At 43.0% G+C, this 127,240-nt stretch overlaps 1 protein-coding gene across 1 annotated transcript; it reads right to left on the reverse strand.

The window, feature by feature from the left end:
* Nucleotides 1-5,637: 5,637 nt before the first annotated feature.
* Nucleotides 5,638-106,531, reverse strand: adad2 (adenosine deaminase domain containing 2). The gene is given in 10 exon segments (XM_059951332.1): nt 5,638-5,833; nt 12,670-12,802; nt 18,306-18,540; nt 23,940-24,154; nt 33,173-33,340; nt 40,974-41,124; nt 44,435-44,560; nt 50,180-50,254; nt 89,931-90,050; nt 106,267-106,531. Coding segments are annotated over 10 exon segments (1,599 nt in total). The 3' UTR covers nt 5,638-5,722.
* Between the last annotated feature and the right edge of the window lie 20,709 nt (nt 106,532-127,240).

Raw genomic sequence — 127,240 nt, forward strand, 5'->3', positions numbered from 1 at the left:
TTCATTCTGCAGATTAGCACTTAGTTACGAGGGGCAGTCCCTTGTTTAATTTACTGTTGATAAACAGTTTATATAACTCTGCCGTCATAGAACAACTTTGTCCATTTCCTCTTTATCAAGCACTCTCCAGCACCTGTCCCAATGAATTATGAATAGTTGTTAAATTATTGAATAAATAATGAGATATTCCATTAGATCTGAGGTTTCCGTTTAACTACCTCTCAATGCAATACGATTCAATCTACAAGACCATGGGCATGGCAGTACATCTTCAACCAAATTATCATACATTTCAAAAGCTCCTGAATCTATATAAATGCAAACTGCTGGAAGAATTCTATAGGTCCGGGAGTGTGTGAGTGTGAGTGTGAGTGTGAGTGTGAGTGTGAGTGTGAGTGTGTGTGTGTGTGTGTGTGTGTGTGTGTAGTGTGTGTAACTAATGTTGGATTCCCAGCATCTGCAGAACCTCTCGTGTTTATGAACCTATAATGATTTCAGGCATTATTGAGTTCAGACAAGGTGAGGGCACGTAATGGTTGTCTCAAGCTTCAAAATACCCCAACTAGGTGCGTGGAACATATCCAGTACAAATGCCCAGGAACTGGATAGGCACTAACCACGAGAAATACATGAAATGTCACCAGTATCTTCAAGAACTGAACTGTGCTAAGAACTATGAAGGCGAATTGTCAGGATGGAGCTCCCAGGACTGGACACCATCTATTCCAGCAGACTCAGGAGGAAAGTAATCAGCATAACCAGAGACACCGCACACCCCGGCCACTCCCTGTTTGACCCGCTTCCATCCAGCAAAAGGTTCAGGACACTAAAAGCCAGAACAAATAGACTGAGGAACAGCTTCTACCCCAGAGCTGTGGCCTCTATCGCACCACTCCCACAGAACAATGACTGAAACTGTGAGCACACACAAGGACTCAAATACTGGCACTGACGGCACTTTGTGCATTACTGTGATATTCTGGTGCTGCTGAAACTTATTTTCTGCTACTTATCTATCTAATACTGTTTTTCCATTACTGTCTTGTTTTTATCTACTGTTTTATTTAATTGCCTGAGAGGAAGCCAAACAGAGTTTCATTGTACCTATGTATAATGACAATAAAGATAATTTAATTCAATCTTAATACAAACAGAGGCTGCAGGCCTGATTCCACTCACTCCGCCTCCCAGTCAGGCAATCACATGAACAGAGATTGCTGCTCCATCGATGCGCTGGGAAAGGAAAGTTGGCAACATGCTGTTTGAACATTAAGTACAGCAATCGTGTGTTCTCTCTGTGTGTGGGGACAATGAAGAGCAGCTGTACCATCAGCAACAACAGTGGGGTTCAAGTGCTCTTGGAAACAAACACCAGACATTCATTAACCTCAGAAGTAATTTGTTTTTTTTTAATGACTATCCCCTAATTCTGTAACAACATCCTCTTGTTCATGCCTCTCCCAGTAGTGCAAACATCTCAACATCTACCCTGTCAACATACACACAAAATACCAAGTTAAGGCCACCTTTAGGGTGGAGCCTCCAACCTGGCATGAATATTGATAACTCCACCTGGTAAAAATATTTTCCCCTCTTCTATTCCCCATTCTGGCCTCTTACCTCTTCTCACTTGCCTATCACCTCCCTCTGGTACCCCGCCTCCTTCACTATTCTCCCATGGTCCACTCTCCTCTCCTATCAGATTCCTTCCTCTCCAGCCTTTTCCCACCCAGCTGGCTTAACCTATCACCTTCCAGGTATCCTCTTTCCCCTCCTACCTTTTCATTCTGGTGCCCCTTTCCAGACCAGAAGAAGGGTCTCAGCCTGATACGATGACCCTTCATTCATTTCCATAGATGTTGCCTGACCCATTGATTTCATCTAGCATTTTGTGTGTATTGCTTTGGATTTCCAGCATCTGCAGGCTGTCTCGTGATTTAGGTTAACTTCTCACTGTGTAGGCATTCTACTGGAAGATCTTGAGAAGCCCTTGTTATTTCCTTCCTCACTTTTGTCACTATCCTTCATAACCTTGCCCTAGGAAAATAACCCCAGTAATTAGTGTTCCTTCCTTGTGGGTAAATAATCAAATAGAACTTGGGAGCCCAACTGAATGACTAAATCATAAACACTAGAGATTCTGCAGATGCTGGTCATCCTACCTTCCCCTCAGCTACTATCTACCAGCTAGTACTCCATCCCTAACTTCTACCTTATTTATTCTGGCTCCTTTCCCCCTTCCTTTCTAGTCCTGAGGAAAGACACTGGCCTGAAATGTTGACTGTTTATTCCTTTCCAAAGATGCTGCCTGACATGCTGAGTCCCTGCAGCACAACAAAGCTCAAAGTAAATTTTCAGACTACATACATGTCACCACATACAACCCTGTGATTCTTTTTTTCCTGCGGGCATACTCAGCAAATCCCTAGAATAGTAAGTATAACAGGATCAATGGAAGCTCAAGTAGAGCATAGAATACAACAAATGCAAATAGAAGTAAATAACAAGAGCATAAAATAGCAATAAAGAGTCCTTAAAATAAGATCATTGGTTGTAGGAACATCTCAATAAATGAGTGCAATTGTCCCCTTTTGTTCAAGGGTCTGGTGGTTGAGGGGTAGTAACTGTTCTTGAACTTGGTCTTGAGGCTCTTGTACCTTCTACCTGATGACAGCAGTGAGGAAAGAGCATGGCCTGGGTGGTGAGGATCTTTGATGATGCATGCTGCTTTTCTATGATAGTGTTTCATGTAGATGTGTTCAATGGTTGGTCTACTGTGATCTACTGGGCCGGATTCACTACCTTTTGTAGGATTTTACGCTCAAAGGTATTGATGTTCCCATACCAGGCAGTGATGCTATCAGTTAAAACATTCTCCACCACACAGCTATAGAAGTTTGTCAGTTTTTTATGTGATGCCGAATCTCTGCAGACTGATTAAGTAGAGGTGTTGTTGTACTTTCAAATTACATATACATGATGGGTCCAGGACAGGTCCTCTGAGATAGTAACACCTAGAAATTTAAAAGTTACTGACCCTCCCCACCTCTGATCCTCCAATGAGGACTGGCTCATGGACCTCTGGTTTCCCTCTCCTGAAGTCTACAATCAATTCCTTGGGCTTGCTGACATTGAGTGAGAGGTTGTTGTTATGACACCATTCAGTCAAATTTTCAGTCTCCTTCCTGTCACCACCACCTTTGATATGGCCCACATCAGTAGTCTCATCAGCAAACGTGAATATGGTGTTGGAGCTGCACTTAGCCACACAGTCATAGGTGTGAAGCGAGTAGAGCAGGGGGCTAAGAACACAGCTCTGTGGTGTATCTGTGCTGATGGAGATCGTGGGGATGTTTTTGCCAACCCAAACTGACTGGGGTCTGCAAGTGAAGGAATCCAGGATCCAACTGCACACGGATGTATGGAGGCCCAGGTCTTGGAATTTACCGATTAGTTTTTGAGGAGATGATGGTATTAAATTCTGAGCTGTAATCAATAAAGAGCATCCTGATGTTTGCATCTTTGCTGTCCACATGTTCCATGTTGCATTAAGAGCCAATGAGATAGCATCTGCCATGAACCTGTTGCTCCACGAAGCAAAATGGAGCAGATCTAAGTTGCCACTCAGACAGGAGCTGATATGCTTCATCATAAGCATCTCAAAGCACTTCATCACTGTGGATGTAAATGCAACTGGGCGATAGTCATTGAGGCAGATCACCATGCACTTGAAGTAGGTGGGTTCCACACAGCTGAAGCGAGAGGTGAAGATATCCATAAGCACGTCAGCCAGCTGGTCAACACAAGCCTTTTATACTCGGCCAGCTACCCCATCCGGGCTGGGTGCTTTCCTTTGATTCTCTCTCCTGAAGGCAGCCCACACATCATCTTCAGCTACTACTTGGCATGGACTAGAAGGGCTGAGATGGCCTGTTTCCGCGCTGTACAGTCAGCCCTCCTTATCCGCGAATTCAACCAACCGCGAATCGTGAAAACCCAGAAGTGCTCTTCCAGCATTTGTTGTTCGAGCACGTACAGACTTTTTTCCTTGTCATTATTCCCTAAACAATGCAGTATAACAACTATTTTACATAGCATTTACATTGTATTAGCTGTGATAAGTAATCAAGAGATGATTTAAAGTATACGGGAGGATGTGCATGGGTCATCGTGGATTGGGATTTAAAAAAATCTGAAGTTCTCTTATAAGCAAGTTGGAACAGGTACATCCAGTATTACTTAGCGTCAGTTAATCAAACTTTTGCATTCGTATATAGTATATATTTTACCTTTCTATGCATATAAAACACTTAAGAACGTATGTTTCAGCGCCGGGCTCAGAAGTTCCCGAGGTCAATTGAGTGACAGATCGCTATCGATCATGCCGGGTTGATGTGGAGGATCAAAAACCCAGTAATTAAACCACTGCGTTGCTTAGTAATAATCGTAGCTTTCATTGGGGCAGGGCCTTTCACATGCTCCATTAAAATTGTTCCAATCGTTGACCGACTGTAGCCTAACACTTTTCCAGTGACCGATGGCGCTTCACCTCTTTCCGATTGCTTTATTACTTCCACCTTATTTTCAATCGCGATCGTGATTATTTTCGTGAACAGAAACGCCACGGATTCAGAGCTACACCGGGGGTCCTAATGCCCACCGCTCTGAACATGTTAAATAAAGTCTGGGGTTGCGCTGGGTCCTAAAGGTCACTGCACTGATTCAGGTTAAATAAGGGACTTGAGCATCCGTGGGGGGGTCTCAGAACCAATCCCCTGTGGATAAGGAGGGCCGACTGTAATTGTTATATAGTTACTGAGTCCAAAGGTTTAATAGGAGATGTACAGATTTGCTAAGGTTCCTCCGTGTTCTGACAGTCAAAGTGAGTATTGAAGGCACTGAGCTCATCTGGAACTGAAGCCCTACTGTTCCCCATGTCACTTGATTTAACTTGGTAGGAAATTATCGCATTGAAACCCGTGAGGTGGCTTTCTGGGGATCATACTTGTAACTCTTCTTGCATTCCTGATCTCCCAATTTGAATGCCTCTGATCTGGCCCTCAGCAAATCCTGGCTTTAATGATTCATTGGGGCAAACCAACCCTGAACGATTTCATGGGGACACACTCATCTACAGCAGTTTCAACCCTGGTGTATTCATTCAGAACCCTAGATGAGTGCTTGAACACAGTCCATTCCACTTACTCAAAGCAACCCTGTAATCATTCCTCAGCTTCCCGCGACTACCTCGTGTTTGTCCTAATCCGAAGAGCCTTGCTTTCTAGGCTCTAGGATGTAGTAGGAGGACATGTTGTGTGCACTGAACAACTAAATGGCTTAGTCTTGTTTCTCTGTTTCTGACTTGTGCTGACGCTGGTGCATTTCCTGTCACCATTCAGATATTTGCCAGCAATGACAAGAGGCATGTGTAAAACTTGAACCAGCAATGGAGCAGGTGACAGAACAAACTATTTACAAAGTACAACACTTAATAGTTTCTTGAAATGGTATTTTAATATTACAACTGAAACAAAAGCCACATGGCCAGTTATTTAAAAGATAATTCTCACTCATTTCACAAAAGGAGTAGAGCATGATCCAAACAAAAAAAAAACTGAGAATCAGGCTGCCTGAAGATTATTTCCAGAATTTTCTGTTTCTAACTTCAGAATGATCTTTAAACAAAAAAAAACAAAAAAGTTATTTTATATCCAAATGAACTCTATTTGCTGAAGTTGTCAACAAAGTGTTTCTGTGGCCATGGACCTGCTCCAGTGAATCGAAAGTGATATTTCATGACGTCCTTGGCTCGTTGATATCCTTTAGCTCTCATCTGAAATGATTATGCAAAACCAGACTATCACTACACATATAGAGATGTGGATAATATTCACATTTTTATATCTGAAATCAGTTAAATGATTGCAGGTGTAATTCAACCACAAATTGCAGGATCAGGTCAGCTTAGATATTACAAAGAATCAGTTTAAGAATTTGCAAATTTCAAGTCACTTGCAAGTTTCTTATTATTCTTTCTTTCTTTTTGTATTTACGCAGTTAACTGCTGCACTCTGGTTGAATGCCCAAGTCTTTCATTGATTTGGTTATGGATATTATTCTATGGATGGACTGAGTCTGTCCACCAGACAATGAATCTCAGGATTGTATCTGGTGACATGAGGACTAGAATACAAAAGCAAGGATGTAATGTTGAGGCTTTATAAAGCACGGGTGAAACCTCATGGACAACTGTGAGCAGCTCTGGGCCCCTTATCTAAGGGAGTGCTGACATTGGAGAGGGTTCAAAGGAGGTTCACAAAAATGATTCCGGGATTGAAAGGCTTGTCATATGAGGAGTGTTTGATGGCTCTGGACCTGTACTCACTGGAATTCAGAATAATGTGGGATGACATCACTGAAACCAATCGAAAGGCCTTGACAGAGTGGATGTGGAGAGGATGTTTCCTATGGTGGGGGTGTCTAAGACCAGAGAATACAGCCTCAGAATAAAGGGACATCCTTTTACAATGGAGATAAGGAGGAATTTCTGTAGCTGGAGAGTGGTGAACCTGTGGAATTTATAGCCAATGGCAGCTGTGGAGGCCAGGTCAGAATCAGGTTTAATATCACCAACATATGCCATGAAATTTGTTAATTTAGTGGCAGAAGTATTCATGACAAATATAAATAAATCAATTACAGTAAGAAGGCAGACACGAGGAAATCTGCAGATGCTGGAAATTCAAGCAACGCACACAAAATGCTGGGGGAACGCAGCAGGCTAGGCAGCATCTATAGGAAGAAGCGCTGTCGACGTTTCGGGTTGAGACCCTTCGTCAGGACTAACTGAAAGGAAAGATAGTAAGAGATTTTAAAGTAGGAGGGAGAGGGGAAATGCAAAATCATAGGAGAAGACCGGAGGGGGTGGGGTGAAGCTGAGAGCCGGAAAGGTGATTGGCAAAAGGGATACAGAGCTACAGAAGGGAAAGGATCATGGAACAGGAGGCCTAGGGAGAAAGAAAGGGGGAGGGGAGCACCAGAGGGAGATGGAGAACAAGCAGAGTGATGGGCAGAGAGAGAAAGAAAAAAAAGGGAGGGGAAAAACCCCCCAAAATATATCAGGGATGGGATTAGAAGGGTAGGAGGGGCATTAATGGAAGTTAGAGAAGTCAATGTTCATGCCATCAGGTTGGAGGCTACCCAGCCAGTATATAAGGTGTTGTTCCTCCAACCTAAGTGTGGCTTCTTCTTGACAGTAGAGGCGGCCATGGATAGACATATCAGAATGGGAATGGGACGTGGAATTAAAATGTGTGGCCACTGGGAGATCCTGCTTTCTCTGGTGGACCGAGCGTAGGTGTTCAGCGAAACGGTCTCCCAGTCTGCGTCGGGTGTCACCAATATATAAAAGGCCACACCGGGAACACCGGACGCAGTATACCACACCAGCTGACTCACAGGTGAAGTGTCGCCTCACCTGGGAGGACTGTCTGGGGCCCTGAATGGTGGTGAGGGAGGAAGTGTAAGGGCAGGTGTAGCACTTGTTCCGCTTGGAAGGATAAGTGCCAGGAGGGAGATCGGTGGGAAGGGATGGGGGGGATGAATGGGCAAGGGAGTCGCGTAGGGAGCGATCTCTGCAGAAAGCAGAAAGTTCACACCAGGAGCACCGGATGTAAGAATTACAGTAAGAATATAGAATATATAATTATGTATATATCATTATATTATACATAATGTATATATTAAATATATATACATTATATATAATATATACAGTAAGAATATATATATTAAATAGTTCAATGAAAAATTGTGCAAAAATAGAAAAAAAGTGAGGTAGTCCATTTAGAAATCAGATAGCAGAGGGGAAGAAGCTGGTCCTGAATCGTTAAGCACGTGTCTTCAGGGTTCTGTATCTCCTTTTTGACAGTAACGAAGAGAAAAGAGCATGTCCTGGGTGGATGAGGGTATATTCAGTGGGTATATTTAAGGAAGAGGTTGATAGATTCTTGATAAGTCAGGGCATGAAGGGACAAGGGGAGAAGGCAGGAGATTGGGGTTGAGAGGAGAATGGATCAGCCAAGACAAAATGGTAGAACAGACTTGATAGGCCAAATGGCCTAACCCTGATCCTATATCTTATGGTTTTATATCTGTACTTTGATAATAAATTTACCTAGAACTACAGAACTCCTAGAAAGTTAATTGATTCTGTCAGTAAATTTGCAGATCAGTGATTCAAAGACAACGTTGGCTGTTGCAGCTGCCAAGAACTCAGTCCATTTACCAATGCAGACAATGGCATGGAAAGTGGCCACCCATTTGTATTCGTCAATAATCTCTGACTGCAAGTTTCAAAACTATACTCAGGAAATGTTCTCTGCACATCTGAGGCAAGGGGAGTAGTCACATGTGGGAGATTTGAGAAAAATGAAGCTTTGACAGAAAGGAAATTGATTTTTCGCACAAATGGGAGGCTGGTGCAAATTATGAGTTGAACTTAGAGCAGTTTTGGTTACTGAATTACCCTGCCAAGCTGAACTAGAAATAAATCTTCCTCAGGATCTTTGATCATCATAAATTAATTGATGCAAAAAGATGATTGCTTCAAAGACTTCTGTTCTTCCTGTCACTGTAGATAGAAGATAGAAGATTAAAATATTGTGGTCTTGTTGCATTCAAAAAGAATTTTCCTACAGATAGCTTGATCTTAAGGAGATCCATGGCTGATTTTAGAAAAGGTTATATCACTTTGGGGAAAAATCTCAAACTATTTAAAATGTTATTCTTGTAGCCACATAAGAAATATTTATAAAACTCTAGTTAGACCACACGTTGGAGTATTGCATACAGTTCTGGTCACTCCACTGTAGGCAGGATGTCAAGACTTTGGAGAGGGTGCAGGTTTACCAGAATGCTATCTGGATTAGAGGACATGTGCTGTCATGAGAGGCTGGATTAACTCAGGTTGTCTTCTCTGGAGCGGCAGAGGCTGAGGAGAGATCTGATAGTGGAAAGCACAGATATACAGTACAGGTTTCCCCCGCTAGTCGAAGTTAGTGCGTTCCTATGAAACGGTTCGTAAGCCGGAATGTCGTAAAGTGAAGAAGCAATTACCATTTATTTATATGGGAAAAATTTGTGAGCGTTCACAGACCTACCAGATCATGCCAAACAACACATAAAACCTAAAATAACAGTAACTTGTAGTAAAAGCAGGAATGATCTGATAAATACACAGCCTATATAATGTAGGAATACTTTTCTACAATTATTGGCAATACTGTTCACCGCAGCGAAAATTTCACGCAAGCGCTCTCAGCAGCACTCGCGGCAAAAGCACAAGACGCAAGCGCTCCCGGCAGAAACACTCTTTCCAGTAACCTTTAAGCTATGGAGCTACCAAATAACACATAAAAATACACAGCCTATATAAAGTAGAAATAATGTACGCCCAGTGTAGTTCACTTACCAGAATCGGGAAGACAGTGAGCACACTGATGGTGTGTTAGGCTGAGTTGTCGGAGGTTGGGGTGGTGGGAGGTAGAGGAGACTGGGGTGTCATCTCATCGTCGTCTGTTTCCATCAGGGCAGGCAGGTCACCTTCTTCTATGTCTGCCTGCCTCGATGTCAAACGTCGAGATTCATCGTCTGGTGTGGCTGGTGTAGAAGGCTTGAAAAACGACGGTATGCTTGACTGCTTAGCCTCGTGCATTTTTCTATCATACAGTTCTTTGTAAGCACTCAAACCATCCTGCAAATATGCCCTAAACCTACGTACCCTTTCAAAATTAAAGTCATACTTTTCTGCAATCATTGCAGCGTGGTCAATCTCAGCGAAATTCTCACACAATTGCTTCATGTTCAGTTCCTGGACGACTTCACTTTCGGGCCATTCGCTACTGTGTTCTGTTTCAATTGTTATCCTTTCCTCTTCATCTGTCAGTTCGTGGTCATGGGATGCCAAAACCTCTTCAACATCATCTTCGTCAACTTCCACAAACCCTTAGCCAAACTCACTATGTCCTTACTTCGTTCATCGCGATCGAAACACTTTACTATGTCTAGCTTTACACTAAGTGTAACACCCTTACGCACTCTTTCAGGCTTTTCCGATACCTTAGAACTCATCTTGCTAACGGATGCATAAAATAAATCGACATAAAGCACAGGTGCTCACAGGCAGGTGTTTAAGCAGTGGCGGCTAGAATGCAGTTCCGGGGGAGGAGCTCGGCTGCTCGGCACGCGCTGCCTTTTTTTGTAACAGTGAAAACACCTTCTGTTAGCGAAAACAGGTAACAAATGTAGGTCTTTCGTAACAGCGAGTTGACGTAAAGCGAACATTCAAAAAACGGGGGACACCTGTACCATCAGTTTGCGGGATATGCCACTCAGGGACTTGGGCTATGTATATAGGGGTGAGTGAGTGTGTGTGTTGTGTGACTGGTTTTTTTGCTTGCTATTTTGAATGTGCTGTGTATGTTTTGCACCTTGGTCCCAGAGGAATGCTGTTTCATTCAGCATTCAATCCTTTCCCAGGATTGAATTGTCTAGTACCGGAGGGCATGCATATAAGACAAAGGAGATGTGAGGGGCAAGTTCACTCAGAGAGTGGTGGGTGCTTGGAATGCGCTGCCTGGGGTGGTAGTACAGACAGATTACATTAGAGACTTTTAAGGGACGTTTAGGTAGGTCATAACTGTGAGGAAAATGGAAGGATATGTACATTGTGTAGGCAGAAGGGATTAGTTGGTTGGCCATTTGATTAATTGGCTCTGCACAACGTTGTGGGCTGAGGGGCCTGTTCCTTGCTGCACTGTTCTATGTCCATTTAATGATGAGATGTATCTACAGTAATGGGCTGCCAGGGATAGTGGGAGGAAGCTGTTACAATAGTGGTGTTTGAAAGGCTTTTAGACAAGACACGTGAATATTCATGGACAGAAGGACGTAACCATCTGCGGACAGAAGCAAATTAATTTAATCTGGCATCATGTTCGGCACAGACATTGTGCCCAACAAACCTATTCCTGTACCTTACTGTTCTACATACCTGCACTGATCCAAGCTGTAGAAATGGCAAAAGAGAACATTTCCATGGAGTCCCTGCAACTTTTATAGTGTGGCCGTTGCTAGGGTAGATACGGAGGTGATGCAGCAGATTCGAGGTGAGGTGAGTGAAGGCAATGCAGGGGCACAGGCCCGTGAGCAAGGAAAGACCCGACGTTTGATTGATTTAAGTGCTGGGAATTGGAAAGTTTGGGTATGGGTCAAATTGAGGCAGAGCCAGAGAGCATACCGAAGCGGCAAGCCCGGGTTCATGAGCCGATGTTTAGCTGATGTAAGTGCCAGGCCTGATTGAATAGGTCAGGGTGGTTCAGAGCCCCGCTCCTCAAGATTTACTCGTCTCTGCACTGAACTGATGCTGTGGCCCAAGACTACTGGGCTCCTGAATTGGCTACAGCGGTGACTGGCTGCGTGGCTGTGGGCTCACTTCTCTGAACTTCAGTTCTGAATCTTATTTGCTTACTTTTATTGTTTGCACAATTTCTTTTGTGCACATTGGGTATTTGATGGTCATTTTTTTTTAAATAGGCTCTGTTGGGATTCTTTGTTTTTGTGGCTGCCTGTAAGGAGACGAATCTCAAGGTTGTATACGTTGATAATGAAAGTACTCCGAACTTTGAGCATGGTGTCGGAAATGCACAGGCAAGTCAGGTGTGCCAATTCCAAAAAAAATTCCCCAATACAGATGTCAACACTGAAGGCTGGAAGATATCCTATCCCCAAATCAATAAAGAAAAATTTCATGACATTTTAAAGATAAAATTTGTCACTGAATAAATTAGCAGACAAATCATTAGAAGCTTTAACAATATTGGGCTAGGCTGTCAGAAACAAGTAATTTTGGTGTATGGTGTATACTTCGGTGTATTACTCTATTCAATGAAAATGCTGAAATTAGGTATAATTCGAATCCTAACGTTACTAGATAAGTGGAACAAAATGTTTTTTATGGCTTAAGTGACAAAGAAGGAAAAACACATTCCTTTGAATTTTCGAGGTTCTGTAACTTATATAAAACACAAACCTTTACTGACATCACTGCCTGTGCAACATGCTTGAAATGGCTGAAGCAACAATCTCAAACTCAGGTTTTAAAGCACAGACAATAGGTTGCAGGATCTTTGTCAAGGAGGCAAACAGGACCTTGCAGATGGATTAAACAGTGTATTGATATTCTTGGAGCAAACTTCTCTTTCAGCTCTAGGCTTACAAAGAGAGGAAACAGTAAATCAGAAAGAGTAGTTGAAGGAATCTCACGCTTTGTATTTGGGAGCCAAGAGCCTAAAATGTCTTCACTATAGATTCACTCTGCACGGTGTGGGTGCCCTGAAAGGGGCTGTTCCACGCTGTATCTCTAAATAACTATAAAAATAGAATACACAATATTAATCAAAGATTTTCCGGACTAGTAGGGTGTGTGTTGAACCTGTAAAGTTGCAGGAAATACTACTCTGCATTGAGATCCTTTGGGCTCAGTGACTTTGATTTTTTTTTCATTCTTAGTTCCTTCATTTTTGATAAGATTAACTAGTTACCTTTGGTTGAAACAAATAAATGTACAATATCTTAACCAATTTACGTCAACACAACAGACTGATTTACCTTGGCTTCGTGATATGTTGACCATTTCAGTAGCTCCAATCTCTCCATTTCTCTTGCTAAATGTTGAAAGGAACAGAACATGGCAGCCTTGCATAAACGACTGGCAGTGTTGACTCCATTCTTAAAGGGGGAACTGAAATAGTAATGTTAAAGAGAAATAATTAAAGTCAAACTGACCCAGTAATTAGCAAAACATACCCTGTATTTCTACATAATCAAAGTATTCTTCCGAACCTTGCATCATATTTTTGCCTTTCTTGAAAAGTTATTAAAAGTGTTACATATTTAATATTTCAGTAATACTTGAGTTACGTTGTAAATATATTGTTCGAATAAGCATTCTTTGTTGGTTACATAATGCGATGCCGGTTATAAGTAAAAGTAAGCGAATGGCATGCGTCATCACGCCATCACATCATATGTAACTGCCTTGCTAAAATAAAAAAATGATTCTAAGAATGAATACAAGTTATTCCTGACTCTGTGTTTCCTTTAAATTAGTTTTATGTTATGGAGTTACAAACATCACAAAACATAACACACAAAATACCAACTGTCCTGATGAAGTGTTTTGGCCAGAAAGTTGACTCTTTATTCCTCTTCATAAATGCTGCCTGACCTGCTGAGTCTTCCTATATTTCATATGTGTTAAATTTCCAGCATCTGCAGAAACTTTTGTGTATAAATTCATTAAAGTATACTTTACATACTGTAATTAGTACACTAATTACAGATGAGTAGTTCTTTAAATTTCAGTTCTCCACTAAATGAACTTTTCAAAACGATTGGGCAGATGGCCTTACAAGAAGTCATCTCGTAATACTGTCTCACGTTTAACTACTGTGAAATCCAGTGAACGTCACACCTCCATACAGATGTTTTATACCATTCTTCCATGTACATAAGCATCATACAAAGTGAAAAAGGCCATTCAGCCCATTGACTGTGCTAACCACGAAGCTTCCATGGACACCAATTGTACATTCCATTTCAATTCAACCCACATTTTATCAATAGTCTCCAGATTCACTCAGTCACCTGTATACTAGGGACAATTTTGCCAGCTAACCCACTTATCTATGGGATACAGGAGGAAATTGGAGCAGATGAGAGGAAACTTCACAGTGATAGGGAGTGTCTGCCAACTCCACACAGACAGCACTGGAGGTCAGTGTTGAATATGGATCTCTGGTGCTGCAAGTCAGTGGCTCCGCAGGAAGCATCACATTATTCATCCCTTTTCTCCTGAGTTAAGGAACTGGGAGCTCCTTAAGGACGTCATAGCCCTGGGTGGTAATGGGGACAAGCTCCCACCACCTATTAAGTGCTCCCAATGGCGTGAGTTCAAATAACCTCTGCCAACCTTGTCCAGATCCTGGCCTTCATGTGTGGCTTACCTATTAAGCATGGTGGAACCATTTCTACTGACAGGAGAAGGGGCAAAGGTGGGTTACTGGCACCTTAAAACCAGTTGCTTCAGGCAGATGGGGCTTGTCAACGACTGGTGGCAGCTCATCTAGGAAAAGGAAACCTCTAAATGCTGGCTTGTGGCTACACCCACTCATGGGGAAGGCTTCGGGAGTAAACCCTGAGGAAAAGTCCGGATCTGGAGTGCCAGACGCAGTTCTACATTGTGTTCAATGCTGACTGGCAACTCCTGTGATGCTGCTGGCACCAAGTACCGATCTCTGACATTCCTTTGGATTCATTGTAGAGGGGGAGCTTGCTGCATGGGCAACAGCTGACTCTCCACACTGTACTGTCCCAGCTTGTGTATCACAGACAGCTGGAATGCAACATCCAAGCTTGACCCCAACCCACAAAGGGCTTCAAAGTGTATTGAGGATTGTCATTATCACAAGATATGCCTTAAACTAAGATTTATTGGTATATGGTTTATTTTATTCAACCAAGTGTATTTTTATTTAGAATAGACCCTTCTGCCTCAGTGAGCCGCACTGCCCAGGAACCCAGCTACTTAACACTATCGTAATCACAGGATAATTTACAATGACCTACCAACCGATATGTCTTCGGACTGTGGGAGGAAACAGCAGCACCTGGAGGAAATCCACCTGGTCAAGGGGAGAAGGTACAGAGGGCACCAGAACTGAACTCCAGCACCCCAAGCTGTAGCAGTGTGGCATTAACCACTACACTACTGTAATGCCCTTCCATATCATCATTAAGAGGGGTGAACTGGGTCAATTCTTCATCCATTTGTTCCCAGTTTACCTGCCTTAGTAGTAATAATATGGAAGGAACACCAAATCAACTGGAGCAACCCTATACTCAAGTCAAGTCACTTTTTATTGTCATTTTGACCATAACAGCTGGTACAGTACACAGTAAAAACGAAACAGCATTTTTCAGGACAATGGTGCTACATGAACAACACAAAAACTACACTGAACTATGTAAACCAACACAAAAACTACACTAGACTACAGAGCTACCCAGGCATTTGATAAGGTCCCACATAGAAGATTGGTGGGTAAAATCAAAGCTCAGGGTATCGGGGGGAAGGCATTGACATGGATAGAAAACTGGTTGGCAGATAGAAAGCAAAGGGTAGCGGTGAATGGGTGTTTCTCGGAATGGCAGGTGGTGACTAGTGGGGTGCCACAGGGCTCGGTATTGGGACCACAGCTGTTTACCATTTACGTAAACAATTTGGATGAAGGCATAAAAAATAACATCAGCAAATTTGCGGATGATACTAAGCTGGGTGGCAGTGTGACATGTGATGAGGATGTTAGGAGAATTCAGGGCGACTTAGATAGGCTGGGTGAGTGGGCAAATACTTGGCATATGGCGTTTAATGTGAATAAGTGTGAGGTTATCCACTTTGGGAGTAAGAACAGGAAGGCAGATTATTATCTGAACGGTGTAGAGTTGGGTAAGGGAGAAATACAAAGGGATCTTGGAGTCCTTGTTCATCAGTCACTGAAGGTGAATGAGCAAGTGCAGCAGGCAGTGAAGAAGGCTAATGGAATGTTGGCCTTTATTACAAAGGGAATTGAGTACAAGAGAAAGGAAATCCTCTTGCATTTGTACAGAGCCCTGGTGAGACCACACCTGGAGTATTGTGTACAGTTTTGGTCTCCAGGGTTAAGGAAGGTCATCCTGGCTGTAGAGGAAGTGCATTGTAGATTCACGAGGTTAATTCCTTGGTTGTCAGGACTGTCTTATGCAGAAAGGTTAGAGAGACTGGGCTTGTACACGCTGGAATTAAGGAGATTGAGAGGGGATCTGATTGAAACATATAAGATCATTAAGGGATTGGACAAGATAGAGGCAGGAAGTATGTTCCGAATGCTGGGAGAGTCCGGTACCAAAGGGCATGGTTTGAGAGTAAGGGGTGGGTCATTTAGGACAGAGTTAAGGAGAAACTTCTCCCAGAGAGTTGTGAGGGTCTGGAATGCACTGCCTCGGAAGGTAGTGGAGGCCAATTCTCTGGATGCTTTCAAGAAGGAGCTAGATAGGTATCTTATGGATAGGGGAATCATGGGGACAAGGCAGGAACAGGGTATTGATAGTGATTGATCAGCCATGATCTCAAAATGGTGGTGCGGGCTCGAAAGGCCGAATGGTTTACTTCTGCACCTATTGTCTATTGTCTATTGACTGCATGAAGTACACAGAACAATGCAGGCATTACAATAAATAATAAGACAATAAGGATTAGGTTGGTAGTCCGATGGCTTGGGGGAAAATCTGTTACATAAATAAACAGGTCACAGGACGTTCATTTTCTAGACTAGATTACCTTTATGTGTCTCACGTACAGTGTAATGTGTCATTTGTATCAGTCCACAGGTAGCACAGTAGTGTAATGGTTGGCATAACACTGTCACAATGCCAGCGACCCAAGTTCAATTCTCACTGCTGTCTGTAAGGAGAGTGTATGTTCTTCCCATGACTGGGTGCTCTGGTTTCCCCCACCATTCCAAAGACGTACCGGTCATATGGGTGTAATTGTGAGGTGTGGGCTTGTTATGCCGGAAGGACCTGTAAATAAAGTCTGAGAACACACTGAGATCAGCCTGCCCATTTCGTTATGCCAACATAACATGCCCACAATCTAACCCATAATGTCTTTGGAATGTAGAAGGAAACCAGAGTTCCAGGAGGAAACCCGCGCAGTCATGGGAAAGACTACAAACAGCGGTGGGAAAGAACTCAGGTAAAGCTTTACGCTAGCCGCTACATTTCCGTGCTATCCCAATATCACAAAGTGTGCAATTTCTAGTAGTAGTTTTATTAAAAGTGTCTTTACCTTCGAACTTCTAATTGACATCTAAAGGTAACTAACAATCCACATTAATGCCATGTGAAGACCATGTATAGATTGGTATTTAGAAATGTATGCACATCCCAATATAACCTAACAATTAGAACAATACCCAGCAACACACACAAAATGCTGGAGGAACTCAGCAGGTCAGGCAGCATCCATGAAAATGAATAAACTATTGACATTTTGGATCAAGAGCCTTCTTGGAAAGGAAGGGAGAAGATGCCAGAATAAAAGAATAGGGGGTGTGGAAGGAGGACTAGCTAGAAGGTGACAGGTGATGCCAGGTGGGTGGGAAAGAGCAGGGATGTGATGGTGGGGCTTTATAAGGCACTGGTGAGGCCACACCTTGAGTATTGTGAACAGTTTTGGGCTCCTCATCTAAGAAAAGATGTGCTGCATTGGAGAGGGTTCCGAGGAGGTTCACATGCATGATTCTGGGAATGAAAGGGTTATCATATGAGGAACATTTGATGGCTCTGGATCTGTACTTGCTGGAATTTAGAAGGATAAGGGAAGATCTCATTGAACCTTTTAAATATTGGAAGGCCAAGACTGAACAGATGTGGAAGGGATTTTCCCATGGTGGGGGAGTCAAGAAGAGAGCACAGCCTCAGGATTGATTCATTCAAACAGAGATGCAAAGAAATTTCTTGAGCCAGAGGGTAGTGAATTTGTGGAATCTGTTATCACAGGCAGCTGAAGAGGCTAGGTCGCTGGATGTACTTAAGGTGGAGATTGATTAGGTTCTTGATTGCCCGTGGCATCAAAGGATATGGGGTGGAGACTGGGGAGTGGGGCTGAAGAGGGGAAAAAAGAATCAGCTATGATTGAATGGTGGAGCAGACTCGATTGGCCAAATGGCCTAATTCTGCTCTTCTGTCTTAAGGAAAGGTAAAGGGCCGGAGAGGGAGGTATCTGATAGGAGAGGAGTGGATCATAGGAGAAAGGGAAGAAGGAGGGGCACAAGGGGGAGATGATGGGCAGGTAAGAAGAAGAGGTAAGAGGCCATAGTGGGGAACAGAAGTGAAGGGGGAGGTGAAAGGGGAAAAATAGAGAAAAAAAATAAATGACTGGAAGGATAAATCGGTGCACATGTTATCAAGTTGGAGGTTCCCAGATGGAATATGAGGAGTTGCTCCTCCAATCTGAGAGTGGCCTCATTGTGGCAGAAGAGGAGGCCATGGACCCTCATGTCAGAATAGGAATGGGGATAGGAATTAAAATATTTGGCCACCAGGAAGATCCATTTTTGGCGGATGGAGTTGAGGTACTCGATACAGTTTGCTTTTATACATTTACTTCAGGTTGAAGACAACTCTTATGGCTGAGGACTTACTATTCTGTGATTTTTCCTGTTGCTCCATCCACTACTTCCACAGTCTTATCCCCCTGACACCAGTTAATGCTCAGCTCTTTGTGAAGTGGGTTATCTTCCTCTGCTCCTTCCTCAAAACAGTGGAAGAAATGTACCTGCTGAGCTACAAATGGGGCAGGGAGTTTCTCATTCAAAGTCTCGTCCACACGTTGATTGACTGCTTTTCTGATGGCATGCAATGCATGTAACTGGTCAGCTGCATTGAAAATACAGAGAAGTATTCATGTTCAATTGACAAAGTTATTTATTTTTCCAGCAATACAGTGTCGAGTAGCCCATTCTACCTTTTGGCGTCACACCACCTAGCAACACCCAACAAACCTGATTAATCACAGGACAATTTAGTTAACCGACCTGGCACATCCTTGGACTGTGGGAGGAAATTGGAGCACCCAGAGCAAAACTCACGCATTCCATGCCGAGGACGTACAGCGACTCCTTATCGAAGGGTGCCAGAATTGAGTTCTGAAGTCTAGAAAGCCCCAAGCTGAAATAGCATTGTGCTAGCTGCTACGCTTGTTGATCTGCCCCTCTACCAGAGGACTTTAGGTTCAGACCCAGGGAATAATTTTCAAAAACAGTTTACTTAAAATTACACACTGTTTATTAGCAAGCTTGCATCGCTCAGCTGACAAAACAGAGTCCCCGCTCAGAGCCTGGGAAAGTCCACTATTAAGTGCGCCCCTAGTACTGTCTGGGGCTGCTTGTTAAAACATTCGTTATCACATACATACTCTGATAAAGGTACACAGAGCAGCTTTCTCATGCAACAAACACTCCCTTGTCCTTACATTGTTCTTACAATTAACAGATTAGTTATGGTGCAACATTATTAGCCAAACTGCAAAGAAGTCAGTCAGGATTTAGCCCTTTTAATTCTGCACATAATTCCTCATGCTAACCACAGCAACCACGGTTTCTTTTCTTAATCTGGTATTCATTCATTTCCATGCTGCTGTTTGATTTAGAAAATGTATTTGCAATAGGATTTGCCCTTGAAGTATTCTGGCTGCACAGGGATTTAGGATGGTGCCAGACTAGCAGATTTTGAAAATTTACTGGATTAGTACATCAACACATTTTTGTTTTGAGATGTTACATAACAATAAATACGAGAAAGTCTGCTGTTGCTGGAAATCCAAAGCAACACACACAGAATGCTGGAAGAACTCAGCAGGTTCAGGCAGCATCTATGGAAAAGAAAAACAGTTTTGGGGCCGAAACCCCTCTTCAAGACTGAAGAATTCTAACAATACGTATTCTAGCGAGTCAGGTGAGTGAGTAGGGAGCATGGGAAGTGGGAAGGGATTTACAAAGAATGAAATAATAGATTATCCAAGTTTTACTGTTTTTGGTCTTTCAGATAGTCTTCGATAAATTATCACCATTAAACAGAATTAGAGATAAATAGGCTGAAGGTGAATTAGCAGACAGAAATGTACAGATCAGTTGTGGGTTACAGGGCATGACGAATGGATTTGTGCTGGGTCCCAGTTCTTCACTCTAATTCAGTGATTTAGATGCGGGGAAATTGTTTTCAAATGAGCTGCTGATTCAAGGTCGGGTGACAGCATCACTTGTAAGGAGAATGCACGCTGAGGTGGGGGGTGGAAAGCTGCCGTTCAGAGAGATACTAAAGTCTGAGAGAATGGGTGAGGGCATAGCCAATGAAATATTATCCAGATACAAGTAAAATCATCCACTTTGACTGGAAAAAATAGAATCTATTTTGTTTTTAAATGGTGAGGACTGAAAGATATTTGTGATGAGAGTTACTTGGATTTTCTTGCACAAAAATCACAGAAAGCAGTCGTACAGGTATGACAGGTAGTTAAGCAAACAGTATGCTGGCTTTTATTTGAAGAGGTTTTGAATACTGAACTAAAAAGATCTTATTACAATAGTGTTAGATCTTGGGTGAGTTTGCACTTGGAATAATCAGTTCAGATCTCGTCTCCCTATCAAAGTGAAGATGTACAGACGGATTTCAAAGGGTCACTCTCTAAATACCCAGGATTTGGGATGGGGGGTGGAAATTGTTTTAATGAAGAGGCGTGGAGCAGATTAGGAAAGGAGTTTAGAAGAGCAGATCTCTTTTGAATGCAAGTGTCTACAACTAGGCATCATGGTCTCAACATATGATGTCAACCAATCAGAACTGAAATGGAAGAAACTTTTTCACCCAGCTGTTGAACATTTGAAATTCTCTACCCAAGATGGCTGTGAAGGCATAACTGTGCTGTCGATTCAAGACAGATTGACGAGACATGAGAGGCTGCAGATACTGGAAGCTGGAATTCAGTGGTGAGTCAAGGGATGGGAAGGGATTGTCCACATTTTAGGATGACACTCTGCAGCAAGACCCAGACTGAAAGAGTTTCTTGGATGTTGAGAGAATTAAGACATGCAGAGTTGGTGCAGGAAAGTGGTACTAGTCTTAAAGATGACCTAAAATTTTATTGAATAGTGGAGTAGGCACCTTAAGGTGCTTTCAAGGTGGTGCGTGAGAAAAACAGAGACACACTGCAGGCAGCTTACAATATCTCTGAATACACTTCTTCAAAACTACTCTCACTACAATCTGCATCTTATACTTTCCCTTTAAGTAACATACTTTTGAACTGGAAATTTCACAATCTTTAGAATGACTTAACCGACTTAACTCTCAAGAATGCATGTACAGCATCTTTAAGCAGACAAAGTTACATTGCAATGACAGGAAGAGAGGAGGAGTGGAGGACTCCAAGCCAGACTAAAATGCCCAGGTATCAAACTTTCTCTATCCAGTATCTTGTTAACAAATGTACTGTCGCTGGAGAACAAGAATCAGATGTATCGGAGGAAAATGAGGGATTGTTGCATTCCATGATTCAGAGACATGACTAACTCAAGATATGTTGATGATTAGCCTCGAGGGCTTCTCGATACACTGGATGGACCGGACTGCTGATTTGGAGAAGGCAAAGGGTAGGGGGGAGGGGAACTGTCTTTTAGGGTAAACTCTTTGTGGTGTTCAGATGCAGCAGTTTTGTTGCATTCTTGTTCCCCCAACCTGGAACATCGACTGCTTTACTTATCAAGAAGCTCTTCTCCACGATCCTGACCGCAATCTACATACTGACGAAGGCCAATGTTGAGCAGGCACCGAGATATGGAATGCTGTGATCAGCAAAGAGTAAACAGTCTACTCCAATGCCTTTCCAATCATTGTTGGGACTTCAGTGAGGCTTGTATGAAGAATCAAGCTTGTGTGTGTTGCTTTGTTTGAAGAATCATCATGAACATATCACCTGCAGCACCAGGGGTCCCAACATACTCGACCACTGCTACGCTATTACCTTTCATTCCCTAGACAACATTTAGGGAAATTTGATCACCTGTTGTGCTCCTTCTACCTGCATACAGGCAGAAGCTAAAGAGCAAGGCTGCAGAAGTAAGGACAACAAAGAGGTGGTCATTGGAGGTGGAGGAGCATCGACAGGACTGCTTCGAGTCAGTGACCTGGCCAGTGTTCCAAGACTCATCATAGACCTGAACACATCGGGTGACCAAGTACAAGAGGCCCAGGTACGATCTCCAGAAAGCCACCTCATGAACAAAGCGGCGATTCGCTGAAGGACGCTCAGCAGCTGTGACAGGACTTGAATGCAACAGAGGTGATAACAAGGATTTGTTCCCAGATCATCTCCAGCTCTTTTATGCTCACTTTGACCATCAAAATATGGAGGCACTTTCACAAAAGCCAACGGCCCCCAATGATTCAATGATTTTAGTTTGTGAGAGCATCCTTCAGGAGGATGAAGCCACAAACAGCATCCAGCCCAGACAGGGTACATGGCTACAGGGTACAAAGCCCTGTGCTGATCAACTAGCTGCAGAATACTGCAGAGAGCTTCAACCTCTCACTTTGGCAGTCCGAGTTACTCATTTGCTTCAAGTAGAAGAACGTGCCAACCTGCTTCACAAACTATTTTCCAGTTTCTCTCACATCCAGTGATGAATCACTTTGAGAGATATCTATGTTTGCTGAACACCGCTGTTGTTGGTCGAATCAAAGGTAACGATGAATCCTATAGGAGGGCGATTGAAAATCAAGCTCTCATTCATTATCAGCAAGACCAAGGAGCTTATTATTGTTGAGGAGTAGGAAACCTGAGATCCAGGAGACAGTCCTCAACAGGGGAATCAGAGGTATAGAGGATCAACAATTTTTAATTTCTCAGTGTCACTGTTTCAGAAGTTATGTTCTGGGCCCAGCGTGTAAGGGTCATTACAAAGAAAGCATGGCATCTCCTTAGAGATTTGGCATGACATCTAAAACCTTGTCAAACTTCTATGGAGGTGTGGTGGAGAGTATACTGGCTGGCTGCATCACAGCCTGGTATAGAAACATCAATGCCCTTGAATGGAAAATCCTACAAGGTCCTACAAAAAGTCATGGATAGAGCCCACAGCCCTCCATACCACTGAGCTCATGTACCTGGAAAGCTTCTGTAGGAAAGCAGTATCTATCATCAAGGACCCCCATCACCCATGACATGCTCTCTTCGCGCTGTTGCCATCAGGAAGATGATACAGGAGCCTCAGGAAACATAGAAAGTTACAGCACATTACAGGCCCTTTGGCCCACTATGTTGTGCTGACCATGTAACCTACTCTAGAAATTGCCTAGAATTGCCCTACTGCATAGCCCTCTATTTTTCTAGGTTCCATGTATGTATCTAAGAGCTTCTTAAAACCTATTGTATCCACCTTTACTACCTTCACTGGCAGTGCATTCCACACACCCACCACTCTGTGTGAAAAACTTACCCCTGACATCCTATTTGTACCTATACCCAGGCATCTTAAAACTATGCCCCCATTTCAGTCCTGGGAAACAAAAACCTCTGGCTCTTCACACAATCAATGCCTCTCATCATCTTATACAGCTCTATCAAATCACCTCTCATCCTCCGTTGCTCCAAGGAGAAAAGACCAAGTTCACTCAACCTATTCTCATAAGGCATGTTCCCAATACAGGCAACATCCTTGTAAATCTCTGTACTCTGTCTGTAGCATCCACATCCATCCTGTATTGAGGTGAGAACACAGTACTCCAAGTGGGGTCTAACTAAGGTCTTGTATAGCTGTAGCATTACCTCACAGCTCTTGAACTCAATCCCAAAAAAATGGTGAATGGCAACACACCATACATCTTCTTAACAACACTGTCAACCTGTGCAGCAGCTTTTAGGTTCCTATGGACCTGGCCCCCAAGACCTTGCTGATCCTCAATATTGCCGAGAGTCTTACCTCTATTATTATATTCTGTCTTGACCTACCAAAATAAAATGCACCACTTCACCTTTATCTGGGTTGAGCTCCATCTACCACTTCTCAGTCTAGTTTTACATCCTATCGATGTCCCGCTGGACTCGGACCAGGTACAGGTACAGTTAATACCCCTCAACCATCAGGATCTTGAACCAGAGGGGATAACTTCACTCAACTCCACTCACTCCACCAGTGAACAGGTGTACAGATGTACCTAATGAGTGTACTTTAAACATTTTTCCCTCCCCTACTTCTTCAGCTGAGACCTGCTGTACTTACAAAGAACAATGCTGGTGATATACAGAGGGTTGATGAAGTGGCTGAGGAGGGCTCCTTGGATTCCAAGCACCATCCATCTGCTCAGTTTGTCGCTGGCAGACATGCAGCAGACGTGGGTAGCAGTCACACTCGGGGGGCAGCTTGCTGCTGGAATGAGACCACCTTTCGAATGTATGTTAAGTCTCATCTCGGGATTTCGGTATGGCACAGAGTCCCTGCAGAACAAGGAGAAAGATATTGAGAGCGCACCTCTGATAATACACACAGTTGTTGCTATGATCATTATTATGGATTCTCAACATTCAGGGCATGCCATTTTCTCACTGTCACCATCAGGGAGGAGGTACTGAAGCCTGAAGGCACACACTCAGCTTCTTCCCCTCTGCCATCCGATTCCTAAATGGACATTGATCCCGTGAACACTAACTCACTTTTTAAAAACACGTTATTTCTATTTCTGCACGACTTTTAACTTATTCATTATACGTACATTGTCATTTATTTAAATATTTAATTGTATTGTTTTTCTATATTTTGTATTGCACTGAACTGCTGCTGAGTTAACAAATTTCACGACACATGCTGGTGATAATAAACCGGATTCTGACCTTTGCCCCAGGCCCAACCTGTGTACAGTGGATTTCAGTTCACTGGGACACATCGGCACCGGTACATTTTGACCCAATTAAGCAGCTGCCCCCATTGGCTGAAGTTTCTTGGAAATAGTTTAAAAAGGTCTAACAAAGCCAAACTGGGTAACAGATCATGCACTTAAATGAAATACAGAACAAATTAGAAGACTACCAATGCTACTCGTGGTGGTTATCCATCGTGCCCGACAATGACAAAAAACCTGTGAGGGTTTAAAGTGGAAAAGCCTTTGCACGGGGGCAGTTCCACACTCTCGACCTCGGAAGTTTAAGCATCACAAACTGGGGTCGTCCTTAGTTGAGTGGATGACCATGGCATCTTTTGTGTCTTGTCACGTCCTTTGCTCTCCGTGGAGTGTTACAGAACCGCCTTCCGGGCCGTGGATCTCATCCACCCAGTCCGCCAGAGCTGACTTTGCGTGATAGGACAGCCATGATCCTGTTCCACTGGGGTATGAGGCCACCAGCAACCCTCACTTAGCTTAGACCGCGTGTTGAAGCAGTGTGTTTCATGCAATCAGCTACTTGGAACCACAGGTGGGAGCCGAGTGTCTGGTTGGGACCAAAGGGGAGTCCCCACCTGAATGGACATGACAAGCCGCTTCACCAGAGATGCTGCCCCACCGAATAGTTCCGAATACTTATCAATGCAGGAATTCATCCGGTATACACCTCTGTGAATAGGGGTCCATGGAGGGGTAGCACCTCTGGCTTGTCATGTCCATTCTGGGGTAGCTCACTCACCTTTTGTGCCTACTGGACACTCAGCTCTCACCTGTAGCTGTTGGCATGTGACAGTGGCCATAACTGCAGTCACGTGCTAACAACTTTGACAGGTGAGCTAAACCAGGTGAGGGTAGCCAACAGCCTCATATCCCGGTGAGATAGGGACATGCCTGTCCTAGCATATAAAGTCAGCTTCGGCAGATGAGATCTACAGTGAGATCTAACAGCCAAGATGGCAGTTCTGCCAGGCTTTGTGGAGAGCGTAGAGCATGACAAGGCACAGAAGTAGTCATGGTCACCCACAGCAAACAAGGAAGACCCCAAGTTGTAATGAATGTTCATACCACTGGACCCGGATTTCCAAGTTTGAAAAGAATAGAAATGCCTCAGTGCAACAGCTTTTCCATTTTAAAAACTCTCCTACAAAAGTTTCACCGTCATCGTCAAATACAAATGAATAACCAACACAATGCCGAGTTCTTCCCATTGACCATGAATGAACAAAATTAGCGCAGACACCTAGTGCAGATAATGGACTGCTTTCAGGTAGCGCTTTTGACAATTGCATCGTCCAGATCTTCATTTTCAATGTAACATTCAAGATGACTGTTGGTACTTTCAAATTCTTTGTAGATCCTAACTTGTTAAAGTAGTGAAATTGTTGCATTTTCACCTCTGGCTGAATACTTGAAACTGCTGAGAGCAAAACAATTCCAAATATTCTCACTGCTTAAATCTCGCCAACTATCAGTGACAGAAATCATTGCTTTTAGAACACACACATACGCAAAATGACGCTATTTAAAAAATGTTTGCTCTGTCACAACATAGCATTCAATGGCCACGAATGTGTACGCAACTGATGCTAGTTAGAATTTGTTCAGCAACAGTCTCCTGGCCAATTAAGCAGGAATAATGTCCTACATAAACAAAGGAAATCCCAACAATTTTCTCGATTAACTTTTGTTCAATAGCTGTCACAAATAAGTAACTGCCCCGATTACCCACGGCCCAATTAACCAGAATCCACCGTAAACAAGAGGAAATCTGCAGATGCTGGAAATTCAAACAACACACACAAAATGCTGGTGGAACACAGTAGGCCAGGCAGCATCTATAGGGAGAAGCGCTGTTGACGTTTCGGGCCGAGACCCTTCGTCAGGACTAACTGAAAGGAAAGATAGTAAGAGATTTGAAAGTAGTTGGGGGGGGGGAGGGGAAAATGAAAAATGATAGAAGACCGGAGGGGGTGGGATAAAGCTAAGTGTTGGAAAGGTGATTGGCAAAAGTGATACAGAGCTGGAGAAGGGAAAGGATCATGGGACGGGAGGCCTAGGGAGAAAGAAAGGGGGAGGGAGCACTAGAGGGAGATGGAGAACAGGCAAACAACTAAATATGTCAGGGATGGGGTAAGGAGGGGAGGAGGGGCATTAACGGAAGTTAGAGAAGTCAATGTTCATGCCATCAGGTTGGAGGCTACCCAGCCAGTATATAAGGTGTTGTTCCTCCAACCTGAGTGTGGATTCATTTTGACAATAGAGGAGGCCATGGACAGACATATCAGAATGGGAATGGGACGTGGAATTAAAATGTATGGCCACTGGGAGATCCTGCTTTTTCTGGCGGACCGAGCGTAGGTGCTCAGCGAAACGGTCTCCCAGTCTGCGTCGGGTCTCACCAATATATAAAAGGCCACACCGGGAGCACCGGGTGCAGTATACCACACCAGCCGACTCACAGGTGAAGGGTCGCCTCACCTGGAAGGACTGTCTGGGGCCCTGAATGGTGGTGAGGGAGGAAGTGTAAGGGCAGGTGTAGCACTTGTTCCGTTTACAAGGATAAGTGCCAGGAGGAAGATAGGTGGGAAGGGATGGGGGGGACGAGTGGACAAGGGAGTCACATAGGGAGCGATCCCTGCGAAAAGCAGAAGGGGGGGGAGGGAAAAACGTGTTTGGTAGTGGGATCCTGTTGCAGGTGGCGGAAGTTATGGAGAATTATACGTTGGATCTGGAGGCTGGTGGGGTGGTAGGTAAGGACAAGGGGAACCCTATCCCAAGTGGGGTGGCAGGTGGATGGGGTGAGGGCAGATGTGCGGGAAATAGGAGAGATGCGTTTGAGAGCAGAGTTGATGGTGGACGAAGGGAAGCCCCTTTGTTTAAAAAAGGAAGACATCTCCTTCATCCTGGAATGAAAAGCCTCATCCTGAGAGCAGATGTGGCAGAGACGGAGGAATTGTGAGAAGGGGATAGCCTTTTTGCAAGAGACAGGGTGGGAAGAGGAATAGTCCAGGTAGCTGTGTGATGCACCATCAATAACTCACACTGAGACGTAAGGCGAGTTATCGGCTTTTATTGACTGGAAGAAGGAACCAGGAGTGAGTGTCCATCATACTATGTCCTGGAGACTGAGGCCGAGCGTCAGGCCTCAGATCGCCTTTATACAGGGGCCTGTGGGAGGAGCCACAGGAGCAGTCAGCAGGGGGTGTGTCCAGACAGGCACATAGTTCACCACATTCACCCCCCCCCTTTGTTTGAAAGAGTCCCCATGTGGCGAAGTTTCTTACAAGTCAAGTCTATCAGGTGGTCGAATCCGTCGCTGCGATCTACGTAGCACCGGCTGTGATCGCATGGATGCTGGCGACATTGGTGATTGCACAGGGGACGGAGGTTGCGCTTGTTCCTGCCCACTAGGCGCCGGTGATCCCTCACGCATGTGCGAGGCACCTGGTATAAATGCGTACGAAACGCCCGGTATATAAGTGTCGTGAGGAGTCTGTGTAGGGCCTGGTGAGCACAGTGTCACCTCTGGTGCAGGGTTCATAGTTACCGGAGAGCCTTCAGGGTAGTGGTCTGCTGCACCTGCGGGTGCCAGGTCGCGGATGGAGACCGTGTCCTCCCGCCCATCAGGTAAGACCACGTAAGCATACTGGGGGTTCGCATGTAGAAGGTGAACCCTCTCTACCAGCGGGGAGTATTTATTGCTCCTCACATGTTTCTGGAGCTGCACTGGCCCCGGAGACGTCAGCCAAACTGGTAGGGTGGTCCCAGTGACAGACTTCCTGGGAAAAGAGAATAGGCGTTCGTGAGGGGTGGCATTGGTGGACGTACATAACAGAGAGCAGATAGAGTGCAGTGCCTCAGGAAGGACCTCCTGCCATCGAGAGACCGGCAACCCTTTTGACTTAAGGGCTAAAAGTGTGGCCTTCCACACTGTGGCATTCTCCCGCTCCACCTGGCCATTACCCCGGGGATTATAACTCGTGGTCCGACTGGTAGCAATGCCCCTAGCTAGCAAGTACTGGCGCAGCTCCTCACTCATAAAGGAGGACCCTCTATCGCTGTGGATATAGCGGGGATACCCGAACAGAGTGAAGAGCTGGCGCAGGGCTTTTATGACGGATGTGGCAGTGGTGTCGGGGCAGGGGATGGCAAAGGGGAACCGTGAGTACTCGTCGGTAACACTGAGAAAATATACATTGCGGTCAGTGGAGGGAAGGGGGCCCTTAAAGTCAACACTCAGTCGTTCAAAAGGGTGGGTGGCCTTGACAAGTTGTGCCGTGTCAGGACGGTAGAAGTGCGGTTTGCACTCTGCGCAAATTTGGCAGTCCCTGGTCATCGTCCTGATGTCCTCCAGGGAGTAAGGCAGGTTCCGAGCTTTCACAAAATGGTAAAATCGGGTGACCCCCGGATGGCAAAGTTGTGCATGAAGGGTGTACAGCTGGTCGAGCTGTGTGCTAGCACATGTTCCCCGGGATAGGGCATCAGGGAGCTCATTGAGTCTGCCAGGCCGGTACAGGATATCATAGATGTAGGTGGAGAGTTCTATTCTCCACCGCAAAATCTTATCATTTTTGATTTTGCCCCGCTGTTGGTTGCTGAACATGAACGCAACCGAGAGCTGGTCGGTCAGCAAGGTGAATCTTTTGCCGGCGAGATAGTGCCTCCAGTGCCTAACAGCCTCCACTATGGCCTGGGCTTCTTTCTCCACCGCGGAGTGCTGAATTTCGGAGCCTTGGAGGGTGCGAGAAAAGAATGCTACTGGTCTGCCTTCCTGATTGAGGGTAGCAGCCAGAGCAAAATCGGAGGCGTAACACTCCACTTGGAAGGGAGAGGTCTCGTCCACGGCATGCATCGTAGCTTTGGCAATGTCCGCTTTAATGCAGCTGAACGCCGCGCGGGCCTCAGCAGAGAGGGGAAACGTGGTAGACTTGACCAGGGGGCGAGCCTTGTCTGCGTAATGTGGGACCCATTGGGCGTAATAGGAAAAAAAACCCAGGCACCGTCTGAGGGCCTTGAGAGTGGTGGGAAGAGGGAGTTCTAACAGGGGGCGCATACAGTCGGGATCAGGGCCAATAACCCCGTTTTCCACGACATACCCAAGGATAGCAAGGCGGGTGGTTCCAAACACACACTTGTCCCTGTTAGAAGTAAGGTTCAGAGCTGCGGCCAGTTGGAGAAATCATTGGAGGTTGGCGTCATGATCTGGCCTGTCGTGACCACAGATGTTGATGTTATCCAGATAGGGAAATGTGGCCTGCAGTTGGTACTGGTCCACCATCCGGTCCATTTCCCTCTGGAAGACAGAGACACCATTCGTGACACCGAAAGGGACGCGCAGGAAGTGATAGAGCCTGCCGCCCGCCTCGAAGGCGGTGTAGGGGCGGTCCTCTGGGCAGATGGGGAGCTGGTGATAAGCGGATTTCAGATCTATTGTCGAGTACACCTTGTACTGAGCAATCTGGTTGACCATATCCGCGATGCGGGGTAGGGGGTACGCGTCAAGCTGCTTGAACCTATTTATGGTTTGACTATAGTCAACCACCATCCTATTTTTCTGCCCAGTCCGAACAACAACCACCTGGGCCCTCCAAGGGCTTGAGCTTGGCTCAATGATCCCCTCCCTGAGCAGCCGCTGCACCTCCGACTGAATGAAGGCCCTGTCCCCCGCGCTGTACCTCCTGCTTTTAGTTGCCACAGGCTTACAGTCAGGGTCAGGTTGGCGAACAGCGGTGGGGGAGGGACCTTGAGAGTGGAGAGGCTGCAAGTGGTGTCGGTAGCGCAGCTGTCGGCCTGGCTCTGGATGGGATGTGTGTGCCCATGTGTGTGTGTGGTCAGTAGCGGGGTATGTGAAGAAGTCCCACAAAACTGAGGATTCCTGACAGTGAGTGGTGGGAGGAGCCCGTCATACACCATAGTCACACTTTCGAGATGGCTCTGGAAGTCCAGCCCCAATAGCACAGGTGCGCACAGATTAGGCATGACCAGCAGCTCAAAGTTCCGATATTCTGTGCCTTGCACCACCAAAGTCGCTACACAACCCGCCCGGATGTCTGCGGACTGCAACCCAGAAGCCAAATGGAACCTCCGACTTACCGGCCGCGTTGCAAGTCCGCAGCGTTGCACTGTGTCCGGGTGAATAAAACTCCCAGTGCTGCCCGTGCCAAACAGGCATCTAGTCCTGTGCCCCTCCACCAGGATGTCCATCATGGACCTTGCAAGCTGGTGTGGGCCGCCTTGGTTGAGAGTTACAGTGGCCAGAGTTGAGTCGCTGTCAGGGTACCCGGTAAGCATCGGAGGGCCGGGGACGGGGCGTGCTGACGCCGACAAAGATGGCCGCCCACATCCGGGCATGCAAGATGGCGGCCCCCACGTTTCACCCGCAGCGCTGCACTCCGCTCGAGGTTGAGACTTACAGACCTTGGCGAAATGGCCCCGCTTTCCGCAGCTGGAGCAGGTCGCTTCTCGCGCTGGACAGCGTTGTTGAGGGTGTTTTTTATGGCCGCAGAAATAACAAAGCACAGGCATCTGACAGGCTGCCGCTGTGGTCGGGTTCGGGGAGCTCGTGGAATCGCGACTGGCAGCGGCGTTGGCGAATTTGCTCCCGGGAGCCGGCGGTGGCGGGGTCTGAGGTGTCCACGGAACCGGCGGGGAATCGCGCGACTGGACAGCATCAGCATAATGCAAAGCAGCTTCCAGAGCGTTGGCCTTCTCGATCGCCGAGCGTAAGGTAAGGTCGGCATTTTCCAGCAGTCGCTGGCGCATGTACACTGACCTCAGTCCCGTCACAAAAGCATCTCTCACCAGCAGCTCCGCATGCTGTTCTGCCGTGAGCATCTTGCAGTCACAAGTTCGGACGAGTGTCTGTAGTGCTCGGAGAAACTCAGCGCACGATTCGCCAGGCCGCTGTTGCCGGGTAGCTAAACGATGTCTTGCGTAGATGGTGTTCACCGGCCGCAGGTACTGTCTTTTGAGGGCGTCCAGTGCCCCATCGTAGGTCGGCAGGTCCCGGATAATGGAGTAAACTTTGGGGGTGACCCTCGAGAGTAGAATTCTGTGCATAACGGCGGGTTCAGTTGCACGAACCTCCTCCAAGTACGATTGGAAGCATGCAAGCCAGTGTTCAAAAGCGAGAGCTGCGTCAGGGTCTTGAGGGTCCAAATCCAACCAGTCTGGACGCAAAACGGTTTCCATGTTTTAAAACTTCCAGTCAACAAAATTGATGCACCATCAATAACTCACTCTGAGACGTAAGGCGAGATATCGGCTTTTATTGACTGGAAGAAGGAACCAGGAGTGAGTGTCCATCATACTATGTCCTGGAGACTGAGGCCGAGCGTCAGGCCTCAGATCGCCTTTATACAGGGGCCTGTGGGAGGAGCCACAGGAGCAGTCAGCAGGGGGTGTGTCCAGACAGGCACATAGTTCACCACACTGTGAGAGTCTGTAGGCTTAGAGTAGATATCAGTAAATAGGCCGTCTCCAGAGATGGAGACAGAAAGATCAAGAAAGGGGAGGGAGGTGTCGGAAATGGACCAGGTAAATTTGAGGGCAGGGTGATAGTTGGAGGCAAAGTTAATGAAGTTGACGAGCTCAGCATGCGTGCAGGAGGCAGCGCCAATGCAGTCATCGATGTAGCGAAGGAAAAGAGGGGGATGGATACCCGTATAGGCTTGGAACATGGACTGTTCCACAAAGTCAACAAAAAGGCAGGCATAACTGGGACCCATGCGGGTGCCCATGGCTACACCCTTGGTTTGAAGGAAGTGGGAGGAGCCAAAGGAGAAATTATTGAGAGTAAAAACTAATTCCGCTAGACATATCCCCATCCCTGACATATTTAGTTGTTTGCCTGTTCTCCATCTCCCTCTGGTGCTTCCCCCTCCTTTTTCTTTCTCCTGAGGCCTCCCGTCCCATGATCCTTTCCCTTCTCCAGCGCTGTATCACTTTCGCCAATCACCTTTCCAGCTCTTAGCTTCATCCCACCCCCTCCGGTCTTCTCCTATCATTTCGCATTTCCCCCTCCCCCCCCCCCGCTACTTTCAAATCTCTTACTATCTTTCCTTTCAGTTAGTCTTGACGAAGGGTCTCAGCCCGAAACATCGACAGCGCTTCTCCCTATAGATGCTGCCTAGCCTGCTGTGTTCCACCAGAATCCACTGTATGTTATTTTCAAATACGTGTGAACACTTTGTTTATTATTGTCTACATTAGTGAGAAATCAAAGTTTTATCTACTGTTCAAAGTGATAGCTCCCTATTACCAACTGAACATGACTGTCGACGATTACTTTTAGTTCTCATTACGCTCAAAATGAAAAATGAAAGATTATGACAAACATGGTATTGCCCTGAAGCAATTCAGATATCAGCCATTTCCCAAAGAAATTCATCAATAAAACTGGCAAGTTAAATTATCATTGGGGCAGAAGTATACATATGCAAGAGGTGTCTCAAAGTACTGGTACATTCATGAAGCTAGCAAATGTCACAGGAGATATATATTTGTATCTACCACTCACATGGAGACAAAGCATTATTCAGCAATCATAGTAGAAATGCAAAAAATGTAAAGCACTTACATAAAAATGCTTTGAGCTGCCCCCTTTGGGGCACTGCTGAGATAGAGGTGGAAAAATATATTCTGCTTCAGGGAGAGGAAATCATTTTCCGAAGACTTGCAGAAGATGCACTTTTCTAACCCCACAGGATCACTGCTGCAGAACAGAAGGAGCTGCTTATACAAATATCTGCAAAATGAGAAAGAAATTGCTGCCTATGGAAAAACTATCACAATGTAGCAATACAAGCAAAAATCATTTTTCCAAAAATACATATCACAGCTGCTGCAAATCTAAAAAATTCTGAAAATTTTGATTAAAACACCCAGTGTCCTGATGAACACACCCAACGTCTTGATTAAAACACCCAGTGTCTTCAACCTGAGCCTGAGTCTCCAGAGGGATCCTGTGCTGTGGAAGACGTCCTGCCTCGTTCCCATACCGAAGACGCCGCGCCCCAGTGGCTCCAATGACTACAGACCGATGGCATTGACCTCCCACATCATGAAGACCCTGGACAGACTTGTTCTAGAGCAGCTCCGGCCTATGGTTAGGCCACACTTAGACCCCTCCAGTTCACCTACCAGCCCTGACTAGGAGTTGAGGATGCCATCATCTACCTGCTGAACTGTGTCTACGTCTACGTCAACCTGGACAAGCCGGTGAGCACTGTGAGGGTCATGTTTTTTGACTTCTCCCGTGTGTTCAACACCATCCGTCCTGCTCTGCTGGGTGAGAAGCTGACAGTGATGCAGGTGGATGCTTCCCTGGTGTCATAGATTATTGATTACCTGACTGACAGACCACAGTACGTGTGCTTGCAACACTGTGTGTCAGACAGAGTGGTCAGCAGCACTAGGGCTCCACAGGGGACTGTCCTGTCTCCCTTTCTCTTCACCATCTACACCTCAGACTTCAATTACAACACAGAGTCTTGCCATCTTCATAAGTTTTCTGATGACTCTGCCATAGTTGGTTGCATCAGCAAGGGAGATGAGGCGGAGTACAGGGCTACGGTGGGAAACTTTGTCACATGGTGCGAGCAGAATCATCTGCAGCTTAATGTGAAAAAGACTAAGGAGCTGGTGGTGGACCTGAGGAGGGCTAAGGCACCGGTGACCCCTGTTTCCATCCAAGGGGTCAGTGTGGACATGGTGGAGGATTACAGATACCTGGGGATACGAATTGACAATAAACTGGACTGTGAAGAACAATGAGGCTGTCTACAAGAAGGGTCAGAGTCGTCTCTACTTCCTGAGGAGACTGAGGTCCTTTAACATCTGACTGACAATGCTGAGGATGTTCTACGAGTCTGTGGAGGCCAGTGCTATCATGTTTGCTGTTGCGTGCTGGGGCAGCAGGCTGAGGGTAGCAGACACCAACAGAATGAACAAACTCATTCGTAAGGCCAACGACGTTGTGGGGGTGGAACTACACTCTCTGACGGTGGTATCTGAAAAGAGGATGCTGTCTAAGTTGCATGCCATCTTGGACAACGTCTCCCATTCACTCCATAACGTACTGGTTAGGCACAGGAGTACATTCAGCCAGAGACTCATTCCACCGAGATGCAACACTGAGCATCATAGGAAGTCATTCCTGCCTGTGGCCATCAAACTTCACAACTTGTCCCTCGGAGTGTCAGACACCCTGAGCCAATAGGCTGGTCCTGGACTAATTTCCACTTGGCATAATTTATTTATTATTATTTAATTATTTATGGTTTTATATTGCTATATTTCTACCTATTCTTGGTTGATGCCACTGTAACAAAACCCAATTTCCCCCTGGGATCAATAAAGTATGTCTGTCTGTCCTGATGAACGCACCCAACATCTTGATGAAAACACCCAGGGCCTTGATGAAAACACTCAGCACTTTGATAAAAGTGCCCAGGGCCTTGAGGAAAACACTGTACAACTTGATGAAAATGTCTAACATCTTGATGAAAACGCTGATCATCTTGATGTCAGTCTCAGGGTTTGCTCAATTTTGGTCGTTGGCAGTGACATTCACTTTGCTTAATCCTTTACTGGTGGCCTTGATGGCTTCTACAGACATTTCTTTCTTAGTAAGTGGTGCAAAGGGACTTGGGAGCCCTCACACACGACTCCCTAAAGGCTAACTTGGTGATAAGGAAGGCAAATGCAATCGTAGCATTCATTCATCTAGAATACAAATGTTAAGATGTAAGGCTGAGGCTAAGTAAGGCATAGGTCAGACTGCACATGGAGAATTGTGAGCAGTTTTGGGCCCCCATCTATGAAAAGATGTGCTGGCATTGGAGAGGACACAGGAGTTTCATGAGAATGATCCTAGGAATAAAAGGCTTAACATACAAGGAGCATTTGATGGCTCGGACTCACTGGAGTTTAAAAGAATGAGGGGGGATCTCATTGAAACCTATCAAATATTGAAAGACCTAGATAGAGCAGATTTGCAGAGATTGTTTCCTATAGTCCAGAACCAGCGGGCACAGCCTTAGAACAGAGGGGCATCCATTCAGAGATGAGGAGGTATTTCTTTAGCCAGAGGGTGGTGAATCTGTGGAATTCATTGCTATAGTTGGCACGTGCAGGCCAAGTCATTGAGTATATTTAAAGCGGAGGTTGATAAGATCTTGATTAGTCAGGGCATCAAAGGTTACGGGGAGAAGGCATGAGAATGGGATTGAGAGAGATAATAAATCGGATGATGAATGGTGGAGCAGACACTATAGGCTGAATAGCCTAATTCTGCTCTTATGTTTTATGGTCTAAATTAGATAGCATCATGTGAAAAACAGCTAATACTTTATATCACCACATGCACCCTGACCTAGGTATTTCTAGCAACATCTCTACAATGAAGGGTGGTCCTGCAGAGGAAGTCAAACTTCAGACTGATGCAGTGAGCTGTGAAAGTTAAGTATACAGACCAGATATAACCCAATGCTGATGTCTGGTTTGAGTTGTTGATATTTGAAAAGCCCATGAGGCCAAGACAGAAAGCTCAAACTTTCGTTCTTGACATAGCCCAGTAACTCTTGCAGAAATTGTATGTAGCTGCCATTTGTAGGAAGGATCAAACCTGACCAGTCAGCCTAGAGTTGAATATCCATCAATTACCGCTTTAGTGAAAAATAAAAGGAAGTTGCCTCCCTGCTTGTTTCTCTCTGTGCGGAGTTTTTATTATTTTTTTAAATTGAGATACGGTGGAGAATAGGCCCTTACCGCTCTTAAAGCCATGCCACCCAGCAACCCCCCCCCCCACCAATGATTTAACCCTACCCTAACCACAGGACAATTTACAATGACAAATTAGCCTACTTCCCAATATGCCTTTGGACCGTCTTCCAGTGTAAAATGCCGCTTCTGAACATGAGCATCAGCTAACTGCTACGCTGCCACTTTCCCACCAACTAACTACAGGAGAGGAGAGGGGTAAAACAAAGACCAAACAGCAATATCAATTTGTACAACAACATGGGGTACTGTATGAAAGGCAGGCATAATAAAGCAAAGGAAAAGCAAGAGAGCGGAAGTGCATGAGAGAGAGGGCAGCTTCTATATCACATTGATACAAGTATTATTGGCTCCATTTCATGTTTTCTATTTTATATAAAAGAAAATGGGGAGAAACGGAATGATGTGACTCAGTCACTCTAACACCATCTGATTTTCAATCAGAACAGCACAACTGTTAGACTCCACTCAGCTATCTGGAAACCTTGTGTCATTTTCAAAGTTTCACAAGATGATAATTTTCTCTGTAACTATCTTCACTGTTCAACAGGCCAACAGCCACAATCAATAAACAGAATCCATATATTTTGTGTCTTGGCAAATGGACTGGGAGTTTTTTTGCTAACCTCCTGTGCCACTCTGGAAAATGGGCCAGACAAGGAGCACTAGGACGTACTGACATCTGTTCGATTGCATGCCTTGGTGTATGTGAGCTTGATTTCAATGTTTAGATAGGTACATGGATGGGAGGAGTATGGAGGGGCTTTGGTCTGGGTCAGGTTGATAGAAGTAAGCAGTTTAAGTAGTTCGGCATGGACTAGATGGGCCAAAGGGCCTGTTTCTGTGCTGTACTTTCCTATGACTCCACAACAATTGCTTTTGCTTTTATGTGGTGATGAAGAATAGGTGAAAAGCTTCACAGTCACTGAGTGATTGAAATATGCAATGTTGAAGTGTCGGTACTGCCAGTCAGCACCGATGATGCAGCAATTCCAGGCAGATCGTTGGCAGGTTTAATTTATATCTGTATTTATTGAGCAGGTTCTCAAGTTTCAGACTGAGTTTAGAAGGTCAATGCTCATAAGAAAAGCAGGCAAGCAAATCAATAAGAGTAACACACACAAAATGCTGCAGGAAATCAGATTAAACAGCACCTACGGAAAGGAATAAAGAGCAAACATTTTGGGCTGAAACCCTTTATCAGGACTGACCTTATAAAGGGCCATGGCCCTAAAAGTTTATCCCTCTATTTTATCAAGTGCCTCCAAATACTGAGACCTCATCCTTAATAATCCACTCCAACATCTCCCCAACCACTGAGGTCAGACTAATTGGCCAATCATTTCCTTTCTTCTGCCTCCTTTCTTGAAGAGTGGAGTGACATTTGTAATTTTTCAGTCTTGCAGAACCATTCCAGAATCTAATGATTCTTAAAAGATCATTACCAATGCTTCCACAATCTCTTCAGCCACCGCTTTCAGAACTCTGGGGTGTACACCAGTTGACCTGGTATCTTACCTACCTTTAAGCCTTTCAGTTTCCTCAAGAACCTTCTCTGCAGAAATGGAAACTTCACACACTTGATGACACCTGGAATTTCTACCACGCTGCTAATTGTAATGTATGGATCTATTTCTTTTAGAGCTGTGACTCCCCTCAGCACTACTTGTGCAAATAACTTACCTGTGCTTTGATCTGCTGTCTACATGTGTATTGATCTGCTCTACCACCTGCCCCCCCCCCCCCCCGCAATGTGAATACACCAGTTAAGGTGCTACACATGAGGCTGCTTAACAAGCTAAGTTCCATGGCATTACAGGAAAGATACTGGCATGGATAGAGGAATGGCTGACAGGCAGTAAGTGGGTATAAGGGTGCCTTTTCTGGTTGGCTGCCAGTGACTAGTGGTGTTCCTTAGGGGTCAGTACTGGGACTGCTACTTTTCACATTGTTTGTCAATGATTTAGATAATGGAATTGAAAGCTTTGTGGCAAAGTTTGCAGATGATACGAAGATATGTAGAGAGAGTTTGTGAGTCAGACAAAAAACACAACCAAAGAGAAAAACCACACAGAGTGAAAAGTTTTAAACACAAAACTAATGAAATGCACAAAGCGACCGAATGTGAAACAGAATCAGACAACACAGAGTCAGACAAGGGTGAGCTGCAATGCCTAGAACTGCATAGTATTATTGCAGCAGATCACAAATCATATGGATCATAACAGATGTGTCTGCTATAAAACTGAAAATGGAGCTGAATACAAGGTCAGCTTTGTCTATAATTTCAGAGACTGCTTTCTAAGCTACCATTAGAAAAGAGCTCAGTGATGCTAAAAACTTATACAGGTGAAGAAGTGTCTCCAAAAACAAACTGAAAGTAAATGTGATGTATGGAGGCAGAACACAGCAGTTACAGCTATATGTGTTGAGAAGTGGGGGGGGGGGGGGGGGTCAGTGCCTTTTGAATATGAATGGCTGAAAAAAAAACAACTAAACTGGCACACAATAAAAGCTCTCAATGTGTCAAAAGACAACTGCTGCCCAAATGGCAGCATTAACCACAGACTGCCACCGTTGCTTAATGGTAATGAGAAGGTATTTGATAAGGGGATTGGTAAACTCAAAGCATGAAGGCTTCAAATGTCTATTGTCTATTATTGTGTATGATCAGCCATGATCACAGTGAATGGTGGTGCTGGCTAGAAGGGCCGAATGGCCTACTCCTGCACCTACTGTCTATTGTCTAAGGCCAGAATTGAAATGGATGAAGCAACAGCACCAAGATTCCATAAAGCGTGTCCAGTGCCTTACACACTATGTCCTAAGGTGGATGCTGAACTTCAGAGCTTAGAGGTTTCTGGCATTCTCGCTAAGGTTGAGTGTGACGTCCATTGTCCAGGTGATCAAGAAAGGAAAGGTCAGAGCTATTCTCATATCCAGGGACGTCAAGGTAGGCATCAACCCTGTGCTGCATACTGTTCAGTATCCCCTGCTGTGAACAGAATATGTTTTGCATCTTTGGCGGGCAGGAAGTGGTTTTCAAAGATTGGCTTGTCACAAGCCTATCTGCAAATGCAGATTGAGGAGTCAGGCAGGAAGTTCATCACAATCAACACTCACAAGGGACTGTTCCAGTATAATCATCTCGTCTTTGGCGTTGCACCAGCTCCAGCAATTTGGCAAAGAGCAATGGACCACGTGATCCAAGATATCCAAGGAACACAATGCTACCATCGTGACTTACAAGAATGAAGAGCACCTCCAGAAACTTGGCTGAGTTCTGCATGCAAAGAGAGAAATTTAAGTTTTTCAGGAATGAAATCTCATATTGTGGACGTGTCACTGACAAGCATGGCTTACATAAGTCACAAAAGAAGACTGCAGCAGTGCTGCAGGCACCCAAACCGGAAAATGCATCACAACTCAGGTCAAACTTGCAACACACACTAAATGCTGGAGGAACTCAGCAGACCAAGCAGCATCTATGGAAAAGAGTTCAGTCAACGTTTGGGCTGAGACCCTTCATCAGGACAATCTGAGATCTTGCAAAGACCTCCTGAAACCAAATCTACGGAGGAAAGTGCAGAATAAACAGTTCAACCAGCTGCCAAGTGAAGTAGCAAGGAGCTTCAAGGTTGGACAGGAAGTACTAGCATGTGTTTACCAAGACGACAAACAGACATCTGGTAGGATAGCTACAAGAACTGGACCACTGACGTACACACAAGAACAGACATGGAGACAACATGGAACTGGATGCTCTGCTAAAGAACACACCTGTGTTGACTGCATCCAACAAGACGGGGCAACATTACAGCCACTGGAATTACCTCTCAGTGATGATCGTGTCACTAACAGCAACATGACACCCGCAACAGAGAAAGCTGTCATTGACAAGACACCAGCCAAACCTAATGCCACCCCGTGATCCAAAGGCGCTATCCCGAAAGAAACCACCCAAGAGACTGAATCTCTATATAGTGAAATTAGCTATGGCCTGTTATTGTGAAAGCATGTCTATTTGAATATAGAATTGAATGTTTTATTACATATACAGTGTTATGTTACATTAATCTAAAGGGGAGGAAGTGTAACGTATGGATCTATTTCTGTTAAAGCAATACATATGGACTGATAACTTAGCCATGCAAACTGGTCTGTTGTCTACACGTGCACAATGATCATCTCTTGCTCTCTCTCCCTGCAATGTGAATACACCAGTTAACCTCAGTTCCCGTGTACATGTTTTTATTTAATCGATATGTAGTTGTACAGACACAACACTAATGTCTTCCACAGTGAAGACTGATGAAAAATACTTGGTTTTGAACTCTTTTTAAAAGAATTACTATTTTGACATAGTGCCTGTTCCAATCAAGCCCTTTAGCTCCAGTCTCCCCCCCCCCCCCAGTTCTTTCCAAACAGATCAGTCTCCTTTCTTTTTTAGTGTCCCCAGAATGGAAATGCTAGCACTGTCTCTTTGCACTTCCATTAACAAGAAACACATATCCCATGTATTTGGCCACTGAGTATATTAAGGATGAGAGACAGGAGGTCTCTGGATATAGACTTAAACTAACTTTCTGCATCATTACCTTTGCAATGCTCTTCTGGCGACCACTACAGCGTGACAGTCATGGAGTAAACGGCCATCGAAACATAACCAACCGCTGTAACAAGTCTCTCCTGTTCCTAGCGCAACAACTTCGTACTTTTCACCAGCGTTGTCACTGCAGTCTTCTATCACTGTGGAGCCAAAGTCAATGGCGGTAAAGGGCATCATTTTGAAGCAGGGATTGAAATACTCTTGCTGAAGCAGAATGAAAGATGTTGTATTTATTATTATCAATGGCTTGGAACTGCTTGATAAAGGCAATGGAAGCTAAAGGTATTCCTGAACTGCTGGACATTCTTTAATGCAATACACTGTGTTGAAGTTTGTACAATCATGTAAACTGGAAAAAGGGAAGGTAACGGGGGGGGGGGGTGGGTGGAGTGGAAGGTAAAGAAAACAAGAGCTAAAAAGAATGAGGATTTTCTCTGTAATTTAGTAAACAAAATGAAATTGTTTATTTTTAAAGTCACACTGTTGATATTTATGCTGTACCAATCTTCTACCCCATCCCTGCATCTTCAAATTCTACCCTTCAAAATTTTCATCAAGTCTGCAGAGATTTAGTGTGACATCTAGAACTTTGACACACTTCTATCGATGTGTCGTGGAGAGTATACTGACTGGCTGCACCATGGCCTAGTATGGGAGAACTGATGCCTTTGAATGGAAAATCCTACAAAAAGTAGTAGATATGGCACATCTACATGAAACACTGTCGCAATCATCATCAGAGACCCCCACCCAGGATATACTTTCTTCTAGCTGCTGCCTTCAGGAAGAACGTACAAGAGCCTCAGGTCTCTTAGGACCACATTCAGGAACAGTTATTACTTCTTAACAATCAGGCTCTTGAACCAGCAGGGATAACTTCGCTTGTCCCAGCACTAAATTGTTCCCAACAATTATGATCCGTCAAGGACACTTTGTCTCATGTTCTCAATATTAATTGCTTATTTATATTATTGTTTCTTCACTCTGCATCTGCACAGCTTGTTGCCTTCTGCACTCTGGTTGAATGCTCAAGTTGGGCAGTCTTTCATTGATCTGTCATAGTTAAAATTCTACATATCTGTTGAGTATGCCCATTAGAAAATGAATCTCAGGGTTATATATACAACATACATATACTTTGATAATAAATTAATATGAACTTAAAAATACAGAATTTTAACTGAAAGAATCCTGGGATCTGCAGATAGCGTACAATTAAAAACTAGATTTCTTCCTAAATTGTTTGTTTGTTTGTTTGTTTGTTTATTTATTTATTATAAAACAAAGAATCCCCAAAATTTCTTGTTTTCCAACCAATTATCTGGAGTTAAGTTGCACTAGGATTCAAATCAAGGAACTTGGATAATAGCTTGAAAATCATAAATCTGGAAAATACAAGCAATAAACAAAATGCAAAATTCATACTAAGCTGATTATTTTGAACAGACTGGAAGGTGACTTGCTTCAAAACTCCACATGGGTGACTGCTTCTTCAAACTTTAGCAGCCAAAATGCACTCACAAACATCGTCTCAAGTTATAGGCTGAAAGAGGAAAGCTGACACCTTTCTTGTGGGTGTTCCAGAAGCAATCTGTTTAAACCTCCTAATTAATATCCCAACTGAGTCATCCATGTCTCGGCTAACAATTGCCGTTCCAAGTCAGCATTGATCCACTGCTTCTCGCATGCAATCACAGTTTCACAGGACAGAATATTTTAAAAGATTGTTATAAAAGATTGCCAGACTGATGCAATTTTTTTCTCGGTAAACTAGATACGAGTTTTAAGAAAGAGCTTCTTAGTATCGATCACATTTCAATTAAATGCTTCAAATGGAACTCTGCATCAATAGCAAGGTAACATGGTACTGTAGTGGTTAGCATACCGCTTCACAGTGACAGAAAACACTGGTCAAGGTTCGATTCTTCCCACTCTCTGCATGGTATGCTCCCCCACCCCCCATGACTGTGTTAGTTTCCTCACTTTCCGAAGACGTACGGATTAGGGTTAGGGTTAATGAGTTGTGGGCATTCTATGTTGCCACTGGTGACACTTACAGGCAGCCCAGTACAATCCTTGGCCTGTGTTGGTCACTGACACAAAATGACACATTTTGCTGTATGTTTTAAAGTTCAAAGTAAAAAACAGTAAGGAGTCCTTAAAATGAGATCATTGGTTGTGGGAACATCTCAATGGATGGGGAGTGAGTGTAGTTATCCCCTTTTGCTCAAGAGCTTGATGGTTGAAGGGTAGTAACTGTTCTTGAACCTGGTGGTATGAGTCTTGAGGCTCTTTTACCTTCTGTCTGATGACACCAACAGGAAATGAGCATGTCCTGTATGATAGGGATCTCTGATGATGGATGCTGCTTTCCTACAACCACTTTTCAGATGGTTAGGAGGGATTTACCCATGATGTACTGGGCCAAATCCCCTACCTTCTGGCATTGAGTTCAAAAGTTAAGAGGTTCTGTTGCAACTTTATAAAACTCTGGTTAGGCCACATCGAGAGTATTGCATACAGTTCTGGAGAGGGTACAGAAGAGTTTACCAGGATATTGCCTGGTTTAGAGGGTGTGTGCTATCATGAGAGTCTGGAAAAACTTGGGTTGTTTTCTCTGAAACGGTGGAGGCTGAGGAGAGATCTGAGAAAGGTTTACAAGATTGTGAGAGGCACAGATAGAGTGGACAGAGAGTATCTGTCTCCCCAGGATTCAAGTGTCTAACACCAGAGGGCATGCATTAAAGGGGGGTAGGTTCAAAGGGGTGGTGAGGGGTAAGATTTTTACTCAGTGAGTGGTAGATGCCTGGAATGCACTGGTGAAGGCAAATGCATTAGAGGCTTTTTAGAGTTTAGATAGATACATAAATATAAGGAAGATGGAGGGATATGGGCATTGTGTAGGTAGGAGGGTTAGTTTTTGGGAGTTCTTTTAATTTACTTTTTAGCCAATTCAATACAACATTGTGGGCCAGAGGGCTTGTTCCTGTTTTGTACTGGTCTATGTTCATTACTTCTGGCTTCCTTGTCCTCATTCAGGATTTTAATCCAAAATGTTAACAGTTCCTTTCCTCCAGATTCCCTCAATCTGCTGAATTCCTCTAGCAGATTGTTGTTCCAAATTCTAGCATTGGCAATCACTACATCTTCAAACTGTCTACAAGAAAATTATTTCCAAAACTTTAGGACATGATAAATGATGTGGAACTTCCTGTTGGAAAGCTGACAGTGATGTGGGTATGTGTGGGAGCCCTGTACCCAAACTAGAGATTGACACCACAATCTGGTGCAAAGAGGAAGTTTCTCTCTTTGCATATTTTCTACATTGGTTATTAAATTTAATGGTAGATTACTTTAAAAGATTAAGGAACAAATAATCTTATTTACTTTCCAGTTCAAACTACAGATTTCCTTCGCAATGAAGCGGCATATCAGGGGTGACTAACTTACCTTTCTCGACTATGAAGGCAGCCAGTGTCTTTGTGGAGCTCTGAAGATTTGGGTGGCATTTCAGGAGCATCTTCAATATGCAATTGCTAACTGCTGCACATCGGATAGGATGAATAACTAAATTTTCTGAAATACATCAAAAGAGATGATATTCAAAGAATAGATGCAGGAGATTAAGCAGATGCTGGAAATCCAGAGCAACACACACAAAATGCTGGAGGAACTCAGTAGGTCAGGCGGCATCTATGGGGATGAATAAACAGTCGATGTTTCGGGTAACGACCCTTCAACAGGACTGAAAAGGAAGTGGGAAGACATCCAATTAAAAAAGGTGGGCTGGCAGGTGATAGGTGATGCCAGGTGGGTGGGAAAGGTCAAGTGCTGGAAAAGAAGGAAACTGATTAGAGGGAATCAGGAGACTGGGAAGGAGGTGGGGAACTCGGGGGGAGGTGACAGGCAGCTGAGAAGAGGTTAGAGGCAAGAGTTGGGAATTGAAGAAGGGGTGAGGGGGAGGGAATTTTTTTTTAACCAGATCGACATTCTTGCCATCAGTTTGGAGATATTCAAATAATCAGATTCAGTAAGAACATAATGAGCATCATCTTAAAACAGAATTTCGTTTAAATTGTTCAAAACTCCCATTAAGTTATCCCTTCTCAACTTCCTATTATCATACATCACCCTGGAAAGACTGGCAATTCTTGATCAGTAAAAGAAAAAAAATACTTTGACTCTGCACCGTTACCACATTCAGAATTGTGGCAGCATTCTCATCTTCAGTCAGAAACTTGAATTCAAGTCCACTCGAGACTTGAGCAAATAATCTGGGCCCTATTGGGATGTGGCACTGAGAACACATCAGATTGCTGAAGACACTCTTCTCTGGACAAGGAACAAAACTCAAACCTATTCACTTCTTCAACTGAATGCAAAAGACCGCACAGCTTCACTTTAAGGACAAAGGTGTACTGTATGACTCTGCGACTTAACCACAGTAATGTAACGGTTAGCGCGATGCTATTACATCACAGGGTGTTGGAGTTCGGCGTTCAATCCAGCTGTCCTCTGTAAGGAGTCTTTCTGCAGTTCGAAGGACCAGAAGATCATATTTTGCACTGTATCTCAAAATAAATAAACAAACTTCTCACTGAGGAGACAAACTCCTCTGCAAGTATAAATGTAATCTAACTGTCGAGGGATTTTGCTGTGCACAAACTGGTTCCTACATTTCCTGCCGAAGGGTTTCGGCCCAAAACGTCCACTGTACTCTTCTCCATGGATGCTGCCTGGCGTGCCGAGTTCCTCCAGCATTTTGTGTGTGTTGCCTATGTTGCAACAACACAGTGATCTTATGAGCGAAACAGCAGTGAATCCTTTGGCCTGTACAAAAGTTGTAAAGGGTGTTAAGTGCACCCTCTCTTCTACATTTGCAGTGCAATGTTTAAACTGTTGAGTGGAAAAAGTGAAGGGACGTGTGCATGTGTGGATGCTAATATTTATCTATAGTTTCTAAGTATCATTTGGCTTATTGAGTCTACGCTGACCTGTAGTCACTAAATACCATTTGACCTATTGAGTCTACCCTGATTTGAATCATGTTGATCGATAGTTTCCAAATATCATTTGGCCTATTGAGTCTACAATGACCTGTAGTTTCTAAGTAGCAGTTGACCTATTGTGTACCCTGATTTGAATCTATGCTGATCTGTACCCTCTGAATATCATTTGGCCTATTGAGTCTACAATGGCCTGTAGTTTCTAAGTAGCAGTTGACCTATTGTGTACCCTGATTTGAATCTATGCTGATCTGTACCCTCTGAATATCATTTGGCCTATTGAGCCTATGCGGAGTTGCTGAGCAATCCGATTCACCCACTAACGTTCCCTGTGAGCTACCTTGATATTCTTATTCAGTTTCTCTCTCATCACAGCTGATTCAGAGAGCCCAATTAACCTCGACATCATTTTTTTTTGGATCAAGTTTTCTATTAGAACATAGAACAGTACAGCACAGGAAAAGGCCCCTCAGACAATGAACTCTGTGCTGAGCATCATGCCAAATTTAAGTAACCCCTTCTGCCTACACATGGCCCATATCCCCCATTAACAACTGATTCATGTACCTGATTAAACGCCTCTTGAAAGCCACTATTGTAGTTGGTTCCAGCACCATCCCTCGCAGTCTGTTCCCAGCACCTACAAATCTCTAAAAATACATTTTTCACTCCCCTGTCACCCTACAGATAAAGACAAGAGATACTGCAGATGCTGGAAATCCAGAGTCACACACATAAAATGTTGGAGGGTCTCAGCAGGTCAGGCAGCATCTATGGAGGGTAATAAACAGCTGACATTTTGGGCTGAGACCCTTCACCAGAACTAATGGCGATGAATATTTATTCCTCTCTGCAGATGCTGTCTGACCTGCTGAGTTGCCCCAGCATTCTGTATGTGTTGCTTTCTACTGTTTGACTTCCCCACCTTTGCATTAAAGGTTTGGCCACCTCTCTTCTATCAGGTCTTTCTCCCTCAGCCTCTGACACACCAAAAAAAACAACCCGAGCTCACCAACCTCCTTCGAGCTTTTACACCATCTATTCTATTTGTACAGTCCAGCACGCTGGTTTAGTCCACAACCTTGCACGCTACACAAAGTAAAATCATCTGCACATTAACTCATTTGGACTCACTATCGGAAATATCTCCTTTGTCCTAGCCATCTCAGCCCCAGGCCCGAGGGTGCATCAAAGCGGCAGAGCAGAGGAACAGCCCAAGGTTTGGATGATTTAAATGTTGGGCCAGATTGAAAAGCTCAGGGTGTCGGGGCTGGAGACTAGAAATGGGGCGGTGTTCAGCTCACTGCTTGGCAAGGTTTACTTGTTTCTGCACTGAACTGAGGCTGTAGAGATGACTGGTTTCCTGGCCATGAACTTACTCTCGCGAACCTCAGTTCTGAATGTTGCTTGCTTAATTTTATCATTTGCAGAATTTGTTTTTCTGCACATTGGGTGTTTGACAATCTTTTTCACAGGTTCTCTGAGGATTCTTTGTTTTGAGGCTGCCCATTAGGAGACGAATCTCAAGGTTGTATAAAGTATATGTACTTTGATAATAAATGCACTCTGTACTTTCTCCACCTTCTCTCCAACCAGTTCTGATGGCAGGTCCCCGACCTGGAACATTAACTTCCCTCCTTCCACAGACCTGCAGAATGTTATTAGCATTTTGCGTTTTCATTTCAGATTTCTAGCACAAGTTAAGCAGGAGATATTGACTCCTCTGAACCTAAGTGTAGCGACCAGCAAATAAAAACTTTCACAGGTAGAAAACAACAATCACATCTTAATAGAACATGTGAGAATGGAATTAACAACTCTTTGCTTACTTGCTCTGTTCAAACTGAAATTTCTTTCTAAATTTACAATCCGTGGTTACTTTATCATGTACCTCCCGTACCTAATAAAGAGGTCACTGAGTGCATGTCCGTGGTCTTCTGCTGCTGTAGCCCACCCACATCAGGGTTCATCTGCATTCAGAGATGCTCTTCTGCACACCACTGTTTTAACGCAGTTACCTGAGTTACTGTCAGCTTGAACCATTCTGCTCTGACCTCTCTCATTAACAAAGGTGTTTTCATCACAGAACTGCCACTGACTGGCAGTCTTTTAAATTTTTCTCATAGAAACACAAAATTTTGAAAGGGATAGATAAGATAGAAGAAGGAAAGTTGTTTCCATTGGTAGGTGAGACCAGAACTCGGGGACGTTGCCTCAAGATGCAGGGGAGAAGATTTAGGACGGAGATGAGGAGAAACTGTTTTCTCCAGAGAGTGGTGAACCTGTGGAATTCTCTGCCCAGGGAAGCAGTTGAGGCTTCTTCACCAAATATATTTAAGATACAGTTAGATAGGTTTTTACATAGTAAGGGAATTAAGGGTTATGGGGAAAAGGCAGTTAGATGGAGCTGAGTTTACAGACAGATCAGCCATGATTTTACTGAACGGTGGGGCAGGCTCGATGGGCCGTATGGCCTACTCCTGCTCCTATTTCTTATGTTCTTATTCTCTGTAAGCTCTAGAGACCACTGTGCATGAAAATCCCAGCAGTTTCTGAGGTAGTCAAACCACCCCATCTGTCACCAATAATTATTCCCTTCAAGTAACTTAAATAAAATTTCTCACTAATTCGGAACAATAACCGAACCTCCTGACCATGTCTGCATGCTTTCATGCGTTTTGTTGCTGCCACATGATTGACTGATTAGATATCTGCATTAACAAGGTGTACGGGTGTACCTCATAAAGTAACAACTAAGTGCATATTAGAAACTTTGATTTTAGGTAGCTGAGCTCTCACCAGCAATCTCAGACCTTTAAGAAGGATCTATGAAGGACACGGAGAGATCTATCTTTACTGTCCCACAGTTAAGACTGTTAGGCTGGGAAGCATCGCACTGGCCCTCCAATCTGCCAAAAATGACAATGGACAATGTAGCTTAATATCTATTTCAACACTGATGACACTAGTAAACCCTTGGAATTTTCTAAGCAGGATCGTTGTGGAGAGTCTTCACTGAGCACAATCAAGATCGATTCTGTTAAGATATTAAGGGATTAGTGCAGGAAGGTGGCAGCGAGGCTAAACCGTCAGCAATTTTCTTGCTGAATACTGAAGCAAGCACAAGTGGCTAAAGGACTCATTCCTGCTTCTAGATCTTATGTTTTCATGTACGGACAGCTGGAATGAGCTGACGTGAAGATATTGGTGCCAGGTTTTCATGAGAGATCCCCACAGGTAAATCTTACTAGTATCAAATGCAAACTTTCTCACTGAAAATAGTTAGATTCAATGCAAGTTTTTATAAATACAAGTTATGTCACTAAATGTTTAAAATCTACATGGTTCATTGCATCAGAGGTTATTTCACATGTGCAGCAGTTCTGTTGTTAACAAGAGGGAAGTTAGAGAGGTGGCTGGCCGCTATGCCAGCGATGACGAGAGACCAGTGCAGGAGAGTTTTTAAAACCTAGAGTGCCAGGCTGCCAAATCCCTTTGCTTCTGCCGTGGCATTATAAATGGAGCAGTGTAATATAGGCAGCCAGATGTTAAGGCGGCAGATCTAGTGGTTCAATTTAATATCAGATAGTGTTTGTAGTAACCATCCTGAAATTCTTACTTTTCACAGATATCCACAAGAGACCCCAAAGAATGATTGACAGAAACATCAGAACCCCAAAGCCCTCCATCCCCAGCACATACAAGAATCAGCCCTCCCCTCCCTCAAAGATTAGAGAAATGGCAGCCAGATGGGGCTTGCTCTCCAAGCGAGAACAAAACCCTGCAGCAGGAAATGAAACAAGACCCAGAGAAAAGAAGATTGTGGGGGGGGGGGGGCAGAGAGCAGGGCAAACTCAGTACAAGACCCTTTGGGTCCAGGCCTAATTAATTCTGTATTTCCAGACCTAGCACTGAATGCCCGCAAAAGAGTAGTACGCTGATGGCAGGAAAATCTGTCAGGAAAGGGGTCCCTAATGCTGTTCAAACAGGGAGATAAGCTGCACCCATGTAAATCTGATTGGAGGAACTTAGCCCATCATCTAAAGCACAATTCAAGGGAGATCTCTACAAATAAGAGGAATATGTTTATATTTACTGAGTGATCTGGCAGCAATCTCCCACTCTCTTTTTTTTAAAAAGAAAACATATTCTTACAACTTAAAAATATTTTCCCGATAGATGTTCTTACCAGTTGGAACTCGTGGCACTTTCATGGATAAGACGTTAGCCTTTGCACCTGAGGTTGTAACTTCTGGAGTTTGAGCTGTTGCAATTAAAAAAAGATAAATTATTGCTAGTATGATATTTGGGGCGGGGGGGGGGGGGAATCACTTATCACTTTGTCTTTACAAAAGGTTCTTTGCAAGAGGGAGATCATCAGTACTCGGTTGCATTTATACTAATGACAAGTCTGAGGTGTTCATTTTCAAATGTAAGATTAAAATCAATCAAATCAAATTCAAGTTTAATTAACATTCAACCATACATAAACACAGCTGAATGAAACAGCATTCCTCTGGGACTAAGGTGCAAAACGTATATAGCACATTCAAAACAGTCACACAAAATACACACACACCCCGCCCCCCCCCCCTCATATACACAGTCCAAGTCCCTGAGCGACATATCCCGCAAATTGATGGTACAGTTCCCAGTAGTGCGCACACACACAATCCAGTCTGTCTTTCCACTGATTGAGCACTGGAGGGCAGCACTGATGGCAAAGGCCAGCACCTCCCAACAAGCATGAACACCACGCTACAACGCCTCCAGCGGAATTGGTTTGTATAATCCTAAACACTGCCAATTGCACTTCATGAGGAGTAAGCCATAATCACAATTCATTATAATTAAACCATTCACACTTTGTTTTTCATCCCTCTTCTTCTCAAACCACGTCATACCTTAAAATTCAATAGCAGGAACTTATTATTTAAGTCATTTATGAGTCTTTAATGATGTTCAAAAGTATTTTTGTTAAATCCAACCTAAATAAGAATTGTACTTCAGTGGCAATAATTTAGCTTCAATACCTAAAACTGGATAGAAGGATTCTACCAATTAATTTTTTATTAGAGCCTGATAACATGCTATTTTTTCCCCCACAGAACAGCATGACAGCTTCTGACAGCACTGATGAAAATAATTTCTCTGAATAACACAGTAGGTGGCTTGTATCAGGAAACTTTAAAGGGACTGCTACCTTGATGCTATTTGGAAATACAGTGAAAAGAAGTGTTCGTGATTGATGGGGGTAGAGAATTATGCTGAGGTTGGAAAATGGAGGTCAGAGTGGATTGTAGTGTTGTTCGATAAGTAACAAGATGTTAGAGAACATTTTAGTTAGTATGGCCAAGGCAACAAGCATAGAGACAAATCATCTCCTCTATCTCCTCCTTTCCTTGGGGTTGGTGTGAAAGAACGTTCACTTTAAGCCATCAGCTTTCAACAAACACCCTCCCTGGCAGCAGAATAATCTGTATCTTTTCAGATACCCATCACAACTGAATACTAGTGAAGGAAGAGTTCCTGTTAGGACATCCCGTGTCCGTCGTAGTCTGAAGCTAAGGCCTCTTCAAGTGGCAGCACAGCAAACACCATCTCACCCCAAAATGAGCCAAAGGAAAAACCAAATCTTTTAATGGGCTGCATAAAGCTAACAGAGGAGCATTTGAAGAGGCACGTTAAACAGTCCTGAAGGAGCATCTCAGCCGAAAACATTGACTGTTTACTGTTTTCCATAGATCTGCCTGACCTGCTGAGTTCTTCCAGCATTTTGTATGCCTTGCTTTGAATTTTCACATCTGCAGATTTTCTCCTGTTTATGCATTTACCCATCTAAATCCCTCATAATTTTGTATACCGCTATCAAATCTCCTCTCAATCTTCTATGTTCCAAACCATAAAGCCCTAACCTGTTCAATCTTTCTTTATAACTCAGGTCCTCCACACCTGGCAAAATCCTTGTAAATTTTCTCTGTAATCTTCCAACCTTGTTTACATCTTTCCTGTAGGAAGGTGACCAAGGCTGCACACAATACTCCATATGAGACCTCACCAACAGATAATAATACAACTGCAATATAACATCCCATACATTCTTCCACAGGAGACCACAGCAAAACTATGTTTTTAGGATGTGCATGTGTCATTAGATCACAACAAGTTAAAGTTTAATTGTCACTGAACCATACACGAATAGCCATTAATACATCCAAACCAAACAGCATTACTCTGGAGCCATGATGCTAATTACTTTGTTTTTCTGGGAATCTGTGAGATTTTAAACTAGTTAGGACAGTAACTAGTTAGGCAGTAGATACAAAAATGCATACTGACCACAGTTTGTATATTAGAACATACCTGAATGTAAAAAAACATCACAAAATTCAACAGTAATAACATCAAGGGAGACCATTCGGCCCTTTGAACCTCTGCCAGCTCCTAGCTTGAGCAATATTGTTGTCAACGCTCTTCTGAGTTTTAAAACATTGATTCAAAACCACAACTGAATGTGTCTCCACTGACCTGTTTGGCTAATCATTGCTAAAAGGTTTTGTCTTCAGCTAATCCGGTGTCCTGTGGCTCTCTTACACCTATGGGAGTAACTGCTTTTCTGCCTGCATCCCTTGTAATTTTGAGTATCTCTATTACAAATCTTGTCAACCATGCTTCCGGGGCCAATGTAACATTTCCACAGCTTACTAACCTTTACTGATCCGTACGCCTTTTGAATGTGGGAGGAAACTGGAGCACTCGGAGAATACTGACAGTCATAGGGAGAATTACAAACTCCTTACAGACTGCGATAGGAAAGGAAGCTCCATCGCTGGCACTGTATATATAGCTAGCTAGGCTGCCTAAGACATTTGCACAGGACCATAGTAATTTTATGTATTGCACTATATAGTTGCCACAAAAAAAACAAATTTCATGACATTTATGTGAGTGATGATAAACCTGATTCTGATCTGGGTCTCTGTTGTGGACTGAGAGTGGGAAGGCGGCAGGGAGAAGGGAATCATGGTTGAGGAAAGGGGAATGGAGAGGGAGGAAGCAGGAAACACCAGAGAGACATTCTGTAATGATCAATAAATCAATTGTTTGGAATCAAATGACCTTGCCTGGCATCTCAGGGCTGGGTGTGTTTGCACCTGCCTATTGGTATTGCCTCCTGTCCCACCCCTCCCGCAGCACTCCACCCTCACCATTCCCAACATCCTTTGTTCCCGACAGATTTACAAACTTGCTCTCTGCCCGACTTTAACAAATATAGTTCTGTGCAAATGTCTTAGGCACTTTAGCTATACACATGAGCCTAAGACATTTGCACAGTACTGTACCTGCAAGACCCCCAAGTCAACACCATCACTATTTGGGAATATGTTATCACTGCTTCAAGGCACGTCTCAAAATCTAGATGTCTGTATGCATCGGTGCTCTGGGAGTATAAGAATCAGAATCAGGTTTAATAGCACCAGCATATGTTGTCAAATTTGTTAACTTTGTGGCAGCAGTACAGTGCAATACAAAATAATACAGAGAAAAACACTGAATCACATTAAGTATATGTATATTGAATAGTTAAGTTAAGTAAATAGTGCAAAAACAGCAATTAAAAAAAGTACTGAAGTAGTGTTCATGGGTTCATTCTGACATAGATTCACAAGTCAGATGACAGAGGGGAAGCAGCAGTTCCTGAATCATTGAGTGTGAGCCTTCAGGCTCCTGTACCTCCTCCTGGATGGTAGCAATGAGAACAGGGCATGTCCTGGGTGGTGGGGGCCCTTAATTATGGACACTGTCTTTTTGAGGCATCACCCCTTAAAGATGTCCTGGGTACTACGGAGGTGGGTACCCATGATGGAGCTGACTAATTCTACAATGCTCTGCAGCTTAACTCAATCCTATACAGTAGACCCCTCGCCCACACCAGACGTTGAATCAGCCAATTAAAATATTCTCCACGGTACGTCTGTAGAAATTTGAAAGTGTTTCAAGTTCAAGCTTAAAGTACATTTATTATCAAAGAATGTATAAATTATACAACCTTGAGATTTGTTTGCTCTCAGGTTGTCACACAGCAAGAAACCCAAAAGAACTGAATTAAAAAAACACGAAAATGTAACGGTGTGCTACATGCAGCGCTAAAATTACGACACGGAGTCGGTAACTGCAGTCAAAGGAAAAACTTTATTCGAAATCCTCAGCCTCACTTTTAAGCCTCCCTCAAACTGCCCCCCGTGGCGCAGAGGCTCCAAAGCTCTGTGCTCGCAAACCCCCGTAGGCTATCTCCCTTAGCCGGAAAGCTGGCTAATTGTGAGCCGGTTCGGATGTGCCAGGAAATGGGTCGCCACATAACCCCCCCCCCCCCAGAACCGGCGATACACCCCCCAATGTCCACAGTCTGGGCCAGAACCTGCTTGGGAGGTCGGCCTCTGCGCCGAGGTGCCGGAAACTGGACCGGTTGCGCCAGGTCCACATGGGCCGGTTTGAGTCGGTCCACCGTGAAAACCTCCTCTTCCCCCCAATGTCCAGCACGAACGTGGACCCGTTGTTCCGGAGCACCATAAACGGCCCCTCGTATGGCCGCTGCAGCGGTGGCCGATGCCCGCCCCTTCGTACAAACACAAACTTACAGCTCTGCAGGTCTTTGGGTACACAGGTCGGGTTCCGCCCGTGCTGTGAAGTGGGTATGGGAGCCAGGTTACCGAGGTTCTCGCGTAGTCTGCCCAGGACTGCTGCGGGATCTTCGTCTTGCCCCCGTGGGGCTGGTAGGAACTCCCTAGGGACGACCAGGGGTGCGCCGTATACCAACTCAGCCGACGAGGCGTGCAGGTCGTCTTTGGGTGCTGTGCGGATGCCGAGTAGGACCCAGGGAAGCTCGTCCGCCCAGTTGGCTCCTCGCAGGCGGGCCATGAGGGCCGACTTCAGGTGACGGTGAAAACGCTCCACTAGCCCGTTCGACTGTGGGTGGTAGGCAGTTGTGTGGTGCAGCTGAGTCCCCAAAAGGCTGGCCATAGCTGACTACAGGCTGGAGGTGAACTGGGCGCCTCTGTCGGAGGTAATGTTGGCCGGTACACCAAAGCGAGATATCCAGGTGGTGATCAGGGCTCGGGCGCAAGATTCGGAGATGGTGTCGGTGAGCGAGACCGCCTCTGGCCATCTTGTGAACCGGTCCACGATATTCAGGAGGTGCCGCGCTCCGCGCGACACTGGCAGGGGGCCCACGATATTCACATGAATGTGGTCGAAATGCCGGTGGGCGGGATGGAACTGCTGCGGTGGGGCTTTGGTGTGCCGCTGCACCTTGGCCGTCTGGCAGCGCATGCACATTTTGGCCCATTCACTGACCTGTTTGCGGAGTCCGTGCCAAACGACCCTGCTGGAAACCATCCGCACAGTCGTCCGGATGGAGGGATGCGCCAAGTTATGAATGGAGTCGAAAACACGGCGCCGCCAGGCTGTCGGGACGACGGGACGGGGCTGGCCGGTGGCGACATCACAGAGTAGGGTCCTCTCACCCGGGCCTACGGGGAGGTCCTGGAGCTGCAAACCGGAGACTGTTGGTTCTGTAACTCGGAATCTCCTCGTCTGCCTGCTGCGCCTCTGCCAGTGCCTCAAAGTCTACCCCTTGAGAAAGGGCATGAACGGTAGGGCGAGAGAGCGCATCCGCCACGACATTGTCCTTACCCGAGACGTGCCGGACATCCGTCGTGTACTCAGAGATGTAGGACAGGTGCCGTTGCTGGCGGGACGACCAGGGGTCAGACGCTTTCGTAAACGCAAAGGTAAGCGGTTTGTGGTCCGTGAACGCGGTGAAGGGCCGACCTTCTAGGAAGTACCTGAAATGCCGGATTGCCAGGTAGAGCGCCAACAGTTCCCGGTCGAAAGCACTGTACTTGAGCTCGGGTGGCCGCAGGTGTTTGCTGAAAAACGCCAGGGGTTGCCAGCGACCTGCGATGAGTTGCTCCAGCACCCCACTGACTGCCGTGTCCACTGTGAGGGCAGTAGGGGCATCCATTCTGGGATGTACTAGCATTGCGGCGTTCGCCAAAGCTTCCTTCATTTGAACGAAAGTGGCGGCGGACTCCTCGTCCCAGGTAATGTCCCTGCTCGGACCCGACATCAGGGCAAACAGGGGGCGCATGATCCGGGCAGCTGAAGGGAGGAAGCGGTGGTAGAAATTGACCATACCTACGAATTCCTGAAGGCTTTTGATTGTGGTGGGTCGAGGGAAGTGGCGGACCGCATCTACCTTAGCGGGCAGAGGGGTTGCCCCGTCTTTAGTAATCCTGTGGCCCAGGAAGTCAATGGTATCGAGTCCAAACTGGCATTTGGCGGGGTTGATTGTAAGACCATACTCACTCAGTCGGGCGCAGAGTTGACGGAGGTGGGACAGATGCTCCTGACGATTGCTGCTGGCTATGAGGATGTCGTCCAAATAGATGAACGCGAAGTCCAGGTCCCGTCCCACCGCGTCCATTAACCGCTGGAACGTCTGTGCGGCATTCTTCAGGCCGAACGGCATGCGGAGGAACTCGAAAAGGCCAAACGGGGTGATGAGAGCCATTTTGGGGACGTCGTCAGGATGCATCGGGATTTGATGGTACCCTCGGACGAGGTCTACCTTGGAGAAGATCCGTGCGCCGTGCAGGTTTGCTGCAAAGTCCTGAATGTGCGGCACAGGGTAGCGGTCCGGTGTGGTAGCCTCGTTCAGCCTGCGGTAGTCGCCGCACGGTCTCCAGCCTCCCGTCGCTTTGGGCCCCATGTGCAGGGGGGAGGCCCATGGGCTGTCGGACCGCCGGATGATCCCTAATTCTCCCATCCTCTTGAACTCCTCCTTCGCCAGTCGGAGCTTGTCCGGGGGAAGCCTCCGAGCGCGGGCGTGGAGGGGTGGTCCCTGGGTCGGGATGTGGTGCTGTACGCCGTGTCGGGGCATGGCCGCTGTGAACTGCGGTGCCAGAACCGATGGGAAATCCGCCAGGACCCTGGTGAAGTCGTTGTTGGACAGCGTGATGGAGCCGAGTTGAGGGGCTGGCAACTGGGCTGCACCCAGGGAGAACGTCTGAAAGGTCTCGGCCTGTACCAGTCTCTTCCTGGGCAGGTCGACCTGTAGGCTGTGAGCCTGCAAAAAATCTGCACCCAGAAGCGGTTGGGCTATGGCGGCCAGTGTAAAGTCCCACGTGAACTGGCTGGAGCTGAACTGTAGCTGCATCTGACGGGTACCACAGGTCCTTTCTGTGCTGCCATTCACGGCCCTCAGGGGGGGCCCCGGTGTCCTGCTGCGGGTGTCGTAACTTGTCGGAGGTAAAACGCTGATCTCGGCACCAGTGTCGACCAAAAACCGGCGTCCCAGCCTTCTGTCCCACACATACAGGAGGTTATCCCAATGGCCAGCCGCCGTAGCCATCAGCGGCGGCTGGCCCTGGCGTTTCCCGGGAACTTGCAGGGCGGGCGACAACGGCGGGCTTCTGCGCCCCACCGCTGGTGGTAGAAGCACCAGTGTTCATTGGGCCGGGGGTTGGCGGGCTCTGCGGCCGGGCCTGGACTGGTTTGCTGCTGGGAGCGTGGCTGGGAGATCTGTGCAATGGACACCCCGCTCACCTTCTTGGCGTTCCACAGCAAGTCCGCCCGGGCTGCCACCTTCCGGGGGTCACTGAAATCCTCGTCGGACAGCAGCAGGCGTATGTCCTCGGGCAGCTGCTCCAGGAATGCCTGCTCAAACATGAGGCAGGGTGTGTGTCCGTCGGCCAGAGACAACATCTCATTCATTAAAGCTGATAGAGGTCTGTCTCCCAAGCCATCCAGGTGCAGTAAACGGGCAGCCCGCTCGCGCCGTGAGTGTCCGAAAGTCCTGAGGAGCAGGGCTTTGAATTCCGTGTACTTGCCGTCTGCCGGGGGCGACTGTACGAACTCCGCGACCTGTGCCGCTGTGTCCTGGTCGAGGGAGCTCACCACATAGTAGTAGCGGGTGTCTTCTGAGGTGATCTGGCGAACATGGAATTGGGCTTCGGCTTGCTGGAACCATAGGTTCGGTCGCTGTGTCCAGAAACCCGGCAGTTTCAACGAAACCGCATGAACAGAGGCGGCGTCAGTCATTTCTGGTCCAAAAATCGTTTGGACCGTCGGGGTCACCAATTGTAGCGGTGTGCTACACGCAGCGCTAAAATTACGACACGGAGTCGGTAACTGCAGTCGAAGGAAAAACTTTATTCGAAATCCTCAGCCTCACTTTTAAGCCTCCCTCAACCTGCCCCCCCGTGGCGCAGAGGCTCCAAAGCTCTGTGCTCGCAAACCCCCGTAGGCTATCTCTCTTAGCCGGAAAGCTGGCTAATTGTGAGCCGGTTCGGATGTGCCAGGAAATGGGTCACCACAAAAAGACCAAACAACACACAGAAAATGCTGGTGGAACATAGCAGGCCAGGCAGCATCCATAAGGAGAAGTGCTGCCGACGTTTCGGGCCGAGACCCTTCGTCAGGCCTAACAGAAAGACCAACACTTGATGCACAGCAGAAGATAACACAGATCATGCAAACAACTAAAGTGAACAACAACATTCTGAACACAATCGAGTCCTCAGAGCTGAACCTTGGAGTAGTTGCTAATCAGTTCGTCACATTAGCGGGAACAGAGCACAACAACCAGGGCAGTCTTCACCGCCTCAGAGCTATGGAAAGAGGAGTGACTATCATGGAGAACAAGTGAAATCGGCTCACGCCTGGATTCTGACACCCTGTCTTTTCAGTCTATCTGTGCCGGTTTAAATTCACCAAACAACTGAACATCAAAAGGCTACGGCACCCTGGAGAGGGAAGTGAAGATCACAGAGTGAGGGAAATCGGCTCTCACCTGCGTTTAAAGTGTCTTATCAGCAGATCGCACTAGGACCCAGCTACTGCCAAGAGCTTGGGGCCTAACCATGACTTGCTCTGGGCCCAGATTTTGCCACCCCAGGCTGCAGTGCACACCAAATCTCCTCAAACTCTAATGAAATGCAGCCACCGTTGGGCCTTCTTCGTAATCGCATTGAGCATCGTGTCCAGGTTAGGTCCTCGGAGACTGACGCCCAGGAACCTGAAGCTGTTCACTCTCTCCCTCTATGAGGACCGGTATGCGTTCCCTCATCTCACCGTCTCGGAAGTCCACTCTCAGTTCCTTGGTCTTACTGACGTTGAGTGCAAAGTTATTGCAGCGACACCACTCGACCAGCTGGTCTATGTCACTCCTCTACACCCTCTCATCACCACCCGAAATTCTGCCAACAATGGTTGTATTTTCAGCAAATTTAAGATGGCATTTGAACAAGGCTGCAATTCCTTAAGGCTGATTTATATTTGTGCGGCGCATCGACGCCATAGGTAACGCAAGCCCTACGCCATAGGGTGACGCGCACCTTTCCAGAAAAGTAACTCACGTGTCACGGCAATGCAGACTGCAACAACTGTGACTGGCCCGCTTGGTAGCATCACATTTCCTCCTACACATTTCTGGTTGCTTCTTCTCCGCCATGTCTGTAGGCCGTGCGTACATCAATTCAAAATAGATGAACCAAATCATCAAATCTACCTGCCAACATGTGAAAATCTTTGAAATGCATTTCCTCGTCCATGTCTCTCACGAAGAAGCTCAACACAGTGGCATAGAAACCCCACTGCCAACTAGGTTTTGGCGCACACCAATACATGTTTTCTACGGCGTAGAGCCTACACAGGTGAAAATCAAGGTTACAGCGTAGGCTGCCGGTGTAGCCTGTATGCACGGGTATAAATCAGCCTTTAAGGTTATGATTTCTAACTACTGAGTGAGATTGAGAGGGCCAATAACTGCCAACCTTATTACTTCCTGGAAATTAATATATTAAGAACATTGGAAATGAAGCAATGACATTTAGTCTACATTGGTCACAATCTAAGCACAATAGTTTATTTAAATAGTTGAGCTGCAACACAAGTGAATCTGCAGATGCTGGAAATAGTTGAGTTGTTGACTATTTGAAGAGCTGTATTACCATCATGTTACAGCGGGTGGCAATATTGAGTTATTACAGAGATTATTTCTCCAGAGAAAATGTGGTATTGCATACATTATCATCAGATTTGACAAAGACATGATGTTTCTTTGAAAATTGAAGTCTTTAAAATTAGTCAAGACTGTTAACCAGACAAGTCTACATATACATTTTTCAGTTATTTCAAGGAAAGTGAAAGGGTATATTCTGGAGTTACGGTATATAACAAATACCAATTTCAACAGCAGCCTGTCTTCAGACCTGAACGTGGAGTGTAGATCGAAATTAAAAATGCAGTTTTCAACAATGATCTTCCTGAGCTGTTTTCTGGGGTTGATTGCAAACAAAGAAATATTCCACCCGACCTTAGAACACTGCATATGTATGAACGCAACCCCAGAGTCGGTGGGAGTTAACATTAATTTTGGGTGTCTGTGGAGTGTGGAGGTAAAGGTGAAGACTTTTGAAAATTACATAATTCAAAGGAAGCTTTATAGATAGATTGCAGCTATAGAATTGGCCTGCTGTTACCTTTCATTGTTAGCATATAAAAATGTCAAACCTTCAGCCCACAAAATGTAATATTGTCAAGTAATATTGGGCCAGACAAGCCTCTTCTTCCAAGTGTATTGAATATGATGCCTGCTGCTCATTTTGGAAAATAAAGATTCTCGTGGTCACAACAGAAAGTGTATGGTGATAGAAACTTCTGTGGTAACAAAATAAGCAGAACTTTAAAGTGAAGACAATCAGACCAGACAGCTCCTACGAACGGAAAATAAGAAAGGTTCAAGTGACCTCAACTGGAACGTTAAGCCAGCTTTCACTTGTTCGTTATGTGCCCTGTCATATGACATGGGTGATCATGGCCTTTCCAGGACCATTGCCAATGCCTTCTTCTGGACAGTGTCTTTACAAGACAGTTGACCCCAGCCATTATCAATATTCTTCAGAGATTGTCTGCCTGGTGTCAGTAGTCGCACAACCAGGACTTGTGATATGCACCGGCTGCTCATATGACTGTCCACCACCTGCCCCCATGGCTTCACATGACCCTGATCGGGGGCAAAGCAGGTGCTACCCCTTGCCCAAGGGTGACCCGCAGGCTAGCGGAGGGACGGAGCACCTCACACCTCCTTTGGTAGAGACTTATCCCCACCCCACCACCAATTAATGTTCTTGATTGCAGAATGCTGATCTGCTGTTCTCTAACTCTTTCTCCTCTATTTTTCAAACCTGACTAGAAGATATATTTGACCCAGTTATGATTAACAGTTTTTCCCCAAAATACAAACTTGTCCTTTATTGGGGGAGCTATTGCTTCTACAGTCTTCATCCACTCCTTTAGAAAAGCCGACTTTTGAGAGAGACCATCAGACGAAGGAGCAGGAGCCAGCCATTCAGCCCATCGAGTCCATTCCGCCATTTCATCACGAGCTGATCCAATCTCCCCTTTAGTCCCACTCCCCTGCCTTCTCACCATAACCTTTGATGCCCTGATTACTCAGATTCCTATCAATCTCTGCTTTAAATAAACCCAATGACTTGGCCTCCACTGCCGCCCGCGGCAACAAATTCCACAGATTCACCACCCTCTGGCTAAAAAAATTTTTCACATCTCTGTTCTGGATGGGTGCCCTGCAATCCTCAAGTCAAGTCCTCTCGTACTAGACTCCCTCATCATGGGAAACAACTTTGCCACATCCACTCTGTCCATGCCCTTCAACATTCAAAATGTTTCTATGAGGTCCCCCCTCGTTCTTCTAAACTCTAAGGAGTACAGTCCAAGAGCGGTCAAACGTTCCTCATATGTTAACCCTCTCATTCCCGGAATCATTCCACTGAATCTTCTCTGAAACCTCTCCAACGTCAGCACATCCTTTCTTAAATAAGGAGCCCAAAACTGCACACAGTATTCTAAGTGAGGTCTTACCAGTGCCTTTTAGAGCCTCAACATCACATTCCTGCTCCTATACTCTATTCCTCCAGAAATGAATGCCAACATTGCATTCGCTTTCTTCACCACCGACTCAACCTGGAGGTTAACCTTAAGGGTATCCTGCACGAGGACTCCCAAGTCCCGTTGCATCTCAGAACTTTGAATTCTCTCCCCATTTAAATTAGAGTCTGCCCATTTATTTCTTCTACCAAAGTGCATGACTGCATACTTTCCAACATTGAAAATCATTTGCCACTTCTTTGCCCATTCCCCCAATCTATCTAAGTCTCTCTGCAGACTCTGTTTCCTCAGCACTACTGGCCCCTCCACCTATCATCAGCAAACTTAGCCACAAAGCCATCTATTCCATAATCCAAATCATTGATATACAACGTAAAAAGAAGCGGCCCCAACACAGACCCCCGTGGAACACCACTGGTAAACAGCAGCCAACCAGAATGGGATCCCTTTATTCCCACTCTCTGTTTCCTGCCAATCAACCAACGCTCTATCCACGTTTGTAACTTTCCCGTAATTCCACGGGCTCTTATCTTGTTTAGCAGCCTCATCTGCGGCACCTTGTCAAATCCAAATACACAACCTCCACAGCATCTCCCTTGTCTAGCCTATTTGTAATTTCCTCAAAAAATTCCACTAGGTTTGTCAGGCAGGATTTTCCTTTAAGGAAACCATGCTGAGTTCTGCCTATCTTGTCATATGCCTCTAGGTACTCTGTAACCTCATCCTTGACAATTGACTCCAACAACTTCCCAACCACCGATGTCAAGCTAACTGGTCTATAATTTCCTTTTTGCTTCCTTGCCCCCTTCTTAAATAGCGGAGTGACATTTGCAATCTTCCAGTCCTCCGGAACCAGGCCAGAATCTATTGACTTTTGAAAGACAATTCCTAATGCCTCCGCAATCTCCACTGCTACTTCCTTCAGAAAACGAGGGTGCATTCCATCTGGTCCGGGAGATTTATCCACCCTTAAGACTATTCAGCTTCCTGAGTACTTTCTCTGTCGGAATTGTGACTGCGCATACTTCTCTTCCCTGACACCCTTGAGTGTCCGGCATACTGCTGATATCTTCCTCAGTGAGGACTGATGCAAATACTCGTTCAGTCCCTCTGCCATCTCCTTATCTCCCATTACAATTGCTCCAGTATCATTTTCAGCATCGGTCCTATATCTACTCTCACCTGTCTTTTACTCTTTATATACCTGAAAAAGCTTTTAGTACCCTCTTTGATATTATTTGTTGGCTTCCTTTCATAGTTCATCTTTTCCCTCTTAATGACCTTCTTAGTTTCCTTTTGTAAGCTTTTAAAAACCTCCTAGTCCTCTGTCTTCCCACTAATTTTTGCTTCCCTGTATGCCCTCTGCTTTGCTTTTACTTTGGCTTTGACTTCTCTTGTCAGCCACGGTTGTATCCTTTTTCCATTCGAAAATTTCTTCTTGTTTGGAATACATCTGTCTTGCACCTTCCTCACTTCTCACATAAACTCCAGCCACTGCTGCTCTGCCGTCCTTCCTGCTGTTGTCTCTTTCCAGTCAACTTTGGCCAGTTCCTCTTTTGTGCCACTGTAATTTCCTTTACTCCACTGAAATACCAACACATCGGATTTTGCCTTCTCTTTCTCAAATTTCACAGTGAACTCAATCATGTGATCACTGCCTCGTAAGGGTTCCTTCACTTCCACCTCTCTAATCACCTCTGGTTCGTTACACAATACCCAATCCAGTACAGCCGATCCCCTATTGGGCTCAACAACAAGCTGTTCTAAAAAGCCATCTCGTAGACATTCTACAAATTCTCTCTCTTGAGATCCAGTGCCAACCTGATTTTCCCAATCCACTCGCATGTTAATATCCCCACAATTATCATAACTCTGCCCTTCCGGCAAGGCTTTTCTATTTCCTGGTGTAATTTGTAGTCCACATTACTGCAACTGTTATGAGGTCTGTAGATAACTGCCATCAGGGTCCTTTTACCCCTGCGATTTCTTAGCTCAACCCATAAAGATTCTGTACCTTCCGATCCTATGTTAACTCTTTCTAATGATTTACTATCATTTCTTACCAATAAAGCCACGCCACCCCCTCTGCCTACCTGCCTATCCTTCCGATACACCTTGTATCCTTGGACATTCAGCTCCCAGAGACACTCATCGTTTAGTCACGTCTCAGTGATGGCCACAATATCATACCTGCCAATCTGTAATGCTGACTAACACAACATTACCGCATTTTACTTCCAATTTCTAACATCTTCATTTTCTTTACTCCCTATTCCACAAGGGAAATGATAATAAGCGGTTACAATGACAAGAACTAAGTAACAGTGCATTAATCCTTCAGACATTTCACAAAACCACTTCTTTTTCTTTCAAATATGGTTCTGCTACTCTGATGAAGTTTGTGGTCTATACTTTGATGGTATGAGACTTGATGGGCCAAATGGTCTAATTCTGCTCCTATATCTTGTGGTCTCATGATTTCCAGGCCAACTGAGAGATCTGGCGCTTTGCAAGGGGGATTAGCGAGCTTTCGAGCGAAGTGTGTGAGTGTGAGGCCAAGAAGCCCGGAGAGCCTCTTTTTGGTGTTGTTTCAATCGAGATGACCTGCAGATAATGAACAACAGAGCGTTAGATTGAACTGAGCTGAGCTGTGCTGAACGTGCCTGGACTCTTTCTTTGACATTGTGGCTTGGTGTTTCATATTCTGTGTTTCTCGCTGTTTTTTTTTGCAGTTTGCGAGATGTGTGCACGTTTGGGTTTGATTTTTTTTTGAATGGGTTCCATGGTTGTTCTTTGTCTTGTGGCTGTCTCTGGGAAGACAGATCTCATGGTTGTATACGGCATACAGTACATACTTTGGTAATAAATGTACTCTGTATCTTGATCTATTGGCTCTGTTCTGTAATATTTTTTATCAGTAAAATCTGTATTATACAAGATGAAAAAACAATGCTATTTAGAAATACAGCAAAGTTAGATACCCTTCCAGCCCCGCCCAGTAACACAAATGACCAAATCGGTTACTGGCCCATGTGCTTTTGGAACACGGGAGGAACCCAGAGCACCTGGTGGAAACCTATGCAGTCACAGTGAGAACACACAAACACCTTACACCCGGGTCAAAAGCACTGCAACAGTGTTAATTACATGTAAGCTAGGCATTTACAACTGGGTCCACAGACTCCTCAGTTAATGGTAAGGGTCTATGGCATATTAAAGGTTGGGACCCCCTAACTAAGCCAAGACTTTCTCCTGTGTATGATTGATGCAAGATCTGAAGCTTTTTAGGATACAATGGTCAATGTGCATTATTCTCAATTTGACCCATTGAAACCCAGGAACAAAGACAGGAGAATCTGCTGATGCTAGGAATCCAGAGCAACACACACAAAATGCTGGAAGAACTCAGCAGGCCGGGCGGTGTCTATGGAAAAAAGTAAACAGTCGATGTTTCGGGCCAAGATCTTTCATGAGACTCAATGAGGGGTCTCAGCCTGAAACGTTGGCTGTTTACTCTTTACCATAGATGCTGCCTGGCCTGCTGAGTTCCTCCAGCATTTTTTGTATGCGATACACAGGAGCATTTTATTTAATCAATGCCATTTATGCATCATTTCTTGAAGCACCCTGCTTCAAGCTCCTTTGAGGTGGGAGCTTGGGAGCGAAAAGAACATAGTGGGAATATGAACCTGTCTGCTAAATACATTACCTTTGGCAGTTTAAAAGATATCAAAGTAACCCCTCCTTTACTTCCTGTATGCCCATGACTGTATTGCTATCCACAGCTCCAATCTACTAATTAAAATTGCTGATGACACTACATTGATTGGCCTGATCTCAAACAATAACAAAGTGGCCTACAGGGAAGAAGTCATCTCTCTGACACAGTGATGTTGCAAAAGAAAGGAGCTAGTTGTGGATTACAGGAGGAATGGAGATGGGCTAACCCCTATTGACATCAATGGATCTGGGGTTGAGAGGGTACACAGCTTCAAGTTCCTCAGCATAAACATCACCAAGGACCTCACATGGTCTGTACACACCAGATCTGTGGTGAAAAAGGCACAACAGGGTTCCAACCCTTCTAATGAAGGGTTTCGGCCCGAAACATCGTCACTACCTCCTCCCATAGATGCTGTCTGGCCTGCTGAGTTCTGCCAGCATTTTGTGTTTTTATTTATTTCCAGCATCTGCAGATTCACTCGTGTTGCCATAGGATCACTGGGGACCCAAGCCATCCCAGCCACAAACTATTCCAGCTGCTACCATCCGGGAAGCAGTAACACAGCATAAAAACCAGGACCAACAGGCTCCGGGACAGCTTCTTCCACCAGGCTGATGAATTCATGCTGACCTGAGTGTACTCTATATTACATTGACCGTTCTATTTATTATAAATCACTATGATTGTGCATTTACATTTAGATGAAGACATAATGTAAAGATTTTTACTCCTCATGTATGTGAAGGATGTAAGAAATAAAGTCAATTCAATTCAATATTAAACTGAAAATTTAACCTGTATAATGCTCGAGTACTATACCCAATTTTGGGAATCATACTGTAGAAAGGATATAAAGACTTGGAGAAAATATTGACAGCTGTAACACTGCTCGAGTTGAGGGATTTAAATTACATGGAGAGTCAAGAGAAGCTGAAATGATCAATTGGAAATCTGATGAAGTGTTCAATATTATGGTGGCATGCGTAAACAGAGAAAGAAAAACTTGTCTGAAATGACAAAGTGGCGAGTACCAAGGAGACAGGTTTAAAATAACTGGAAGAGCTAGGGTGAGATGAGATTTAAAGCAAACATAGGAGATGAAATTTTGAATAGATGGGGAAGAACATTAAAAACATAACTTTTTCTGGGGCTATTGAATCAATACTTGAAAAAGAAAGCACTTTCAGAGTCATGGGAAGATTAGTGGAACTAATGAATTAAGTCACGAGCAAACACAGGGAAGACAGACCAGGCTTTCCTTGCACTGCATGCCTTTATGAAACTTGTGGCAGCTTTCGAGAGGACTCAGAGAATTGTGCTGGTGAATATTTTATGACTGGATACTATGATAATCCAATTAAGCCAATATTACAGATTTATGCTCCAGAATAATTAACTGAATTGCAGAACACTGCAGGTAATTGCTAACTTACCATGCCTTTTAACCCCTATTTCACCTCAATCTCAACACAAATCTGGCATTGGTAATAGAATTAAACTGTATTATTGAATTTTCAAACTCGTACAAGTACATGTACATATCTTGGTTTAGTTGCATCTATGAAATAATCAGACTCACCACCACCGACAATAAAACTGCACTAATCAAACATTTGATTATTTTGAAATCAAAAGAGATAAACTTAGGAATTTTTCTCTACTTGTATTATCAGAAGTAACAAGCCTGGGTGTTATCCTTGATTCAGATTTGAATTTTAAACCCCACAAGGCTTAAGAAATAATGCAGTTGTGCCTGTTTCTGTCACATAATGATGCTGAGAAACTAATTTACACCTTAATACTGAACAGACTAGATCACTGCAATTCACTTTTTTTTTACTGACTGTCCAAAGCAATCTATTGGCAAACTTCAACTCACCCAGAACACCCCTCCCTCTAAACTTAGCAAGGATCAGTGCTCTCATAACTGGCTGAGATCCTGGATCCCATGAATTGGCTGAGATCCCGGATCCTGTGTTCCCATGAACTGGCTGAGATCCTGGATCCCATGAACTGGCTGAGATCCCAGATCCCATGAACTGGCTGAGATCCCGGATCCCGTGCTCCCATGAACTGGCTGAGATCCCAGATCCCGTGTTCCCATAAACTGGCTGAGATCCCAGATCCCGTGTTTCCATAAACTGGCTGAGATCCCAGATCACGTGTTCCCATAAACTGGCTGAGATCCCGGATCCTGTTTTCCCATAGATCCCTGCTCAGATATTATTTATTTTTTTGTTTACTCAGAGATGCAATATGGAAAAGGCCCTTCTGCTCTTGTGAGTTGTGCTTCCAGCAACCCCTGATTAACCTTAATCCAATCACAGGATAATTTACCTGTAAGTAACGTACATCTTTGGACAATGGGAGAGAACTAAAGCAGCCGAGGAAAACAGGGATAGAGGCTCCTTACAGAGAACGTTGGGATTGAACTCTGAACTCCGATGCCTCGAGCTGTAATACCGTGGCACCCCAACATACTTATAATTTGCTGATTTTAGGTGTTTTCTTGGCAACATGTAAAATAAGCAAATTAAAAGTATATTGGGGGTACTGATAAGATTAATCTTAAATAGTCTAGGAAATTTTCCAGCCTGCCACCACAGTCGCTAGATCACTGCTGCAGTAAGAAGGAATCAGCTTCATTTGCATGCATTGTCCAATACAAGCAGCTTCAGGACCAGATCCGAAAAGCTTACCACCTTTGCCAGCTGCACGATGCATTGTAAAGCAAAATATTCCAGGTACTGCAAATCAGACAGTAAAATAGACGATGCTAGAAATAGAAACAGGACTTCTGCAGAAGCTGGAAATCCAGAACACGCACAAAATGCTGCAGGAACTCAGGCAGCATCAAAAGAGCAAACAGTTGACATTTTGCGCTGAAACCCTGCATCAGGACTGGAAAGGAAGGAGGAAGAATAAAAAGGTGGGGGGTGGGAGCTAGCTGAAAGGCGATAGGAGAAGGAGAAAATGTCAGAATAAAATGATAGGGAAGAGGAGGAGGAGGAGGAGGCTAACTAGAAGGTGATAGGTGGGGGTAGGGGAGGGGAGAATAGAAATCTGTCAGATAGCAGCAATAGAAGCAGAAGCTGCCTCTGTTTCTCTCTCCACACATTCTGACCAATGCTGAGTATTTCTAGCATTATCTTGGTGCATTATGTTACATACTGCAGCAACTCTCTTGAATCTTCCCTTAAGTACACAACCTGCAATGTCTGCAGGCTCAAATATGGCAGGTGTACAGGAGTACTGACATCTAGATTCTTTCTTCTGCTTCACTTACAATACATTGATTTTGTTCCTGCATCATTGCTGTGTCAAGTGTTTAAAGCACAGCAGCACTTTCACCGTACCGACTGCAGTGATACAGGGTAACAGCCCTCGAATCCTTCTAAACAGTAATCGACCAGCAGCCTTGCTTGCATGCAGAACATTTTTAAAGATTTTGGGAAGAAATTTCTTTGTACCCGAAAATCAGTTAACATGCTGATTTTTTTTTTCCTCTGTGGATGTGTTAAATATACACTTCCACTGAACAAAATACTGGCTTCAGTCAAATTATTTCAACTGTACATAAATCGTGCCTCCTCACATCACTGATTCTATTGCGTTCCTTCTATTTACTGTGAATGCCCACAGGAAAATGAATCTCAGGACTATATATGCTGACACGTATGCACTTAGATAATAAATTTACTTTGAACTTTGATCTGAGGGCTTGCCTCAGGATTAATGGATCTCTATATGGTCACTATACTGTGTGCCCCCCCCCCCCCCGTAATATGATAAACTGGCCACTGAGTGTATGTTTGTGGTATTCTACTACTGCAGCCCACCCACTTCAAGGCGTGATGTGTTGTGTATTCACAGATGCTCTCCTGCACACACTGTTGTAACACAGGGTTATCTGAGTTCCCATCAGTTTGAACCAGTCTGGCCATTCTCCTCTGACCTCTCGCACGACCAAGGCATTTTTGCTCTCAGAACTGCTGCTCACTGGATGTTTTCTGTTTCTCACACCACTCTTCAGAGCAGGGGTTCCAAACCTTTTTTACGTCATAGACGCCTACTATTAACTGAGGGGTCTGTGGACCCCAGATGGGGAACCCCTGCTCTGAGGACAGTTGGATGCAAAAATCCCAGATCAGCAGTTTCTGAGATATTCCACCTCATCTGGAACCAACAATCATTCCATGGTCAAAGTCACTTAGATCACATTTCTTCCCCATTCTGATGTTTGGTCTGAACAACAACTGAACCTCTTGACCAAGTCTGCATGCTTTTATGCATTGAGTTGCTGCAACATGATAGGCTGATTAGATATTTAATTAATAAGGTGTATCAATGGCCACTTCAGAGAGAGTGTGTGTGTGTGAGGGTGTGTGCGCGCGCACACATACACACATATAAATCACATTATTACAAATTTATCAAAAAAGGTATCTTGTAAAAATTCCAAATCTAGTTTGCTTGCATCTATCTGAGTGCATTTATAAAAGAACACAATGATCTGGGGGTGGAGTTTCAAGATGGCGAAGTAAGCATCTGCCTTTTAGGCGCTCTTCACTTTTTCAACTATAATCACCCTTTAATCAAATCTTTTCGAACCTAATCATATGAGTTGATACTTTTGATTAACTTTTTTTTCTAAAACAATATTTGATTTAATCTTGTCAAACTTAAAATGGCTACAAGCAAGAAACTGTCTAAGGATCCTCTATCCATCGACGCTATTTCTCATCTTCTGGATGCTAAACTTGCAACTCTGGAAAGCAGGCTAGAAAGTAAATTGGAAAGTAAACTGGCAAGTTTGGAAAATAAGCTTACCACGAAAATATCTGAACTCGAAGGAGTTGTTAGATCGCTTGATACTAAGCTTCAATCGCAGGCATCAGATATTCAGCGGCATGAAGATCACGACTCTTGAAAAATTAATTTGCGAAAAAGTACGTACAATTGAAGTGCTGGAGAAGAAGGTACACTCGACTGTTAAAACATTAGATCAGTATAAGTTTAAAATTACTGATCTTGAAAATCGATCTTGCAGACAGAATTTGCGAATTATCGGGTTCCCCGAAAAAGTTGAGTCCGGTGATTTAACTGAATTTTTCTCTAAATTATTGTGGGAAATTTTCGGTGCTGAAGGCTTGCATACTAAACCTGTTATCGACCGCGCTCATAGAGTTGCGAGGTTTCCGGCTGCGAGTGGCAAACCACGAGCTGTGATTGTTCGCCTTCATTATCCTCGGGAGAAAGAGCTTTTAATTCAATTAGATCGTAAAAAAGGTATGATTTCTCACAACAGCAACACATTTCGAATTGTTGAGGATTATTCATTCGAAGTAATGAGAGCGAGAATCGCTTTTAAGCCAGTGATGGCAGAGATTCATTCGATTGGACTTAAACAAGCTTTAAGATTTCCAGCGAATCTTAGAATTACGTTGAACGACAACAGTCAGCAATTTTTTAATACTCCGGAAGAAGCGAAGAAATTTGTTGAAGAATATCGATCTTCTAGTGCAAGTTGAACTATGTGTTATGCTGAAATTTTTTTGGAGAGAAGATGCCATTTCGTTTTAAGTTTTAACCTATGAAGCTGGGTTATAACTTCTTATCCTGATCTAAGGGTCTGGTTTCTTTTTTTTTACTATCACCATCGTATATAGATGCTCTTTTAACTTTTTATAATATCTCTTTTTTTATTATTCTTTTTTCTGTTTCGGATATACACGTTTATATTTTGTAATAAGGATTTACTTTTTTTAAGATGTCGTTTCTTCTTCCCATAAGACTTTACTTTCTGTAAACATTTATCTGTTTGCCTGCACTTGGAAATGGGACGAATGTTTTGGATTTTTTGGTCTTTTTTTTATTATATATTGTAGTGTCTATTAAATCCTTTTTTTTAATCCTATTTTGATAACTTTTTTATTAATTTTTTAATAGATCGTTGAACTTACATTTATATTTTGTAATATGGCTTTTTCAAAATGTCATTTCTTCTTCCCATAAGTCTTTGCTTTTGAAACGTCATTTTTCTTGTATTTGAACATGGAATTTTTTTTAAAGGTATATTACACTTTCAAATTTTAATGTTTATACTTTTTTTTATTAATGATCATTTGTTTTATTATTTTTTTATTCTGATTGATATACATTTTCTCTTTGCAACCCTATATTTAAATCTTTTCATGGAGCTGCCATCTTGAAATGGGGTTAATATTAGTGTTAGTTTATGCGCCTGCCGCTTGGCTTTCTTTTGAGGGGTGGGGGGAGGGGGTAGGGATCTTTTTCTCCACGCTTTTGCTTTTTATTTTTTTGCTTTTAGTTTATGGGCCGACTTTAAATTATTAATATTGTTGAAGTGTCATGTTCTCCGGTTGCTCCTGTACCATTTTTCCTTCTTCCTGAATTATGGGTTATGTGTTTTTTTCAACCTTTCATGGTATATACAATCAATATTAGCATGATGGATAAGTCTATTAATTTTATTTCTTGGAATACTAATGGTTTAAATCATCCGATTAAATGTAAAAAAATATTTAAAGTATTCCATAGACTAAATGCTAACATTATCTTTGTACAGGAGACCCATATTAGGAGGGAGGATAATCAACGCTTTTTTAGGTTCTGGAAGGGCAAACAATTTCTTTCGAATTGTACTGCTAAAATTAGGGGTGTGTCTATTTTTATAGACCCCTCAATCTCGTTTATACATCATGAAATTATATCTGATCCACAGGGCAGATTTTTGTTGATTACTGATTCACTTTTTAACCGAAAAGTGGCTTTATTTAATATTTACACTCCAAATTTTGACTGCCCTGAATTTTTTAAACGTTTATTTACTACCCTTCTTAATCTAAATGAATACATGTTGATAATGGGTGGAGATTTCAATTGTTGTTTGAATCCTTTGATGGATAGATCTAAACCTATTCGAACTCTTCCAAATAGCTCAGCTTTACTTATTAACTCTTTTATGGTCGATTCGGGAATTACTGAAATATGGCGGGTTTTGAACCCTAAAGATAAAGAATTTTCATTTTTTTCACAAGTATATCATAGTTATTCTAGAATTGATTATTTTCTTATTGATCATCATTTATTAGCAGATGTTATTGACTAAATATGATTCTATTGCTATTTCAGATCATGCACTTTTGAAGTTATCTATCAAGATTTCGGACTCTTTCATTAATACTAGATCTTGGAGACTTAACGCTACTTTGTTTCAAGATCCAGAATTTATTACCTTCATAAAACAGCAAATTGACTTATTTTTTTCAACAAACTATACTGAAGAGATTGACAGAGGAATACTTTGGGACTCTTTTAAGGCTTTTATTCCTGGACAAATTATCTCATATTCTGCTGGTAAAAGAAATCAAAGATATTTAGATATAGCTTTATTGGTGGATAAAATTAAAGAAATTGATAAGATTTATTCCGTTACTCCTACCAAGGAACTTTATAAGAAGAGAGTTGAACTGCAAATGGAACATAGCTTACTGTTATCTTCTTCAATTGAGAATCAATTAATTAGGACCAGGGCTCAATTTTATATCCATAGTGATCGAACTGGTAAATTGTTAGCTAATCAATTAAAAGCTATTTTGACTAAGCGACAAATTATTAAAATTTGTAAACAAGATGGTAATCTGACTACGGATCATAAAGAAATTAATAATACCTTCCAAGATTTTTATAAATCTTTATATCAATCAGAATTTGATGGTGATCTGTCTATGATGGATAATTTTTTCAACAATTTGAATATTCCCAAATTGACAGATGAAGATCGAAGTTTATTTGATGCTCCTATTTCTATGGCTGAGGTAGGAGAGGCTATTTCATCGATGAATTCAGGGAAAGCTCCTGGCCCTGATGGTTATATTATAGAATTTTTTTAAAACTTTTTCTTCTTTGCTTTCCCCTTGGTTATGTGAAATTTTTAATGATGCATTTATTAAGAGACTACCCCAGTCCTTTTATGAAGCTACTATCTCTTTAATTCTTAAAAAAGATAAAGACCCTACTTTATGTGCATCTTATCACCCTATATCACTATTAAATGTAGACTCTAAGATTCTTACAAAAATTTTAGCTATTAGGTTAGAAAAGATACTATCACAGATTATTTCAGGAGATCAAACTGGTTTCATTAGGAACCGATACTCCTTTTTTAATGTTAGAAAATTAATTAATATAATTTACACGTCCTCACCCACAACCCCAGAATGTGTTATTTCATTAGATGCTGAAAAAGCTTTTGATATTGAATGGACATACTTATTTAATGCCTTGAAGAATTTTAATTTTAGTTCTAATTTTATATCATGGATTAAATTAATATATTATAATTATAGATCCTCTTTTTTTCAATTATCTCGTGGTACGAGACAAGGTTGTCCCTTAAGTCGTTTATTATTTAATATTGCATTAGAACCTTTAGCCATTGCTATTCGTGAATCCCCTAATATTTCTGGTATTACCCGTAATGAGAAATTATACAAGTTATCGCTCTATGCTGATGACTTGTTGTTATATATTTCTGATCCTGATAATTCTATTCCCGCTATTCTATCCTTGTTGGCTCAATTTGGTAGTTTTTCTGGTTACAAATTAAATTTGGATAAGAGTGAACTTTTCCCTTTAAATGCACAAACTTTACTGAATGATAGGATACCATTTAAAATTGTTACTGATAATTTTATTTATTTAGGTATAAAAATTACCAAGAAATATAAAGATTTATTCAGATTGAATTTTTTACCTATGCTTCATCAACTTACTACTAGATGGTCTCCTTTATCCTTATCATTGGTTGGTCGGATCAATGCTGTTAAAATGATGATTTTACCGAAATTTTTATATTTATTTCAAGCCTTACCAATTTTTATTCCTAAGTCTTTTTTTGATAGCATTGATTCAAAAATTTCCTCATTTGTGTGGCAAAATAAAAACCCCAGATTAAGTAAAAGACAGTTACAGAAATCTAAAAAAGATGGTGGTTTAGCTTTACCCAATTTTAGATTTTACGATTGGGCGAATAATATTCGGAATTTATTATACTGGAAATTAGATTTAGATTTACCATTGTGCCCACAGTGGGTAAATTTAGAATGTAACGCTACGCAAGGATATTCTTTATTTTCTGTTCTTGGCTCTTCTCTCCTTGTTGACTTAGCTAAACTTAATAAACAGATATCTAACCCTATTGTCAAACATACATTACGAATTTGGTTTCAATTTCATAAATTTTTTACTCTAAAAAAACTTCGTTCTTGATAGCCCTATCTTACTTAATTTTTTCTTTAAACCCTCTTTAACAGATCAAGCTTTTAGTATATGGAAAAGGAAAGGTATAATATGTTTTCGCGATCTTTTTTCTGAAGGTAGTTTGATGTCTTTTGATCAACTTTCTAACAAATTTAAATTACATAAATCTAATTTTTTTAGATACTTACAAATTAGAAACTTTTTGTATAAAGTTTTACCATCCTTCCCTAATTCAACTTTGATAGATTTTTTAGATATGATTTTTACTTTAAATCCCTGTCAGAAGAGATTAGTGGCTCTTATTTATAATATGATTATGAAGATACAACCAGAGATATCAGGTAGAATTAAACAGGAATGGGAAAAAGAACTTCAATACAATATTTCAACGGAAAAATGGGAAAAATTTTTACAAATGGTTAACTCTTCTTCTATATGTGCTAAACATGCTTTAATACAATTTAAGGTTGTACATAGAGCTCATATGTCTAAAGATAAGCTTGCTCGGTTTTATTCTAATGTTAATCCTCAATGTGACAGATGTCATTTAGATGTGGCTTCATTGACCCACGTTTTGGTCATGTCCTACTTTACATAATTATTGGAAGGACATATTTGCTACCATTTCCTCAATTTGGAATATTGATTTACAACCTCATTTTATCACTGCAATTTTTGGTATTCCAAATGAAGATGATAGTCGATTCTCTCCTTCAATTAGACGAATGATTGCCTTTGTAACATTAATGGCCAGGAGATCTATATTACAAAATTGGAAAGAAGTAAATCCTCCTACCACATTTCAATGGTTTTCTCAAACTATTTCTTGCTTAAGTTTAGAAAAAATTAGAAGTACTATTTTTGATTCATCAATTAAATTTGAAGAAACTTGGAGACCGTTCATTCGCCACTTTCATATGAATTAATTTGACTTCTTCCAGACCTTTACTCTTATTATTCTTGTTCTGGTATGGAGTTCCGGAGTTTTTTGACACTATCATATACTCATAAACTATTATTATTGCCCATGTTAGCTTAGGTTTATTATATTTTTTATTATTTCTTTAAATATACATTTTTTCTTATATTTTACATTTTTTCTTTTTCTTTTGACGATTATTTTTAATCTTTTCATGTATAATCAATATAGATTAGATTGATATTGTATGATCCTTTTTCGCTGATAGTTTAATAAGATATTGTTATCTTGTTATCTACTCAATTTCAAATCTATTGTATTCATAACATATGTAATATAATATTATGTTATGTTTTTTTAATAAACTAATAAAGATTGAAAAAGAAAGAAAAGAACACAATGATCTGCAAACTTAAACTGTTTTCACTCTGACCACCAAAGTTAATGGTTCTTTTATGCCACTGCAATTTATATATTTAGTTTTCTCTTCTTTCTCTGTAAATTATCTCCCTCAATTTGACTTTGATTTCCCCAACAATAAACCTCTGATATTCTGTAGTTTTTTCCTAAAATCAAACCATCACTTTAATTATATCGATCCACATCACTGCTACACGTTCATCAGCCACAGCAAATTGAGAGAGAAAACTTTTAGTGGTGGTTCCAGGACTAAAAGTAGCTGTAATCTGAAATAAAAATAGAAAATACTGCGAACACTTGACAAGCCAGGCAGCATCTGTGAAGAAAAGAAATAGTTAATGTTTCAGATACTTCAACTATTGCATGCCCAAATAACATTTCTGGGAGCAGAGAATTAATTTAGCCTATTTAATAGGGAGCAGCCAGAAGGAAAGAGAGGTTACCAAGTATAGGTGACCTTTAATATACAGATCACGCTGATTCTGTCATTGGAAATGAGATTCATCCATATGACTGACTGGTACTTCCTTCTCAAGTCTGCCATCCCTAAATCTCATGCCTGCCAAACCTAACTTCACACTTAAACTAAGGCTGAAGAATCCTGTAGTTAATTGATCCAAACTTTTATCTACTAATTGTAAGTCTACAGCATAAAAAGAATACTTCAACTTTGGAAAAAAAACCTGATAGAATCCTTCTTTTAACAAGTTGATCCATGGCCTCCTCCTATACCATGACGAGGCCATCGTCAGGGTGGCGAACCACCACTTCATATTCCATCTGAGTAGCCTCCAATACTGATTGCATGAGTATTGATTTCTCCTAAAAAAAAATCCCTCCCCCTCCCTTCTTCTATTCCCCACTCTGGCCTTTTACCTGTCTATCACTTCCCCTGGGTCCCCCTCCTCCTTCCCTTTCTCTTATGGTCCACTCTCTTCTCCCATCAGTTTCCTTCCTGTCCAGCCCTTGACCTTCACCCACCAGCTGACTTCACCCATCACCTTCCAGCTAGTCTCCTCCCCCTCCACCACCTTCTTATTCTGGCATCTTCTCCCTTCCTTTCCACTTCTAAAGAAGGGTTTCAGCCCGAAACATCGACTGTTTATTCATTTCCGTAGATGCTGTCTGGCCTGCTGAGTTCCTCCAGCATTTTGTGTGTGTTGCTCTGGATTTCCAGCATTTGCAGAATCTCATCTTTATTTCTACTTATTTACAAGTAACTTCATTCACAAACATGTGCCACAATCCAGATAGTTTACACTGTCACTTTCTTCATTTTAAAGGCATCTGTTAGCATTTTGAACATATGAGTTTGCCACACTACAAAGAACTGTCAATTGGCATGCTTTAAATACACATGCTCCATGTCACCAGCTAGATGCCTGTGAAACAAGGGAGAGATTTAAAAACCACCAGTCTGCTTCAAATCTATTTCACCATTCAGGCAGAAAAACAGTGAATTTCTATTGCAGTCCGGTGGGGAGCATTCTGACTGGTTGCATTAAATCTTGCTATGGAGTTTCCAATGCACAAGATCATGAACAGCCTGCAAGCATGTGTAGACTCATTCAGCTTCATCAAGGGCACAGAGCTCCCCACCACAGAGGATATCTTCAAGAGGCAATGCCTCAAGAATGACTGTCAACATCTGAGACATGCCCTCTTATTGCTAATATTAGGCAGGACGTACAGGAGCCCAAAGACTCCACTCAACAATTTCACAACAGACTCTTCTCCTCCGCTATCAAATTTCTAATCAGTCCATGATTACTGTCATTATTCCTTTCTTTTGCGGTATTTACTGTGTAATTTTTTGTAGAGTGAAGATTTATCGAAGTTCGGAAAGCCAAAGAATCGAGGAAAGTTGGCGTTATTGGTGGTAAAACAGGTTCGACCTTATTTGATCCTCTTTTGGAAGGAATTAGTAACCCGCGATCCAAGATAGCTCCTGCAATCTGAAAGCAGAAAGAGCTGGATGCAGCGTTTCACCACTGAAAGGTCAATGCCCTTAAGCCGTTTTATTTCCTTCATCATAAATCCTTCTGGCAAGGCATACTTTGGCTGTGATCAGCAGTAACGTCACGAAAAAGAATTTATTACTTCAAGGAAAGTCTCTCCTAACTGACTGTAAATCATTTTGGACCTTTTGCAATACTGCTTTAAAGAGTTCGCATTTCTCACTTTAAGAACTCTTTGAGCTGCCGTATAGCAGCCGACTTCTGGTTAAGTTAGTCGTTTGTTTACTTTCGGGTTTTTTTTTTAAAAGTGGTGTTTAATAACTGTTTTATTTGTTATAAAAACCTGTCTCAATTATATATTCATTGTTGCTGGATCGTGACAATGTCCAAATTTTGTATGCAGTGCAGTGGATTAAAGCATAACAAAATGCAAAAAGCTTAACCAGTACAGTACAAGGTAAAACAGCACTGTGATCAAATACAAGACTGTGAGTAAGACCCTGTAGTGTTTCTTGCTCCAGTTCCTCAGTTGCAAGAGGTGAATTAAGTAATGGGGGGAAAAATTCAGAAGGAACGTTACCCTTCATCTTGTTCAAGATACAAAGTGCCACATTAGATTCAGCATGCTGGACCTCGAAAACAAACTGGAGGTCTGCCGAAGGGTTTTGGCCTGAAACGTCGACTGTACATTTTTCCATAGATGCTGCCTGGCCTGCTGAGTTCCTCCAACACTTTGCATGCGTTGCTTGGATTTTCAGCACCTGCAAATTTTCTCTTGATTGGAGGCATTGATGCAAGTTTAACACATTTCAAGTAACAAGACGATTGGACAAGTCTGCACATAGAAAGCTAGAAATGCAAGAAAAATTGGAGGAAACTATGTAATTTAAACATACTGCTGCTATAGAACAAATGAAAATACATCTTGTTTTGGGATCTTTGACCTCACCCACTTTACGGGCTGGATAATGAGAAGCTGGACAGGTGGAATGAGGTTAATATTCTACAGCACAAAGTTAAATCAAATGTTGGGGAACCTCCCTTTCATCTTTTTCAGTAACTGAAGATGAATCCCAAGAAATCAATTTCACTCAAGACAATTTTTTTGAAATCTTTCCTTGGAGTTGTATCATTGCAAAGGAGTGATTAATAATTTGAGCCCAAGCAGATTTTCCTGACAAAATAGAAGCAACCGCTAATAGCAGCTTTTTCACCATCTTACAACAAGTTCAGTTTATGACAGAGAGGTAAAATAGGTCAAATAGGTTGCAGCTATCAACCTCCCGAAATCAATGCTAACATTGCATTTGCCTTCCTCACAACAGATCCAACCTGCAAATTAACTTTTAGAGAATCCTACACAAGGACTCCCAAGTCCCCTAGCGCCTCAATTTTCTGTATTTTCTCTCCATTATTTCTTCTACCAAAGTGCATGACCATACATTTCTCGACACTGTATTCCATCTGCCATGCTTTCAGAACCCTGGAGTGTACACCATCTGGTCCAGGTGACTTATTTACCTTCAGACCTTTCTGTTTCCTAAGAAGCTTCCCTCTAGTAATGGTAACTTCATACACTTCATGACCCGACACCTGAACTTCCATCACACTGCTAGTGTTTTCCAACAGTGAAGACTGATGCAAAATACTTATTCAGTTCATCTGCCATTTCCTTGTCCCCCATTACTACCTCTACAGCATCATTTTCTAGCAGTCTGCTTCTCTTTTACATTTTATGTACCTGAAGAAAGTTTTGATATCCTCTTTAATAGCTTGTTTACATTCATATTCCATCTTTACCTTCTGAATAACTTTTTTAGTTGCCTTCTGTTGGTATTTAAAAGCTTCCCAATCCTCTAACTTCCCACTAATTTTTGCTCTATTATATGTCCTCTCTGGCTTTTATGTTGGCTTTGACTTAGAAACCATAAGACATAGGAGCAGAATTAGGCCATTTGGCCCATCAAGTCTGCTCCGCCATTCAATCCTTTCTTTTCTCCTCCTGCTAACAAAACTTCTCTTGTTAGCCATGGCTGCGTCATCTTGCCTTTAGAATACTTCTTCCTCTTTGGGATGTATATATCCTGTGCCTTCTCAATTGCTTCCAGAAATCCTAGCCAGGTATCATCAAAGATTCAAAGTGCATTTATTAGTATACAACCCTGAAATTCGTTTTCCCCACAGACAGCCAAGAAACAAAGAAATGCCATGGAAACCATTCAAAGAAAACATCAAACACCCAATGCACAAAAAAGAAACAAACTGTGCAAACAGCAAAAAAAGACAATTAACAGATCTATTCTGTTAATGTTACAGGTCTAGCCCCTTCATCAGAACTGGGACCAAGGAATAACAAGTAAGTTTTCAATAGGAGAGACCACAGGGGAAAGATGAGTAGAATAATGTTAGCATCTCTAAATGACAAGTGCAAACTGGACAATGGACACAGATACGAGCACAGTTACTTTAAACACCATGCATCGTTAATGCAAAACTGTGGCATTGGCCAAGATATTATTGCTTCTGTTTTAGTACCCCTGTTCAGCTAACACGACTGTCATTCTCTCCTGTCCGCTATTCAAATACCAACACTCCCTTAGATTTTCCTCTACAACTTAAAATACAGTTCTCAATTTTCCAGTTCTGATGGAAATCCAGTCAACTGAAACATTAGCAGTTTATAGAACATAGAATAGTACAGCATATTACAGGCCCTTCAGCCCACAATGTTGTGCTGACCCTCAAATCCTGCCTCCCATATAACCCCCCCACCTTAAATTCCTCCATATACCTGTCTAGTAGTCTTTTAAACTTCACTAGTGTAACTGCCTCCACCACTGACTCAGGCAGAGCATTCCACGCACCAACCACTCTAAGTGAAAAACCTTACTCTAATATCCCTCTTGAACCTCCCTTCCCTTACCTTAAAGCCATGTCCTCTTGTACTGAGCAGTGGTGCCCTCTGGAAGAGACGCTGGCTGTCCACTCTGTCTATTCCTCTTAATATCCTGTACACCTCTATCATGTATCCTTCTCATCCTCCTTCTCTCCAAAGAGTAAAGCCCTAGCTTCCTTAATCTCTGATCATAATCTATACTCTCTAAACCAGGCAGCATCCTGGTAAATCTCCTCTGTACCCTTTCCAATGCTTCCACATCCTTCCTATACTGAGGCGACCAGAACTGGACACAGTATTCCAAGTGTGGCCTAACTAGAGTTTTATACAGCTGCATCATTACATCACGTCTCTTAAACTCTATCCCTTGACTTATGAAAGCTAACACCCCATAAGCTTTCTTAACTACCCTATCTACCTGTGAGGCAACTTTCAGGGATCTGTGGACATGTACCCCCAGATCCCTCTGCTCCTCCACACTTCCAAGTATCTTGCCATTTGCTTTGTACTCTGCCTTGGAGTTTGTCCTTCCAAAAGTGTACCACCTCACACTTCTCCAAGTTAAACTCCATCTGCCACTTCTCAGCCCACTTCTGCATCCTATCAATGTCTCTCTGCAATCTTCGACAATCCTCTACACCATCTACAACACCACCAACCTTCGTGTCATCTGCAAACTTGCCAACCTACCCTTCCACCCCCACATCCAGGTCGTTAATAAAAATCACAAAAAGTAGAGGTCCCAGAACAGATCCTTGTGGGACACCACTAGTCACAAACCTCCAATCTGAACGTACTCCCTCCACCATGACCCTCTGCCTTCTGCAGGCAAGCCAATTCTGAATCCACCTGGCCAAACTTCCCTGGATCCCATGCCTTCTGACTTTCTGAATAAGCCTACCATGTGGAACCTTGTCAAATGCCTTACTAAAATCCATGTAGATCACATCCACTGCACTATCCTCATCTATATGCCTGGTCACCTCCTCAAAGAACTCTATCAGGCTTTGAGGATAGAGCCTGCCCTTCACAAAGCCATGCTGACTGTCCCTGATCAGACCATGATTCTCTAAATACCCATAGATCCCATCTCTAAGAATCTTTTCCAACAGCTTTCCCACCACAGACGTAAGGCTCACTGGTCTATAATTACCTGGACTATCCCTACTACCTTTTTTGAACAAGGGGACAACATTCGCTTCCCTCCAATCCTCCGGTACCATTCCTGTGAACAACGAGGACATAAAGATCCTAGCCAGAGGTTCAGTAATCTCTTGCCTTGCCTCATGAAGCAGCCTGGGGAATATTCCGTCAGGCCCCAGGGACTTATCCGTCCTAGTGTATTTTAACAACTCCAACATCTCCTCTCCCTTAATATTAACATGCTCCAGAACATCAACCTCACTCATATTGTCCTCACCGTCATCAAATTCCCTCTCAGTGGTGAATACCGAAGAGAAGTATTCATTGAAGACCTCGCTCACTTCCACAGCCTCCAGGCACATCTTCCCACTTTTATCTCTAATCGGTCCTACCTTTACTCCTGTCACCCTTTTGTTCTTCACATAATTGAAGAATGCCTTGGGTTTTCCTCTACCTTACTCGCCAAGGCCTTCTCATGACCCCTTCTTGCTCTTCTCAGCCCCTTCTTAAGCTCCTTTCTTGCTACCCTATATTCCTCAATAGACCCATCTGATCCTTGCTTCCTAAATCTCATGAATGCTGCCTTCTTCCACCTGACCAGATTTTCCACTTCACTTGTCACCCATGGTTCCTTCACCCTACCATCCTTTATCTTCCTCACCTGGACAAATTTATCCCTAACATCCTGCAAGGTATCCCTAAACATCGACCACATGTCCATTGTACATTTCCCTGCGAAAACATCATCCCAATTCACACCCGCAAGTTCTAGCCTTGTAGCCTCATAATTTGCCCTTCCCCAATTAAAAATTTTCCTGTCCTCTCTGATTCTATCCTTTTCCATGATAATGCTAAAGGTCAGGGAGCGGTGATCACTGTCCCCCAGATGCTCACCCACTGACAGATTTGTGACCTGACCCGGTTCGTTACCTAATACTAGATCTAGTATGGCATTCCCCCTAGTCAGCCTGTCAACATACTGTGACAGGAATTCATCCCAGACACACTTAACAAACTCTGCCCCATCTAAACCCTTGGAACTAATCAAGTGTCAATCAATGTTAGGGAAGTTAAAGTCACCCATGATAACAACCCTGTTATTTTTGCACCTTTCCAAAATCTGCCTCCTAACCTGTTCCTCAGTATCTCTGCTATTACCAGGGGGCCTATAGAATATCTCCAGTAGAGTAACTGCTCTCTTCCTGTTCCTGACTTCCACCCATACTGACTCAAAAGAGGATGCTGCTACATTACCCACCCTTTCTGCAGCTGTAATAGTATCCCTGACCAGTAATGCCACCCCTCTTCCCCTTCCCCCCTCTCTATCCTTTTTAAAGCACTGAAATCCAGGAATATTGAGAATCCATTCCTGCCCTGGTGCCAGCCAAGTCTCCGTAATGGCCACTACATCATAATTCCATGTATGTATCCAAGCTCTCAGTCATCACCTTTGTTCCTGATGCTTCTTCCATTGAAGTACACACACTTTAGCCCTTCTGCCTACTACCTTTACACCCTTTATTCTGCTTCTCTTTCCTCAAAGCCTCTCTATATGTTAGATCTGGCTTTACTCCATGCACTTCTTTCACTGCTCTATCGCTCCAGGTCCCATCCCCCTTGCAAATTAGTTTAAACCCTCCTGAACCATGCTAGCAAACCTACCAGCAAGGATATTGCTCCCCCTCATGTTCATGTGTAACCCATCCAATCTATACAGGTCCCTCCTTCCTCAGAAGAGATCCCAATGGTCCAAAAATCTAAAACCCTGCCCCCTGCACCAACTCCTCAGCCATGCATTCAACTGCCATCTTCTCCAATTCTTACCATCACTATCACGTAGTACTGGCAGCAATCCTGAGAATGCCACCCTTGAGGTCCTGTTCTTCAGCCTTCTGCCTAGTTCCCGAAACTCACACTTCAGGACCTCATCCCTCTTCTGCCTACGTCGTTGGTCCCAACATGTATCATGACTTCTTGTTGCTTTCCCTCTCATACCAGGATGTCATGCACCCTGGCACCTGGGAGGCAACAAACCATACGGGTTTCCTTCTCACATCCACAAAATCTCCTGTCTGCTCCCCTGACTATAGAGTCTCCAGTGACGACAGCTCTCCTCTTCTCCATCCCATCCTTCTGCACCACAGGGTCAAACTCAGTGCCAGAGGCCCTGCCACCGTGGCTCACACCTGGTCAGTCATCCTCGCCAACAGCATCCAGGATGGTAAACTTATTATTCAGGGGTGCTCTGCACTACCTGTCTACTGTCCTTCGCTCCCCCGCCCCCCCGGACTGTTACCCAACGACCTGCTTCCGGCAGCCTAGGTGTGACTACCTGCCTGTGATCATGGCTGATCATCCACAATCAGCACCCCTCAACTCTGCTATCTTTAAGAGCTCTAACTAACTCTTTCTTCAAAGCATCTAGAGAAATGGCCTCCACTGCCTTCTCAGGCAGAACATTCCACAGGTCCACAACTCTCTGGATGAAAAAGTTTTTCCTCAACTCCGTTCTAAATGGCCGACCCCTTATTCTTAAACTGTGGCCTCTGGTTCTGAACTCCCCCAACATCAGGAACATGATTCCTGCCTCTAGCACGTCCAATCCCTTAATAATCTTACATGTTTCAATCAGATCCCCTCTCATCCTTCTAAATTCCTGTGTACAAGCCCAGTCGCTCCAATCTTTCAACATTTGACAGTCCCGCCATCCCGGGAATTAACTGTCAAATGTTGAAAGGTACGCTACACTCCCTCAATAGCAAGAATGTCCTTCCTCAAATTTGGAGACCGAAAATGCACACAATACTCCAGGTGTGGTCTCACCAGGGCCCTGTACAGCTGCAGAAAGACCTCTTTGCTCCTATACTCAACTCCCCTTGTTACGAAGGCCAACATGCCATTAGCTTTCTTCACTGCCTGCTGTATCTGCATGCTTACTTTCAGTGACTGATGAACAAGGACACTTAGAGCTCGTTGTACTTCCCCTTTTCTTAACGTGATACCATTCAGATCGTAACCTGCCTTCCTGTTCTTGCCACCAAAGTGGATAACCTCACATTTGTCCACATTAAACTGCATCTAGCCACTCACCCAACCTGTCCAAGTCACCCTGCATTCTCCTAACATCCTCATATTTCACACTGCCACCTAAGCTTTGTGTCATCTGCAAATTTGCTAATGTTACTTTTAATCCCAACATCTAAATCATTAACGTATATTGTAAATAGCTGCGATCCCAGCACTGAGCCTTGCAGTACCTCACTAGTCACTGCCTGCCATTCTGAAAGGGACCCATTAATCCCTCCTCTTTCTTTCCTGTCTGCCAACCAATTTTCTATCCTTTTCAGTACCTTACCCCCAATACCATGTGCTCTAATTTTGCCCACTAATCTCCTATGTGGGACCTTATCAAAGGCTTTTTGAAAGTCCAGGTAACACTACATCCACTGGCATCTCCCTTGTCCTTGAAAAAATTCCAGATGATTAATCAAGCATGATTTCCCCTTTGTAAATCCATGCTGACTCAGACCGATCCTGGCTATCCAAATGTGCTGCTATTTCATCTTTTATAATTGACTCCAGCACCTTTCCCACCACTGATGTCAGGCTAACTGGTCTATAATTCTGTTTTCTCTCTCCCTCCTTTCTTAAAAAGTGGGATAACATTAGCTATCCTCCAAACCTCAAGAACTGATCCTGAATCTATAGAACATTGGTAAATTATTACCAATGTGTCCACGATTTCTAGAGCCACCTCCTTAAGTACCCTGGGATGCAAACCATCAGGCCCTGGGGATTTATCAGCCTTCAGTCCCATCAATCTACCCAACAACATTTTCTTCCTAATGTGAACTTCCTTCAGTTCCTCCGTTACCCTAGGTCCTCTGGCCACTATTACATCTGGGAGATTGTTTGTGTCTTCCCTAATGAAGACAGATCCAAAGTACCTGTTCAACTCATCTGCCATTTCCTTGTTTCCCATAATAAATTCACCTGTTTCTGTCTTCAAGGGCCCAACTTTGGTCTTAACTAATTTTTTCCTCTTCACATACTTATAGAAGCTTTTACTATCCTCCTTTACATTCCTGGCTAGCTTACCTTCGTACCTCATCTTTTCTCCCCACATTGCCTTTTTAGCTATCTTCTGTTGCTCTTTAAAAGTTTCCCAATCCTTGTCTTCCCTTGTCAGCCATGGTTGCCCCCTACTCCCCTTAGAATTTTTCTTCCTCTTTGGAATGAACTGATCCTGCACTTTCTGTATTATTCCCAGAAATACCTGCCATTGTTGTTCCACTGTCATCCTGCTAGGGTATCTTTCCAGTCAACTTTGGCCAGCTTCTCCCTCATGGCTCCATAGGTTCCTTTGTTCAACTACAATACTGACACTTCCAATTTTCCCTTCTCCCTCTCAAATTGTAGATTAAAACTTATATTATGGTCAGTACTCCTAATGGCTCCTTTACCTCCAGTTCCCTTATCAAATCTGCTTCATTATACAACACTAAATCCAGAATTGCTTTCTTCCTGGTAGGCTCCAGTACAAGCTGCTCTAACAATCCATCTCGGAGGCACTCCACAAACTCCCTTTCTTGGGGTCCAGCACCAACCTGATTTTCCCAGTCTACCTGCATGTTAAAATCCCTCATAACAACCGTAGCATTATCTTTGCGACATGCCAATTTTAACTCTTGATTCAACTTGCACCCTATATCCAGACTACTGTTTGGGGGCCTGTAGATAACTCCCATTAGGGTCTTTTTGCCCTTACAATTTCTCAGTTCTATCCGTACTGACTCTACATCTCCTGATTCTATGTCACCCCTCGCAAGGGACTGAATTTCATTCCTCACCAGCACAGCCACCCCACTCCCTCTGCCCACCTGTCTGTCCTTTTGACAGGACTTATACCATATAACCATATAACAATCACAGCACGGCCATCTTGGCCCTCCTAGTCCGTGCCGAACCCTTAATCTCACCTAGTCCCACCTACCCGCAATCAGCCCATAACCCTCCACTCCTTTCCTGTCCATATACCTATCCAATTTTACCTTAAATGACACAACTGAACTGGCCTCTACTACTTCTACAGGAACCTTGAATATTCATTTCCCAGCCCTGGTCCTCTTGCAGCCATATCTCTGTTATTCCTACAACATCATACTTACCAATTTCCAACTAAGCCTCAAGCGCATCCACTTTATTTCTTATACTTTGTGCATTTAAATATAATACTTTTAATCCATTACTCCCCTCACCTTTCACATCCATTCCTATTGCACTTGGCCATACTCTCCGAACCCTTCCTGAGCTTTCTGCCCCTTTAATTCTGTTGTCTGTCTTAACTTTTCTTATTCTCTTTCCCATTAACTCCATCCTCATATTTCCAGTTCATCTCCTCCCCCCTACTACTTGGTTACTCTTGCAACCACTGACTCCAGGCAGACAATCTCTGAAGGGTATTGATAATGAGTGGGGGGGGGGGGGGGGTTACCCATCTTGTAAAAACACTGCCCAGATAAAAAGCAATGGCAAACCACTTCTGTAGAAATTTTGGCCAGGAATGATCCTGGCCGTGGAAAGACCACAATCACCCATACAATATGGCACATAATGATGATGATGGTGATATATACATGTTCAACATATAGTTTTTAGTAGTTGCAGTAACTTAACCAGTTCTGTACTCTATACCCACTGTGTCCATAAAAAAAAACCCTTGCCCAGGCTTGCGCCCTGGAAACTTTCCAAGGTGCAAATCCGTGGTCTATCCAGACTAACGGAGGCCTACACACTAGGCCTCTGTATACAGTGCAATCCAGTTAATCAGGACACATCAGGACTAGTACATTTTTGCCTAATTAAGTGGCTGCCCCAATTAACTGAAGTCTCATGGAAATAGTTAAAAAGATAATAAAAAGAACAAACTACTGTTTAATTAAGTAACAAGCTACTGTTAATTAAGTAACAAGTTTTCAGCAATTAGTTTTTGTTTTGTAAGACTTATCCCAAGTAAGCAGCTGTCCCGTTTAACTAATGGCCCAGTTAACTGCAATATACTGGATAATGGAACTTCCTTAACAGTACAAACACATGCAAATGACACTATTTCAAAATTTGTTCGCTCTAAGCAAGGTGTACTGTCTAACAGTACTGACGCTAATCCTGTCCTAATTAAGCAGCAGAGTGTCCCAAGTAAAGCGGGAATTCTGGCAATTTTCTCAATTAACTTCTGTTCTTTCAGAGTTGCTGCAAATTAGCAGCTGCCCCGATTAATCGATGGCCCAATTAACCAGAATCTACTGCATTTACAAACCCCAGGATACAAAATGCTTTGTCAAGAGTGGTTAGTTTGTTTTTCCACACTCCAATTGATACAGATGTGCAAACCAAACTCCATTTCCTGCACACCTCCTTTCTTCACTCTTCTTGTCAACATTCACACTTCACAATTCTCTATTAAACTCAATCCACTATTTGCCTGCTCATCGTGCCAGTTCATTAATACAATCCTCACTACCACACCTATAGTTTGATACTAATCTATATCCAATCTAGCAGTATCCTACTCCAACATTAGATGCCCAAATTTTCTATGCCAATAGACCTGATATTCTCATATTTATAAGTATTAAAATCCACATAGGATGGAGATACTGGACTATAAACAAAGAGATGCAACACAAATATACAGGATCCACATCCCACATCAACCTTAAGGTCCAATTTTACATCAGCCCCACACATGGACTCACTGTATTCTCTCCACAGTCCCAACAACTCACTCCACATTCTAACACTCACTCACAAACAGGGGCAAATTGCAGTATTCTATTTTACCAATTGGTAAATTTTTGGCATGTGTAGTTGTGGGGAGAACCTGCAGACAGCAAACAAGACCAGGGACAGAACCTTGACTGGAGATCCCTACTTGCATTCTGTGGTTGTACAAAAGCAATTCAAAGGGGAAGAAATTAATTTTAATCTTATGTACAAATGGCACAAATACTGATTGGGGCAAGATTAATTTGAACTCGTCAGCTGCTAAGCATTGTGATGAGATCTTTGAACCAGGTTGAACTCAATATTCTGTACAATGGTTCCTGTGGCAGGGAGAGGTGGGAGGAGGGCAAGTTCGTGAGCCTCGCATCCCCCCACTCTACAAAATACAAACATTATTAAAATTGCATAAAAGATTACTTCCTCATGAAACTTACTAAGGGCAGTAACAACAATGGATTCAATTCCCGCTGACCTGTAAAAAAAAAATTTGTACATTCTCCCCATGGATTTCCTCCCACATTTTGAAGATGCACGGGTTGGTAGGTTAATTGGTCACATGGGTGTAATTGGGCAGTACAGCCTCTTTAGGACAGAATCTTCCTTCATATACTGTGCAATGATCAAATATGGCATGTAGTATTCTTTAAAGAAGATGCTGAATCGTGGGAACACAGCCAAAGCGAGAGACTGCTACAGCATTTAAAGGCTGTAGCTGCAGGATCCTGTTCCTATTCCATTATTCATTGGAGTTATTTTAACGATACACATTCCACATACAAAGGACAGTGATAAGATTTTATAAGCTGAGCTCAGTCAACCCAATAGAGATAGGACCCTTACCCCTCAATGTAATTTGCTGTTATTGTTGATGGAGTTGTTTCAATGCAATTTGAGCACAGCTGTATCTGGCCTGCTTTTTGCTAATACCTTTTCCTTCCTCAAACTCAAATCCATCTACAACTGCATGAAAGGCATAACCGCATATAGAAAACCACTGACAAAAGAGAACAGAGAAGTTGGGCAGCTTACAGAAAGTACAAACTATTTTAGAAATGGTAAAATAAGGAAAAGCAGGCCATTCAACTCTTCAAATCTACATTATACATTTTGATCTTTGTTGATCTGCATCTGGAATGTATTTTCTTGACTTCGTGTTAATATTAAAAATTCTCAATAAAAATGCACTGACTTCAATCCCTGAAAAATTCAGTAGACACACAGTGTACATTTATTTGACAAGTTACATGGTGTGGAAACTGCACTGCAGTGGATAGGAAGGCTCTATAATGAGCAGTGAAAACTGCCCAATGCATCACCGGTACCCACCATCAAGGACATACACAGAAAGGTGCCAGAATAAGGCTAGTATTATCCTGAAAGACCCCACACACTCTTCTCATGGACCATTCGGCCCACTCCCATCAGGGAGGAGGCTACGTAACATCCACACCAGGATCACAGTTACTTTCAACAAGCAGTAAGGCGGATCAACACCTCCACCCAATAACTCCACCACTATTTTATTATTTCCTGTCAGTCACCTTATGTACAGCCTACCATCACATTTTGGACTTGCAATCAAACTATGTAGAAAAGCCATTTATATAAAATTATATTTTTATTATTGTGTTCTACACCTTTTGTGTTACTTTGTGCAGCATCCGATTTGGAGTAACAATTATTTCATTCTTCTTCACACCTGTGTACAGGAAATGACGTTAAACAATCTTAAAGTGTACTCTGCATTCTTTGTGAGACACACCAATGAGATCACATTCAAGTGGTCTGAATTTTAAAACTCTTTCCTTTTCTTCTGGATTTGCCGAACAGATGAAACAATTGTACAGAACATAACAACATGGGCATTGTCTCTTCACATTGCAATATCTGCACTACCCCCACTTCTATCTAAACTAAACCCATCTGCTGCACATCAGAATTAGTTTTAATATCACCAACATCATGAAATTTAACTTTGCAGAAGTTAAATAACCTAGCAGAAGATATAGAGAAAAAACTGAATTACAGTAAGTATGTACACAGTATGTATATTATATAAAATAAATAAGTAGTGCAAAAACAGATAAAAATAGTGAGGTAGTGTTCAGGGTTCAATGTCCATTCAGGAATCTGATGGCAAAGGGGAAGAGCTGTTTCTAAATCATTAAGTGTGCGCCTTCAGCTTCTGATGGCAACAATGAGAAGAGGGCATGTTCTGGGTGGTGAGGGTCCTTAACGATGGACGGCACCTCTTTGAAGTATCACTCCTTGAAGTTGTCCTGGATGCCTGGTTGTTCAGTGCCCATGATGGAGCTGACTGAGTTTACAACTATCTGCAACTTATATTGATCCTGTGCAGTAGCACCCTCCCCCCGTCCCAGACAGGCAGCTAGTCAGAATCCTTGCCCTAATACATCTGTAGAAGTTTACAAGTCTTTTAGGTGACAAACCAAATCTCCTCAAACTCCCAATGAAATATAGCCACTGCTATGTGTTGCTTGTAGCTGCATCAATTTTGGGACCAGGTTAGGTCTTCAGAGACACTGACACCCAGAAACTTGCTCACTCTCTCCACTTCTGATCTCTCTATGAGGACTGGTGTGTGTTCCCTTGTCTTACCCTGCCTGAAGTCCACATATCAGTGCTTTGGTCTTACTGACATTGAGTGCAAGGTTATTGCTGTGACACCACTCAACCAGCTGGTATATTTTGCTCCTGCACACCCTCTCCATAGCCCGCTATTCTCTGCTGTTCATGCATGCCTAAATAACTCAAATGTTGCTATACCAGCTCCTACTACCTCCTTCAGAGGGCACTCCAGGCACTCAGCGCTTTGCATTAAACATGTACAGATATATCATTTAGATTTCCTCCCCCTGAGCCCAAATCTTTTTCCTCTAGTATTTGATCTTTCCACCCTTGGAAAAAGTCTATCTATCCTGTGTCGCTCATAATTTCATATACTTTACTAAGTTGTGCCTTAGGCTACGTGCACATTACACCGGATAAATTCATAACTGAAGCTTTTGCTCTTCGTTTTTATCCTTCGTCCACAGTAAAACAGCATTTTCGTCCCACGAAACCGGAGCTATTCAGAAATGCATTCCAGGGTGAGTATTTTTGAAAATGCTCCTTGGGCAGATCAGCGTGGACAGGGTAACCAGAGATTTCTGAAAACGCTGTCAGACGGCAGTGCGTTATTTCATTGTTTTCTTGAACACAACCTAACAATTTCAGAACAGATGGCAACGAGACTGAAATCACAAGAGTTAGAAATGTACTCACCAAATACTTTGACCCATAACTTACTGAATAAATATACTCACATTGCCCTGTTTTCTGTCCTTGCTCATATGAAGATGGTTTACCTATTTATGCAAGTACTTCCCTGACAACAGATGTGTAACAGCCTAATGTAACACTGTATGAAAATACAAGATAACACTGATGCAGACATTAAAGCATTTATACATTTAACAAAGTGCTTTATTAATGCAACAAAGTTAGTCAGTTTTTCAATGTTCGTCGTCAGCTGGGTCAGTCTGTCCGTGAACTCCGTACGCTCCATTATTTTTTTTTACTTTTAAGTTCTCCTGCGCGAAAGCCAACAGCTGTCCGTCGTTTTAAGTTTTTCTAGTCTGTAACTACACAAACGCGAACCGTCTTTGTTACGTATTCAGGCAACAATAAATATATGAGTTCGGCAAGGGTTTCTTATAACAAACAACACGTTTATTAAACACAGAAAACAAACCCCCCAAAAGTAAACAAACACTACCGTAACCGGAAACAGCTGCTGAGCGGCAGCCCAAACAGTTCGTAAAGTGATATTCCAAAAAACAGTTCTTTAAAGTGGTATTGCCAAAAGTTCGATATGCTCACAGTCCATTTAAAAGGAGAGACTTTATAGGACGATTTAGGTTCTCTTTCACGTCGCTCGCTTCGATCCCCGACATCGAATTTCCCACGAAGAATTCACGAAACAGAACGGCTTAAAGGCACTGACCTTTCCTTCTCCACTACCTTCAATCCTTTCTAGGTAAACCTAGGGATTAACACGAAGATAGTCAACGAAATCCTTCCAAATAAGGATCAAACAAAGGTCGCCCCCGTTTCACCGTAGAAAGCGATTCTCCTCGATCTTTAACTTCCAACTTCGAATCTTCACTCTCCTCTAATTTCCTCGAACTAACAGAATCATAAAGAACCTGCTGGCAATAACCTTTTAAACTTTAGGCATTAAATAAAAACTTCATCCTTCAACTAAACTGCGTCATCTCTTAAAACACGCAGTGGCATGAAGTCAACCTGGCAAATCCAGCCACGAACTGCCCCTCCTCACAGGGTGGGGTCTACCTTTTATAACCTGTAAAAAAAAATACCCGTCACATGATCTCTACTGGCAGGAAAATGACGTCACCACCATCACAAGACCATCACCTCAAGTCCAGTACAGCTTCAACCCCAGTCACATGACAAGGGCTCCACTGTCATGTGTCACGAGTACGTAACACCTCCCTCCAAAAAAACATTTTTGGTCTGACAAGAACAAAAATTTTTAACAATTGCTTACAAGAAAAACAAAGGTATAAATTTTATAACATATACAATACACAACACCAGCATATAACAGCTTAGAAGTCACAATACAGTAGGAGTGTTACAATTGAAAAAAAAAACACTCCATAAAAAAAATTACAGTGTACATTCAATATCGAGATAGACAATCAGTAACCACATTATCTTTACCTTTAATATGAGTCATCACAATATTGTACTCTTGTAACATCAAACTCCAATTTAATAATCTCCTGTTTTTGTTTTTCATCTTACTCAGGAAAACTAACGGATTATGATCAGTGTGAACAATAAGTTGTACTAACATATACCTCAAAATATTCCAAAGCTAAAACAAGAGAGAACAATTCTTTCTCTATTGTCGAATAATTTCTTTGATGCTTATTAAATTTCTTAGAAAAGTAAGCTACTAGATGATCAACCTCATCACCCTCATTCCTTTGCATTAATACTGCTCCTGCAGCCTCATCACTAGCATCCACAGCCAATGAAAAAGGTTTTCCAAAGTCAGGTGCCTTAAGCACAGGTTGTTGACATATCATTGTTTTCAATTTTTCAAATGCTTCTTGACAAGGCACCGTCCATACAAACTTCTCATTCTTCCGCAGAAGGTTAGTTAATGGAAGGGCAACATTAGCAAAATTCTTACAAAATTTCCGATAATATCCTACCATTCCCAAAAACCTTCTGAGAGTTTTTTTCCCCGTTGGAGTGGGAATCTCTAAAATTGCCTGAACTTTTGCCTGAACAGGAGCTACCTTACCTTGACCCACAACATAACCAAGGTAAGTCACAGTGGCATGTCCAAATTCACTCTTAGCTAAATTAATAGTTAAGTTAGCTTTTGAAAGCCTTTCAAACAATTTCTCCATCGCAATAATGTGTGCTTCCCAAGTATCATTTCCTGTCACTAAATCATCAATATAAGCATCAGTATCTTTCAATCCCTGAATCACAAAGTTAATCATCCTCTGGAAAGTACCTGGGGCATTCTTCATCCCAAATGGAAGAACATTATACTCATATAACCCAGATGGAGTTACAAATGCAGAAATCTCTCTACCTCTGTCCATTAATGGAACACACTAATACCCTTTCAATAAATCAATCTTTGTAAGGAACTTTGCCTTTCCAACTTTATCTACACAATCATCTACTCTAGGAATTGGATATGCATCTGTTTTCGTTACAGCATTCACCTTCCTATAATCCGTACAAAACCTAATACTACCATCTGGCTTTGGCACCATAACACATGGTCAACTCCAATTCGAGTTAGAATGTCTAATGATATTATTCTCTAACATATATTCAATTTCTTTCTCAGCAAGTTCACATTTTTCCATGTTCATCCTATATGGATGTTGTTTAATAGGTTTGGCATCCCCAACATCTACATCATGTGAAGCTATAGTAGTCCTTCTCGGAACATCTGGAAACAACTCCCTATATTTAAAAATCAACTCCTTCATCTGTTGTCTCTGCTCTAACTGTAAATGTGCTAATTTTTCATCAATATTTTCCAGAATGGTTGAATTTGGTAACCTAACAGAAAGAATGTTGGATTTAGAATGAAAGTCAGATGAATCATCTATCATGTTCCTAGTTAAATCAAACTCATTCTCACTAACCACAACAGTCACAGTATCAGATTGTTTCTCAAAATATGGTTTCAACATATTTATATGGCAAAGTTGTGTTGACCTTCTACGATCTGGAGTTTTTATCACGTAATCCACATCATTGATTTTAGACACAATTTCATAAGGACCATGAAATCTAGCTTGTAAAGGATTTGTCTACACTGGGAAAAGAACCAACACCTTATCTCCAGGCTTAAACATCCTCATCCTAGCGTCTTTATCATACCAAGTCTTCATTTTCTCCTGAGCCAACTTTAAATTTTCCTTAGCTAAGCTACAAGCTTTATGTAACCTGTCCTTAAATTTCAACACATAGTCCAACAAATTAGTGTGTACTTCCTTATTAATCCACTGTTCTTTCAACAAAGCTAAAGGTCCTCTAACTCTATGCCCAAACACAAGTTCAAATGGACTAAAACCTAAAGATTCCTGTACCGATTCCCTTACTGCAAATAAAAGTAAGTTTATACCCTCATTCCAGTCACTTTCATTTTCCACACAAAATGTCCTAATCATATTCTTGAGGGTAGAATGAAACCTCTCCAAGGCACCCTGCGATTCTGGATGGTATGCAGACGAAGTGATTTGCTTAGCTCCCAATTTATAAACTATCTGTTGAAACAATCCAGACATAAAATTACTGCCTTGATCAGTTTGTATCTCCTTAGGTAATCCAAAATAAGTTAAAAAATTTATAAGGGCCTTTGTCACAGTCTTAGCTTTTATATTCCTAAGTGGTACTGCCTCTGGAAACCTAGAAGAAGTACACATGATAGTCAACAAATACTGATAACCAGTTTTTGTCTTCGGTAATGGACCAACACAATCTACAATAACTTTAGAAAATGGTTCACCAAATGCTGGGATAGGTTGTAATGGAGCTACTGGTGTAACCTGATTTGGTTTACCCACAACTTGACAAGTATGGCACGTTTTACAAAACATCGCCACATCTTTTCTTAGACCAGGCCAGTAAAAATGTTTTAAAATCTTGTCCACAGTTTTCCTTACCCCTTGATGTCCACCTAAAGGCACACTATGAGCTAAAGTCAAAATCTCATTTCGATAAGCTTTTGGAACAACTACCTGGTAAACAACATTCCAATCCTCACTTGCAGGAATTGTAGGCAATCTCCACTTCCTCATCAACACTCCTTTTTCCAAGTAATATCCTACTGGCACCTTATCAATTTCACTATCTAGTAAAACCTGCTCTTTTAATTTTATAATCTCAGAGTCTCTATTCTGCTCTGCTATCATCTCCTTCCGAGACAAAGATAAATCTTTATAGTCAGACTTACTCCCAGAATCTTGTTCAAACAACGAAGATAAGAAAGTCTCTGACACATCCTCAAAACTCGAATCCTGAGTTGAACAGTCCTGAGTAACAACCTCATTCTGCGCATCAATCTTTTTAGCCATAGCTCTAGTCACAACACAGGAAGAATCTGTGTTAGAATTCAACTCTGGTTCCTCTGACTCCATTGTCAAATGCACTTCAGGAAAAACTTGTCCACCTGCCAAGTCATTACCTAACAATAAAGAAATACCCTTCACAGGTAAGCTATGCTGTAATCCTACTTTAACAAATCCTGTAACTATCCCTGACTTTAAATTTACTTTATGTAAATGTACAGGCATAAAATCACTTCCAACACCTCTTATGTAATTTACCTCACCAGTATCAGACTCTTCATCAAACTTCAACACACTGTCTAACATCAATGATTGAGAAGCACCAGTATCCCTAAGGATTTTTATTGGCACCAGAGTAGATCCTTCCTTCAAGGATACAAACCCTTCAGTTACAAAATGATCATATCCCTTTCTAACTTGGTCAGACTCTAACAAAGCCTCATTTATTTTTATCAAACCCTGTAACTTTACAGGTGCTTCAGTATGTTGCACACAAGCATCTGGAACTGCTTCCTTCTCTTTCTTTTTCAATTTGAAACAGTTAGCTATTACATGGCCAGGCTTCTTACAATAGTTACAAGTAAGACCAAACTGTCTTTCCTTCACAGGCTTTCCTTTCTCATCAACTTTCTCATTAACCTCCGATTTAATTTCAAATTTACCTGGAGTCTCCGTGTTATTTTTCCTCTTAAAAATTCTGCCCTGAGGAAATTTGTTCTTATGGATCAAAACATACTCATCAGCTAATCTAGCACAGTCCTGCAATTTATCAGTATCCTTCTCATTTAAGTAGGTCCTTACTTCAACAGGAATGCTTCTTTTAAATTCCTCCATTAAAATCAGCTCTCTCAATGTATCATAGTCCCCATTTACATTTTTAGAAGAAACCCATCTCTCAAAACGCATAGCTTTATCATAGGCAAATTCCACATAAGATTTTTCTACAGACTTTTTCAAACTTCTGAATCTTTCCCTATATGCTTCTGGGACTAACTCATATGCGTTTAAGATATGCCTCTTTACAATATCATAATCAAGTGCTTGCGCAGCTGTTAAAGCTGTGTAAACTTGTTGTGCTTTGCCTTTAATTACACCCTGTAACAACACTGACCATTTATCTTTCGGCCACTCTGACATCCGAGCAATAGTTTCAAAATGTTGAAAATACCTTTCCACTTCTGTTTCACTAAATGGAGGGACCAATTTAATTTCTTGACTTGCAACAAACGTTTTTTTAGAACCAGAAGACTGATTTCCAGTCCTTAATTCCTCCATTGCATATGCAAATTCTCTCTGCTTTTGTTCCGCCTCCAATTTACACCTCTCCAATTTCATTTGTTCGATTTGCAACTGCATCTCCAGATTACTTATTGGAAACGACTCTAAAATCGATTAATCAAAAACACCCGAATCCACATAGTGTGACGCGATTTTTCTCTGTATCACAGCCTTAGAAGTAGTCTGCAAAATACCTTTAAATCGCAATCTACTAGCTATCTCAAACCCCTCAGTTTTTTCGCCTTCGCCAACACCTCCGCAGCTGGCGAAGCCAGAAACTCATCAATATTCATTGCTGCCGAATAGCACAACAAGCCAAACAAAAGAACCGAGTAATCCCCGTTTCCAAAACACCGATTTAAAAGTCAGCAAGCATTCAAACACAAATGATTCAATCCAGACGCAGCCCCCATATTTAATGTTACGTATTCAGGCAACAATAAATATACGAGTTCGGCAAGGGTTTCTTATAACAAACAACACGTTTATTAAACACAAAAAACAAACCCCCCAAAAGTAAACAAACACTACCGTAACCAGAAACAGCTGCTGAGCGGCAGCCCAAACAGTTCTTAAAGTGATATTCCAAAAACAGTTCTTAAAAGTGCTATTGCCAAAAGTTCGATATGCTCACAGTCCATTTAAAAGGAGAGACTTTATAGGACGATTTAGGTTCTCTTTCACATCGCTTGCTTCGATCCCCGACGTCGAACTTCCCACGAAGAATTCACAAAACAGAACGGCTTAAAGGCACTGACCTTTCCTTCTCCACTACCTTCAATCCTTTCTAGGTAAACCTAGGGATTAACACGAAGATAGTCAATGAAATCCTTCCAAATAAGGATCAAACAAAGGTCGCCCCCGTTTCACCGTAGAAAGCGATTCTCTTCGATCTTTAACTTCCAACTTCCAATCTTCACTCTCCTCTAATTTCCTCGAACTAACAGAATCATAAAGAATCTTTTAAACTTTTAAACTTTAGGCATTAAACTTTTAAACTTTAGGCATTAAATAAAAACTTCATCCTTCAACTAAACTGCGTCATCTCTTAAAACACGCAGTGGCATGAAGTCAACCTGGCAAATCCAGCCACGAACTGCCCCTCCTCACAGGGTCTACCTTTTATAACCTGTAAAAAAAACCCGTCACATGATCTCTACTGGCGGGAAAATGACGTCACCACCATCACAAGACCATCACCTCAAGTCCAGTACAGCTTCAACCCCAGTCACATGACAAGGGCTCCACTGTCATGTGTCACGAGTACATAACATCTTTCACAGCGAGATTCGACACCAAACATGTTGCTTGTTTTCGGTAGATGTGTCCTGCGCATGCCCAGTAGGAGGAGATTCGCCGAAATCTCCGTTTCAATGTGAATACAGATATTTTTAAAAATGCATAGTGTGGACGCCTATCGTTTTTACACAAAACCGGCGTTTTCAAAATTATCCAGTCTAGTGTGGATGCCTTAGCCTCTGATGCTCTAGGAAGAACAATCCATGTTTGTATAGAATCTCTGTATTGTAATGCATAGGTCTATTTCTTTTCCAGCAATGACTCCCCTTAGCACTACGTATGGACTGTTGTCTACACACGTGTATTGATCTGTGTCTATGCATGCATATTGTTCTATTGCCTATGCAAGCACATTATTCTCTCGCTCCCGCTGCAACATGAAAACCTCTGTTAAAGCCATCTCCCACGTGAGCCTTAATTGATGCAGATGTACACAGACACAACAAATCGGCAATGAGCACGAACCTTAGAGTCAGGAAATATCACAAACTCCACTGACAGTCATGGGACGAAACAGGGAGAGGAAAGAGTTAAACAGTATGGAGAAGGCTGTCACAGACACTAACAAAGGGACACGTGAGTAACTGCATAGTACACAGTGAAAGCCGCAACTAGCAAAGTCAAAGTGAAAATAACATGGCGATGGTTTCAGTCAGGAAAGCTGATGAATTTGATAGCACTAATGAAGACAGGGAGTTGTACTTTGAGAGGGTTCAACTGTATTGTAAGGCAAATGATGTGGTTGAGCAAAACAAAGCCCCCATGCTTCTTAGCTTAATGGGTGCAAGAACATTCAGTCTCTTGTGCAACTTAGTAGCCCCTAGAAAGCCAGCAAGCAAGACGTTGGATGAAATCATTACAATTTTACAAAATCACTTGAGCCCTAAACTGCTAGTAATAGCCGAGAAATTTAGACTTTACAAAAGGAAACAGTCAAGGGATAAAAGCATTTCTGAATACATTGCTGAACTGCGCAAACTTTAAAGATGGATTTTCTGATGCATGAAGGACAGGTTTGCACATGGCATGCACAGACAAAGTACTCATAAGAGGTTACTGTCAGAAAGAGACCTCAGAATGGGCATTGGCCAATACAATATCATTAGAGACTACAGCAAAAGATGCAGCAGAACTACAGAAAAGGAGATCAGATTGTGAAATGCACAAAATGTTCCTGAATGATGCAAAAAGCCAAAGACTTTATTAATGTGGAAAATCCTCCCATGATGTAAATTACAGTTGGTTTAAGGAAAAAGTTGCAGAAAGTGTCACAGACAAGGTCAAATAGAAAGACTGTGCAAGGCAGACAAAAAGCACAACCAAGTGAAAAGTTTCAAACACAAAACTAAGCAAGCGCATAAAGTGACCAAATGTGACGGAGTCAGACAAAGATGAGCTATCATGCCTAGAATTGCACAGTATAACTGAAGCAGATCACAAACTCATCTGGATCACAATAGATGTGTCTGCTGTAAAACTGAAAATGGAGCTGGATACAGGGTCAGCTTTGTCTAAAATTCCAGAGGCTGACTACAACAGACTGTTTTCTAAGATATCACTGGAGAAGACCTCAGTGATGCTAAAGACCTACACAGGCAATAAAGTATTCTCCAAAGGCAAATTGAAAGTGAAGGTGATGTATAGAGGCCAAATACGACAGATAGAGTCTTGTGTTGAAAAGCGAAGGGCCAGCACTTTTTGGTCATGAAAGTTTGAGAAAAATCCAACTAGACTGGCACACAATCAAAGCTCTCAATGTGGCATCAACAGACAACTGCAGCCCAAATAACAGTACTAACCAGAGACTGGCACAGCTGCTTAATGCTAATGAGAAGGCGTTTGAGAAGGAAATAAATAGATTGAAAAGTTGGCCAAGAGCTGATTAGGATGCCAGAAAGTTCAAAATGCATCCCCACAGGCGCCATTACACCCATTGCAACAGCCGTCATCACTGTGGCAAAGAGTACAGATTGATTTTGCCAGGTCATTCATGGACTCCCATGTTTCTGATTGCTGTGGATGCTCACTCGAAATGGCTGGAGGTCATATCAACCACCTCAGCAAAGATTGCCCCGCCCTGAGGACTATCTTGAAGTAGAAGTGAACCTACTGAAGTCATACAATATTAGAACACAGATTTTGAATTTAGAATATAAAATCTTAACTAACAGAGCACAGAATTTGCAACTTATATAAATACAGCAAACAAAACTGAGCAGACTTTAAAAAAGCAGCTGGAAGTGTGTTAAGTATGCAAGTTCTTTTAAGGAGACAACCAAGAAGATATGGGTTGAGTGACCTGATACAATCTGCCATAATAAGTTACAGACTTCACCCTGATCTTGGACATTTTAATTGTTCTATGATAATCTGAATCAATTCAACGAACATGTAGGAAAAAGACCCGGCAAAAAGGGAGCAAGTTTTTTTTTGATTTATAAAAGACTTTTTATAAAAAATCTCATAAAAGTAAGCTGAAACTCTTGTGAAGATTGTGGGAAGAGTAATCTATTCTCTGTAATAGTTAAGCAATGTACACCAATTTTGGTCCCTTCTGGCTATGGGACCACCCTTCTCCTTCACACATGTCAAAAAACAGAGGCAAGCTGGAAACAGACTCTATGAATTTCAAATTCAGAAGAAAAACTAAGGATAGAATGAGTTATGTCATAGAGTCATGAAGTCATAGAAAAGTACAGCCTAGGAACAGGCCCTTCAGCCCATCCAGTCCTTGCTGATTTAAACTGCCCACTCCTAACAACCTGCACCAGGACCCCATCATCCATTTACCTATCCAAACATCTTAAACGTTGAAATTGAGCTTGCATGCACTACTTGTACTGACAGCTCTTTCCACAATCTAACAAACATCTGAAGTTTCCTTAAAACTTCCCCTCACATTCCCTTAAAACTTTTTAACTTTCACACTTAACCCATGACCTCTAGTTGTAGTTCCACCCAATCTCAGTGGAAGATAACTGCTTGCATATACCCTATCTATACTTTTCATAATTTTTTATACCTCTACCATATCTCTTCACAATCTTCTACGTTCTAAGGAATACAGTTCTAACCAATTCAACCTTTCCTTATAATTCAGGTCCTCCAGACCCAGCAACATCCTTGTAAATTTCCTCTACACTCTGAGCACAATACTCCAAATTAGGCCTCAGCAATGTCTTATATAACTTAAAAACATATCATCCCATCTTCTGTACTCAATACTCAAGATACTGAGCCAATAGCTTTCTTTACGATCCTATCTACCCGTGATGCAACTTTCAATAAATTATGGACCTGTATTCCTAGATCCCTTTGTTCTACCACACTCCTCAGTGCCCTCCCGTTCACTGTGTAAGACCTACCTGGGTTGGTCCTACCGATGTGGACTTTGTGCATTGGTCGGTGCACATTAGACACTTGCAAAGAAGGGTCAAAAATTATAAAGTTAACAAGCAATTTGGGTAGATGCAGTTGCCTTCAGTACTTATTGAGTTTCTACTTTTAAAATATTACATATTTCAGATGCAAATAAATAACTTTCTAGATAAGTATAAAGTTTATAGGACAACAAAATTAATCTCAAAGACAATCATAATTTACATCCAGGGATGGTATCTGCAGTGAATGACTGTGATATGTGTATACTTGGTGGCCATTTTATCAGGTACACCTGTACACCTGCTCATTAATGCAAATATCTAACCAGCCAATCATATGACAGCAACTCGATGCATAAAAGCATGCAGACATGGTCAGAGGATCAGTTGTTGTTCAGACCAAAGATCAGAATGGGGAAGAAATGTAATCTAAGTGACAATGACTGTGGAATGATTGCTAGTGCCAGACGAGGTGGTTCGAGTACCTTAGAAACTGCTGATATCTTGGGATTTTCACACACAAAAGTCTTTAGAGCACAGGTTCCCAATCTGGGGTCCACTGATCCCTCATTTAATGGTATGGGTCCATCACATAAAATAGGTTGGGAACCGTGCTCTAAGGTTTCAGAGAATGGTGCAAAAAAGAAAAAATAATAATCCAGTTCATAAGATATAGGAGCAGAAGTAGGCCATTCAGCCCATTGAGTCTGCTCCACCATTCAATCATGGGCTGATCCATCTCTTCCAGCCATCCCCACTCCCCTGCCTTTATCCCATACCCTTTGATGCCCTGGCTAATCAAGAACTTATCTATCTCTGCCTTAAATACACTCAATGTCTTGGCTTCCTCAGCCACTCGTGGCAACAAATTCCACAGATTTACCACCCTCTTAAGGTAATTTCTCCACATCTCTGTTCTAAGCGGACGTCCTTAAATCCTGAATTCATGCCCTCTTATCCTAGAATCCCCTACCATGAGAAATAACTTTGCCATATCTAATCTGTTCAAGCCTTTTAACATTCGGAATGTTTCTATGAAATCCACCGTCATTCTCCTGAACTCCAGGGAATACAGACCAAGAGCTGCCAGACGTTCCTCATACAGTAACCCTTTCATTCCTGGAATCATTCTTGTGAATCTGAGAAGAACCCTCTCCAATGTCAGCAAATCCTTTTGAAAATAAGGAGCCCAAAACTTCACACAGTACTCCAAGTGTGGTCTCACGAGTGCCGTATAGAGCCTCAACATCACATCCCTGCTCTTGTATTCTAAACCTCTAGAAGTCAACCCCAACATTGCATTCGGCTACTTCACCACCGACTCAACCTGGAGGCTAACCTTTAGGGTATCCTGCACAAGGACTCCCAAGTCCCTTTGCATCTCTGCATTTTGAATTCTCTCCCCATCTAAATAATAGTCTGCATGTTTATTTCTTCCACCAAAGTGCACAACCATACACTTTCCAAGATTGTATTTCATTTGCCACTTCTTTGCCCATTCCCCTAAACTATCTAAGTCCCTCTGCAGACTGTCTGTTTCCTCATCACTACCCACTCCTCCACCTATCTTTGTATCATCAGCAAATTTAGACACAAATCCATTAATCCCATTGTACAAATCATTGACATACATCGTAAAAAGCAGCGGTTCCAACACCAACAGAACTCCACTGGTAACCCACAGCCAGCCAGAATAGGATCCCTATATTCCCACTCTCTGTTTTCTGCCGATCACCCATGCTAGTAACTTCCCTGTAATTCCATGGGCTTTTACCTTGCTAAGCAGCCTCATGTGTGACACCATGTCAAAGGCCTTCTGAAAATCCAAGTACACCACATCTACTGCATCTCCCTTGTCTACCCAGCTTGTAATTTCCTCATAAAAAATATATAAACACCTTGTTAATGAGAAAGGTCAGAAGAGTGATTTCAAGAGAGAGGTCAGAAAAGGCCAGACTGATTCACGCTGACAGGAAGGTGCCAGTAACTCAAATAACACAAAAAACTTGAAGTAGATGGGCTACAGCAGCAGGAGACCAAATGGGCTGACCACTGAATGTTTACAAACTAATTAAACAAGTACCAGTAACTAAAATGAAGAGACAATACATAACTCTTAAACTTGTTTAGATCTGATTACCTCAATCCTGTCATCTTACTGCGTGATCAGACTTTTAGGTTTTTAACCTAACCAAACAGAATTATTGTAATTATATTATTAAAATCATGAAGCTCAACTTTAAATACAATGTACTTTACTAGACTTTTCAGTGTCAAACCAGCCATACTTGACTTTGTGATATTATTAATTTCTTCTAAAGTTCTGAAGGGCACTGGGGCTATTAATCCTGTCAGATAAGCAACTGGATCAACTGAATTACCATGCCATTGTTAGTGGGCAGCGAAACAGGAAACAATGCAGAAAAATCACTGCTTGTACTGTGATAATCCAGAATAGCTCAAAATAATGCCACAACCCAGCCAGAGAGTGACAAGGAATTTACCAGATCAGAAAAAGACAAAAAGGTGGGATAAGTACTTGTTTGCTCTCAGAATGAAAATTTCTTCTTCATTTTCTTCAGCTTTCTCAGAATATCCCATCTTCTACCAGCCACATTCTGCATCTTTCCTTTCTCAGTGTTACAAGCTGTTTAATATTGCAGAGGCAACACAGTACATTTGTAATCTTTTTAGAACTTCAGGCGAGAATAAAATCCAAGATTCATTATTAACAATCAAAGATACTTGGAGTAACATGTAATTATGTCAGCCCCTTCTAAACTAGTTCCAAGTTTGTACAGGATTCTTAGGTCCCACACCACCAGGTTCAGGAACAGTTACTAACCTTCAACCATCAGGTTCCTGAACCAGTGTGGAGAACTTCACTCACCCCAACTCTGAACTGATTCAACACATCAGGCTCCTGAACCAGTGTGGATAACTTCACTCACCTCAATACTGAACTGATTCCACACATCAGGCTCCTGAACCAGTGTAGATAACTTCACTCACAACAACACTGAACTGATTCAACACATCAGGCTCCTGAACCAGTGTGGATAACTTCACTCACCCCAACTCTGAACTGATTCAACACATCAGGTTTCTGAACCAGTGTGGAGAACCTCACTCATCTCAACTCTGAACTCACTCACAATCAAGGACTCTCCAGCTCATGTTCTCAGTATTAATAACATTATTGGAGATTTTTTTCATATTTGCAGTTTGCCTTCTTTTGCTTGTTGGTCGTTCATCAGTCCCTGTGTGCAGTCTTTCACTGATTCTGTTGTATTTCTTTGTACTACTGTGAATGCCTTCAAGATATTGAATCTCAGGGAACTATATAGTGACAGTTCAGGAGGACATCCTGGAACTGCCACAGCTAATAGTTTTAAAGCCACTGGCCTTTCACACAGCGGTCTACCAACAGATCCAAACTGCACCCATGAGTTTGACTAACAAAGCATTACAATAACTTTGTTGAACTGACAAAGGTCTATGTACCAGCGAAGACATGTTCGGCTGAGTTGCTTGCTTCTGTATATAAACTAATCAAGTACCTAAACTAATCAGAGACCGTACCTGGATTGTCCACATCAACACGTTCCTCGCTCTCCGATTTCTCCAAGTGAAGATTTGATGAATCAGGAGCAGTTGCATCGCAGTCCAGCTCCATTCCAGAAGCAGCCTGTACGAAGGATTCCTCTGATTCTTCATTTGCAGTAACACTTGGTGGACTTTCCACTGAGCTCTTGTCTTGTACTGACGGGGCACACGGGCCACTCCATGAAAGTGAGGCAGCCAAGCGAGGAATTCTTTTTCTCTCCTTTGTCTCCCATTTACTCATGCTTCTGAAATTTCATAAAACAGGAAATTAGCTTCTGCTGCTCCTAAGCATGAAGGTATATTCTTACAGTTCTGTGCAGAAGTCTGAGGTACATATTTATAACTAGGGTGACTGAGATTTTTTTACAGTACTGTATTTGTCAACATGGAGCAGACAGCATTATGTAAATCTGATAGGAACAAAGGATGTTGGGGATAGCGAGGGTGAAGCTCCGCGGGAGGGGTGTGGGGCAGGTGGCTGAGAAGGTGTGTTGGGGCGTGGGGGGGGGTGATACAGATGCAGACACTCCCAACCCTGAGACACTAGGTAAAGTCAGTTGATTCCAAACAATTGATTTATTGATCATTACAGAATATGTCCCTGGTGCTTCCCTCTCCCCTCCCCTTTTCCCAACCACAATTCCCCTCTCCCTGCCCCCTTCCCACTCTCAGTCAACAACAGAGACCCATATCAGAATCAGATTCATCATCATAAGAATACACACAAAATGCTGGAGGAACTCAGCAGGTAAGGCAACATCTACGAAAAAAGTACAGTCAACATTTCAAGACGAGACCCATCCGCAGGACTGGAGAAATAAAGATGAGCCCAGTCCTGCAGTACTTTTTCCACAGATGCTGCCTGGGTTGCTGGGCTCCTCCAGCATTTTCTGCATTACTTTGACTTACAGTATCTGCAGATTTTATCATCACTCATATATGTCATGAAATTTTTTTTGTGGCAGCAGTACAGTAAATCTCTACAGTACTGTGCAAAAATCTTAAAACAACCTAGTTATGTATATATGTGCCCAAGACTTTTTCACAGTACTGCAGGTGGGGCTTTTGAATTTAATATAATGCAGGAGTCCATAACTCAAAAATTCTCATCTCAGCTTGGCTTATATAAAAAAATGACACGTAATAGACAATAGGTGCAGAAGTAGACCATTCGGCCGGTGCATCTTTGTGTTCATTAAATTACATGCAATTTGATGAACTACATTTCAAATTAATCCAAATGCTAATACACTACATAACACAAATTACTAATCAAAGCATTATATCAGATAGCAAGCATGAAATCTCCAGGTATATTTTTTTATGAACATGCTGGGATCATATACCAAAAGTATAACATGCCAAATAGATATCAGAAAACAAGTTCATTTTGGGAGTTGCTACATCAACAGTATTAACTGAACTTCTGTGCAATTTCAAAATGCAACTGAGGATGATTATTAATGTTTAAGGGAAACACACAGTTAAACGTCCCTTACACACACACACAATGTACTTTTTGACGCTAAATGGTTTTAATAAAGTACTTTGCAAATGACTTTCACAATCCTGTTCACATCCGAGTTAAATATGAATTGGCAAAGGGACGGCACTGGGTTGTCTGTAAGCAAAACGCACCCTCGTTGTCCTGACATTCACTATTTTTCCATTCGTGTACTTTGAAACCGAACACACCAGAATAAATACTGCGTACTTTGTTTTATAATCGACGCCCGCTTCAAACGAAGTTTACAAACTCACCTGAACCACACCCTCGCAAACCCCGCCAACAGGAAGTTATCCAAACCCCGCCTTCCGCTGCAGTCAAGCCAATCAGCGGCGAGCCTTCTGATTGACGTGACCACGTGACGGCAGAGTTTTGGTCCACGTGGCGAGGAGTCTCTGACACGAAGGTAGATTTTTTTAACCATTTCTTCCAGTGTTTGCAGAATTATCGGAAATTTAAATAGTTTTCGTTTAGTTTATCCAGACATTACATGGTGCTCTCATAAGGATATTTTATATAACCGCCCACCAGCATTATCAATATAATTCCTCCACTGATTTTCCTACAATTACTGTTAATAAAGAGTGAATATGCAGTCCATTGGAGATACAAGAGGCATCAGCTGCTGGAGTCTGCATCAACGCACCAAGATGCGAGACTCACGGGGCCAAACAATTCCTGTGGAGGGAAAAGACCAAGATCCGCCCTCAGCTTCATCATGGGCATTAGCCTCTTCAAAAGGCGTGCCTCAAAAATGCAGTATCCATCATGTATGACCCCCATCATCCAGGGCCCCCATCACCCAGGACATGCCTTCTTCTCATTATTACCTTCAGGAATGAGGTACAGGATCCTGAAGGCACACACTCAAAGATTCAAGAACGGCTTCTTCCCCTCTGCCACCCAGTTTCTGCATGGACATTGAACCCATGAACACTATCTTGCTATTTTTACTTTTTGCACTACTTACTGAATTAACTATTTAATATATACACACATACTGTAATTTGCATCACTCTCACTATTAGTATGCGTTGCATTGTACTGCTGCTGCAAAGACAATAAATTTTATGACATGCCGGTGATATTAAACCGGATTTTGGTTCAGATTTTGACTCCGAAGATGATCTGCAGTCTGGACAAAAGGCCTCAACTGTTCCATTTCCCTCCATAGATGCTGCCTGGCCCACTGGGTTCATCCTGCACTTTTCGTGTTGAACATCCAGTTGTCTAACTTCGATAAAACTGTTCTCCTTTTGGAAAGGCAACCTGTACATTTCTGAAATGGAAATCAGCTGATACAAGCATTAAAGTTTTAACAAGTCCTGCCCATTTAAACTAGCATATTCATAATGTGGTGGCATTATTAGGAAGAATATCCAATAGATTTTTATTAGCAATAAAACTCTCAGCAAATTAATTTTGCCTCTTGCTCGACTCTAGTTATGTCCATTTACTCATCCACCATCTTCACCATTGCTACCAGGCTCCATCATAATGAACTTGGCAAAAGTTGGCATTCAGATTCTTTTATAACTTCTTAACAGGTGAGATCAACCTGACGTAGCTTATTTATTTAGAGAATTAGCACGGTGACCAGTCAAACAAGCTTGCACTGACCTTTGGTAGCTTTTAGTTCAGAAAGTTGCAGTTTGAAAGCACAATTAGTTTCAGGACTTGAGATTGTTGATATTTATTGCAGTATTTCCTCTTCTGAGTCACCCTGTTCATTTGTTGACCACTTACAGACAAGCAACTGCTCTTCCCTGTAATCCTCTTTATTTGGTGGTCTGATTAGTAAGTTTGCAAACAACACAAAAATCTTTGGAGTTGCAGATTGTGAGAAGGATGTAGATCAGTTGGGAGTTAGGGTGGAGAAATGGCAGATCGAGTTTCATCCAGACAAGTGTAAAGTGTTGCATCTTGGAAATCAAATGCAAATAACAGATCATCTTTACCACAGGACCTTTATGTTATGCGTTAATGATTTGGATGATGGAATTGATGGCTTTGTTTGCAAATTTTGCGGATGATATGAAGGTAGGTGGAGGGGCAGGTCACTGAGGAAGTAGAGAGGCTGCAGAAGGACTGAGACAGATTAGGAGAACGGGCAAATAAATGGCAGATGGAATACAGTGTTGGGAAGTGTAAGGTCAAGCACTTTGGTAGAAGAAATGAAAGGGTTGACTATCTTCTAAATGGAGAGAAAATACAAAAAAAAACTGAAGTGAAAAGGGACTTGGGAGTCCTTGAGCAGGATTCCTTTAAAGTTAATTTGCAGGTTGAGTCTGTGGTGAGGAAGGAAAATACAATGTTAGCATTTATTTCAAGAGGTCTAGAATATAAAAGCAAGGATGTAATGTTGAGACTTTATAAAGCACAGATGAGGCCTCACTAGGAGTATTGTGAGCAGGTTTGGGCCCCTTAGAAAGGATGTGCTGAAACTGGAGGGGGTTCAAAGGAGGCTCATAAAAATGATTCCGGGATTGCATTACATCATATGAAGAGCATTTGTTGGCTCTGGGCCTGTGCTGACTGGAGTTTAGAAGAATGATGAAAATCTCATTGAGACGTCTTGAATATTTAAATAGCCTAGATAGAGGGGACATGCAGAGTATGTTTCCTATAGTGAGTGAGTCTAGGACCAGAGGGCACAGCCTCAGAATAGAAGGACATCCCTTTAGAACAGGAGAAACTTCTTTAGCCAGAGGGAATCTGTGGAATCCTTTGCCAAGTCATTGGGTATATTTAAAGCAGAGGTTGATAAGTTCTTGATTTATTAGGGCATCAAAATGTACATGGTGTATTTCCACATTTATTGATTGGTAAAGGAGTCAAAGGTTACGGGGAGAAGGCAGGAGATGGGGTTGAGAGAAATTATAAATCTTGAACTTTGAATTTTGTTAGTTATAACTCAAAAAGGTCTAACACTTATCAAACATGTTCTGTTTCGTATATTCATGTTGACTTTATCTCACCGTCCAGTTAGTTGCTACGTGGCTTGTTAACACTCCTTATTAATATATTCTAATATTGATTCCAGACGGACTGATCTGTAGTTCCTAGTTTTTGCTTTCTGCACTTCCTTCAATAGTGCAACTGTTCCTTCCATTCTTGGAAGTATTTTATAATCTATGAAACTTTGGAAGATTAAAAAAATCAATACATTTGGTATCTTCAAAGCCACCAAGTCCTGGGGATTTATTGAATTTTCATTCCATTAATTTCTCCAGAACTTTCTCTTTATTTTGATGCTAATTTTTCATTCTCTTCATCTTTAGAACTTTTCTTCATTATTTCAGAATCATAATTAGGTTTTAATATCACCAGCATGTCGTGAAATTTGTTAACTCAGCAGCAGCTGTACAATGCAGTGCATGCGATAAATATAGAGAAAAATAAATCAAGTACAGTAAGTATATTAAATTGTTAAATTAAAATTAGTGCAAAAACAGAAAAAAGTGAGGTTTCAATGTCCACTTTTAGAAACTGGATGGCAGAGGGGAAGAAGTTGTTCCTGAATCGCCGAGTGTGTGCCTTTGGGCTTCTGTACCTCCTTCTTGATGGTAACAGTGAGAAGAGGGCATGTCCTGAGTGATGGAGGTCCTTAATAACGATGGTCCTTTCTAAGGCACCGCTCCTTGAAGATATCTTGAATACTACAGAGGCTAGTACCCTTGATGCAGCTGAGTAATTTTACAATTTTCTGTAGGTTCTTATGATCCTGTACAGTGAACCCACTGCACTCCCAAACCTGACGTGGCCTGTCAGAATGCAATCTGACACCAAATCTCCTCAATCTCCTAATGAAATATAGCTGCTGTCTTGCCTTCTTTATTGCTGCATCGATATATTGGGTCCAGATTAGGTCCTCAGAGATATTGACACACAGGCATTTGAAATTGCTCACTCTCTTCACTTCTGATCCCTCTATGAGGATTGGTTTGTGATCCCTTGTCTTAACCATATATAACCATATAACAATCACAGCACGGAAACAGGCCATCTTGGCCCTCCTAGTCCGTGCCGAACCCTTAATCTCACCTAGTCCCACCTACCCGCACTCAGCCCATAACCCTCCACTCCTTTCCTGTCCATATACCTATCCAATTTTACCTTAAATGACACAACTGAACTGGCCTCTACTACTTCTACAGGAAGCTCATTCCACACAGCCTTCACTCTTTGAGTAAAGAAATACCCCTTCGTGTTTCCCTTAAACTTCTGCCCCCTAACTCTCAAATCATGTCCTCTAGTTTGAATCTCCCCTACTCTCAATGGAAACAGCCTGTTCACGTCAACTCTATCTATCCCTCTCAAAATTTTAAATACCTCGATCAAATCCCCCCTCAACCTTCTATGCTCCAATGAATAGAGACCTAACTTGTTCAACCTTTCTCTATAACTTAATTGCTGAAACCCAGGTAACATCCTAGTAAATCATCTCTGCACTCTCTCTAATTTATTGATATCTTTCCTATAATTCGGTGACCAGAACTGCACATAATATTCCAAATTTGGCCTTACCAATTTGGTTTTACCCTTCCCGAAGTCCACAATCAGCTCTTTGGTCTTACCGACATTGAGTGCCAGGTTGTTGCTGCAACACCATTCAACTAGCCGGTATATCTCGGTACACCCTCACGTCTCCACCTGAGAATTTACCAACAATAGTTGTATCATCAGCAAATTTATAGCTGGTATTTGAGCTATGCCTAGCCACACAGTCACATGTATAGAGACAGAGTAGAGCAGTAGGCTAAGCACACTCCCCTGAAGTACGCCAGTGTTGATTGACTGCGAGGAGGATATGTTAACACCAATCCGCCCAGATTGTGGTCTACCGGTTAGGAAGCTGAGGATCCAATTGCAGAGTGAGGTACAGAGTCTCAGGTTCTGTAGCTTTTCGATCAGAACTGTAGGAATGATGGTGTTAAATGCTGAGCTATAGTCAATGAACATCATCCTGACATAGGTATTGGTATTGTCCAGGTGGTCTAAGGCCATGTGAAGAGCCAATGACATTGTGTCTGCCATAGATCTATTGTGGCACTAGGCAAATTGTGGTGGGTCCAGGTCCTTTTTGAGGCAGCAGTTGATTCTAGTCATGACCAACCTCTCAAAGCATTCATCACTGTAGATGTGAGTGCTACCGGGTGATAGTCATTAAGGCAGCTCACACAGCTCTTCTTGGGCACTGGTATAATTGTTGCCCTTTTGAACCAGGTGGGAACTTCCAGCCATAGTAGTGAGAGGTTGAAAATGTTTTTGAATACATATGCCAATTGGTTGGCACAAGTTTTCAGAGCCTTACCAGGTACTCCAGTAGGGCCTACAGACTTGCGAGAGTTCTCCCTCTTGATAGTTAACCTGATGTTGGCCTCCAAGACAGGAATCACAGGAATGCTGGGTGCTGCAGGGATCCTCACAGCTGTGGTTTATTCTCCCTTTCAAAGTGAGCAGAAAAAGTGTTGAGACCTTCTGAGAGTGAAGCATCGCTGCCATTCATGGTGATGGGTTTCACTTCATAGGAAGTAATGTCCTTCAAGCCCTTCCAGAGTTTTTGTGCATCTGACCTTGCTTGGAATTGATTCTTTGCTCTTGAAACAGCCCTCTGCATGTCAGTCCTGATTTTCCTGTTCAGGTATTCCTGGAAGTCACTTTTTCACGTCTTTCTTTTGAAGGTGAACACACAAAATGACAATTTCGTATCTCTATTGCTTCCGGTCTGGATCCATAAGGAGTCACCTAAATCTGCCAGTCTTTTCTATTGATATAAAAGAAAGCTTTAACAGTCAGTCTTTATCACTCTCATCAGTTCATTCCTGTCTTCTGTTTTCAATTACTGTAATATATGACCTGCTCTTTTTTCACTGTCTTTTGAAATCTTCCCTGTCCTCACACTTACTGTTCTCTTTGGCAACATTATAAGCATTTTGATCATTGAATACCATGTTTAAATTCTCTTGTTAACATTTAGATCACTTATTCTATTGGCTTTTGTCTCTGAATGTGATAGACACTGAGTGGCCATTTTATTATGGAGCCAGTGATCATTAATGGGGAATGTGTGGAGCAGGTTAAGACCTACAAGTATCTGGGAGTGCAGTTAGACGAGAAGCTAGACTGGACTGCCAACACAGATGCCCTGTGCAGGAAAGCACAGAGTCGACTGTACTTCCTCAGAAGGCTGGTGTCATTCAATGTTTGTAGTGAGATGCTGAAGATGTTCTATCGGTCAGTTGTGGAGAGCGCCCTCTTCGTTGTGGTGGCGCGCTGGGGAAGCAGCATTAAGAAGAGGGACGCCTCACGTCTTAATAAGCTGGTAAGGAAGGCGGGCTCTGTTGTGGGCACAGAACTGGAGAGTATGACATCGGTGGCAGAGCAGAGGGCGCTGAGTAGGCTATGGTCAATCATGGAAAACCCTGAACATCCTCTGCACAGCACCATCCAGAGACAGAGAAGCAGCTTCAGCGGCAGGTTGCTGTCAATGCAATGCTCCTCAGACAGGATGAAGAGATCATTACTCCCCAACGCCTTTCGGCTCTACAATTCAACCACCAGGGGCAAGACATGTTAAAGTGCCGGGGTTAGGACTGAGCTTAAGTTACCACTCAATGCACTTTAGTAAACTATTTAAGAACTTTTTAAAAGCTATTTATTAATGCTTTTTGGGAGGGTGATTTTAGATGCAGATCATATTTTAAAGACTGTATGTAATTAGTTTTGCTACAATAAGTGTATGGGACACTGGAAAAATGTTGAATTTCCCCTTGGGGATGAATAAAATATCTATCTATCTATCTATTAGGTATCCATGGTCTCACGAGACTAATGGATGCCACCATCTGTTTGAAACCAAGGGTGGCAGGGTGGAGATACATCTCTACCAAAAGAGGTGTAAAGCACTCCTTCCCTCCGCTAGCCTGCAGGTCACCCTTGTGCAAGGTGTAGCACCTGCTTAGCCCCCTGATCAGGGTAATGTGAAGTCATGGGAGCAGGTGGTGGCTGTCGTATGAACAGCCAGTGCAGATCACAAGTCCTGGTTATGTGACCTCTGATGTCAGGCAGACAATCACCAAAGAATATTGATAATGGCCGGCGTATAGTAAAAAAGAAGGCGGCAACGGAAATCTACTTCTGTAGAGAAATTTGCTAAGGACCATGATTGCCCACATCACATGTCACAGCACATAGCAAATGAACATATAAAATGGCCACTGAGGGTATGTTTGTGATCTACTGCAGTTGCGGCTCATTCAAGGTTCAATGTGTTGTGCATTCAGAGACACTCTTCTGCACACCACTGTTGTAACGTGTGGTTATTTGAGTTACTGTAACCTCCCTGTCAGCTTAAACGAGTCTGGCCATTTTCTTCCGACCTCTCTCAATTAACAAGACGTTATTGCCTATGGAACTGCCCTCACTGGGTGTTTTTTTTCTTTTTCACGCCATTCTCTGTAAACTCTAGAGACTGTTGTGCTGAAAGTCCCAGGAAATCAGCAGTTCCTGAGATACTCAAACCACCCCATCTGGCACCAACAATCAATCCACAGTAAAAGTTACTTAGATCACATTTCTTTTTTGTAATTTTTTTATTGCAGTTCATCATCAAACAAACATTTCCATAAGATGTATTTCAGACATTGTACATGTATATCATATAATATGATATATCATACTGTGGTGACCCACTTCCCAGTGCACTCGAACCAGCTCACCAATCGGCGCGCACCGGCATTGAGGCCAGTCCCAAAAAGGGCGCCAAGTCTGCTTCACCAGCAAGGGGAAAAGCCCGCGCGCGGGACGGGACTGTGAATACGCGCCCCTACAGCATTCCCCCGTAGCCCGCCCTGCAAGTTCCCGGGAAACGCCAAGGCCTGCCACCGCTGATGGCCACGGCAGCTGGCCATCGGGATAGCCTGTATGTGTGGGACAAGCGGTCGGGATGCCGTTTTTTGGTCAACACCAGAGCCGAGATCAGCGTCTTACCTCCGATGAGTTACGACACCCGCAACAGGGCACCGGGTCCCACCTGAGGGCTGCGATCGGCAGCACAGTAAGGACCTATGGCACCCGTATGGTGCGGCTACAGTTCGGCTCCAGCCAGTTCAAGTGGGATTTCACACTGGCTGCCGTAGCCCAACCACTCCTGGGCGCGGATTTTCTGCAGGCTCACAGCCTACTGGTCGACCTGCCAAGGAAGAGACTGGTCCACGCCGAGACCTTTCAAATGTTCTCCCTGGGTGAAGCCCAGTTGCCAGCCTCACACCTGGACTCCATCACCCTGTCCGACAATGACTTCACCAGAGACCTGGCGGATTTCCCATTGGTTCTGGCACTGCAGTTCACGGCAGCCATGCCCAGACACGGCGTACAGCACCACATCCCGACACAGGGACCACCCCTCCACACCCGTGCTCGAAGGCTTCCCCCGGACAAGCTCTGACTGGCGAAGGAAGAGTTCAAGAGGATGGAGGAATTGGGGATCATACGGCGGTCCGACAGCCCATGGGCCTCCCCCCTGCACATGGTGCCCAAAGCATCAGGGGGCTGGAGACCATGTGGCGACTACCGCAGGCTGAACGAGGCTACCACACCGGACCGCAACCCTGTGCCGCACATTCAGGACTTTGCAGCAAACCTGCACGGCGCACGGATCTTCTCCAAGGTAGACCTCATCTGAGGGTACCATCAAATCCCGATGCATCTGGACGATGTCCCCAAAACAGCTCTCGTCACCCCGTTCGGCCTTTTCGAGTTCCTCCGCATGCCGTTCGGCCTGAAGAATGCTGCACAGACGTTTCAGCGGTTAATGGACGCGGTGGGACGGGACCTGGACTTCGCGTTCATCTATTTGGATGACATCCTTATAGCCAGCAGCAGTCGTCAGGAGCATCTGTCCCACCTCTGTCAACTCTACACCCGACTGAGTGAATACGGCCTGACAATCAACCCGGCCAAGTGCCAGTTCAGGCTCGACACCATCGACTTCCTGGGCCACAGGATTACTAAAGACGGGGCAACTCCTCTGCCCTCTAAGGTAGACGCAGTCTGCCATTTCCCCTGACCCAACACAATCAAAGGCCTTCAGGAATTTGTGGGTATGGTAAATTTCTACCACCGCTTCCTCCCTTCAGCTGCCCGAATCATGCGCCCCCTGTTCGCCCTGATGTCGGGTTCGGGCAAGGACATTGCCTGGGACGAGGAGTCCGCCGCCGCTTTCATTAAAACAAAAGAAGCCTTGGCAAACGCCGTGATGCTAGTGCACCCCAGAACGGACATCCCTACCGCCCTCACAGTGAATGCATCTAACACGGCAGTCGGTGGGGTACTGGAGCAACTCATTGCGGGTCACTGGCAACCCCTGGCATTTTTCAGCAAACACCTGCGACCACCCGAGCTCAAGTACAGTGCTTTCGACCAGGAACTGTTGGTGCTATACCTGGCAATCTGGCATTTCAGGTATTTCTTGGAAGGTAGGCCCTTCACCGCGTTCACGGACCACAAACCGCTTACCTTTGCGTTCACGAAGGTGTTCGATCCCTGGTCATCCCGCCAGCAGCAACATCTGTCCTACATCTCCGAATACACGACAGATGTCCGGCATGTCTCGGGAAAGGACAATGTCATGGCAGACGCTCTCTCTCACCCTACCATTCAAGCCCTGTCCCAGAGGGTAGACTATGAAGCATTGGCGGAGGCGCAGCAGGCAGATGAGGAGATCCCAAGTTACAGAACCACAGTCTCCGGTTTGCAGCTCCAGGACCTCCCTGTAGGCCCAGGTGAGAGGACCCTACTCTGTGACGTCACCACCGGCCAGCCCCGTCCCGTCATCCCGGCACCTTGGCACCTGCCGCAGCAGTTCCACCCCACCCGTCGGCGTTTCGACCACATTCATGTGCATATTGTGGGCCCCCTGCCAGTGTCGTGCGGAGCGCGGCAACTCCTGACTATCGTGGACCGGTTCACAAGATGGCCAGAGGCGATTCCGCTCACCAACACCACCTCCGAATCCTGCGCGTGGGCACTGATCGCCACGTGGGTATCTTGCTTTGGCAAACCGGCCCACATTACCTCCGACAGAGGCGCCCAGTTCACCTCCAGCCTGTGGTCAGCTATGGCCAGCCTTTTGGGGACACAGCTGCACCACACCATTGCCTACCACCCACAGTCGAACAGCCTGGTGGAGCGTTTCCACCGTCACCTGAAGTCGGCTCTCATGGCCCGCCTCAAAGTGTCTAACTGGGTGGACGAGCTTCCCTGGGTCCTACTCGGCATCCGCACAGCGCCCAAGGACGACCTGCACGCCTCATCGGCCAAGTTGGTGTATGGCGCACCCCTGGTCGTCCCAGGGGAGTTCATACCAGCCCCAAGGGGGCAGGAGGAAGAACCCGCAGCAGTCCTGGGCAGACTACGCAAGAGGCTCGGTAACCTGGCCCCCATATCCACTTCGCAGCATGGGCAGAACCCGACCTGCAAACCCAAAGACCTGCTAAACTGTAAGTTCGTTTTTGTATGACGGGGCGGACATCGGGCACCACCACAGCGACCCTACAAGGGGCCGTTTACGGTGATCAGAAACAACAGCTCCACATTCGTGCTGGACATTGGGGGGAGAGAGGAGGTTTTCACGGTGGACCGACTCAAACCGGCCCATGTGGACGTGGCGCAGCCGGTTGAGATTCCAGCACCGCAGCGCAGAGGCAGACCTCCCAAACAGGGTCTGGCCCAGACTGTGGACATTGGGGGGGTGTATTGCCAGTTCTGGGGGGGGGGGGGGGGTTACGTGGCAACCCACTTCCCAGCACACTCGAACCGGCTCACAAAGTGGCGCGTGCCGGCATTGAGGCCGGTCCCAAAAAGGGCGCCAAGTCTGCTCCACCAGCAAGGGGAAAAGCCCACGCGCAGGACAGGACTGTGAATAAACGCCCACTACAGCATTCCCCCATAGCCCAGGGAGGGCAGGGTCAGGAAGGCTTTAAAGCGAGGCCGCGAAGTTCGAATAAATCTCTTTTGCAACTGCAGCTCATCGACTACGTGTCATTATTTCAGCGCTGCGTGTAGCACACCACTACAATATAATTATATATATCACAAATCTCCACAGAGTGTTTATCTGAGGTATAGAAAAGAGTGGAAAGAAAAAAAAACAAGCAAAAGGAAAGAACGATGTACAAGTAGGGAGTGATTTTTTTTACAACAAATTCATTGATTTGTGAGAATAAAATCAGGCCTATGAGGCATTATGTAGTTAAACCATTTTTCCCAGTATGAAACAAATTGTTCCAGCTTATGATTAACAGATGCTGTTATCTTATCCATTTTGTAAATGTCCATTGTAATTTCCATCCATGTATTTAAAGTTGGGCTCTCCTATGATAACCATTTCCTAGTAAGAAACTTTTTACCAGCCACCAACAGTATATTCATTAAATATGTATCTCTTTTCAGCCTTTCTTGAAGTATATATACAAAATATATGGTCTTACTCTCACTTAAAGATGTCTTGTAGGGCATTGTGTATCCCCCTCCAATAGTTTTTGATAACAGGGCAGTCCCAAAAAATATGATAATGATTTGCATTTTGATTTTCACAATTTCTCCAGCAAACAGGGAGGTTACCATCATAATGGGATTTCTGAAAGGGTGTAATAAAATATCTTATCAAGTTTTTCCATCCAAACTCCCTCCATTTCTGTGAACTGGTACACTTCCATTGATATCTCCATATTGTTGTCCATTCTTCCTGAGATATAATTATCCCTCCTTCCTTCTATTTTGTTTTAATGTATGAAGTGAAATGTGTTTTAAGATTTGACAACCCCTTATACATGCTTGAAATGACTCTACTACCATTATCTGAATTATATGCTTTTCTAAAGTGCTCTATCAAGCATGTACTTGCCTTGGTTACATTTTTAAGTGTCTTATTAGCATATTGTCGCATCTGTAAATACTGATAAAAATCTTGTTTTTCTAATAAGCGTTTCTCTTTAAGCATTTGAAAACTGAACAGTGTTCCTTCTTTCATTATGTTGCAAAGAACTGTTATTCCTTTAGCTGTCCACTCTTTAAATCTAGCATCCAATTTATTTGGTGTAAAATCCGAGTCATATGCACACCATTTAAGAATTGCAGTATCTCCCTCTAGATTATATTCTTTTATAGTATTTTTCCATATTTTAATAGTCAATTTCACCCATGGGTTATCAATAGTATTTATGTACTTTTTCAGGTTGTTATCCGCCAAAATTACTTGTATGGGGATGGGAAATACCCGCTCCTCAATGTTTTTCCATTGAGCATCATATGATGGGTTGAACCAACATATCACAGCTCTCAACTGTGCTGCAAAATAATAATCTCTAAGAGAAGGTAAGCCCCATCCCCCCTTTTCCCTTGCTAATTGGAAAGTTTTGAGACGGACTCTAGGCCTTTTACCCTGCCAAATATACCTTGAAAGCATCTTGTTCCATTCGTTAAATTGATTTTGATTAATCTCTATTGGTAGGGTCTGAAAGAGATATAACAGTCTGGGCAGTATATTCATTTTAATAGATTCAATCCTTGAACTGAGACTGAGAAAAGGAATCAGGTTCCATCTTGCCACATCTTCCTTAATTTTTTTTATATAAAGGCTAATAATTACATTCTGATAATTTTGCCAAATCTTTTGGTATAATGATGCCCAAATATTTGAAAGGCTCTGTGTGCCATGCCCAGGGGTATCGAATTTCAATTTCTCTTGGTGGGCTATAGTAATATGAAAGTAATTGGGTTTTATCTATGTTGATCTTGTATCCTGATAATTGACAATATTGTTCAAAGGATTGCATAAATTTAGGCAAAGAATATGTTGGTTGCCTTCGATAGATCAAGATGTCATCCGCATAACAAGCCAATTTATGCTCTGACCCTTTAATAGTAATTTCCCTGATATCTTCATTCTGTCTGATGTATTGAGCTAATGGTTCTCTATTCATTGGAGCGTAGAAGGTTGAGGTGGGATTTGATCGAGGTATTTAAAATTTTGAGAGGGATAGATAGAGTTGACGTGAATAGGCTGTTTCCATTGAGAGTAGGGGAGATTCAAACGAGAGGACATGATTTGAGAGTTAGGGGGCAAAAGTTTAAGGGAAACACAAAGGGGTATTTCTTTACTCAGAGAGTGATAGCTGTGTGGAATGAGCTTCCTGTAGAAGTAGTAGAGGCCAGTTCAGTTGTGTCATTTAAGGTAAAATTGGATAGGTATATGGACAGGAAAGGAGTGGAGGGTTATGGGCTGAGTGCAGGTAGGTGGGACTAGGTGAGATTAAGAGTTCGGCACAGACTAGGAGGGCCAAGATGGCATGTTTCCGTGCTGTGATTGTTATATGGTTATATAATGCGAAGAGTAGTGGTGACCATGCACAACCCTGTCTCGTGCCCCTTTCTAGGGTAAGACTATTTGTAAATATCCATTGATTTTAATCCTAGCAGTAGGATTGTCATACAATGTCTGTATAGTTTTAATAATTGTGTCTTGGAAACCAAATCTATGTAAAACTCTGTAAAGGAAATTCCAATTAACCGAATCAAATGCTTATTTAGTGTCCACGCTTATCACTATTGCTTCGATTTTATTATTTTGTATATGATCCATAATGTGGAGTATCCTTCATATATTGTCTGGCGTTGTCGTATAAAACCTTTCTGATCGTTACGTATCAGTATGGGTAGAAACTCCTCTAATCGTTTGGCCATGATGGAGGTGAATAACCTATAATCTACATTAAGAACGGATATTGGTCTAAATGACCCACATTCCATTTTATCCTTGCCTTCTTTCGGTATAGCTGAGATTATTGCTTCCTTCCAACTGGGTGGCATTTGTGCCTTTTTAAGAGCCCAGTTCAGTGTGGGGAGTAAAACAGGAATTAACTCATTTTTTAAATTCTTTGTACCACTCTACCGTATACCCATTTGATCCTGGTGACTTGCTTAATTTAAGCCTATTAATTGCAGCTTTTAATCCAACTTCAGTTATGTCAGCAGTCATCGTTCCATTTTGTTCTTCGCTTAAAGTGGGTAACTCTAGAGAATTCAAGAAGGTATCAATTTGGGTCATGCTTCCTCCCGGAACTTTGGAATATAGAGTTTTGTAAAACACTTCAAAAGCTTCTTGAATTTCACTTAGCTTATTTTTTATCATTTTCGTTCTTGGGTCCCTAATTTTATGAATTGTATTTTCTGCCATCTTTTTTTTCAGTTTCCACGCCAGTATTTTCATAGATTTTGATCCACTTTCATAACGTCTCTGTTTCAGAAACATTAAGTTTTCCTGATTTCTTGCGTAGCCAAATTATTTATTTCATCCCTTATTCTTTTAATTTCCCCTAATGTATCCTGTGCCAAATTCAATTTGTGTTATTTCTCTAGTTCCTTCAGCCTATTTTGTAATTCTTCTAATGTTTTATTCCTTATTTTTTTCTTATATGAAGTATCGCTATACTTTTCCCTCTTAAGACCGCCTTCAGAGTATCCCATAACATGGGAGATGAAACCGCTCCATTATCATCAAATTCTAAGTAGAGACCAATTTCTTTTTTAATTTGCTCCTTAAAGTATGGATCATTGAGTAGACTTGAATTTAGTTTCCAAATAGTATTCTTTGGTTGTAGGTCAAAATCAACAGATAATTATATAGGTGCATGGTCACTTACATCTATTGTCCCAATTCCACAGGTGTTTATTTTGTCTTTGTCTTTTCCAAATGTTATGAAATAGTCTATTCTTGTATATACAGAATGGGGAGCAGCATAATGAGTGTAATCCCTTCTGTCAGGGAAAAGATCCCTCCATATATCAATTAAACCAACATCCTCAAAAAGTGTATTAACTTTCTTGTGTAAAGATTTTGTTTCATAGGTTTTTCTATTGGAAGAGTCTAAGTTTGGTTGTAATTGTAAATTTAAGTCTCCCCCACATATCAGGAGACCTTCTGTTTCCGTTACCATAATATCAGTAATTTTTTGAAAGAAATCAATATCACTTCCTGGGGGTGCATATATATTCAATAGAGTAACTGAGTTGCCATCTATATTCCCCCTTACCAGAATATATCTGCCCTCTTTATCTCCCATTTCGAATACTTTTTCAAAATTTACCTTACTTGAGATAAGAATAGCAACTCCTCTTCTTTGTCCTGATTTATATGAGGAGAAAAACAGATTAGTGAAGCCCATTCTCTTTAGTTTTTTATGCTCATTATCATTTAAATGAGTTTTCTGTAAATATACTACATGGGCTTGTTCTTTTTTTCATTTTGGATAAAATTCTCTTACGTTTGATTGGATTTAATAGCCCACTGACATTAAAAGAAATGAATTTTACCTTGTCCTTAGCCATCTGTATTTATCTGTCAATGTATCATTGAAATTAGAATAAAACTTAATCGATCTACTCCCTGAACAAATAAGAACCAAGAAACGCAAATAATAACAAAAATGGCAATGAACGTGTGATTCCAAGGCTGAGGTCTCTAGTAAATGATCCTCCGTTGAGCTAGAGGAAATGTCTAGCTGTGGGGGATAACCACTCCTACTTGTGAGTTGAGGGCCCCCATTGCAGTATTCATAAAAGTCAGTGAACAAATCCATTACACAGAAAAGGTTTCACTGTGTACTCCTATATATACATATATATGTACACACATTACATACATGCATACCCATATACGCACACACATATATATATTCTCATTTTGGTGGGGAAAAAGGAGTAAGTGAGCGAATAAAGAATAACAACTAAGTAACTTCTCAACATTTTTAAAATTAGCCAAACCTTATGGCTCTTCTGAAGGGGGTAAGGACTGTCTTTGGGAAACTCCCGGTCCCTTCCTGATATATTTCTCTTGGGCTCCTCCCGTCTCCTGACTTCTTGATTCTCGCATTATTTCCCAAGCGGAGCTGGGTAATTCCTCAGTCAGGCCTTCCCTCATTTTGGTCATGCTGACGGGCAACCCTCCGGCCTTCATGTCTGTAGTCGCCTCTTCCACTGTCTGGTACAACCGCGTCCCATTTTCATAAAACACTCGAAGTTTAGCAGGGTACGGAGTTTGAAATCTAATCTTATTTTGCTTTAGTACTCGCTTTACTTCAGAGTATTCTTTGTGTTTCTGCAGGACTGCGGGGGGGGGGTAATCTTGGACAAAATATATTAATTTATCTTCGAAAAACATTCTCTTCTTACCCCAGGCCTTTCGTAAAATCTCCGCCTCGGTGCTGTACCGAAGGAATTTAATTATTATTGAGCATTGCATTCTATTCTGGGTAGGTTTCGGGACTAACGTGAGGTGCGTTCTCTCAATTTCCAGCTCCATAGCCGCGGGAAGCTCTAGCGCGTCCCGCAGTAACTTTCTGACAAACTCTGTCATGGACGAGCCCTCCGCTCCTTCGGGAACGTTGTAGATTCTGATATTTCTCCGCCGTGATCTTCCCTCCAGGTCAAGCAGTTTACCTTCTTGGTGATGTATTATTTTTATTGTCTAACTCAGTATCCGTTCCACGTTTTGAATGCAATCTTCCACCTTCTCAATGTGAGTCTCTGCCACCACTATTTTTTGATTAACGCTGGCGAGCTCTGCCTTAATATCATGGAACTGCTGCTTTATATCTTTCTGGACCTCCATTATTTCTTTCAGGTTTCGATCATATTCTCCGCTTTGTCTGAACGAGGCCCAGCGGCCGCCTCGCTCACACGCGGTTGGGTTGGAGAGCCGCTCGCTGCACTCCTCTCAGACGCAGGCTCCGCAGTGTCGCTTTTTTTATTTCTGTTCTTTTTCCCCATTCTTGCCCCTCTTTTCAGTTCAAATATTTTTCAAAAAATATTATATTTGACAGGTTAATGGGGCTTAGTACGCGTTTTACCAGAGGAGCGAGTGACTTAAGCTGCCATTCTTGACAATGATGTCACCGGAAACCTTAGATCACATGTCTACCCCATTCTGATGATTGGCCTCAACAACTCCTGAACCTCTTGACCATGTGTGCATGCTTTTATGCATTCAGCTCCTCCCATGTGATTGGCTGATATTTGCATTACTGAGCAGGTGTACCAGTGTACCTAATAAAGTGGCCACTGAGTGTTTTTTCTGTGGTAAGCTATATATCAGTTAATAAAAAATTGGCAATTTCTTGTCTACTACGTACAGACGTTTCCGAATTTGCTATAGACAACTCTTGCCACATACCTTCTTAGTTTTATTTAGATCACCAAACATGGTTTCAGATTGAACTGAATGTATTTCTACCTTAATATAAAATATTCTAATATATTATGACTACCCTTTCAAAAGGCCCCTTAACTTTTAAAATTATTTACATCCATTCTCGTTTCCACTATTAATCTACTACCCAAAGTAATCACTCAGCATTTTCTTCTAGGTAACTATTTTGTATTCACTCTATGAACATCCACACCACCCACACAGTTAGTGCTAATCTGGTTTGTTCAGTCTCTACAGGGGGGTGTGGGGTGTCCAGGGAGGGATAGCACCTCTGGTGAGAGTCCTGCTGAGTCCATTCTGGGAGGTAGATGACTCACCGGTCAGCTCTCACTGGTAGCACCAAGTAGCTGTTTGCATGTGACAGTGACCACAGGTGGGCTCAACCAGATTAGGGTAGCCGAAAGTCTCAATACCTCGATGAGTTAGGAACTTGCCTGTCCCAGCATTTGAAGTCAGTTCCAGCGGACTGGGCAGATGATAGTTAGAATGAGATCTAACAGCCAGGAAGGTGGTCTTGCAATGCTCTGTAGAGAGCAAAGGGCATGACAAGGCTCAGAAGATGTTATGGCCATCCACTGCAACCAAGGAAGACCCCATTTTGTGATGCTTGTTAGTACCACTGGACTTGAACTGAGGTCAAGAGAGAGGAACTGCCCCAGTGCAACATAGTTCCACTTTAAAAGCTCTCCTGCACAGAATTTATGTCATTGTTGGGTACAACAGACAGCTACCATCAGTCTCTACAAAAAGTCGACTGTGACTATTGTACTACACTTGTTATAGTAACTTTCATTTCTTGATATATATACTCTACACTGGATTCTTTGGGAGGCTGCTGTGGAGTCCCACCAATGCGTTCTGAGATTGTTATTTCAATTTTATCTAAAGTAACTCTACTTTTGAAACTTATAAACTGAAGTGCTTTTTTATCTATGGGCTTCATTGGATCCTTTATTATTAGGGCTACTACTACTGTGGCCCTTCATTAGTTGTGGTCAACCATAGGTGTTGTGTCCTAGCTGTCTATGAGATACACAGCCTGGCAGTACAATATGGAAAGCAAGCTTTTGTCCATGTCGCAGGCTCCCCACCTTTGTGCCTTCTGTCAGTAGAAACGGTTCTGCCAGGCCTAGTAGCTAAGCCCCACGTGAATTCCAGGACCTGGACTGGTGATCAGAGGCCATTAGAGACACACTCCATTGGGAGAGTTCATTGGCAGTGGGAGCTTAACCCGATTACTATCCCCAGCTATAAGAACCTTAAGGAACCTAATTCTACTTCTACTAGTATTACTCTTTCATTTTGCCTCAATCTTCTAAAAGTTAAATAACTTTGAATACTTAAATCCCAACCATGATCACTTTGAATGCAGCCTCGTCTCCATGACGATGCATAGATCAGATCCATCTATTTCCATTTGTGGCTTGAATTGGTTTACTTTGTATTTGGATGCCACGTGTATTCACTTGAAGAGCCTTTGAGTTTAACTTTTTAATCAATTTACCCCTGCCCCTACGTCATTTGGAGGTGTCGAATCTTGTGGAAATCTCTGCCCGTGGAAGCGATAGAAGCTACCTTCTTAAACATATTGAAGGCACAGTTGGAAAGGTTTTTGCACAGCAGTGGAATTATGAAGAAAAGGCAGCTAGGTGGAACAGAGTCCATAGCCAGGTCAGTCATGATGCTATTGAATGGCAGAGAAGGCTCGGCGGGCCAGATGGTCTACTACTGCTCCTACCTTTTTATGCACACTCTTCAACTGTATGCTCTTTTCCTTCTTTATACATTCTGGGTACTCTCATTGATTTTGCTGTCCTTCATTATTCACCTTGACCTTTCACTCTCTCTCCTTTGCCTGTAATGCTGCTGTCATTTTGGGCAGCAATGGAGGTCCTCCATCTCTGGCAGTTTTCATCATGTCAGTAACTTCCTCTTGGTGTTCACTACAGTCAATCACGGAATTCCCATGTGGAGATTTGGGAATGTCCTTTCACTCTACCTTTCTTAATTTCTTTTAATCTAGAACCACTCTCCCTGCACTTTTTCACATCCCTGCCTATTTAGTATTAAGACGATTACAGGACAGTTTACTTTGTGTAGACTTCCTGAGCCGCAGACACTTACTGGAGGAGTTTTGCTATAAATCTGTTTATTTTTTCGTCTCCCACACACTA

Source organism: Hypanus sabinus, chromosome 26 (genome assembly GCF_030144855.1).
Source record: "Hypanus sabinus isolate sHypSab1 chromosome 26, sHypSab1.hap1, whole genome shotgun sequence".
Classification (NCBI taxonomy): domain Eukaryota; kingdom Metazoa; phylum Chordata; class Chondrichthyes; order Myliobatiformes; family Dasyatidae; genus Hypanus; species Hypanus sabinus.